Genomic DNA, 112578 nt, shown 5'->3' with positions numbered 1-112578 from the left:
ACGCAATCAGAGGAATGGTCTCTGAGTCAAGCCCAGAACTACAGGCATGATGGTGACAAGAGCAGCTATGCTCTGACCTGGGCCTTTTGTGGACAGTAACTTGAAGCTGATCCTCTTTCAATCCCACTTGTAGATGTTATTCTCTCCCATCTGACTGGAGTCCAGGATAAAGGCAGAGTTCTTTTGTTTGTGTGTTTATTTTTTGGTACTGGGGATTGCATTCATGGGTGCTTTACCATGAGCCACATCCCCAATCCTTTTTTAAGTTGCTTAGGGCCTCACTAAATTGCTGAGGTTGGCCTCAAACTTGCAATCCTCCTACCTCTGCCTCCTGAGTCTCTAGGATTACAAGCCTGTCACTGCACCCAGCTTTTTGGTTCATCTTACTGTAAAATAAGAAGATGCATTGGTGGGCATAGTGACACACGCCTGTAATCCCAGCAACATGAGAAGCTGAGGCAGGAACATGGCAAGTTTGAGGCCAGCCTCAGCAACTTAGCAAGACCCTGTCTCTAAAAATAATGAGCAGGTTGCGGGAGGCGGGGGGGGGGGGTGTGTTCTAGGGGTATAGCTCAGTGGCGGAACATCCCTGGGTTTATCCTCAGTACTGCAAAACAATATACCAACATAGTCCCACAGAATGCTAACATAAAGAGTAAAGAAAGAAGCAACTTTAAATTTCTGTAATCCATTTTATTCATGTAGAGAGATGTGTACAGAAATGGTGCCTGGAAAAACTTGAACAAAATAATGGGCATCTTACAAATATTATTTTCTTTGAATTTATAAAAATCTGAAATGTCCTCCATAAGTTTTGCTATGTGACAGTGGAACTAAAAGTAAGAAGAACAGCAACAGCTACCTTCAAATGCTTAACTTTGGTAAATAAAAATGTTCTTAAATATTGTTTTTTTAAATAAAAGGGCTTAGGAAGTGGTAACCTTTGCGTATCTGAGCCTGGCAACACGTCACAAGTGTCCCTCCTTCCTGCTTCTCAGCACAAGCTAGCCTTGGCTGGACCACTACCGTCCCAGTCCAATCAGTTGCAAAATAAAAAGGAAGAGGTTGATGATGTCCAAGTAGATGTTCAGGGCAGCAAAAACGTATTCTTCCGGGTCCAGGTCAGAGTGGTGATGACGCCCTCCCACCATGAGCTGCACGTCCATCACCAGGTACTTAAAGGAAAGGAAGAAGAATTAGCTACTTCAATCGTACCTGTCTATCAAACCAAGTGTCCTAAATGCTCTGGGAAAAAAAAAAAAAGCTGTTTTAGCTATAGCACAAAAATACTCTAGAAAGTCAGTTTGGGGCTGAATATATTACTCTTTCGGCGTCATTCATGAAGTCCCCAAGTTTATACTCCTATAAAACCAAGTGCCTTATCTTCCTGAAGCCTGTGGGACCAGATCTGAGCCAAATCCAAAATCTTTGTACCTTTGGTTAATTATGTGGACCCAGTGGACAAAGTACACACAGAGGTTAAACTACCAAATGCCCTCTATTTATGATTTCCTTCCATGTCCTTGCTAAACAAATAATCTAAGAGCTTTCCAAACACTTGATTCACACAGTAAAAATAAATCTGAATTCATGGAGCTTTGGGTAACAGCAAACCTTGCCACTGGGGATGGTTTAGTAATTAATGGTGCTTTATATCCAAAATAGAAAGAGGAAGAGAGGGGACTCCCATGTGATTAAGTCAGTCCCTAAAGAAAGGTTTTCGTTCAGCTGCAGTAGGTAAAATCATCAGGTCTTAAAAATGTCAAGATTTTTTTTTTTTAAAGTCAGCGTGCCTCTCTCATTTTTGTGTTTGCTGCAAAGTGAGCAGTTACTTATATCCAGAATCTAGGCCAAATCTCCAACACTGAAAGTAGAGAGAATCCTTGGAGTTTTTTGATTTTTTTTTTAAGGGCTGGGGATGTGGCTCAGAGGTAGAGCGCTTGCCTAGCATGCGTGGGGCACTGAGTTCCATCCTCAGCACCACATAAAAATAAAATAAAGATATTGTGTCTACCTTTAACTATAAAATAAATTTTTTAAAAAAAAAAGATTTTTAAAAAGATAGATTTGAGAGCAATATTCACTTCAATGAAACCTTTCCCAAGGAGTCCAGGAGGAAGAGGCGGGAGAGGGGAAATGGAGGGGAGGAACAGGCTTCTTCCTGGGCAGCCTCACACCAGGTTTATGGCAGGTGCTATCTCACGTAGTGTGGGAACAACCCAATGGTGGTGGGCCAGATTTCACTGAGTATTGGTTATATTAGTGCGTCTCTGAGGGAGGTGCCAGAGCAGGTGTCTCACCTGAACTGCTCAGTCCCTTAGCCCTTTATCCCTAGGTCTCATCTGAGCACCTTTGGAAGGAAAAACAGCTAGAGTGGCCCATCCTTCCAATTCTCCCAGGATTTTTAGGTGGCCTTGGAAACACTTCAGTCCTAGACAAACTGGGACGTTTTGTCACTCAAAAGGAGCTGAGCATCCATCTCTCGTCCTGGAGCCCTAACTCCTTTGCAGGAGTGCTTTTCTCTCTTTCTTGCATCCAAAAAACCCTGAATTTATCTTGATCTTCTTACAAGAGGGGATTATGGAGTCTTAATGATTCTGCAGGCATGAACTGGTTGGTTAGGAGTGTGGATTCTCAGGAGAGGTCATGTGTTTGAGGGCAGACAGGAAAGTGGGGGAGGAAGATGAGCAGAGATCCAGCTGCTCGTCCCCCTCCAAGGAGACCAGGGCTCAAGATCCCATTGAAGACACAGCCAACACACAGGGAAGCCCCAGCTAGGATTCAGACCCCCACCCCCAGGAGCATTTGGAAGTGTGGTACCCTGCCTCACTCCCTATCACAACTCTGATGGTTAAAACACACAAACTCAGTCTTCTCCTCCAGCTGTATGTCTGGTGTTCAGTGACCACCCTAAGCTAACAAGAGGTTTTGCTCTGCCTGCATGTAGGAAACAGAACATCGGTATATTTTACACGGAAACAAACTGCCTAAATGGGCCATAAGAGACACCACAGCCAGCACCAACACACAAAGGCTGAGCACATGGGAGCACAGGAAGATGGGCACAGATCAATTCCTATTACAAGAAAAGAAATGAGAAAACTGCAGTGTTTGTACTGAACTTTAACCGCTGGGTGTAAACTTTTCCAACATTTAAAAGATACGACCCAATTCCAACAACAGCAGCAAAAAGACAAATGATAAAGCAAAACATGGATGGTTTTAAAACTTGTTAATATACTGGATTCATTTTACCATTCCCTCTACTTCTGATTATATCTGGAAATTTCCAAAATAGAAAAAAACCTAATGAATGAGATGTAGCTCAATTGTTGAGTGCTTGCTCCATATGCGTGAGGCCCTGGATATCAGCCCCAGCACTGCAAAAAAAATAAAATAAAATAATAAGACAAAATCCCCCAAAGAAGTGACATGATAAAAGTAAGTGATGGAAAAACCTGGCAGCCCTGAAAAAGAGTGAGCTTGACCTAGGTCTGCCAGTATGTGGAGACCATCACGTCTAAGTGAAAAGGACAAAGCAGGACATTATATATAGTGTGCCCATAGTACTGCAAGAGGAAATGGTGCTCATGTGGCAAAAAAAAAAAAAATTCTAAAAGGATTCCCAGAAATTACTTACAGTGGTTATCTCTGAGGACCAGGGAATCAGAGAGAGATTTTATCATAGTTTTGTAGTCTTCTATGTTGTTTGCATTTTAAAACAAATGCATGTAATACCTTTTAAATCAAATATTCCTTGAAATAATTGTGAAGATATGAAGCAAGAGACAGGTCAAAATGGAAGGAAAATTTTCTAGAAGCATTGACAGTGACCCTGGCCAGTCCCCATGAGAAGTCCATGTTATGCAAGAATAGAAAAGAGGCCGATCGCAGAGAGAAAATGAAATCACACCCTGCTACCATAAGTACTGAGGCTTATAAATAACCCTTTGTTCTCTTCTTAAATATTGACTCTTTGAGGAAAAGCAATGTTCTTGTGGACTTGGAAGGACCATCTAACTCTCCTGGGGGTGATGGTTTTAAATCTGACCTTATAAGAGGCAGCCAGTTGCCCAAGGGTTTCTAGTGAATTACTGACTCCACATAACTAGCACAGACAGCACGTTCTTCATCAAGGAGAGGAAGAGACGGACTTACCATGGAGAAGAGCACGGTTCCGAGTCCAGCATACAGCACGTGCAGCCACTGCGGAGAGAAAGAAAACAGTTGTAGCTTAAGAACAAGACTTTAGAATAACCAAAGGATTTGCTTAGGTCACCGCTGATGGGTAAGGACCCAATATCAACAAGAAAGTCGAACAGAGTCAACAGCATCCACTCAATTCCAACAAATAAGCAAAAGAAAACCAACCTCACACATGCCAAATAATTTTCCATGAGGAAATGCTGAATATCCCATGCATGGCAGGGCAAGGAGAATGTGTTGGACATGTTCTGCTTTTGCCTCATCCACACATCTACATGTGTGAGGTTCTAGAGAATCCGCCCTCCCTAGCTAAAGGCTGTGATGAGAGGTGGAAGACACCCACTGTGGAGACAGTGACTCTGCCAAGTGGTCAAGAAATTCTGCTCTGTAACTGGGCTTAGCAGATGTGCCAGGCCAGTCAGAAATCAATTCCCCGTCTAGAGGGATCCAAGCAGCACAGCCCATTGTCATCAGCCAGGGCTGGAGATCCACTGCACAAATAGAGATGGCCGGTCCATGCCAGCCCCAGAGAGGAAGGCAGGGTTTGTGTTCCTGTGAACCCAGCTCTTCTTTCCACCTAGGAGTTCCATGAGATTCTCTAGGTCATTGCCTTAAGCTAGTCTGAATGGGATATGTTCCTCGCAGCCAAGACACTCCTGACCAGAATATGGAACTAGTCTAAACACCCAAGGTTTGACTCCTGGGAAGAGGACAAGGCAGAGGTGTACAGCCCCTGAGAACAATATGCCAAACCTTGCAGCCGGAGAGAGCTGGGCCTGGGAGGGGTGGGCAAGTGCACTCTGCTGGCCCGCAAGGTTCATGGTGCAGAAGGGAGACTGGGAACAGGTGACACCATCTGGAGGCCACAAGAGTTCCAGTCTGTACTTTTCAGGAATGTTCTAAGAGTTCAATGTGCCTAGGTCTGACACATAGCAAGATCTCAATGAATATATTAAAGGAAAAAAATCTGAACTGGGACAAGGAGCCTCCTCTAGGCTGCTACTGGCACATGTCATAGGGAACTCTCTCTTCCATACTCCTTCCTTCAAACAGGCTGCACCTATACACAGGAGAAGACGGCTCCTGCCAGTAGCTTTACCTCAAGACCCTCTTGGGGAATGCCAACTAGAGTATAGGGTAGGCTCAGTATTTGCAGACTCCATCCCCGGCCCACGGTACCACCCAGTGATGTCAGTGTGGCTGTCAATAGGACAGACCCCAGGGACCTTCAGCTCCCAGGAGGGGAGCACAGTGACCTTGAGGCTGCTGGGCCCTGCAACTCACATCAATTTGTCTTAGGCACTGGCCCATCATTGGCTGGGAACAGCAGGGCCCTTCCTGGGAGGTAGGGGATGAAGGCCTTGTGTCCCTCAGACCACACCACATCTAGAATGTTCTGCCCAAACTCCCTTTGCCCTCCTGCCCAAGGGACCAGATATGCTGGCTGGTCCGACAGCTCTCCCAACCTGCATCAGTGCCCTCCTTCCCTTTTTCTCGCTTGGACATTTCTCATCTGAAAATCCTGGCATGCTCCCAACTCCACGTCTGCTCTCAGAGGACCCAGACTGACACAGTCAGCCCTACCTACATCCATCCTTTTTTTCTTTTTAATTTCTTTTTTTTTCTTTTAGTTGTTGATGGACCTTTATTTTATTCATTTATTTATATGCAGGGCTGAGAATTGAACCCAGCGCCTCACACGGGTGAGGCTACACCCCCAGCCCTCCACCCGTCACAACAGCTCTCTGAGGTTTCCAAACGGGAGCCCACTTACATATGATCGAATGAAGATTAAGAGAATTCCATAGATTACAAGTACGAAGAGGAAAACGAACAGCATTCCGTTTAGCAAGGTAAAATCCCACTGGGGAAACAAACAACAGCTCAGTTATCGTCTGCAAGGGATTTCTAGGGGTTCAGAGTTCATTTTTAACCCCATAGACAATTTGCCCTGACCAATTCAGGAAACCATGGAAACCCATTAGTGCCAACCACTGAAAAATGCTACATAAAAAGTGTCATGTTGACGGGGATTTGCTTCTGGAGGGAGAAAAAGGAAGGAGCATGAATGAAATGATAGAAGTCAGAGCTGGTGATCCCTAAAACTGTAGGTGATAAGTAACATGGGGTTCACTATGCCATTCTATTTTTATATTTATATGAAATTTCCCCTAGTAAAAAGGGTTCGCTGGAAAAATGATGTGAATTTATGTGGATAGTAGTATCATGACTATTCACATTTTTAAGAACATATGCATAGAAAACATTATGGAATGAAATATACCAAGATATCAACTGGGAATCTTTTTCATGTTTAAATGCATATAGTTTAATGAAGATATATACTAAGTTTTCAAAAATTGCTGTTTTTTTTTAATTTTGAAATTGATTACTGCGACTTTTCTTATTTTTGTCTTTTTAAACTAGCTTAGGCTGATCAGGGGCTTTTTAAAAATTTTTTTTGTAGTTGTAGATGGACAGAATGCCTTTATTTTATGTATCTATAGTGCTAAGGATCACACCCAGTGCCTCACACATGCTAGGCAAGCATATTGTCACTGAGCTATAGCCCAAGCCCCCTTTCTTTTCTTTCTTTTTTTTTTTTAAGAAAAGGGATAAGATAGTCATCTTCTGCCTGGGGGAGGAAATAAATTATGCAGCAAAAGAAGAGCCTCAATATCCAAAATATCCTAAATATTTTCTTGCATTGCCCCTCTTGCCCCCTACCCTGGAAATGCCCAGAGAATAATCTAAAGCACTGGTTCCCTAGGTGTGGGTCCCAGACCTGCAGCATCCATTAGCACCACCTGGGAAGTGCTGGACAGGCCCCACCTCAGACTTGCTGACTTAACAACCTTGGGGTAGGGGACTGGCAATGTCTCAACAGGCCCTCCAGGGGGTTGGGAGCAACTTTGTCTAGAACTGCACCTTCAAAAAGACAACCATTAGCCACCTGTGGCTACTACACACCTGGAATGTGGCCAGTCCAAAATGAAATATGCTCTAAGTATAAAATACACACTAAATTTTGAATTTTAACTCACAAAAAGAATGTTAAACATTCATATTTCTGTTATGTGGATTGCATGTTGAAATGGTAACGTTTCCTATATATTGGCTTAAATAAAATATATTGAAACTAGTTTCCTTTCTTTTTTTCCCATATTGCTTATTGGTGCCATGTAATTTTATACAATGGTGGGTCACCTGTTTCTTTTCACTTTTTAAATGTGTTACTAGGAAATTTAAGACTGTCTTATTATATGACTTGGACGGTGCCTAACGGCATACTCCTCTTGACCAGCTCGGATCTACAGAGTAGTCAACTTGGCTCATAACACTGACACCTTAGGCCTGGTCCTCCTTAGTGGAAAGGAAGACAACTGGGGTGAGGTTAATTCAGATGGAGAGCCCTGTTGGCTCTGAACAGACCTGAGATCAACAGGTGCTAAGTCACACCCGTGGGGAACTTTCAGCTCTAGAGACCCACAGAGCACACAGCAACCCTGGGATCCAGGTGCCCATCATTCAGGAACAACCATGGGTCATGGCATCTCTGCCCCCTACCCCTCTCCTGGGCCAGTGCCAAGAGCTCACAAGAGCCATACCCTCACCCTAAATTCCCAGACTCCATTTTAGAGAGAAAAGGAGGAAAAGCCAGAAGTGGTACAAATGGTACTGTGGCCAGGCATGGTGGCACATGCCTGTAATCCCAGCGGCTTGGCCAGCCTCAGCAACAGTGAGGTGCTAAGCAACTCTGGGAGACCCTATCTCTAAATAAAATACAAAATAGGGCTGGGGATGTGGCTCAGTGGTCGAGTGCCCATGAGTTCAAGACCCTCCCCCCACACACACATACAAAAAAGTATTCTTGCATTTTAGAAGATTTTTTTTTAAATATTTATTTTTTTAGTTTTAAGTGGACACAATATCTTTATTTTTACATTTTTATGTAGTGCTGAGGATCAAACTCAGTGCCTCAAGCATGCTAGGCGAGCACTCTATCACTAAGCCACAACCCCAGCTCCTAGAGGGTTTGAAATGGTTAAATGAAGCTATGCTTTCCTCGGTGGTCCACCTCACTCACCTCAGGAGGGCATATCTGTTTACAAAGAGGCTGGTTTCTGCAAATGGCCAGTTTTGACAAGACAAATATCACGCTGATATGAATTAACACTTCTGATACATTTTGACCAAATATTTTAGCAGGCCCTTCTGCCTCTCTGTTGCTTCTTCCTTTTTCTTCCAGAAAAAGCTAAAATTCTTCATGTATATAAGACACTCCCTACCATGCCAAACAATTGGAGAAAAACACTTCTAAGTTATTGAACTAAGACAAATCCATCATTTGCCAAGAGAAGGTCACCAGAGCTAAAGAAAGGGCTGCTGAAAATATCTCACCAACTCCAGGAGCGTTTCAGGGCTGCAGAGACTGATGTCATACTTTAAAAAAAGCAGTCCTGGATTACATAACCTTCTCCGGGTCATCTTGGCACTTTGGATCCTTGATGAACTGTAAACTTTTTGAATTTTAAACTCCTTTATTAGAGGCAGGGCCCCAGCAGGGAACAGTTAGTTGGCACACTCAAATAGGATGTTTTGAGGAGCATTTGTTTGTGAAAATACTATCCACGGGGAAGCGAGCACAAGTGGGTCTAGGCTAGGAGCCAGAGAGAGAGCTGGTGCCACCTCTAGGCTCAAAGGGAAGAGCACAGGGAGGTGCTGGGGATGTGGCTCAAGCGGTAGCATGCTCGCCTGGCATGCGTGCGGCCCGGGTTCGATCCTCAGCACCACATACAAAGATGTTGTGTCCACCAAAAACTAAAAAATAAATATTAAAAAAAAAAGAGCACAGGGAGCCTGGAAGTCTGTGTTGGGTTGGCCACCTCTGGACAGTGAATTTTTTGTAAGAAACTCGACTATGCTAAGAGGGACTGGTCCAGAGGTTGCCATGGGAATAAGTTCCCTCTCTCCTCCCTGCCTCCCATCTCCAGCTGGGGATCCACTGGTCCAGGTCCATGGAAAACCCAAAGACAAGAGGGCCTTGGTGGGGAGACCCACAGGACCTCAGAGCTCAGGGACTAGGTGCAGAAACGGGTCAGGAGGGACAAAGGAACACTCCCAGTACACCCCCTTAGGACAGAAATCTGTTCCAATTATACGTACTTTTGTTTGTAGAGCAAATATAGTGAGTGCTAATGTCACCAGAGTGGTTGCTGCTGTGGCCCACAACACTTCCTCCGCATTATAGAAACTAAAACCAGAGACTGCAGTTACTGTTCTCATACCTTCAAGGAAAGGCACACACAATAATAAGGAAATATGTAACGAAGACTTACACTGATATGGTTCCAAGCAGCAGACCTTGAAGAAGTGTCTACAAAAAAAAAAAATTCACAATAAATCAGAAGCCTGATTTTTCAAGGCATGAGGCTGAGAACCAGAATCCACAGGCGGTGGTTTGAAGTGTGGCTCTGGGCAGGGTCTAGGGAGCAAGCAAGAGAGTACACGACCCTGGTCCTCAGAGCTATGGGGCGAGTATGGGAAATCAACAGTACAACCAACAGTTTCTGTCACCGTCTTCCTAGGACTAACAAGAGGAAGCCGTTTACCAGTGCAAGTTTCTTAAAACACAATAGTATATTTAACATATCCAGTGAATTAAATACGTATTAATTACGAACGTGGAAACCAAGTATGTGCATGTATATACATGAATGTGCCTCAGTAAAGCTCATATTCTGTATAATTAATACTATGCACTGATAAAAGAACATTTTTAAAGTTCATTTGTGGATTCTGTTGTCATTAGTTGAATGGGGCCATCCACACAGTCTTAGAACACTATCAGATCAGGATATGCTCTCTCTATGAATGCTTCACCCAGAGTCTGGGTACTGACACTTTCCAAAGGACCTGGGGTGAGAACCCAGACTTTCCCAGTGCCAGGAGATGGAACTGGGGAGCAGTTCCTGGCATGTGGCACTGCGTCTGTAGGCACCAACCCTGGGAGGAAGGAGGAAGGCTGCACTGGAGAGTTCCCACCAACTAAAGGGAGCCGAGGCTGGCGGGGCCAAGAGCCAGCAGGCAGTCAAGTTGGAGGATGAGAGCAAGGACGGCACCACAGATGTGTCAGGCTCAGGAAAGCCACAGCCACGCTGTGAGGACGACAGCCCGCGGTGGTGGTGGGACTACGTTCCTCAGGCTGCTGAACGCTCAGTCAGAGCAAACCCGAGGGTGTGGAAGATCCACAGAAAGAGCCAGGAAAGGGTCCTTCTGTCTCAGGGAACAAAAAGGAGGGTGCAACCTGACAAGTTTGAGGACTCCACGGCTTTGGCTTTGAACTTGAACCAACAGGATCAGAGGCTGGAAAATAACTGGAGCCTCAAAGTCCTGGGTTACCTGTCTGGCTCTCCCAGGCCCAGGCTCTGCCTGACTCTCTACTTTGATAAACTTGCCCAAGTAGGCTATCTCTGTTTCCATTGCAGGAACCAGGCATTTACTTACTCCATGTACACACAATATTGTAATCATACGCTTGCCTCCACCTTCCTCACAAGATGCTTCCTCCCTCTTCTCCTAACTCAGTTTTTTCATTGCAGCATATTAAAGGTGTGTGTGTGTGCGTGTGCATGCGTGTGTGTGCGTGTGTGTGTGTGTGTAGAGCGGGGGGGGGGGGGGGCAGTGAGAAGGAAAGGAAGAGGAACAAATCGGCCGTAGACTCAAACCTGTCTGATGACTTCAAGAGCTCAGAATATGGGCTCCAGGGATCAAGGTTTCATGGGACAAAAAGTATCTTCCATGAGTATGTTTTCCTGCTTTCTTTCAACTCCTTTTTCAAAATGGTTTTACCCCAATACTTCCTAACACTTGGGCAAGATATTAACCCTAGAAAATACAGCTAATTCTTTCCCCCTCTACAATATATCTTCTCTTCAGCTGTTACTTGCTTTGAGAACAAAACCTCAGCAAGGACAGCTTCTCTGGAGACCAACAGCTTTTATCTGTCTCCTCTTGTAATATGCATTGAAACCATTTGAAATGTTAAAAGGAAAAATTCAAACATTTCTAGGAAACTTGCCCTCTCCTCTCAGCTTCAGAATCCCATAGCTTCCTAAACCTGCCCGTTGCCCTGCCCACTCTCAGGTGCTTTCTGTGCTGTCAGGGCAGGCACCGGGACACCCTGCTTGCCGACCTGTGCAATGAGCAGGGTATCCATGCCAACCCAGAGAGGCTCCTCGATGCTCTCACAGCAGAGGAAATGCCTGACTGTGGGCAGCAGACAGCCAGTCTTCTCCAACCTCAAGAGGAAGCTATTCCTCCTGGGTGCTGCTTGATATGGAATGCTGAGACTGACATCTTGGTCATGGGTCTTTGTTTGCTTTGACCACCAGGAGGTGCAGAACCAAAGCTAGGATCCCTACACCCAGGTGTACAGGAGTTAGTGCATCTTGCACATCAATCGAACCACTGGGTTTATTTTCCTATTTTTTCTCAACACCTTATCTTGCACTTATTTGCATAAGCTACCTCAAATATGATTTGGAACCAGATAAGGAATAAACTTACTTACCAATTGGTAAGTAAATTTTCTTATGCAAGGATGGTCAACACTGCATGGAAGAAACTCAAAGACTCAAAAAGAGAATCATGTGCTGACTCTATTCCTGAATCACACTGGGATGGTTCTGGATTTTCCCAAGAGGAGCAAAGCACCATAGCAATTGCTACATGTGAGTTCCTGAGACCAAGGCTTCCAGAAGGTTCTTGCCTTCTGGGCCCGATGGTTCTGTTAAGTGAGAGGGTTGGGGAAATAACTCTTAGATACTGCTAAGTCCCTGGGAGCTTAGTGTTGGGATGGATGTGGGGATAATGACAGGAATCCAGATTCTATTCAGGGTCAGGAAATCTAGGCACTCAGGTAGCTGTTGAGAGCTGGAAACATCCTGGCGGGGGGCGGGGGGTCTTTCTGTTCTGAGAAGAAGAGAAAGTAATTGGCTACAAGAAAGGGAGCCACATAGTTTCGTGTGACCTAGAGGGGTACAGAATGACAGAAAAGCAGGTGTAATGAGGTTCTGTCACAAGTGGGGTCAAGTCACCCCAGAGAGGCTCTGGGGAACCAGGAACCAAAGTGAGGATAATGAGCACGAGAAGCCCTCAGACTCCCAACTCTTGGGCGCTGGAAAAGTTCTCCTGAACTGAGAAGAAAGTCGTGGAACTGGGAACAACCTGAGCTCAGAGATGGCTTCTGCTTCCAGAGGGACTGGAACTAGAAAAAAACACACACTTTACAAAAATAAAGAAAATGGCACTCATGAGTTTGTGAACTAGATACGAAACCACCTTCCAGAACAAAATGTGCTATTGTGCCTGACAGAGATCCCGGGACAATCAAGTTACCTGTTCTTGAAATGCAGCCCTGACTCATGAGAGGGTTCCCCAGATAGCCTTATCAGAGCTCAGCTTGCCAGTGGGAAGGAGCAGCTTAGGAGTCCAAACTCTCTAACTTGCTAAAGGGGTGTGGATGCTACCTCAGAGGTAAGTTTACTACCTCATTACAACCAGAATTTCTCTCAAGAGTATTCCACAGATAATCCCTACGTGCATTACTCCACAAGAAGAGTCGCCAGAAGAAAAGGGAATGAATTTAATATGGCAACTAAAATATATGTCAGAGGTGAACTAGAGCACGTGCAAAGTTTACTTACAAAGAATCCCAGGAGAATGTAATTTGCAGGCACCTGACGGCGGAGATTCCCACAGCAAGCAAGTATAATTAGTACAACAAAAAATGCTGGGCTGCAGGATAATGTAAAACCAAGTGTTATTTACATCCAATGATTATATTATATGATATATACAGACAGATATGCAGACTATATCATTATAACATTATCTGATAAGAATTACAAAATTATAAAAATGATATCTCCTTTCTCTCTTCCTCTCTGCCTTTAAAACTTTTTTTTTTTCATTGCCATCTGAAGATAGCTTGTGGGGTATTTGTATCTTTTTATTTTAAAAATAATTATAGATTCACAGCAAATTGCAAAGAGACCAAAAGGTCCCATGAAACCTACACTCAATTTCCTCTAATGATTGCAATTTATATATTTATAATGTAATATTAAAACCAGTAATTTGACATTGATATGGTGTGTCTATTTAGTTTTTTGACATAGAACTATGACACAAATCTATGTGTAAATACAAGTAACCACCACCAGGATCAAAATTCAGAGCTATTCCATCAATGACACATCAACAAAGACTTCTCTGGTGTTACCCACCCCCTTTATTGTGACACACACACACACACACACACACACACACACACACACACCTCAATCCTGACTGGTGGCAAGCACTCATTTGTTTGGTTTCCATCTATATAATTTCGAGAAGGTTATGCCTTTATTACCTCATTTTGAATAGTAGTAGAACCTCAGTCAATAGCTAGTTGAAAAACAAGATTTTATTAAAGTTGAGGATACTTACAAGAGTGCATAGGTGAACCAGGGGTTTGAACGTACCCACGTTTTTAAACCTTTCCTAGTTAAAAAAAAATGATATAGTTTTACATGACAAATAGTACATTCTGTTAACTGATGTCATATTTAAGCAGAAGTAAAACACTATCATGAAAAGAATGGCGGGAACCCACAATGATTAGTAATGACAGATAGGGATAAAACTGTGGAGTTTTGCCTAGCACAGGTGAGGCACTGGGTTCAATTCTCATGCACGACATATAAAAATAAATTTAAAAATAAAGGTCCATTTACAACTAAAAAAAAGTTTAAAAACTGGTTTTTGTTTGTTTTTCTGGTTTTTGCTTTGTTTTTTGGTACTAGGGATTTAACCCAGTGATGTTTTACCACTGAGCCACATGCCCAGCCCCCCGCCCCCCCCCCCTTTTTTTTATTTTGAGACAGGGTCTCACTAAGTTGCTTAGGTCCTCCCTAAGTTGCTGAGGCTGGCCATGAACTTGCAATCATCCTCCTGCCTCAGCCTCCTGAGTCACTGGGATTATAGACATGTACCACTGCACCCAGCTGGAAACATTTTTCTTAAAAGAGAAATAGGCTGGAGATATAGCTCAGAGCAATGCTCAGCATGAGTGAGGTCCTGAGTTTCATCCCCAGCACCAAGGAGAACAAAGATGCATTTATAAAAAAGGCATTTTTTTTTTGTAAGTGGTAAGTCAAACTTAAATAAATGCAAACACCTAGTGAAGTTCTTTAATTTAAAAAGTACTGAGGTTGATATGCATACAAGGTAAAATAAATCAATTCATCTATTTCATAAGTTCAGATTTGCATAGGATGCACACTTAATCAGTAATAGATCATAGTCTCTCAAATATTTAATTCCAGCCTCCAAGTTCTCACCTTTTTCCTGTATCCAGTTTAATCTGTGAAAATAGGGCAAGTAAAATAGTACCCAAAATAACAGGAAGAAAAACGTTCTTGGCTTAAGAAGGAAGTTAAAGTAGAATTCTAGAAATCTACCACCACCTTGGTCTAGGAATTGCTTCAGAAAAACAAACCTGTAGAAATATCATCTCTGGTGAATAATTAAGAAAAAATATAATTTTTAAATGATCAAAATTAAAAAGAGTTGATTCAATGAGAATTAATGTGAACAACTTAACATTTTATGCTACACCAGTGATAAAGACTTACCAGAAAATAAACATGCTGATAATTGTCGCAGTGACCAACAACTGGGCTGACAGGAGAAGGAACACTTTCACAATGAAAGCTGAGAAGACAGAAACATTATTTTAGTGACACAAATATTCCAAAGTAAAAATACAAATGTAATTACCTAATTTTGATACTTAATGAAGTTTTCCTTTGATTTTTTATAATGTTATTGTATTTTTTATACCTTTATTTTTAAATATTTTTTTATTTGTTGATAGATCTTTATTTTTTTTTTATTTATATGTGGTGCTGAGGCTGGAACCCAATGCCTCATTCATGCTAGGCAAGCACTCTACCACTGAGCCCCAGCCCCAGCCTCTTCCTTTGATTTTTTCCAGTCAGCAAATGCAATAACAAAAACAAATACAACTCTGCAGAGCCTTTAAAGAGTATTTAATCAAAGGTGGACACAGTGACACATGTCTGTAGTCCCAGAGCTTGGAAGGCTGAGGCAGGACGATCCCTAGAGCCCAGGAGTTCCAGGTCAGGCTGGACAACAAAGCCAGAGTCGGTCTCGAGTACAAACAACAACAACGGAAAATAATTTCAACCAATTGTTAATTATGTTTTATTGGAAACCTTAGAGTTTATCTATAGAAACCCAAATTTTCACAAACTCAGGGATTTAATTCTTTATTAGGCACTCTCCATCTTCCTTAGGACCAAAAAATGATCTGAAAGTCAAGGGATGTGGCAGTTCCCTCCTAGGGATCCAGCTACTCCCCTGGACAGAATGGACAACAGCAACAGCTCAGGGGCTACAAGTGAACAGGATTTTTACTCCTCTGGAGGTGGCCCTGGAATGCAGAGTTTTCAGAGTTCCCAACTCTCCAACCTGACTGCCATTAGCAACCCCCTTCCTTCCTATTTATAAATGCAGAAACTAAATAACCTGGTGAATTATGTCAGATCAGAGAGTTCCAAGTGAGTAACAGTAAAGTATAGTATGCCAGCATCTCTTTTTGCTCACTTTTAAAAATATTTTTTAGTTGTTGATAGACCTTTATTTTATTTATTTATTTTTATGTGGTGCTAAGACTCAAACCCAGTGCCTCACCCATACTAGGCAAGCGCTCTACCACTGAGCTACACTCTAGCCCCTCTTTTTGTTTACTTTCTACTGCACAGGTCTTCCTGGGGTCCTCTAAACTGGCAATGCCACTGGCAATGACAATTTTCTTTTTTTCATGGCTTTATCTCAATTTAAAAGGAAAAAAAATGAAATAATGCTACTTAGAGTGAACTCATAGGACGGTCAACTCTCCTTTTGCTGGGCAGTTTCTATTCACGAAAGCATGACAACAGAGGAGAGGGACAAAGTTTTCTTAATCAAAATACCAGAACATACATATCCAACTGTGTGCTGCCTTCACTAAAATATTCATTTATCTAAAGTTAATTTGGCATCTATTGTACAGCGGGGGCTGTGAAAAAATAAATAATAAATGTGGCCCAGAATCATAATAATAGATCAATGAAATAGAGTTGAGAGTCCAGAAATAAACCCTTGCTTTTATAGTCAATTGATTTTTTTTAATAAATGTGCCAGAACAATTCAATGAGGGGCAAGAATAATCTTTTCAACAAATGGATCTGGGACCCCTGGATATATATGTACAAAAGGAGGAATTGGGAACTTTTCCTCATGCCACAACACAAAGATTAACTAAAGATCAGGTTCTAGGCATAAACATAAGAGAAAAACTCTTAGAAAAACAAAGGCAGAAGCCTTCAAGAGCATGGATTAGGTAATGAATTCTTAAATATGACTCCTAACGCACAAGCAGAAAAAAAACTGATCAATTGGATTTTCATCCAAGTAAAGGCTTTGTGCTTCCAATGACATCATCAAGAAGGTGAAATAACTCACAAGAGTTTTCTGACAAAGGACTTTCTTTTTTCTTTTTTTAAAATAGTTTTAGTTTGGGGCTGGGGATGTGGCTCAAGCAGTAGCGCACTTGCCTGGCATGCGCAGGGCGCTGGGTTCGATCCTCAACACCACATAAAAATAAAATAAAGCTATAAAAAAATTTAGTTTTTGATGGCACAATACCTTTATTCTATTTATTTATTTTTATGTGGTGCTGAGGATTGAATCCAGTGCCTCACACATGCTAGGCAGGCGCTCTACCACTGAGCTACAACCCCAGCCCCAGGACTTTCTGATTAGGGACTTGTTCTACAGTCCATGAGGAACTCTTGTAATTCAATAACAAGGAGACAAATGACATAACTAAATACAGGCAAAGCTTGGGCAGCAGCCTCCCACACTGACTGTCTGGCCACAAGACTCACTTTGACCAATGGGACATTTGCATGTGATGCAAACAGAGGCTTGGACAGCTTGCCTATCGGAGGGTGTCCTCAGTACACCTCTTCTTGGGACCCACATGGCAAGAAGCTCGAGCCACAAGAAGTCAGCCAACAGCCTACAGCAACTGCCAGGCATGTCAGGGAGACACGACAGACATAGCAGTCTCAGCCATTGTCTGATTATGAGAGCACAAGGTTGCCGACTGAGCCCTGGCAAACCCTAGAATCATGACAGAGAAAGAAAATGGTGGGTTTACAAAAACGGAGAGTGTGGCAATGGCTTTGAATCTTATTCTCCAAAGAAGACATTTGGATGACCAATTGAGCATGTGAAAAAGCACAAATCAAAACTCTAATGAGATACCACTTCACACACACCAGAATGACTATGATCAGAAAAAAGTTGGCAAGGATGCGGAGAAATGGAAACCTTCATATATTGATGGTTGGAATGTAAAATGTCAGTTTATATTTTATAAACTGTTTATAACAGTTTGGAAGTTTCTAGGTAGCTACACAAGAGAAATTGAAAGGATGTTCACACAACAGCCAAGGTTGACTGCAGCATTGGTGGTAATAACCAAATAGTGAAATAGCTCAAATCTCTGTCAACTGATGCATGCATGGTTAAACAAAATATGTTATACCCAGGTAATGGATTACTACACAGCCATAAAAAGAAATGAAGTAGAGACACATACTACAACATGGTTGAGCCTTGAAACCATTATGCTAAGTGAAAGAAGGAAATCACTAACCACCACATGCTGTGCAACCCCCATTTGTATGAATTGCCCAGAAGAGGCAAATCCATGGGGACAGAAAGCAGACTTGTAGGAAATAACCACTAATGAGTAAAAGATTTCTTTTTGAAGTGTTAAATATGTTCTTAAGTTGATTGTGGTGATGCCTGTATAACTATATAACAACCATTGAGGTATACCCTTAAAAGTAGTAAATTCAAACATCTGTAGATTATATATATCACCATTCAGCCGCTTTAAAAATTTGTAGTCTAAGGCTGGGGTTGTAGCTCAGTGGTAGAGAGCTTGCCTAGCACATGTGAGGCCCTGGGTTCAATCCCCAGCACCACCTAAAACTGAAATAAAGATATTGTGTACACCTACAACTAGAAAATAAATACTTAAAAACAATTTTTAGTCCATGGGGCTGGGGTTGTAGCTCAGTGGCAGAGCACTCCTAGTTTCAAACACCATGGAAAAAAATTGTAGTCCTCATCCCCATAACTCTTAATCCATCACCCGACTCACCCTACCCCTTTCCTTTTTCCGTAGCACTTTCATCTTCTTATATACTACATAATTTTTTAAAAAGAGGGAAGTGCCCAGACTTCTTCCAGAAGCAGCGGATACCAGTGACTAACTCTAACGCTGGTGAGGAGGCTTCTGCCTACTTTTCGATGACACCTCCTTAAGCCTCATTTCCACATCTGTAGGGCAATCAACTTGGTTTGCAGGTTGCTGTAAGAACTAAATGCAGTCACATTTCCCTTGCATGACACCCTGAGGGCCTGGCATCTGTGGCAGAGGCACCCGTTGCTAGAGGCGCCCACTCCCGCTGGCTTCCTCGCTATCTGACCCAGATCTTGGTAAGGGTAGCAACGGACCCAACTGAACCAGGACAGGGAGAGGTGGCCATGCAATACAGACAGGCCAGTGACAGGCCACTGTAAACTCCTGCGGCTTCCGAGGCAGCCCTGGGAAGAGTTCAGGTGAGCTGATTCAGGACACCTCTCTGTGAATGGTGTCCCCTTGGAGCCATCTGGGCAGCTGCCCTCCCTTGTCCCCTTGTTTGTCTTTGTCCCTTTGCCTTTTCTCTTTTCTTCCTGATGGGCAAGAGCTCCAGAAGGTACCTTTCTAGTCTCAGGCTGCAGGGTGTGGGCCACAGGGTGACAGTGGTGGGATTCAAAGCTCACAGTCCACCTGCCAGTTGTCCAGGCCTGGGAAGGCTTAAGGGTAACACAGTGGCCAGTGGGGACCTGAGACATTAGCTTCAAACCACCTTCCTTTGAATAGCATATTTCAGGAAAGAAGAAAAAAAATCTCATTTAAGTCTCAGGTTTTAAGTCTCTCTTACTAGTTGCTGAATGTATTCCTGACTTACAGAGAATATTTAGGACATCCAATGAATATCTTTTGAAACTTAAGTCAATATTATGTTATCACTTGGAACGTGGGGAGAACATTTTGTAGTTAATGACTAATTCTCATTTCTTTAAAAGGCCAAAAGTTGTTTGCCACATGTATATTATGAATTTCTGAATCTCCTGGACAACTTGGGTGTAGTCTACCATTGTGGTACTCTATCCTATCTCATGACACAGTGTGAGTAGTAAAAGCTAACAGAATAATAATAAAAAGTCTCTCTGACAAGCAACACTGTGGAAATACTTTAAAAGAATGTTTGCCAAGGTAAGTGCTAGTAAGTGGTTGTACTGCAATTGTTCAGGAAATAATGACAAGAAAAAACAATGTCTCTCCATGTTCAGTACTGATGCCACCTCTGCTGTGCTTTGTTTTGTGTCTGAGGTGCTAGGTAGCGAACCCAGGGCCTCGCAGGTGCTAGGCAACTGCTGTACTCACTGAGCTACACCCTCAGCCCTTGCTGCAACATTTTTCCCTTTACTTTTAGAATATTTTCAACTACAGTTGGTTGACTCCATCTATGTGGAATCCCCAGATATGGAGAGTCAGTACTTATAAGAAATGAGGTAAGAATAGGAAAGCAGTTGTTGAACTAAGTGGGTAGCTGAATCCTCATTGCCGAAATCATTGATTTATTCTTTGATATGAAAAATAAATGTCAGTTAAAGAGCTAGCTTTATTTTGTGATACAATCAATTGTGGAAACAAACTGACTTCAAGTTCTTCACGTTGAAAAGGGAGGGAAGGAGAGCAAGAGAGAGGGTAGGAGGAGGAAAGAAAGGAAGCAAAAAGGAAGGTAGGCTAAAAGTTCATCCGCATTTGCCTAATTAGCATAATCCCCAGAATGCATTATTTGGGGGGCTTTGAAGAGTTAATAGGATATACAGTGATTTTGCTTCTGGATAGATACCCAAAAGAACTGAAAGCAAGTGCCTGAAAAGATTTCAGTACTACTATATTCACGGCAGCATTATTCACAATAGGCGAAAGGTGGGAACACTATGTATCCATCAGAGCATGGGTGGATGAGCAAAATATGACAGACACACACAATAAAATAGCATCTAGAATTGAAAAGGGAGGAAATTCTGACATATGCTACAACATAGGTAAACATCAGGTGAAATAAGTGAAGCAGGTCAGTCCTCAGAGAAACATGCTGCATGATTCTCCTCGTGTCAGTTACTTAGAGTGGTCACATTCCTAAAGACAGAAAGTAAAATGATGGTTTCCACAAGCTGCAGGGAAGCAGAACAAGGAATTATAACAATGGATACTGAATTTGAGTTTTGTGAGGGGCAAAAGTCATATGAATAGATGGTGGTGATACTTGCACAGTGTCTGGAATGTATTTAAAGTTTTAAAATGTTTTAGTAGCAACTTTTTAAGCTATATATATTTACCAAAATTTTAAAAATACATTTTCAAGAGAGAGAGAGAGAGAGAGAGAGAGAGAGAGAGAGAGAGAGAGCGCATTTGCTCTTCTTTTCCAAAAAGGTAATTTCTGTCTTCTCACCTCTGCGGACAGCAGCGTCTGAGAATGCGGTGGTTGTGACTGTACTGCTGTCAGCTGGGGTTGGCTCATCTGAAATTTGTACCACATAGGTATGTGCGCGATCAGTAGCCTTGGGGTGTGGACTCCCTTGGGTTTCCTGGACCCCAGGTGAAGGTGTAGATTTGGGGGGCTGGCCAGATTGAGATTGGGCCCTTTTATCTGCTGCTTTCCGAATCAGATGTTGATCTCCCGAACTAAAGTCTATTGGCTCACTGATCTCCAAGTCTATTTTCCTGGAAGAGAAAAAGTGTTATTCATGTCCATACCTCTATAACCTTAGATCCCTGTGACATTCAGGTAATTTTCCCCCCAATTTTAATTATCTTGGCCCTGTCCTTGAGCACCAAGCCATGACAGTGCTTAATAAACATTCATTAAACAAATCATGAACAAATCTTTGTAAGATGAGGCTCATAGAGTAGAATAACTTGCATTCTATTATGAAATTAATATTTTTATAAAGCAGGGATCTAAGGCCACCAAAGAGCTCACATTTTGAATAGAAGGTAAGCAAACAAGCAGTAAGGTGAGAGACAATATAAGCAGGCCAGAAGTGTGGAAGGATGGTACGAGAGCCCTTCACAAAGGGCTGGAGGAACAGGCAGGGAGTAGAAGGGGTTTTTCAAAGCTCCCAGAGAAGTGGGGGTTAAGCCAAGCCTGCAGGTTGTGTAGGAGTTGGTCAAGGGAAGAGGTGGAATATGGTTTTCCCAGGCAGAGGGAACAGCCTGGAGCAGGGGAGGAGCAAGCAGACAGTCTAGAAACTGAAAGAAGTTCAGGTATCTGGGGTACGAATTGTGAGGGGAGGAGTAGTTATTTACTTTATCAGGAATCAAAACATCATCAAACAATATGGTTAAAATTATAGTACTAATGTGGCAATAGATAAATGGGATGGGAGAGATTCAAAAAACAAACTGATATATTTGGGGATGTAATATTGGATAAAGATGGAATTTCAAATTATTGTCTCATGTTATTGGAACAATTATGTATTTGGAAAACAAATTGAACTTTAATACCTATTTTGCATTATATACAAAAATGTATTCCCTGTGAATTAAACATATTATCATATATAATAATAGTCATAGATATTCTACAATAAAATACAAGGGCCGAGCACAGTGGCACACGCCTGTAATCTCAGTGGCTCGGGAGGCTGAGGCAGGAGGATGGCGAGTTCAAAGCCAGCCTCAGCAATGGGGAGGCGCTAAGCAACTCAGTGAGACCCTATGTCTAAATAAAATACAAAATAGGGCTGAAGATGTGGCTCAGTGGCTGAGTACCCCTGAGTTCAATCCCTGGTACCAAAACAATAAAATAAAATACAAGGAAAATTTTTAGAAGCCTTTGTAAGAATGATACCATAAAAGAAGTGCTGGGCAGATTCGGGTACAGGAATACTTCGATGCCATTACAAAAAGATACCAATAAATCTAAAATGCAAAATAATAAAAATAATATTTGCAACACTTTCTGTACTGTAAAAAGGACTTTATCAATGAAAATACAGACAACCCAAGACAAGGATGAGAAAAAAAAACATGAACAGGCAATTCACAAAGGAAATTTTAATGGTCAGTAAATTTCTCTTCTGAGAAAGCAGCAAGACCTCACAAACAACCAAGAACTGTAAGTAAAAACAATAGTGAAATGTAATTTTTTTTCATAAAAGACTGGCAAAGATTAAATATAATCCTCAGGCTTGTAAGAATATAAAGAAACAGATAACTGAGAGCCTTGCTTGCATGGGAACTATGCATGCCTGTTTCCCATGGGATCCCTCCTCCAAGAAAACACTTGAATATATATATATATTTTTTTTTAATTATAAAAATTAAGTATACTTCAATCCTAAATCATCTTTTATAATGGCATTGCTAAAAAGATGAATATGAGCCAGCCTAAATTCATTATATGTTAGCTATTCATTATTATATTTATTTTTCTCTAGATTTTAAACAAAATTAAAATAGTATCATGCCACCCCCAAAACAGTCATGGGCCCCAGGCATGCAGCCTACTGTGCCTAGTGGGTAAGTCAGCCCTGGTACAACCTGGCAGCATGAAAACTTTTTTGGGAAGTGGAATGGGATGCAATTTGGCAGCATCTATCAGATATCAAAATGTGTATTGTTAGACCCAACTGTTAGGTTTTTAGAACTTTACCCCATAAATATATTCACTAGTAATTAAAGATACACATAAAAGGAAATTAATTACACCATTCCTTGCTTATAACTGCAAAACAAAACAAAAACAAGGAAAATGGCCTAATATCCATCAGCATATAAAGGGTTAAATTAATTTTGGATAGGAAAAGGCAGATATATATGGATTAATGTGAAGTTCTCTGTGACACAGGTTTGAATTTTTAAAGTAAGATTAGAAAATAATATTTAGTAGAAAATAATATTCAGTGAGGTTACTTAAATGTTACACACACACACACACACACACACACACACACACACACATCTTCCAAGGAGTGCAAAGATATACTACAAACTATTTAGTTATCTCTGACATAGCAGAGTTGGGGAATACACTCTGAATGGTATGGATTTTAACAATGAACATTTATTACTTATAATAATAATAAAATATATATTTACATTTTGAAGAGAAAAAGATCTATTTCTCTTGTTGATAAAGTCTGGAGCTCTTCTGAGAAAGCAGCCTTCACACAAAAATGAGAAGCATTGAAAGATGCTCAAATAACCAACCTGGTTTCTTCCCGAGTCCTGTGAATCAGAAATGGGAGAGAAAGCAAGATTTTCAAGGCACTCAAAAAACAAAACAAACAAAAACCAAAGTCAACTGAGTTTTCCTCATGAAACTACATTAGGCTGGTGCCTGAATCACGAAGTGAGACCTTCACCTGGTCCTTAAAAATCTCTCCTGGCTCCTGAAGCAGCCGTTATCCAAAGGACAGGCAGGTGCTGTGACTGAGAAGCAAAGTTCTGAGCGACAGTTAGGGGAGTGGCAGTTGGAGCATTTGGTGTGGGCTGGGGACCCGCTGCCTGGCCGAGGGGCGAGATCAAACCCAATCCGCCAGGCCTCTTCCAAACTAGCTATTGCCCCCTGTGTTGGATCTCAGGGAGACCTACATTTTGAGTCATCAAACCAATTCCTTGTCCCAGAACAGGAGACTCCATCCAGGAGGAAGCAGTGTCTCTTCAACCATGCCATCACTTTCTCTAGAGCAGGAGGAAGATGATCATGAAACTCCAGTGGGGGCGCCCTTCAGAGGTCCTGCACAATTATTCCAAATAAGTAAGAGTCATTTATGATAAAGTCGGGGCTAATCTTTACGGTGAATGATGATCATGGTGCCCTCCCCTGGTACAGGGAGACTACTACCTGCGGGTGGCAGGCCCATGAGCAGCTGGGGAGGGGCCCCTTTCAAGCTGCTTGGGGAGAGAAGTCAGAGGATTAGGTAAGGAACAGCTAGTCCCTTTCCCTGGGATGGCTCGTCAAGAAGGAGAATGGGAGCAGGAACTTGTCCTGTTGCTGCTAAGAAAAAGTGATTCATTAAACGGCTAATTAGTGCTTGTCTACTCTGCCCAAGCAGTGGGGGAGTGGAAGAAATACAAAAAGCAAAGAGACACGCTTCCTTCCCTCATAGTCAGCCAGAGGGGATGTGTGCAAAAGGGTGCACCCAAGGTAGAGAAAGGGAAGAGTCATTGAAGGGAACAGTATTCAGGGATAGAGTTGGAGATGTATTTTCATCATGGGTCTGAGATGATTGTTGGAAGGTTAGGGTCAGATGTGAAGCACCTTCCAGGCAAAGAGAACCCCTAAGCCCTAGCATGAGGGTGGCGACCATGGGGACACCCTCTACAGAAAGTCGGTCCCTTAAGTCATAACATAGGAGGTGTAGGAGGTGTGCCTTCAGTGGAAGACAGAAATGTTATACCGACCCTCCTGAGGATAAAAAGGGAAAAGGTCAGTGACAAAATCTTCCCTGACTCTCCTCTCGAACTTTCTTGCAGTTTCATGGGTCTTACTCCTCGGTCCAGTCTCCAGGCTCTCTATCTGGTTTGTTGATGTTAACAGGCAATGTGAGTGAATAATATCTTCTTCCAAAATGTATTTAACATGACTACATGTCAGGGGTATATCTGATGACTTGGCCACAGTTTGGACTAAAGACATAGTTCCTCCCCCTCCTCCTTTCTTAGCTTACCAGCATCATAGTGGACACTAATCAGATACTTACTAAATGTAGCAGTTGTTTTCAGCTTCACATGGATGAACACATTTAATGCTCACAACAGCCCTATGAGTATGTTCTCGTTACCCTCATTTAACAGGTGAGTAAATCAAAGGGAGATGGAGTGGCAGTGGCCCCTGCAATGCATGGGGAGAGGCCATATGGTCAAGGAGACCTCTATCTGCCCATCAAGAAACAAAATGTGGTGAAGGCTTATCTCTTTGAAACCAGTCCTGTGATATATTTTGTATATCTGCTCTTTTCTTTTTTAATATTGAGAGTTTTAATTAATGAACTTACAACATTCAAATCGTGCAAATCAGACTCCATGCTAACACTGACAAGCCCCTGGGGAACTCTACTTCATTCTTTCCCCTTAGTGTGAATTTTTAAGACCTTGGGATTCATTTCTGTGTTCATTCCTTACACACACTAGTAACTCCACCACCACTACCACCTCAATTTCCCCAGACATTCCATAGACACCAAATTGTCTACGCGCTCCAGCTGAACCCTTCCTCTGGATTCAGGTTGAGAATCTCTTACTATGTGCCTGAATGTCTGAATGTATTCCCCCAAATTCCTGTGTTCAAGTTTAATCAACAATGTGATAGTACTAAAAAGCGGAGCCTTTAGATTAAGTCATAAGGACAAAACCCTTCCACTCCAGGAGGGTACCTACATGGCCTTTCATGAGGATTTTTCAAGTTAAAAATTTGATATTTTTTCTTTATTTTTTAAAATAAAAGTAATGAATGCATGTGGTAAGAAAAAGTCAAACAATACAAAAGGGCAAAAAATGAAAAAAAAAATCCCCTCCCTGGCCACCCTTGTTGACAAAAATGTATGTAACAGAGAACTTATTAATTTGTACAACGTGATTGTATTATATACATTGTTTTATAAAATGCCTTTTTCTCCACTAAATATCTGAGATTTTTTTTCTTATTAGTACATTTATGAACCTTGAATAGTTGCCTGTCTCACTCAAAATAAAGTCCGAAGTCCTTATTTGGACAACAAAAACTGATGCCCAAACCTGACAAAGATATTACAACAAAGGAAATTATAAGCCCACATCACTCATGAACCTAGATGTAAAAAATCTCAAAATAATAAACTAAACCCAACAATATATGAAAAGGATAATATATCACAAGTCATGTTTCATTCCCAAACTTGCAATGTTCATTTAACATTCAGAAATCTGTATAATCCATAGATTAATAAAGAATAAAAAACATTATGATCATCTCAAAACCATTTAATGAAATTGTGTTACAGCACAGGTGCCCACTGCTGTGGGGTCAAGACATCGATGGTGGTCTTCTGATACCAGCTCTTTCAATCACACCAGCAAGATTTTAGACATGTTGCTCAGAGTAGCTGCATGAGTTTATTAGAAAGGATAGAAAAAGGGAAAGGGGAGGATGGGTCCTCTCAGAGGAGGATGGTACTCCTCTACTGCCCTCCAGTTTTATTGGGGAATCTCAGGAAAGTTTCCAGAGAGTCCTGCCCATATCCACCTCTTGACTTTTGACTGACAGCAGGATTGCATTAGATTTTTTCAAGTCCCATCTGTGCATGATAAATATCCAAGGCAGCTCTGGGTCACTTTATCCCATGCTGAACTGGTTTTTCTGGGGTTTTGTTTGTTTGGTACCAGGAATTGAACCCAGGAACAAAAGCACTGAGCTACATCCCAAACCTTTTTTTATATTTTAATATTTAGAGACAGAGTCTCACTGAGTTGCTTAGGGCCTTGTTAAGTTGCTGAGGCTGGCTTTGAACTTGAGATCCTCCACTCCTGCCTCAGCCTCCCAAGCTGCTGGAATTACAGGCATGTGCTACCACACCCAACTTGCAGACTTGTTTTAACTGGAACTTATTCTCACAGATTTTATGGTTAGGAGAATTACCCTAACCTCCCTGAGTTCTGGAACCTGGTCTGTGTAAGGGTTACAAAAGATCCCCCCCCCATCAGGGTAACTTGCAATCTTCTTATCAGCATTTAGGGTCTACATTTCTCCAGCAGATAATAGGTTGTTTCCTGGGGAGCATCACCAGGAAGGGCTGCAGTTTAATTGCTTTTTTTTTAAGAGAGAGAGAGAGAGAATTTTAATATTACATTTCTCCAGCAGATAATAGGTTGTTTCCTGAGGAACATCACCAGGAAGGGCTGCAATTTAATTGCTTTTTTTTAAGAGAGAGAGAGAGAATTTTAATATTTATGTTTTAGTTCTCGGCGGACACAACATCTTTGTTTGTATGTGGTGCTGAGGATCGAACCTGGGCCGCAAGCATGCCAGGCAAGCATGCTATCGCGTGATCCACATCCCCAGCCCCAATTTAATTGCTTTTTAAAAGAAAGCATGTGGGGGTCAGCACAGTGAGCCCAGTTTAGATAATTATCTCCTTAACTTCATGTTCCTACTGCTCACATGCATGATAAATACAGGACCAGAAGGAAATTCCTTTGCCTAATAAAGAAAATTTATAAAATCAACAGCATCAGAGTGATTATCTCGATAAAGAAAAGAACCTCATTTGCAATAGTTATGTCTCTTTCTCCATTTGGTCCCTGGAATGTGATTACTCTGTAATAATTAACCTGTACAAGTATGAGTTGGGTACTTTACAGTATGTGTTTGAATAAGTTGTTAAAAAAATTAAAGGAAAAAAAGTATACATCTCCCTAATGATCTCAGAGGGGTAGAAGGTACAGCCAGGAATTGGAAAGCAGACAGGATGGGGCATGACCTGAGTGGGATGAGAAAGAATTGAGATGCAGGCCCAGGATGGCGTCCTATGGCAGAAAGGAAGTTGGTGAACCAGGGGTCAAGATCTTCAATGAATGAGAAAGTAACTTATAGCTGACATACAAACAGTGGTATACACTGTCAGATGGAGGAGATAGACTAGCATAGGATTTAATGTCATAGAGTCCCTCACAGAGTACATTGCAGGGAAGGAAAATCTTCCCTCTACTTCCTTAGGTTCTGTGACTGGGCCTGAGAATTAAATTAACAAAAGAGAGATTAACAGGGGAAAAGCACACACATTTTAGTTAATATTTTTACATGCACAGGAGCCTTCTTTAAGAAAATGATGGAAGGGCCAAGGATGTATCTCAGTGGCTAAGTGCTTGCCTAGCATGCACGAGATCCTGGGTTGATCCTCAACACCCCAACCCCCCAACCCCCCCATCCCTCCCGCCAAAAAAAGTGATGGAAACTTATGTGGTCTTTTAAACAAAGAATAATTGTGGTAATGTGAAAAGACTACAGGGCTTGGGCTCAGCTGGTAGACTGTGGGAAAGATACTAGAAAATATATAGGGGACACTAGTAGAAAATTAAGTGTTACAAATTTTAGTAATTTGTTTGCAGATTCATGTGGGAATCAGTTCTTTCTGGTAACAGGAACACAGGCATTCTTCTCTGCCTAACACAGGGAGGACACTTTGCAAAAGGCAGGTTTCATATCCTGCTTCAAGTAGAAAGCTCCATTGCTGATGCTTCATTGCCCTCAACTCAAAAGAATTACAATTCGAAAGGGCCATATTTTAGGATATGCTCTGAACCCCTCCCTTCACCATTGCTCTGAAATGAGACGGCACTCTACCTATTCTCCTCAACCCCTTTTACAGTTGGTTTACTCCCTGTAACAGTTCTGGAAGATTATTTTGTTGGGGAAACCCTGGTGCTCTGAAGCTCTCTACCCTGCCCAGAAAAGGGACCCAGGGTCCAGGCTGTGATGACAGCCACGTCCAAATAGCAATCACCATTCATGGTAAAGTAGGGATATCTTGTTCCTAGGTTGTCATGAACCTACATGAGATTTTCTGATGTCATGGGCACTTAATACATGCTTCCCTCTCCCTCCAACATATTCCTCAAGATCTCTCCGAGGATGTCAAGGGTAGGAAACCTGGGATTGTGAAGAGGGCTATGCAATCACCAATTCACCAAGAGAGACTGAAGACACCCTTTTCGTGCAGGCCAGCACTGATGAGCAACATATAATCAAGGTGGTTTGATTTCTCCTAGCCACTCCGCCTTGCCAGCTGTTTGTTCTCCAGTGCCTGTGGCTGGGTCTCAGGACCCTTTCAGGATACTCTCACAGTCAAAACTCTTTCCCCACAATGCTAAGCCAGCTATTTGTCTTTTCAAGTCCCATTTTCTCATGGGTGTTCTGTTTAGAGGCTGACGATGGCATCATTGCTCAAAGGCTAATGAACGTGTGCTCTCTATCTTAGACTTTAAAATGTCTAAATTCTTTTTTTAATTTTTTAGATATATTTTTTAGTTGTCAATGGACCTTTATTTATTTATATATGGTGCCTCACACGTGCTAGACAAGTGCTCTACCACTGAGCTACAACCCCAGCCCAAAATGTCTCAATTTTAACTCCCACCACATAAAAATATATGAACATAATCCACATAAACCAACATATTGGGGGGGGTGACAAACTGTAATTTTTTTTCTTTTTTTAATATATTTTTTAGTTATCAGTGGACCTTTTTTTTTTTTAAATTTATTTATAATGTGGTGCGGAGAATCCACTGCCTCACACATGCTAGGCAAGCGCTCCACCACTGAGCTACAGCCCCAGCCCCAAACTGTAATTTTTAAGAGTCTAAAAGGGGACCTGAATAGGATTGCCAGATTTAGCAAATAAAAATACAGGATTCTCGGTTAAATTTTAATCTCAGACGATTTTTGCAAGGAATACACTCAGCCTAAAAAAATTACTCGATCATCTGTCATTTAGATTTAACTGGGAATCCTATTTCACCCGGCAAGTAGACCAAAAAGTTTGAGAACTGCTCCACCAGGCGACAGCAGGTTGAACTGCAGAGAGGGCCAAGTAATTCCGGCGGGGCACTTCCGGTGAGGTAGTTGGTGCGCGAGCCCCCGCCCCCCATCTCCGGAAGCCTCCGCGGGCAGCTCACAGGCCAGGCCCCGCCCCGCGGTGCTGTGCACTGCCCAGGGCCGGTGGTGGGCGCGGGCGGGCGGAGCCTGTCCCGCGCCTGCAGGGGGCAGTGGCCGTGGCCAGGCCCTGGTGTCGACAGCTCGGCATCCCTGCCCTCGCCGTTCTTCGTGTCGCCGGGGTGGCGGGCCGACCAGTGGGCGGCCAAGAAAGGCGGCCGCCATTCCCGTGTCGCTGCGCCCGCGGGGGCCGCCCGAGCCGGCCACCATGCCGCTGGGCCTGAAGCCCACCTGCAGCGGCTGCAAGACCACGTCGTCCTCCATGTGGAAGAAGGGCCCGCAGGGGGAGATCCTCTGCCACCACTGCACGGGCCGGGGCGGCGCGGGCGGCGGGGGCGCCGGCTCGGGGGCGGCCGGCGGAACTGGGTGCAGCGGTGGCGGGAGCTTCGGGACGGCGACCTTCGCCAGCACCTCGGCCGCGCCCCCGCAGAGCAACGGGGGCGGGGGCGGCAAGCAGGTGAGCTCACCTGCCCCTCCTGGCAGCCCCGGGCGCCCGGTACCTCTTCCCGGCAAATATTACATCCTGTGGTTAAGTAAGACTCTGTCATTGTAAGTGGCAGCACAGCCATTCCACTGTAGGAGGTGCCTCAACCTAAAAACCTGCCTTGACGTAGACGACCTACTCCTGTCACCTGCCCTGTTGGAAGCAGCCCACTTTTTTGGAGGTTCTGGCGATGCTTTCCTGCCCTCGCCCTTAATCTTTTTATCCTTACAAAGTGTACTTTGGGATCTTCGTAGGATGATTGTATCAGGGCGTCGACCTTTCTACATTTTTTATTCTCTTTTTCTCTATTTGTTTATGTAACAGAGTAAGCAGGAAATTCACAGGAGGTCTGCGCGGCTCAGAAACACTAAATACAAATCTGCTCCAGCTGCTGAAAAGAAAGTTTCTACTAAAGGAAAAGGGAGAAGACATATTTTTAAATTAAAAAATGTAAGATGATGTGGACAGTGTTTTTACTGTTATGATGATGATGTGTGTTCTGTGTTCTGCTACTGCTTTGGTTTTTAGTATTGAATGTGGCTGCTGCTTGTGGGAACCCATTTGTAGTATTCTGGGGAGTGGACCAGACTCACCCCCAAATAAGCTATGTTTCAGGAAGCTTGCTATTTATAATATTAATAACACTCTAGCTTTTATAACTTTCATTTCTTTCCTCTGGAAAATATTAAATATTTTTGTCAGGGTCTCTGTGGAGAGGAATTGAAGAGATTATGATTCTTGATATGGCCCGGTACACTTGGAAAATGTTTTAAAAAATCCTTTAAAGATTTAAGTAAATAATAATACTGGAATTTAATCATTTCCATATACAGTTGTTGTTAAAGCCCCAGAAAATGTTTCCTGTGATGATGAATTTAATGGATTTGAATAACATTTTTCTCTAATCCTTTGTCTCCTCTTCTGCTATATGAAATTGAAGAGATTGTTGAAAACCTATACTGGATATAGTTGAAAGCACATTTTTGTTGCAGTAAGTTTTATTTTTGTGAACCTGGGACAATGGGCAATATATTATAGACAATTTAAAATTATTTATTTTGTGATGCAGGGGATTAAACCCAGGAACCCTCTACCAGTGAGCTGTACCCCAGCCCTTTTTATTCTATTCAAGGCAGGGTCTCACTAAGTTCTGAGGTTGGTCTCTAATTTACCATCCTTTTGCCTCAGCCTCCAACATAGATGGGATTATAGGCATGTGTCATCCCATCCAGGTAGATGATTTTTTTTAAGCCTCAGTGTGGTATTCTTTTTAGGACAGAAATGCTTCTTTTACTGGTAAAAGCATTTCTGATGTTGGGCATGTTGATTTATAAAACAGAGGGGCTTGGGGATAGGTTCTTATGTAGATTGCAGATTCTTTTTTTTTTTTTTTTAATTTTAATATTTATTTATTTATTTTAGTTTTCAGCGGACACAACATCTTTGTTTGTATGTGGTGCTGAGGATCGAACCTGGGCCGCACGCATGCCAGGCGAGCGCGCTACCGCTTGAGCCACATCCCCAGCCCGATTACAGATTCCTAATGAGAATAAATGCTGCTAATTTAGGGTTTTTATAATTTAGTTTTCTTAAAAAGGGATTTGTTGATTAGATAAAACATGTTAAGTCAGTATTCATTTACAGTGTTTGTATTGTAGGCATTTTTTTTTCCTTTTAAGTTCTGCAAACCATTCTCTCTGATGATTATATTATCAATTTCTCTGCAACTCCTTTCTTCAATGTTCGTAGAAATACATGGGTTAGGCCAAATTTCTATGCTGTGGCATTGAAGAGTGTATTACAACTTAAGAGGTTTCAGTGATGGTTGGAAGGTGGCAAGTTATTAAGAACTCCCAAGAAATTTTCTAAAGCCTTAGTTCAGACTTGCTATAAAATTGATGATGTTGATTATCCTGGCAAGTTCCATCACTGAGATGAAAAATGACTTCAAAGAGACACTTTTTCACTTATGTCCACTTGCTTATTTTTCATGGCTTCCATTCTGTCATGTGCAGGCTTTTAGACCCAGTATATTTTTATAATTGAGATGTTAATGTCTAATGTGTCTCTGAGAGTACTTTGTGTTAGATCCCAGCAGCATAATCAGAAGCTTGCCTTTGTTTCTGAGTAACTTTTAAGCTAATGGTAACAGAAATAGTGGAAATACTCAGACTGGACTTTGCCACAACATTCAGAACATTCACTTATCTTTTATATTACTGTTTTTGTTACTGGACAGTAAATTTTAGAATTTCTGAAATGAATCTTTTATATATGACTGTAAAAAATGCCTGTATACACGTACATGCAGACATACATGGATATGCTAATGTTTTTACTTTTTCTCATAGCCTATCAAAGCACCTGAGTCTGTTTCTACCATAATCACTGCAGAATCAATCTTCCACAAGGTAAGCTTCTGTGGTGTTCCTGAAAGAATTGGACCAGATGTACAATATGCTACTAAAATGGTGTTTTGCTGGACACAGTGTTGCATGCTTGTAATCCCAGTGGCTTGGGAGGCTAAGGCAGGAGGATCACAAATTCGAGGTTAGCCTCAGCAACTTAGCAAGGCTCTAAGCAACTTAATGAGACCTTCTCTCAAAATAAAAAATAAATAAGGCTGGGGATGTGGCTCAGTAGTTAAAGTGCCCCTGGGTTCAATCCCTGGTACAAAAAAAAAAAAAAAAAAAAAAAAGGTGGTTTAACCTCAGTGTCTCTGCTATTCTGTATTTGCATAAAATGCAGTTATGCTTTTGTTCCATTCTAAACTGTTTTCCCCCATTGGTGGTTTATCCAGAGTTGAGGTGGGAAAGGTTACCTGTGGAAATATAAGGGTCTTAAGTATATTTTTAAAATATATATCATTGAATTGTCCTTAAAATGCTAATTATAGTGTGGAGCCAGGAAAAGGTAAGGCTAGGTAAGTCATCCTAGCCAGTGTGATGGTATGGAAGGGTAAGAAGGAGAGAGTCTGGGTGTGGGTTGATGGAGGATGTGGACCATAATATCTAATGGGTAGAGCAGGCCAAGAGATTCTGAAATGCCTTAAGCAGTGGTGGAGATTAACAGACACTACAAGTTCTTGGGAGAGGGTCCAAGGCATTTGATAAAATGAGAAGGTTAGGGTCACAGGCCTAAGGTTTCAGGCATGTACTAGGGTTCTTAGAATGTATGTCCCACAGATAAGGAGAGTCTGCTATACACAAAACATATTAATAAACACCTACTATGTGCCTGGCAATGCTTGCTATCAAAATCTCTCACTAAGGTATTATCTTTACATTGCAGTTTTACATTCCAATTGTTACATATTTTGGATTAATTTTCATTTATCATATATTTGTTTGCGTGCCTATAATAAACAAATGTAATCATGATAATTTGGGAATAATGATTATATAATATGTAGACAGGTTTAGAATTGGTATCATCATAAACATGGATTTGTTAGACCTTTTATTGACTACTTTCAAAACCTGCTTTCTTATTAAAGAAGTTTCATTCATAGCTGTGATGTTCCAGTTTTATTTTAAATATGGGATTTTTTTTTTATTTCCCTCAGGGAGTGTATTACCAAATTGGTGATGTTGTTTCTGTGATTGATGAACAAGATGGAAAGCCCTACTATGCTCAGATCAGGGGTTTTATCCAGGACCAATATTGTGAAAAGAGTGCAGCCCTGACATGGCTCATTCCCACTCTCTCCAGCCCTAGAGACCGGTTTGATCCTGCATCCTATATCATAGGTGAGTTTGACAAATGGCACAGGTTTTGGAACTCGGTTAACTCTGCCATGTTATATAAAAGAATGTGTAAGTCTGCTTGGTCTGCCATGACAAAATACCAAGGCTCCATTGGTTGAATGACAGACTGTATTGTCTCACAGTTCTGGAGACTGGAAGTCTGAGATTAGGGTGCTGTCAGGATTGTTGTGTAATGAGGCTTTCTCGTCTTGCAGATGACCACTTTCTTGTTGTCTTTACACAACCTTTCTTCTCTCTGTGTATGTAGAAAGAAAGCTCTCTGGTGTCCCTTAATAAGGACATCAATCCTATCATCTTATCCATAAAGGTCCTTGTGGCTTTGTTTAACCTCAGTTACCTGCCTAAAGGTCCCATCTCCAATACCACTACTTGGAGGATTAGGCCCTCATCATATGAATTAAGAGGCTGGGAAAACAAATCCCATTAAAAAAAAGGCATAGCCATTAAGCACAAAAAAGTGGAGATCTTTGTAGGAAATATGAAAGTTTATATAGCTGGGGTTTGAGTGCCTTTAGTTACTTTGGGTTACAGCAGTGTGCACCTACTAAAAAAATGATGTGGATAAGATTTTTTTCTGAGTGTTCCAGAATTAAACCATATAAAAAAATGTTGCTGTCGGGTGCAGTGGCTCACACCTATAATCCCAGTGGCTTGGGAGGCTGAGACAGGAGGATCATGAGTTCAAAGCCAGCCTCAACAAATGCGAGGCACTAAGCAACTCAGTGAGACCCTGTCTCTAAATAAAATAAAAATAGGGCTGGGGATGTAGCTCAGTAGTCGAATGCCCCTGAGTTTTGTACCCCTTCCCTCAAAAATTATTGCTCAGGAACTATATTATTTAGATTACTTATAAAAATCAATTTGAAAACAATTTCTAAGAGAACTATCCTAGTTATTTCTAAAGTCTTAATAAATTCTCAATATACAGCCCTGTACATACCACATGGCATTCCTAAGCCTTTTATCATTAATGGTTAAAAGATGTGATGCAAACAGTTTTTGGCATATATTTACAAGTTTATGATTAATATGATATTGAAAGTTTTCAAATTTCTTTTTAAAAAATATTTTTTAGTTGTAGCTGGACACAGTACCCTTATTTTGTTTACTTATTTTTATGTGGTGCTGAGAATCGAACCCAGGGCCTTGCACATGTTAGGCGAGCACGCTACCACTGAGCTACAATCCCAGCGCAAAAGTATCCAAATTTCTTAAGTTATCCTGAAATTTTCATTCTTATAATGAGCATACATTACTTTTGCTTCCTGAAAAATCTCTGCATTTTTTTTCATTGAGACCTCCCAGGACAATAGCCCAGTTATTTTCACCTATATGTCAATTTTATTACATGACCAAAGAGTTCTAGTCTTCTGCTTATGAGTACCTTAGAACACCAGACTTTCACTTACCTTATTTATGGGACAGCTTCCCAGAAGAGGCCATGATTGTCAGAAGCACATCTAGGGCACCTCGCCCATCTTTTCTTCCTAATCCCCAAAGTCTGAGGTACTTCCTAGTGCTGGAGGAGGCACATCTTGGAGGTTAAAACACAAAATCTGGAGCTACAGGAGTTCCACATCCCTGCCATTTACCACCTGTCTGAGTTTAGCAAATTCTTTAATCTCTTTGCTTCACTCTCCTCATGTGCAAAACGAGGATAATAGTGCCCACAACAGAAGTTTGTTGTGAGGATTCAAAGTGCTGATATATGTAAAGTACTTAGAACAGTGCAGTCATGTAACAAACTTTATGTAAGTGTTTGGTATTATTTTTAGAATCCTTTCTCAGTTGAGTTGCTCTTTTTTGGGTAACTTCAGAGCAACATCTTGACTGGATGTTAGTCCTTGAAACAAGAGTGCTTTCTCCTAGTAACTAAAAATATTAACATTTTATGAAAATGATTGTTATGTTCAAAAATGTATTTAACCTTTCTATTGGCTGCCTTTTAGGGCCAGAGGAAGATCTTCCAAGGAAGATGGAATACTTGGAATTTGTTTGCCATGCACCTTCTGAGTATTTCAAGTCACGGTCATCACCATTTCCTACAGTCCCCACCAGACCAGAGAAGGGCTACATATGGACTCATGTTGGACCTACTCCAGCAATAACTATTAAGGAAACAGTTGCCAACCATTTGTAGTTACAAAATTAAAACCAGGGCTGAGGATATAGCTCAGTGGTAGAGTACTTGCTTAGCATGTTTGAAGCCCCTGGGTTTGATCCCCAGCATTCAAAAAAAAAAAAAAAATTAAAACTGGATTTCCAGTTTTCATCTATCATACTACTATGAGATATACATGTGTTCCTTTCATGAAATTTTTACATGGAAAAATGACAAAGTTTTTTCCCCTAAATACCCAGTAATCATTAGCTTGTTTATTACCTATTACTTAGAAAATTACAAGGAATAGAAAATAATGAAATATATTTGAAGGTAAATATTACATTTTGTATGTATATCCTCCCAGGCAAAGGCTACACAGTTTCCTGGGAGACCATTAGTAACAGGTATGACTATTTTTCTTCATAATTTATTGTTAGTAGCTCATAAAATGAATTCTATTTTTATATAAGTATTAGTTAAGTTTTAGGTTTCTGATCAAGAGCTTAAATCAAATGTATCTGTTATCAATTGTATGTGTCATAAAGCCACACAAAACGTATTTCCTCATCAAGAAAATGCTGTGACAGACTTTGGACAGCATTAACTGTAAGGAGTGATTCCTAAATGATTTTATTAGCCCAGACTTTTTAAAACTTTTATGTGATTTTTTTGTAGCAAATGGTTTTTTGAAACCATTCAGTTGTTCTCAATAGAGCTGCTCTTCACTGTCTCATCTACCTTCTCTGTCAAACAGAGACTTAAGGTCAAACCATAGACTGCAGTGCAGATGTCACCTTCACTAGAGCACCCAGAAAACCTGTGCTGCTTGGGCAGTCATAAAAGTGATTGGTAGGCCTACCCCAACTTAAGCCATCTGCCATGGACTCCTAATAGCATGCTTTGGAAGGTCTGCTGTGTATGCTTCAAGTGCAAATCAGTTAAGTAAGGGAGCGACAAATGTTAGGGGTGGGGGGGAAATGCTTATCTCCTCTACCCTGATCTGATCATAATGATTGTAACTGTGGCACACCCTTACCCTTTTTCTATATAATTACTGTTATATGTTGAGAACAGGCACTGTAGATGGCTCTATGTATATGGTCATCTCTTTGTTCACAAAAGTTACAGTAAAATTGATTGTAAATACCATTGAAAATAGTTTTCTAAATGCTGATAGTCAAAACTTTTGGATTAAAATGTATTTTTCACCATGTATTTACTTATTTTATTTAAACGATGTAAGACTTTCTATCCAAAGATGGTATTAAATAGAAACTTCTGAGTTGTACTGAATTTGGAGTAGATTCATCATCAGTAAGTAACAGATTTTAGGAAAATCCTAGAATAGCCAATTGATAAAATGAGTATTTAATTAAGATATTTATTAAAAGGAGGACTTTATTTATTTTTTTTTAAGAGAGAGTGAGAGAGGAGAGAGAGTGAGAGAGAGAGAGAATTTTTAATATTTATTTTTTAGTTCTCGGCGGACACAACGTCTTTGTTGATATGTGGTGCTGAGGATCGAACCCGGGCCGCATGCATGCCAGGCGAGCGCGCTACCGCTTGAGCCACATCCCCAGCCCCAGCCACATCCCCAGCCCCATTTATTTTTAAACTAGTATAGTCGAGCAGGGTGGCATATACCCGTAGTACCAGCTACTTGAAGGCTGAGGTAGGAGGATCACAAGTTTGAGGCAAGCCTGGGCAACTTAGTGAGACCCTATCTCAAAATAATACAGTTTAAAAAGGAGTGGGGATGTAGCTTAGTGGTAGAATTCTAACATGTGCACTCTCTAATACCTAAAAACAAAACAAACAAAAAGTATATATTTGGGCTATTTGTTTCTAAATTTGATAGATAGCTTGTATCTTTTACATAAAGCTTCAGTTTTCACTTTCTCCTTTAACTAATACCAGGGCTCCCATGGTTTCTCCTATGATTTAAGGCCCTGGTCGGTATTCTTAACCTGCTGTCTTCTTCTTACCACTGAACTGTTTCCCCTGTACCCTCCTTGTTTTCCTGTCACTGAGCCCTTTTTCATAACCATTTCTTCCTACCAAAGACCTTTTTTTTTATGTATTTTTTTAGTTGTAGATGGCATAATACCTTTATTTTTATGTAGTGCTAAGGATCGAACCCAGTGTCTCAGGTGTGCCAGGTGAGCGCTCTATCACTCAGCCCCAGCCCCAGCCCCAGCCCCCAAAGACCTTTTAAGGCCCTTATGTTTTGCTTGCTTATATATTTTTGTTTTGTGAAGCAAGGAATGGAACCCAGGGCCTTATATATGTTAGGCAAGTGCCCCAGCCCAGTGCCCTTAAATTCTGTCTCCTTGATATCAATCTGTGCTGTTCTGTAGTTGCATTTAAGCTTCTCCTCTCGCCCACTCCTACCCAGTGTTCCCCGGAGGGTAGGGGGATGTGTGTTTTATTTATTTATCTTTGTATATTTCATTTGGCTGCCCTGGACATGTTTCACGAACTGCTTCTTACTCCACACCAGATATGTAAACCATACCCTTTGTAGGAGATTGTACCTCCTACACCCAAGAAATATAAGGCAATAGGTTATTGCAAGAGGGAACCTGAATGACCAACAAGAGGGTAATGCTTATAGAAATTGTAATATTTGTGTAACGGAACATTATGCAACCATCCAAAATGAAAATTGTCAGTGGTAGGGTTAAAATATAGAGTAGAGAAAAAAATAGAATTTAGAACTGTGTGATAGCAATTCTACATCAAGAAACTACTTTTATAAAAGATGGAAGAGCCAGATATGGCGGTGCATGCCTATAATCCCAGAGGCTTGGAGCCTGAGACCGGAGGATTGCAAATTAAAAGTCAATCTCAGCAATTTAGCCAGGCCCTAAGCAATTTAGCAAGATACTGCCTCTAAATAAAAAATAGGTCAGGAACTGCTGGTGTTCCTTATAACTGCTTAGAAATATTTGGCCTTTTTAAAAAGCTCTGTGTATGTGTATTTCTTGGATAAGTTTTTAAAAATTAAGACAAGGAGGTCTCAAGTGAAATATTGATTGGATCATACAAAAATTGTATAAAAAATTAAAACCAGGGCTGGGATTGTGGCTCAGTGGTAGAGCGCTCGCCTAGCACGGGTGGGACCCAGGTTCAATCCTCAGCACCACATAAAAATAAAGGCATTGTGTTGTGTCCATCTACACCCCAAAAATTAATTAATTAATTAATTTTAAAAAACCAAACAGAGCTGGGGTTGTAGCTCAGTGGTACAGCACTTGCCTAGCTTGGGTTCGATCCTCAGCACCCATAAAAATAAATAAATAAAAAGGTATATTTTCCAAAAAAATTTAAAAAAATAAACCCATACATCAAAACAAGAGGACAGGTTCACTCATGGCTGTTGGCAGGAGGTTTTGGTTCCTCATCTGGGGTCCTCTCCACAGCTTTGTTCACAGCACAGCCCCAGAGCATATTTCTACCAGAGAGTGTGCGAGTGAATCCAAGACAGAAGCCACTGTCTTTTTATAATCTTATTTGGAAGTGACATTGTGTTGCTTCTGACATATGCTGTTGTTCACATAGACCAACCCTAGATAGTGTGAGAGGGGTTGACACAAGGTGTACATTCCAGAGATAGAGACCACTAAGGTTCACATTAGAAGCACAGACGGACTCCATATCTAGCCAGTATTGTTGTAAATTAACATGGCTTTCTGAAAGGCAGTATGTATCAATCTTTAAAATATTCCTTTTTTGATTTTGAGAAGGGGTCTCGCTATCTTATTTTGGTTGGTGTTAAACTTCTGGGTTCAAGCAATCCTCCCTCTGAAGTCTCTTGAGCTGCTAGGACTACAGGGCATGTCATCACACCTGGCTTTCAACATTCATATATTTTGGTCCAGTAAATTAATTTCTAGAAATCCATGCTAAGAAGATATGGAATGTAGACCCAAAAAATGTAAATAGAAGTTACTTCCAGTATTGTTTTGAATTAGCAAAAAACTAGAGACAATCTAAATCCAACAATAAGAAAATGAATTTTCTTATGTTTGTAATGGAATTTTTTAAAACAACCACAACTATTACTTACAAGGAATTTTTGAGGAGAAGATGCTTATAAAAATGTTCAGTGTAGGGCTGGAAACAAGTGACACATGCCTGTAGCACCAGCTACTTGGGAAGCTGAGGCAGGAGGATCCCTTGAGCCCAGGAGTTTGGGGCCATCCTGGGCAGCATAGTGAGACTCCATCTTTTAAAAACAGATAGACAGACACAGCAAGGTGCAATGGCACACACCTGCATCCCAGCAAATCAAGAGGCTTGGCACAGAAGGATTGCAAGTTCAAGACCAGCTTTGGCAACTTGATAAGATCCTGTCTTAAAATGGCTGGGTATGTAGCTCAGTGGTAAAGTACCTCTTCATCCCAAGTACCAAATACAATAAGTACAAGATTACATAATGATTCTGACAAACAACCCCTGTTCCCCACATGCATCCATCTCTATATAAATAAAACTGTAAATAAATATCAACAATTAACATATTTGCAATATCGCAGTGAATTTTATATTCCCTTTGTTGTTGTTATGCTGAGGCAGTCTCACTATGCTGCCCAGGCTGGTTTCCAACTCTTGGTCTTAAGCAATCCTCCTGCCTCAGCCCCCCAAGTATCTGGAGGCAACAAGCATGAGCCACTGCACCTAGCTTATATTTATTTACTTATTCATTGTATAAGTAAATTACTTATAAATTACTTTGTGGTTTGAATTACTAATACCCACTACTTACATACTCAGGGAAAATATACTATTTTAACACAGATATCTAGGCCAAAAATTGGTATTATGGGCTGAATGTTTGTGGCCCTCTCCCAAATGCACATATTGAAGCTCTAAGTCCTAATGTAATGGGATTAGGAGGTTTACATGGGCCTTAAAGTTGTAGCCTTACAACTTAGGGGAAGGGAAAGAGACTTCCTTTGTCTCCCCTCCATGTGAGAATACAGTCAGAAGGCAGCCAACCTTCCACAAGCCTAGAAGAAATTCCTCACCTAAATTCCTCATCTAAGTCTGCCAGCAACTTGGTCTATGACTTTCCATTTCCAGAGCTGAGAGAAATAAATGGGAGATGTTTTAAGTACTCTAGACTATGGTATTTTGCATAGTAGTCCAAGCTAAGACAGATGGAAACAACTCAAGGGTCCATCAACAGATGACTGGACAATTAAAAAGTGGTACAAACAATGGAATATTTTTCAAAAATGAAATTCTGACATTTGCTACAAGAAGGAACTCCAAAAACATGCTTAAGTGAAATAAGCCAATACAGAAGGACAATATTACATAATTCCACTTCTCTGAAGTACCTAGAATTGGTAAATTCATAGAGACAGAAAGCAGAAGAGAAGTCACCCATGGTGGGAGGAAAAGGAGGATATTATGGGTATAAAATTCCTGTTTGGAATGATGAAAAATTTCTGGAAATGGATAGTGGTGGTTGCACTGATGCTACTGAATTGTGCACTTAAACATGTTGACCATGGTAAATTTTATGTTATTTTAACATAATTTTTAAATGTGTATATCTAGTAGGTAGAGACTACAGGATTTAAAACCCAGTTGGAAACAGAGAATGAGGAAGAAGGATGAATAAAGGAAGACATGAATGTTACTTTGTGGGAGATGAAGAAACAGTGGTGGCCTTCCAGGTAGAGCTTCCCATGTGAGGCATTGTGTCTGTTTTGCAATGTGAGGTCTGAGGCAGCTCTTGGGCATCAGTATCTATAAGGTGTTTAGAAATCTGGTGAGTAGGCAGGAGATTCAATACAGATTTCTGTCTCCTGATTTCATGCTTTTATGGGACCAACTGAGTCAGACAGCTGGACAACCATGTAGTCTGGGGTCCCTGGCCTCAAGACCAGCCTCAGCTCTCACTCTGACACCATATTCAAACTTTAAATACAGGCTAGATCACCACAGTCAAAACTTGCTTTTGGGGGCTGGAGTTGTAGCTCGGTAGTAGGGCGCTTGCCTAGCATGTGTGAGGCACTGGGTTCGATTCTCAGCACAGCCTATAAATAAATGAATTAAATAAAGATCTATCAACAACTAAAGGATTTTTTTTTTAATTGCTTTTGCAACTCTGGTCCTTTCGGTACAGATAACCCAAGGCTGGAAATAGTGCTCACCTGTCCTTGTGTCCTGGATTATCAGTCTAGGACAAGGTTTTAGGAATACAGAAATGTGTCCAAACTGCTCTAACTGCTGTAAACTTCAGCTTGCAGGGGGCTCAGTGAAGTGGGGGCAGGCTGTGCAAAGTCAACCTAGAGAAAGGCCACCGCAAAGGCATCCTTCTTTATAGCAGCTGGAGACTCCTACCAGCATCTTCAGGCAGGGCCATTGGGTACACTGGCTTAGGTAAGGCAGCAAGCCAGGCATGTTAATAACCTGAGCATCGGAATGATGCAATAGATGTTTCCAAAGCATTCATGCTGGGCTTTATAGGCTGAACATTTCTAGGTAAATATGATTTGATTCTGTGAATAAAGCCAAGGTTGTTCACGTGCAAATTTTATCGTACATGTTACTGTGGCTCGTGATCTGCACAAAATCATTTTTCAAAGATGCACACTGTTTGTAGACAGATTTAGTTGAGAAATAAGTATGAGTGTGAGAGGTCACGTCCTAAGTTATTGTGGTGAGAAAAGCAGACAAGAATTGCAAAGTAGCATACAGACAATTGGATATGGTAATTTTTTTTTAATTTTTAAAAATCAGCAAATCAGAATTGAAAAAGAACAAAATGGTCAGGCAATGGGTAATGGGTCCCAATTAAGGTCTATTCAAAGGCAGAGTATAGGAGGCTAACCCTTAGAAATATTAATGGGTACCAACAAGGCCTATTTCAAATGTAAAAGACCATGAGGCTTACCTGTGGGAACACTCCAGCCAACTCCTTTGTCCCAGAGAGGCGGGAAGATGGAAGGTGGGAATAAACCCAAATGGGAGTTACAGGAAGGATTAAAACTCAGGCTATGGAGGAGGGAGGGGAAGGGACAGGATATGGGTTTAGGAAAGATGGTGGAATGAGACATAATTACCCTAAGTACATGTATGAAGATGTGACTTTGTTTACAGAGACATGAAAAATTGTGCTCTATATAGTACTATGAATTGAAATGCATTCTGCTATCATATATAACAAATTAGAATAAATAAATAAAAAGAAAAAACCCTCAGGCTAAAGGACACAACCAATAGCCTTGATACTTTTTCAATGCCTGATTAACATAGATTTTGATCAATTCTCACATCCCCAAACCACATAAGCCCCTAAACTAGCACATCAAAATTGGTTTTCCTGCTGTCAGGCCATGCCCCCCCCCCCAAACATTTTAGTTCAATCTCTTCTCACTTAAATAAATCCTACTCCATTTATTCCTCCTTTCCAGTATTATCTGGGGATTTTATTCTTCCGATTTGTGAGACAAGACCCAGAAGGAAATTGGTAAAGGGGAATCTAGCCTCATCTCAAAACTCCAGTCTCAAAATAAAAGGATGCTGCTGTGCACACCATAACTTCTTGTGCCGATAGGAGCAGAATTTTTGAACAACCTATATTAGAATTATATTAGGAGAGAGAAATGTCAGCTATAAAAACAGTTGCTGGGGGCTAGGGCTGTATCTCAGTAGCAGAGCACTTGCCTGGCAAGTGTGAGGCACTGGGTTCAATCCTCAACACCACATAAAAATAAATGAAATAAAGGCATGCTGTCCACCTACAACTACAAAATAAATTTTTAAAAATATATGGTGGTTCATAGATCGTAGCTTATAACCAGACTGTCATTAACTTGGAAAGAGAATGACTGGCTGGAGGAAAGATATGGTCAAGAGTTCTTGAAATGAGGCCAGAGAATATTTTTGTCCTAGGGGAATGCTCAGCTAAAAGCCTTTCGTGACTTTAATCATGGGGTCAAGAATGACCTCTTTATGAATGTCAATCAGCCTTCTTTTCCTGCCACCCCAGTGCTTGTTGAATAGATCCATGTACAAAGTGGCTAAGATGGCAGGGATGAGGCCCTGCATGGCCTCAAGTGGACCACCTCTCAGTCCTGACAGCAGCAGTGACCACCCTGTATGTCCACAACCTAGGGGGACCAGCCCACACCTCTTGCTGGTTGATTGTAACTGACTCTATCCTATCACAATGGCAGGGAAACATCCTGGAATTGGATTAAATTTGTCTAAAATTTGTCCTCTGAACTTTTGCCAACACCACCTTTCATTGACTTACTAATGCTTTTACATTTTTGATATTACGCCGTACGACAATGGCTTCTTCACTCTGTAGTGAAGAGTAAGTCAGAAGGCGACCTATGGAATTCACTGGATTGAACATAAACATTTACTGTCCTGAGACAGCTGACCTTTTGTGAGGACAACTCGTTTATGAGGCTGGAGTACTGCCCTACAAGATGCAGTGTATTTAGCATATGCTGTGAACCAGTGACCACGGTCCTAATACGAGGATCTGAGAACCAAAGGGCAGGGGAGAATGGCCTTAGTTTCATACCCAGTGACCCACAAAAATCATTGCTTCCGTTCTCTGTGACTGTAGGCTTTGCTGGTTTAGAGGTAACCAAGAAGAACACTTTTACAGGGAAGGGTTATGATACTGGTTCAGTGAACTGATTCTAATATAGGAATATACAAAGTTGCTTATACGCAATTGGTGATGGGAAAAGTAAGGATAGAACCTTGTGAACTGTGACAAAATTTAATGGAAAATTCTGTAGCCTTAAGACAGGAAGGCCTACCAATGGCTCAGATGGGAAAGGTTTTGGGTCATCCACCTGGGAAAGGTCTCTAATCCATTGATGCACTAGCTAAACTCCAAGGAATACAGGATGAGCAATGAAGCAGAGAACTAAAAAAATATCAGCCATGGCCTCATGACTAGCTACAGAAAGAGCAACGGTTACTGCCTGTACATCCTTCATTGATGCCTCCCATATTTTTTGTATGTTTTAATTAATTTTCTTCTTTTTTCCTTTTCCCTTACCCAATTACCACAGTTTAATGTCAGATACATAGTTTGTACTGATGGTGATTGACTTAACAATATCAAGATAAAATTATACTGCAACTGAGAGAGGAAGAGATATCATTCAAAGACCCAAGACTTGGAGCTGGATGTGGTTTGTCAGGGAGATATGAAATTATTTCTGGTTGAAGGGCTAATTAAATTTATTTGAACTGTGTATACATTCCATACTTCCTGAAATAAGAAAGGCAGATAATAGAATATTTTTTCTCCAGAATATTAAAAAAGTTCCTCAGCATAAAACATGTCAAATGCTAGAAAGATGCTGAATATGTAACTGTGGGTTCCAAGAAATTTATTTAATTACATCTCTATTATCTTCAAACCTATCCACTATTATTTTATTAAATATTTTTAATAATAGGAAATACAATACAGATCTTGTAAATGTCTCAATTTATTCGCAGTGTTAATCTCAAGTAATCCTGATTATTACATAATCACAGCATTTACTGATCTGTGGTTTTATAGATAAACCAAATTTGTGAAATCAAAAAGAAATTTACAGACACCATTTTTTACTGTCACAATATAGGGACAAGTCATACACACACACACACACACACACTCACAGGCACTCAGGCACACACATCAGGAGAATAATTTATGCTAAAGTTACTTTCTGTCCTGGTCGAAACATTGTTCCACTTTGACTTTTTCTCTTCTTTGGATTTTGAAAGTTTTCATACCTTAAAAAAGTAAGAGATAATATTTAGTAAATGTAAACAATGTAACTACAAAAAAGATAATGAATTGTTTGTAAACAGAATTGCCTATATGCAAGTGAATTCTTTTTGAGATGAGGTATGCTCCATTGCCAAGGCTGACCTCATACATGTAAGCTCAGGTGATCTCCCTGCCTCAGCCTCCCAAGTAGCGGGGACTACAGGAACATGCCACTGCAGCCAGCCTAGAACTGTATTTTGTGAAAGAGAAATAATGAACTAGAAAAAATTAAAATGCTTACAAATAAATTTCCAAAGCTGCACTCTTAACAGAAAAAAAGAACAAAGGGAACGAAGATCCAAGTTAGAAAAGGTAAAATACAAATGGTGCAAGGTACAGTGGCGCACACCTGTAATTCCAGCTATTCAGAGAGCTGAGGGAGAAAGATTCCAAGTTTGAGGTGAGTGTAGGCAACTGAGTGAAATTCTGTCTCAAAAAAGCAAATAGCTATGAATAATATAAAAAATTATAACTGTTATAGGTTTAGTCAAAGAAATATAAATTATTAAGCAAAATATATTTTTTTCTCCAATGAAATTGGATAAGGTTAGAAAAAACACTGCAACAACCTGGGTTAGTGAGCTGGCACTTACATTCTGCTGCTGAAATACACATTGTAACAGTAATTCTTGGAAGGCGATTAGGCAATATATTTTGAAAATGTTAAAAAATGTGAGTACCTTGTAATGCAACAATTCTACTTCTATCCCAGTGAAATGCTTAAAGGTATGTGCAAACATTTAGTCATCTTAAAGAATGTTCATTAATTACCACACTGCTAATAACAGTATAATCTAGAAGTAATTTAAACGTCCATAAATAGGATATCATGGCATTGCTATACTACAGAATGACATTTAAAAACAACATAGTAGGGGCTGGGGTTGTGGCTCAGCGGTAGAGCACTCGCCTTGCACATGCGAGACCCTGGGTTTGATCCTCAGCACCACATAAAAATAAATAATATTAAATAAATAAATATATAAAAATAAATAAAAACAACAAAGTAGTAACCTCCTTAAAATGTAAAAGAATGTTCAAGATGTATGGATGGCTTAAAAGGGGGGCAGCTATAGAATAATATGTGTGAAGTGTTCTCATTGTGTTAAGAAAAAATATATAAGCATACAAGATAAGTAATTAAGGAAAACTACTGTTTCCTTATTTTTCCCATCTTTAATTTTATATTTTTCTACAATAAGTATATAACTGATGTATGTGTACACATATACTTCGCCAAAGCACTGCAAAATTAAGAGTTGAAACATTCTTTTTTAATATTTTTTAGTTAATGGACCTTTATTTTTTAATATTTATTTTATAGTTATAGGTAGACACAATATCTTTATTTTATTTTTATGTGGTGCTAAGGACAGAACCCAGTGCTTAAAAGATGCTAGGTGAGTGCTCTACCTCTGAGCCACAAACCCAGCCCCTTTATTTTATTTATTTATATGTGGTGTTGAGAATTGAACCCAGTGCCTCACATATGCTACACAAGTGTTCTGCCACTGAGCCACAACCCCAGCCCCCAAATATTTATTCTTTTTTGGGGTTGGTGGTGCTGGTGATGGAACCTAGGGCCTTGTGCATGCAAGGCAAGCACTCTACCAATTGAGTATATCTCCAGCCCCCGAAATATTTCTTCTTGAGAAACCAGAAATAAATATGTGAATCATTGATGTAGAATGGTTCCCAGTTGCCGGTTGCAGTGGTGCCATGGCTGTAATCCCAGTGGCTCAGGAGACTGAAGCAGGAGGATCTTGAGTTCAAAGCTAGCATCAGCAAAAGCGAGATGCCAAGCCTCTAAATAAAACTCAGTGAGACCCTGCCTTTAAATAAAAATATAAAAAGGACTGAGTATGTGACTCAGTAATCGAGTGTCCCCGAGTTCAATCCCCACTATCAAAAAAAAAGAATGGTTACCAGTCTCAGCCTCAAAGGTGGACAAAGAATCAATTACAAGAAGGCTATAAATCCCATGTACTAAATATGATCAACAAATGAAAAAATGTGAATGTGCTGTTCTTTGTTTTTTTGTACTAGAGATTGAACCCGGGGCCATTTAACCACTGAGCCACATCTCTACCCCTTTTTATTTTGAGACAGGGTCTTGCTAAGTTGCTCAGGGACTCAGTAAGTTTCAAACTTGCAATCCTCTTGCCTTATCCTCCTGAGTTGGTGGGATTACAATTGAGTGCCACTGTACCCAGCAAATGTTTTTGATATTAAAAAATAAAATTATCTTGAAAGTGAGGTGTATTTTTTCACAAATCTTACCATATAATTAGAATCATTTACAGCTTTTAATTTTTCTCCTTGTTTCTTCAAACTTTCTAAAACTGAATCAGTTCATTGTAAGTACCCACCCACTTCTTCTTCTTCAGTGCTGGGCATCAAACTCAGGGATTCAGGAATGCTAGGTGAGCACTTTACCACATCCCCAGCCCTATTTTGTATTTTTTTTAAAATTTAGAGACAGGGTCTCATTGAGTTCCTAAGCACCTTTTGAACTTTCGATCCTCCTGACTCATCCTCCCAAGTCACTGGGATTACAGGTATGCACCACTGCGCCTGGCTCCAGCCTTTTTTATTTTTAAGATAGGGTTTTGCTAAGTTGCCCAGGCTGGCTTCAAACCTGCAATCTCCTCCTTTTTCAGTCTTCTGAATAGCTGGGATTAAAAGTTGAATTAGCCTTTAAATATTCAAAAATATTATTTTTGGTTTTAAACAAGAACTTTAAGTGAATAATGATGTCACCTATGATAATATCTATACTTAAATCAGAATCTGTTACTTACAGCTCAGCAAAATTCTTCCAATCATCTTCACTAATGGATGGTCTTGTGTGACCAAGAGCAGTCATTAAATGTGACTGACTGATAGCTAATAAACAGGTTTTGATTGGTCCTGGCTGGTTAAGAGATTCATCCTCCTTCAATAAAGAACAAATTAACAAAAAATTAACTTAGGGACATGATGAAAAAAGTTAACAATCCCATCATTCTTCTTGTCAGATTTTTCAGGCGATCACACATTCTCTTTCCTATAACTAAAAATTATTTGAAAGCAAGGAAGAACATAGCCATTTGACTGAGTCAATGCATTTCAGTACCTTGTTTATAAATATAGCTCATTTATAAGTCAAAGAAATGTGTATCAAAAAAGGAAAACAAATTCTTAAAAAATTTCAACAATTTTAATGAGGGGAGGAAAAAAAGCCATACTCCACTTTGGCTCCGGTATCTGCCTTTGATGATACTGATATCTGCCCTCAACTGATCTCTTTGTTCTTGTGTGAGTTCTGGGTAACCTTCCTGTGAAGCTGTTCTAATCACTGGTGGTTGTGAAAACAATTGATCTTTCCCAAGAAGTCCAGGCAAATCCTGAGTCATGGAGCTTGGTGCAGAGAGACACTGTGAGCTCTGTATGTTAGGAAGAGTAATGAAAGAAGAGAGGGAGAAAAACAAAATAAAACTATGTGTTTATCAAACAAAAAATTAAACATTTTAAGCAATAAACCATAACAGCGATGACATTTACCTTGTTTTTACTTTGGTTACTAGGGATTAAGGCCAAGGGCACTCTACCACTGATTTATGTCCCCAGTCCTTTTCATTTTTCAATTTGAGACAAAGTGTTACTTTGTTGTTAAGAGTCTCCTCAAGTTGCTAAGGCTAGCTTCAAACTTGTAGTCCTCCTGCCTTAGTCTCCTGAGTCGCTGGGATTACAATGCATGTGTCTCTGTGCCCTGGCTAAGTATACCTTTTAATTCACTGAAATTAAGCAAATATAAAAGATATTGGTATTCTAAATATCTATATTATAGAACTACCACAGACTGGAAACTACCATACATAGGGGTTTGGTTTTTTAAGTGCTTTGCTATTTAAAGGCACCATTAATGACCAAGGACAGATTTCAATATGCCTTTCTCTTCCTTTTTGGCAAAGAGAGTTATACAAAGGTTCTGGGGCATTTCGAGGTAGAAGTTAAGAACCAGAGAACAGAATTAAGGACTATAATTAAAATAATACCTTACTAATCGTGGGAATAAAAACTTTCATATTTTTAGAAATCTGAATTAATAAAATGTACAAAAAATGTAACTAAATATATGTAAAAATGTTGTAAAGCAAAAAGCTTACCACTATTAATTTTGGGGGGGATATCCATTCAGTGCTATTTTGATTAAGTAGAAAAACAATGATATTGCTTACATTTAATTTAAATACTTTGTTGATAGATTATATTATTTCATTGTTTATATTTTATTTTCCATGAAAAAAATTACAAATAAATAACATTTTGTTGTCAAGAATTTTTGACATTATTATATCGAATTTTTCATTATCCTCAACTATTCTATAATAATAAAATTTAGGTTTACTATAAAATGATTTAGCTAAGTAGAAAGGTTTTAAAACCAGCAGGGAAGAGAGGTATGTAACCTACTATTTTGATGGAGTAAAAGGAAAAGAACACCTGGACTTATTAAAAGGCCAGGGCCCACTGATTTATCAACATAGACTGGCTATCCCATTTTAGTTCCCCTCCTGGCTGGTTTAGGAAGTCCTTCAGCCATCAAATAGATATAGATTTAGGAAAACTAGAAAGGCCAATCTCCAAACTAAAGGTTTCACTAGAGTCTCTGACAGAAATAGTCTTACAAAACAGATGAGGTCTAGATGGTCTCTTTCTGAAATAAGGAGGGCTTTGTATGGCTCCAGGAGAAACTTGTTTCTATGCAAACCATTCTGGGATAATAAAGAACAATTTTGCGCTTGTGAGAAACAGGTTAAAGGAAAGAGATGAAGCATTAGAAACTTCAAGCAATTGGTTCCAAAACCTGTTCTCATGGTCCCCTTGTCCACCATCATTTCAGCCATAGTTGGGCCCCTAGTCCTTCTCCTGATTGGTATTACTGTAGGACCCTGCCTCTTAAAAACCTTCCTAAACCATATACAAAAAAAATGTAGGTGAGGTCAGACTTACGGTCTTGCGAGCCCAGTATAGTCCCTTAGACACAGAAGGAAGGAAAACAAACAAACAAAAAAACTGAGGCCTAATGATGTGCAAGACTGACATCAAACCTACTAAAACCAGTGGGGAATGTGATAGTAGGAGCAAATGTGACTCCATTTTGGTTTATGACTTCATCCTGTAAAACAACCATGCCAAGAGTCATGAATGGGGCAAGATGTTCTTTTCCTTTTGCTATAGAAACCTTTAAGAACACAGAACTACCTAATGGGGCACTGTTTCTATAACTAGGGTAACAGGACTCTGTTTCTGTAACTGGGGTGACTGGGATAACTGTGATTGGTTAGGCTTCCCTCCGCTTGACTGCACTGTCCTGTTTCTGTAACCTGGCTTGCTTGCATTGGCTAGACCCCTTGAACATCCCTTTTGCGGTTTTCAGGCTTATAAAGAGTGCCCTTGCAATTGTTTGGGGCTGATCAGGGGAACAGCCTTATGTTCTGGTCAGCCACCACCGGTGTGCTTTAATAAAGGCTTGATTCAATTATACGTGAGTGGTCTGAAAGTCAGTTTATGAAACCCTGGGACAAAGCTTTAACTATAACAATTGAAAGAAATGAAAAGATAACCACAACTACCCACTTCTTTTGTTCCCCTTGCTTGCAGGCCTGTTTTAAAGTTCTTAAAAAGAAATTAAAATTACCAACTAGCTTAATTAAAAAGATAAGACTTTTTACTGAAGAACCATCAACCAGAAAGAATATGTGGGGCTGGTTAGGAGATAAATCACCATTCAACTTTACACCAATATACAATTTCACATTTCATAACTACGTAAGAATGATCACGCAGTATACCAGATCAGAGGAGGTTCCATTGCCAAGTTCTGATTCATAAGAGCTTCCAAAATAGAGCCGGTACATATTGAATTTTGATTCATCTGGAAGGATCTCAGACATTTCTAGAGAAACAAGGGACTGATCTAAGCCACATTCTCCATCTCCAGCTGAGTCATCAGAGCCACTACTGTGGTTAAGAAAGACCATTGACGACAGACTTAAGTCACTATCTGAACTAGAACGACCATCCTAAAATACACAAAAGGAGAACCAGTTGTAAGATCTAAATAATTCACAACTCAGAAATAAATAACAACAGACACCATTCCAACACAGCAATCCAAGAGACTTTAGGCATTTTCTAACCAGCTCAATTCTCTAAGGGTTGTGAAGCACACAGTAAAATTTTAAATATTAAAATAAGGAAAGACAAGATACAATGCATGAATAACTTGCCAACTTCCCCACAAAAAAGTCTGTAACAAAGCTAGGACTCAGACCTCTGGCCTTTATTTTTATGTCTCTGCCTTTCCACACATTTTTCTACTCCATGATGATGAAATAACCCTGCTACAGAGTGCTTTCCAAATACACACTTTTTTGTTGTTGTTAGGGAGGATAAAAAACAAAACAAAACTTCAAAAGTTTGTCAAAATAAACAGCAAAACTTGATTTGGGAACTTTGGGGCCTGAAAAAAAAATCTCCAACAAAATGTGGAGGAAAGGAATATACAGAAAAACTTTCCTAGAAAATATACGGTGAAGTCTTTGATGTAGCAAATTATCAACTGCGATAATTGAAATCAAAATCAGCCTTAGAGTAAAGGCTGTTTCTAGAATTGGGATATAGAAAGTACAAGAAAATAAAGAACATCTTGTGTCTGAAAGTAAGGACATGATCAAAGAATGATGAGTACATATCATAAGGGCACAAATGTTATTTAAAAGAGGCTCCTATTGGCTGGACTGGAACAATTATCTTTGAACTAAAAATAACTTAATTATTTTTTTTTAATTTATTTTTTAGTTGTAGTTGGACACACTAACTTTATTTTATTTTTATGTGGTGCTGAGGATCGAACCCAGGGCCTCACACGTGCTAGGTGAGCATTCTACCACTGAGCCACAAAGTCCAACTTTAATTATTTCTTAAAAAATTAAAGTAAAAAACAACTAAAAACCTGAATTATTTTTGTTTATATTAATTCATGACATCCCAATTTAAACAACATATTTATAAACATCTGCATATTTCTACCAATATTAAAATAATGTTAAAGAAACAGATATCAAATTCTTCATAATTATAAATATCTGCAAAACCTTTATTCCAAATATGGAACATCCAACTTAAAGGTAAAAAATTTCTACATAGTTGTACTGAAGTTACTAAAAATGGTATTTTTCAAGATTGAAAATTTAACATTGAATTGCTGTTTCTCCCATAAAATGTCAGAATGATCTACTCAAATAACTTACCTGGAGTCCACTAGAGAGCAGCCTTCCATGTAAGGCCTCCAACTGGGCATTATAAAGTAAAGCTTTGAGATCAGCTCCAGTAAAGGAGTCGGTCAGTGATGCCACATGCTGAAGGTCCACATCATCTGCCAGAGGCAGAGAGTCACTGAGAACATTTAAAATTTCGAGACGTGACACCTGAAGGGAGAAAAACTAATTAACAAATAAAAAAGAAAATTAAATATTATCTTAAGTTGTATTTTATAACTTTTTAGTGAATTAACTTTGCATATCTAACAAGCTTTACAATTAAGTTGAGCAAGGTACTACAAGTCTACTACTTATATTCCTTGGAGCTTCCCCCTAACAGAAGGGACACAGATAGGAAAATGAATAAAATCAACATTCTCAGATATTCAGTATAAATAATTTCTTACTGAGACTGTGGTTATTTTCTAAATTTGGGCAAATGTGCCAATAAAAGAAACTTATAATAATTTAAGTAACATGTGACATATATTCAGATATTTTATACCTCTGACTATACATTTGTCTACTTGTTCTTTCATTCAGTCACTAATTTCTAAATCTGAGAACTATAGCTGGCACAACACTGACTAGGAACACCTGAAAAATCACCTCTCTGTCATGAATTACATCCTTGCTTTCATATGTTTGATTCTGTTATCAGTTTTTTTAATAGGAAAATGGGATATGTGATTGTTGAACACAGAGAATGTGGACAGTTAAGACTTCAGATTTCTTGCCTTTTTCCAGCTGGTTACCACTAAGAATTACAAAAAGTTTTCAGACTTAGATGGAAATGGCTGGGCCAGAGAGTCTTTGCATCTCACTCAGAATCTTTTTATGCTTTGGGCAAATAGTGACTAAAACCTTTGCCTAAGAGAGCTGGTCTTCTAAGGACAATTGCTATTACCTGGCAGAAGTAAAGTTCACAAGGAAAGAGTGAAGCATTTGTTGGGTTTTGGACTCTAAATATGAAATTGTCACCTGATCAGGAGGAGGACAGTATACACATTTATCTAGTCGACCAGGCCTAAGCAGGGCAGGGTCAATCAAGTCAGGGCGACTAGTAGCGGCCAACACATAAACACCTGAGGGAGAAAAAACAAGGTTTTTTTTGTTTTTATTTTTTTTACTAACACCTGATAAAATTTTGTTATAACAGTGTACTTTTGTATTTATAATGGTTACCCTGTAAGCCTTCTACTCCATCCAACTGAGTCAGCAACTGGTTAACGACTCGGTCTGTAACTCCTGTATTGTCATGACCTCTTCGAGGAGCAATGGATTCAAATTCATCAAAGAAAAGAATGCAGGGCTTTGCAGCCTGTGCTCTACAAAAAAACAAAAACAAAACAAAACAAAACAAAAAACACTGAATATGTGAACAGGGCTTCAGAGTTCCCAAACTAATTAGGTAAATAGATGAATATATAAGTTTATACATGCATGCATATATTTATTTTAATTTCACAATAAACCCTTAAAGAAGGCAGTCATATGTAATTATCCTCATTTTCAGTAAACTGGGTAATAAGAGAGGTCAAAGTCTTTGTCTAAGACCATGCCTTCTAGACAAGAGACTAAAACTCCAAGTCTTAGTCTATAAATAAAATACTTCTTTGATTTTTCAATCTGCTTATTTTACTTCTTTTGTGAAGTTCAACTCATTTCTTTTGTCCATTCAGAAGTTGGCAAATTCATTATTTTCATATTATTTTGTAAGGGATCTCTGAAAAGTGTTTTTTACTTTTCTTTTTCTAATCTGAACTTTAATTTTTTCTTTGGTCCTGGAGATTGAACCCAGGGCCTCTTACACTCTAAGCATGGCTCTACTACTGAGCTGCATCCCTAATCCCTGATTCTTAATTTTATTAACTAATTCAAAAGAAGAGAACGTTAATTCCATTCTCTAGCAACAGGTGGACTAGAATGTTTAGAGATTAGTCCCCAATATAAAAATGCATGTCTTGATGACTGAAAAAAACAAAAGATACTTCATTAAATAAATGACAACATTTTCTGGGGTTAAAAACACCCTGGAGGGCTGGGGCTGTAGTTCAGTAGCAAAGCGCTTGTCTAGCATGTGTGAGGCACTGGGTTCGATCCTCGGTACCACACAAAAACAAATAAAATAAAGGCCTGTTGTCCATACACCACTACCAAAAATAAAAACAAACAAACAAAACACCCTGGAATATCTGTTCCTAAAATGTTTGGCAAAATTCTCCTGGAACACTAACACTTAAAGATTTTAAAACTAGAGACTCATTTTTTTCTAGTTAAAGGACTATTGAGATTTTGTTTCTTCTTTGCTCAATTTTAGTCAAATGAATTTTCATCTATGTTACCTAAATTTTCAACTATATTAGCATAGAGTTTTTCATGACATTCCTTTATTCTCTTTTCCATTTCGGGTATATTCTAGTCACATCTCTCCTTTTAGCCTTAATACTGTTTACTCACAGTTCCTTTCCTTCCTCTCAATTAAACTTGCTTGAGATCCATTAATTTTTTAAAATAACCTGGCTTGGTGAACCTGTCAACTGAATTGTTTTCTAGTTCATGAAATTTTGTTCTGTCTTTATTATTCCCTTTTATCTGCCTTTTTTTAAACTTAAATTTGTTTATCTTTTTTCTCTATTTATACCTATAATTTTCCCAATTTCTTGAGACAGATACATAAGTGATTAACTTGCAACCTTTTTTTCTTTTCTAAATTCTTAATGCTACAAATTTACCTTGAAATTAGTTTTATAACATTTCACATTTTAAACTGGCATTATTTTCACCATCATTTGGATATTAAGTATCCACATTGTAATTTTTTCCTTAACCTATGATTTAGAATAGATAATTTTTAAAAAAATAAATGTATGAGAGATTGATCTTTTATTACTTATTTTAACTCAACTATATTTTCAGAATAGTCTACATGATACTGTTCTTCTGAAACCTACTGCAATTGCTACATGTATGGTTTCATATATGATCAATTTTTAAAAATGTTCAATTGGGCTTGAAAAGAAGGCATATTTTCTACTTGTTGAGTGCATGTTCTAAATATACTGATCAATTTTTGACTAGGTTGTTCAAATCTCTTCACTTTTACTGCTCTATTTGCTTCAATCCAATAATTATTGAGAACTGTGTTAAAATCTATTACTATGAAGGTGAATTTGTCAATTTCTCCTCAATCAATTTTTACTTCAAATATTTTGAAGCTCTATTTATTATTGGGTACAATTTTAGAATTAAAATGTCTTCTTGGTAAAGTGAATTTTTATCAAGAAGTAGTGACTATCTTTATCTCTAATAATGCTTTTTCCTGATAATGTTTTATTTCTTAAACTGGGTAGTGGATATGTAAATATCCATTTTATTATTATTTTATAAACTACATATGTATTCTATATATATCCTCTTTGATTTTTAAAAAAATTGTTCTAATTAGTTATACATGACACTAGAATGCATTTTGACACATCATACATAAATGGAGTATAAGTTCTCATTCTTCTGGTTGTATATGATATAAAACTATACAGGTTGTGTTATATATATCCTTTTTTAAAAAAATCTTTTTTTTAGTTATAGATGAACACAATATCTTTATTTATTTACTTTTCTATGTGGTGCTGAGGATCAAACCCAGTGCCTCATGTGTGTGAGGCTAGTGCTCAATCGATGAGGTACAACCCCAGTCCATATATATCCTCTTAATTGCATACTTTAAAATAAAATTTAAATACTTAATAAATTTTAAATACTTTAAAATGAAATTTTTAGAAGAATGGAACAGACTTATTAATTTGAAATCTTCATAACTGTATCTTATATGTATAATTATTTTTATCCTTAAATATTATGTTCTGTATTTATATGCATTTTATGCAAATTCAGTAATAGTTATTTTATTTTAATTAAATTGGTCATATGGAATCTTGATTTATAAGAGACAAATTAGAATTGGAAAAATAATTTGGCTGGACACAATGACACATGCCTGTAATCTCCTGTAATCTCAGTGGCTTGGGAGGCTAAGCCAGTAAGATCTCGAGTTCAAAGCCAGCCTCAGCAACTTAGTGAAACCCCGTCTCTAAATAAAATTCAAAAAAAGAGAAGGGTATATGGCTCAGTGGTTAAACACCCCTGAGTTCAATCCCTGGTACCAAAAAATAATAATAATAATAATTTGGACCTTAAAAAATAAAGAGATAAATCAGGAATAATTGTTTCATGTAAGAATTTTCTCTGAAACTTCTTTTATTTATATATATATATATATATATATATATATATATATATATATATCTACTTATGATTCCATGTTTAGGAATATTTCTTTTTTAAAAATATTTGTAGTTGTAGATGGACATAATAACTTTATTTTATTTATTATGTGGTGCTGAGATTTGAACCTAGTGCCTCATACTTGCCAGGCAAGTGCTCTATCATTGGGATACAACCCTGGCTTGAAATATTTCTATTATAAAACCAAATAATCTATAACATTTAATATTGAAAATGTTTCATATTTTAATAGCATTTTTGGTGAAACAGAATATTAGTCCTTTAGTTTATTAATGATTTCCATAAATCATATGTTTCAAACAGTATTTCTCAAAAAACAATGGATATAGCTCAGTGGTACAGTGCTTATCTATTGTATGTGAGCACTGGGTTTGATTATCAGTACTGCAAAAAACAAACAACACCACAAAACCAAAGCAAAAAGTGAGACCAACAAGCATTGACTAATAAATAATAATGCAGTCAGTTATTTTAAAACATTCATAGGGAACTGACCTAATAAAAATATCCCGAACAGCTTGTTCACTTGCTCCAATATATTTGCTGAGTAACTCTGGTCCCTATTAGGTAAAATAAAATTAGAGGTGAGATAAAATTAAAAAACAAAACATAGTGTTGGTTTTAGACTAAATCTAAGTGAATCACAGAAAAATTTTAATATGATTAAATAGATATCTCAAACACATTTTAAAAATTGATGTTTGCTGGAATAATAATCACACCACAAGTTCTACACATGGGGTTTTCCTCTGCTTCGAACATTCTCACAGTCTCATGACCTATAGCTTTTTTTTTTTTATACTGGGGATTGAACCCAGGGGTACTTAACCACTAAGCCACATCCCCAGTCCTTTTAATTTATTGAGACAAGGTCTCATTAAGTTGTTTAGGGCCTTGGTAATTTGCTGAGGCTGGCTTTCAAATGTGATCCTTTTGCCTCAACCTCTTGAGTCCCTGGGATTACAGGTGTGTACCACTATGCCTAGCAACCTACAGCTTTATATCATTTAAAGCTTGTCAAAGTGCCACCTCTCCTGAAAAATCCTGCCTGAAAATATCATCTGTGACCCAATCCAGTTACTTTATGTCTCCTTACCCTGTTTTTCTTCCTAAATAGTACTTACCTTCACCTGGCAGTAAGTTTTACATTTGATGGGTATATCTGCTTATTGTCTCTTTCCACTAGTAGAATGTAAGATCCAAAAAGAAAGTTCTGTTCATGGCTGAATTTCAGGTCCCAAAATAGTGGCTGCCATAGAAGTACTACATAATGATTTGTTTAGTGAAGTAACGAATGGTTTTTAAAAGTTCCATCTATCTCAAATCTTTGGAGATTCCAAAAAATATGTAGACATAATTTACTTTAGTTAGCAATCAATTACTGAAACAAAATTATCTGTATAGTAGTTCAAGAATATACCACCTTTCCTAAAAGTCAACTGAAAAACTTTAAAACAAATTTCACTATGTAAAGTAAAAATCAATAATGAGTATAATAATCTTTCCTTAAATTAGGATCTCTCAAAACAGAAAGATACTGATACAATCAGAAAACTACAGGATTAAAGGATGGAACAAGAAATAACTTAAGGCAAAATATTTGAAACAAGGCAACAATTTCTCCAGTGAAAAATCACTATCTCCAAAAGACCAAATACTGATCAGGGAAGTGGCCAAAATAAAGAATTTATAATACTCAGCAATCTACACATCTGATACTATATAAACATTTAACTATACTTCTTTATACAATCAGAAAACTACAGGATTAAAGGATGGAACAAGAAATAACTTAAGGCAAAATATTTGAAACAAGGCAACATGCTTGTGTCAGTTAAAGACCTCTGTCTTTACTGCCACATCGATGTTCATAGCAGCACAATTCACAATTGCCAGACTGTGGAATCAACCCAGATGCCCTTCAATAGATGAATGGATAAAAAAAATGTGGCATTTATACACCATGGAGTCTTACGCAGCACTAAAAAATGACAAAATCACGGAATTTGCAGGGAAATGGATGGCACTAGAGCAGATTATTCTTAGTGAAGCTAGCCAATCCCTAAAAAACAAATACCAAATGTCTTCTTTGATATAATGAGAGCAACTAAGAACAGAACAGGGAGGAAGAGCAGGAAGAAAAGTTTAACATTAAACAGAGACATGAGATGGGAGGGAAAGGGAAAAAAAAAGGGAAATCACATGGAAATGGAGGGAGACCCTCATTGTTTTACAAAATTATATATAAGAGGTTATGAGGGGAATGGGATAACAAACATGGAGGGAAATGAATTACAGTAGATGGGGTAGAGAGAGAAGATGGGAGGGGAGGGGAGGGGGGATAGTAGAGGATAGGAAAGGTAGCAGAATACAACAGTCACTAATATGGCAGTATGTAAAAATGTGATGTGTAACCGACGTGATTCTGCAACCTGTATTTGGGGTAAAAATGGGAGTTCATAACACACTTGATTCTAATGTATGAAATATGATTTGTCAAGAGCTTTGTAATGTTGTGAACATCCAATAAAAAAAAAATTAAAAAAAATTAAAAATAAATAAATAAAAATAAATTAAAAAAAAAAAAAAAGACCTCTGTCTTTGATGTGTGCCTCCTAGGATCCACACTGACCTACACAGAGAGGAAAAACTTCCTCCTGAAAACTCTCCACTGGGAATTCAGTCCAAAGTATGATTTTATGATTTTATTAAGGGGATAAGGTGTCCTTCCTAATGGAAAAACTCAATATTCACCAATCTAGAAAATTATATACCTAAAACAACAACAACAACAACAAAAGCACATTCTAGTGACAATTATAAAAAGAAGAGTATGGTCATGGTTATGTCAGAATCCAGAGAAAGATAAGAAAATTAAAGTTTTAGTGTTTCTCCATCAGGCCAGGGTGCCATGTACCCAGTTCACAAAAAATCATAATACAAGAGGGTAGGCAAAACCCAATCACATATGGCTTTCAGATTATAAATCAACCTCAAATAAAGCTCAGCCTTTTTCTTTTTAAAAATTTTTTATTTAGAGATATGGTCTCACTAAGTTGCTTAAGCCCTGCAAAGTTGCTGAGGCTGGTTTTGAACTTGGGATCCTCCTGCCTCAGCCTCCTGAGTTGCTGGGAGGCACCACTGTGCCCAGCTCAGAATCTAGTCTTAAAGATTTTCTTCCTTTCAGTATAGTCTGCTTTTACCTGAATATTTATGTAGAATTCTATTGAAAATGCACAAAAATTTGCCATAAACAAGGAAGTGAGAAATCATACAAGAGATATGGCTTATTACTTAATTCTTACAGCTTTAACTAATAAAAGGATCACTGCTCCCAAATAGCTTTCCAAATATGAGACTAACCCAGTCAAGAAACATAAATGGTGTTGGCGAGAATAGAGAATTAGGAAACCCCACACATTGTTGGTGGGGATAGAAAATGGTGCTATTACTGTGAAAAATAGTTTGGAGGTTCCTCAAGAAGTTAAACATGGAATTACCCAACAATTCCACTATCATTATATACTCGAGTGAAATAAAAACATGTTAACATAAATTTGTAACATGGACAGAAATTTGTACATGGATATGTACAGCACCATTATTTGTAGCAGCCAAATATTTAACAATGATGATGATAGATAAACCAAGTGGGGTACAGGTATGCATGGCATTATTATTCAGTTATAAAAAGGAATAAAGTAGTAATACATGCTGCAACTTGGATGAAACATGAAACCATTGCACAAAGCAAAAGAAGTTAGAAAAGGTCACATATTGCTAGAATCCCTTCATATGAAATATACAGAGTAGGGGCTGGGGATGTGGCTCAAGCAGTAGCGCGCTCGCCTGGCATGCGTGTGGCCCGGGTTCGATCCTCAGCACCACATACCAACAAAGATGTTGTGTCCACCGAGACCTAAAAAATAAATATTAAAAATTCTCTCTCTCTCTCTCTCTCCTCTCTCACTCTCTCTTTAAAAAAAAAAAAAAAAAGAAATATACAGAGTAGGCAAATCCACATCCACAGAAAGCAGACTGATGGTTGCTAGGGAATGGGTAGAACAGAGAATGGGATGAAAAAATTTCAAACTATAGAGGTGGTGATTGCACAGCTTTGTGAATGCACTAAACGCCAATAAACTGTACACTTTAAAATAGTCAATTGTACTTAAGTTTTATCTCAATAAAGAAAAAGAAAAAATGCATACATACCTTGACACTAATAAAATTCATTCCACTCTCTCGTGCAACTACCCCAGCTAGTAAGGTTTTTCCTGTGCCAGGAGGACCATACAACAATATTCCTGTTCTCTGCCTTATGGGCAAGTTTGCAAATAATTCTGGGTACTGAAAAATACAAAAATATGACAAAGAGTCCAAATCTAAACGGAAACACAAAGCAGCAGCTAACAATCAACATACAGAAAAAAGTATTCAGATGGTGATAATTGCTGCCTTTCTTTATTAATAGCACAACATCAGAAAATAAAATTCCTACTAAAAATAATGAACTCAAAGAAGCTACTGCAGATTTTCCTGGCTGGACCAGAGGATATATCCTATATAAAATGCATACAACTGTGTCTGAACTTACTTCTGCTATTCCTATTTTTTTTTTTCCCAAACACTATAAAAGTACTACATTAAGAAAATGAAGACAAATCTTTTAACAAGTATACTATCTTCTACTTGTGTGTTCACAGTGCAAGTTATGACACCTGTGTGCTTGATTGAGAAAGAAAAGAAGTGACATAGAAGCACACGTAATGACCTTATATAGGAAAATCTCCTGAATGTGTCCAGGCTGAACAAATGATTGATGCTTCTCAAAAAGCAAACATCTTTTTCAAGTCGGTAAAACATCAGGATACTGTCTGCAATATCCTGGTCTCCTCGATTACATATGCCTCATTATTTCCACCTGTGGACAAAATTCCAACCTTATCTCCATTTGTATTCTAATCTACAAAAGGCCTCAGTCAGCAGTTACACATGTAGTCTCCATTTTCTGGGTATTAAGACCTGGTACCCAGGCTCAGCATATGGAGTCATGAAGCTCTGGCTAGTCCTTCCATGCCCATCTTCTCTCACACAGGCTTTATCCCAGAGTCATGTGCTGTACTCAATATGACCCAGGCCTCAAAAGTGACCAATTCCCAGGAGCTGCCATTCAGCTACATGTAACCCAAGGTCCTTACCCATTTCTTCATTCTTTGCATGGGTCCCTGACTCTTCCCTAGACTCTACTGTCTGATCTCCCCTTTTTTTTTGTGGGTACCAGAGATTGAACTCAGGGGCGCTCAACCACTGATCCACATCCCCAGCCCTATTTCATATTTTATTTAGAGACAGGGTCTCACTGAGTTGCTTAGTGCCTCACAGAGGCTGATGCTGGCTTTGAACTTGTGATCCTCCCATCTCGGCTTCCCATGCCGCTGGGATTACAGGCATGCACTCCCACATCCAGCTCAAAATCTTAAAATTTTTTTGTGTGGTACTGGGGATTGAACCCATAGCTTTGTACATGTGAGGCAGGCACTCTACCAACTGAGCTATATCCTCAGCCCGTCTGATCTCTTGAATAATAATCTACCTCTGTCCCCTTTATTCTGTCATCTACAAGCTTATGCTGCCTGCCAACTTTCCAGGACTGATCCCCAGAGTCTAGAAATCTGACTTACTCCACCAGCCCTGTAGATCTAAATGATTCTTTCACCCAGATCATATCTTTCTGTTTCTGTTCAAATCCCAGCAGACAGTTAACATTTTGCTTTAGTACAATCTGAATGATTCAAACAGAACTATGAAATTCACATCAAAATGCATTTATTGTAAATATCACCTAAGCTTTCCTTCTAAGTTTCTGATATGCAAAAAGTATATCAAATACTTAAAAAATTTGTTAAAGTACTAAAATGGTGCTGGGCATTTACTGCTAACTCGGTAAACACTTGTTCAATCAAATTAAGATTGGACAATCCAACATAAAAAGCTAAAGCCAATAATGATTCAGGGTTTCTTCTGGGAAAAGTATCTATTTTTCTTTTTTTAAAGTACCTTGGCTGGTAACTGGATAGTATCCATAAGTATCTGCCGAACTTCATGTAATCCACCAATCTTATCCCAGCCCAGGTCTTTTGGCTTATGCAAGTTGACATTTCGTAGAGATGCAGGAGTAAATCCTTTGAGAGCCTTTTCGAAGTCCGATGTTGTTAAAACTAATTCTGTTTAAAAATAAACAAAGCTTCTTTTAGTGTAATATTTCAATCTATGAATTTTTAAATTATGCCATTTTATTTTAGATGGAAATGCTAATTGTCTACTCAAATAATAGCTTATCCAAAGGCTAAAATTGAATATTTCTTTTTTTTAATTTTTAAAAAATATTTATTTTTTTATTTGTAGTTGACACAATACCTTTATTTATTTATTTATTTATTTTTATGTGGTAGTGAGGCTCAAACCCAGAACCTCACACATGCTAGGTGAGCCATCTACTGCTGAGCCACAACCCCAGCCCTAAAAAAGGAATATTTCTATTTCTTGCCTTACTTCAATTATGTTTCTCTACAACAGAAAGAAAACTCCAAATTCAGTTTTTAATAATAAAATGTACCTTCCCTGGTGGATATATGCTGATGACAGAGACAAGAATGTATGGCTCGGTCCACAAGCATTGTAAAATCTCTAGCCACAAACCCTTCAGTTTCTTTAGCTATGTGTTGCAAGTCAAGATCAGTGAACTTGTTTATATCATAGTCCAGTTTATTTTTTATTACATTATGTAAAATTTCAAGTCTTTGCTCCTAAAGAAAAAAACACAAAATTCAAATTACTAATTTTGTTCACCTGCACATTTTAGTAGTTATGCATTACTTTATAATGGGTATATGTTCCAAAAATGAAGTTTTATTATTATGTGAACATCACAGACTGTCCTTACACAAATGCATGTGGTACAGGCTACTACATACCTAGGCTATATGGTATATCCTATTGTTCTGCCAGATTTGTTCTGTCAAACTTTTCTTGACAAATTTGCTCTGGCAAATAATTTTTCATCAAAATCAGTTTAGGTAGTTTCCACAAATTCTTCAGTTGCTTCTCATCAGCACTCACAGACTCACCCCTTTAGTTTCATATACATAATGACCCTCAAATTGTTTTAAAAGAAAGAATATATTGTCATCTATCCTAACTGGCGACCTACGCTGGGTTCACAAATCTGGCTATTTCAATAACTTAAGAAAATGGCAAAGAAAGCATGCAAACACACAGAAGTACCTTTTCAAAATCCAGGGATGGCTCTGTGACCTTAGGGGTCTGTGGAAAGTGAGGGAGCCACTGGAATTCTTTATTCTTATATACGGGACACACAAGGGGAGGTTCCATGGAACATTCTATCCCAAAATGGGCAAAGGGGTCGGATTAAAAAGGAATGGGTGAGTGTAACTCAACCCAATAGGGTGACCCTACTACTGGTGCCATGCCTCATTATTTGAGCAGAAGTAAAGCCCAAGTTATTGCAGGGCACAAGAATTGTTCAGTATCTCTTGCTCAGGACTTAAAGGAGTGTTATTTCCAGAGCAGCTCCCGACACTGACCGTAAATGAAACAATGGTGAGGTCTAACCTTTTCTTTTAACATCACAAATAAACTCTTTGATTTGGCCATGATCATGGTGCTGAGAGGCATAAACTCTGGTGTCTGGTCTTTCATTCAGGTATTAGAAATCTCTCCTTATCTAATAGAGGCCCTTCTCAAGTTTTTGCTTAGCCTTTTTTTTTTTTTTTTAAAGAGAGAGCGAGAGAGGAGAGTGAGAGAGAGAGAGTGAGAGAGAATTTTTAATATTTATTTTTTAGTTCTTGGCAGACACAACATCTTTGTTGGTATGTGGTGCTGAGGATCGAACCCGGGCCGCACGCATGCCAGGCGAGCGTGCTACCGCTTGAGCCACATCCCCAGCCCTTTGCTTAGCCTTTTAATGAAGCAGATCCTTTAACAACTTCTGTTACTTTGTTCTTATTCATTATGATTGTAGAATAGGACATACAATAGGCATGACTAGTGAGCAATAATCATCACTGATTTTCCACCTTTACAGTCCTTAATCATTTTTGATTCTAAATCAGACTCTTGAACCTGGCCTCCTTCTGTCAATATTAGCAGTGAATTTTGTATGCTTAAGGGCCATGATGAACAAAACAAGAATGATAAAAAAAAGAAAATGGTACAATCAAGAGCTGTGGTAAACATGAGATGTATGAGGCATTACTACCTTACATTAAAGTTTTTTTCCAATAAGTAGAAGAAGTAGGTACACTTGAAAATGATTTAAAAAAAAAAAAACCAGCACAGTAAATACATAAACCAGTATCATAGTTGTTTATTATCACTGTACATAACTGTATGTATTATACTTTTATATGAGTGGCAGTAGACTTATATGCACCAGCATCACCACAAACACATGAATAATATGTTGTACTAGGATGTTACAATGGCTATAGCTATGAAATCATTAGGTAATAGGGATTTTTCGGCTCCATTATAATCCTATTGGACCACCATCATATATGTGGTCCATAACTGACTGAAATGCCTTTTATGTGAGGCATGATTACACATATTTGGAGAAAAATCAGGTTGACATAATTTAAAGTGACAGAAAACAGATTAATGGTTGCCTAGAAATGAAGTAGAGGATGAACAGATTACAAAAGGTTATGATTAAACTTGTAGGAGTGACAGACATATTTCTAACCTTAATTGTGGTGATGGCTGCATGATGTTTATATGTGTGTACATAAAACATATGCTCTCACACACAAACATACATACCTGTATATACATGTATATACATATGTTAAAACTGATTAAATTATTTGCTTCAAATATTCGAACTGGCTATACTTCAATTATACCACAGTAAAATTGTAAAAAAAAAAAAAAAAATTGTAGTTCCTTAAAAGTACTTTTTTTTGATTATTCCTATTAAATGTATTTCTAAAAACATGCCAACATTGCTATCATTCTGTTGCATTCAAAAACAGGTAAATACTTTGTTTGTCAACAAAGGGTCTAAATACTTAGGGTAGATACCTGGTAAGCATTGTAAACAAAAATTTAAAACATGCTTTTCAGTCCCAGAACATATTTCTTTCAGCTCAGTGGCACTAAAACCCTTGTGAGCATGAATTCCCAAAGAGAACCACAGACTATATGTGCTGGTGAAAAAAGTGCTTAATCATGGGGCTGGGGATGTGGCTCAAGCGGTAGCGCGCTCGCCTGGCATGCGTGCGGCCCGGGTTCGATCCTCAGCACTACATACAAACAAAGATGTTGTGTCCGCCGAGAACTAAAAAATAAATATTAAAAATTCTCTCTCTCTCTCTCTCTCTCTCTCTCCTCTCTCACTCTCTTAAAAAAAAAAGTGCTTAATCAAATTTTTAAAATACATCTATCTATCCACATTTCTCCTGTTCCATCTCATTCAGAAGAAATACTGTTTTCAGAAAAAGCCTCCTTCTTGGAAAGAACATGGTAACATTGCAGACAGTAATAAATTATAATTTGTGCACCCAGCACAACATATACCAATAATTGCTTTTAAATATCCTTATGATCACTTAGAAATATTAAGTTTAAAGCTATAAGCTAAAAAATATATAAAATAAAAAATGCCAGGAGCACTGGCACACTCCTGTAACTCCATCGGCTTGGAAGATCCAGTGTTTAGAATTCAGAAGAATCTCAAGTTCAAAGTCACCCTCACCAACTGTGAGGCGCTAAGCAACTCAGTGGGATCCTGTCTCTAAGTAAAATACAAAATAGGGATGAGGATGTGGCTTAGTGATTGAGTACCCCTGAGTTCAATCCCCAGTATAAAAAAAAATTATCTATAAAGAGGGGAATATTTCAATAATTTTATTGGTTTATTACCTGATTAGGAGGTTGAATGTGCAGGACACACTGAAATATGTGAATTCCTTGAGCAGAAACAAGTAAAGGATGCAGAGAATGTTGAAACTGGCTTGTGGCAATCAGTGCAACCAAACTTCCCATGGAAATAAATTCTTTGATCATGTCATTCAAAGCTAGAATTAAGCAATATATTGTGAAAGCTCAGGGGAAAAAAAAACTATTTAATAAACAACAACAACAAAACCCAACCAATCAACCAACAAAAAACTGTTCTGTTTGTTAACCAAAATACAGCTCATATTTCTATGATTTCCTGAATAATCTTTTTCCACTCACTGTCTTGCAAGGTTTGGTATGAGAAGGTCAGAATGAAAACCGACATTAATGATGTATATCTGAGTCCTGATTCAGAAATCTGAAGTACTCCATTAAACACTAGATTAACAGATCCAGTGTTTAGAATTCAGTGTAGGACTAGTTAACACTAGTTTAACAGTGCTACAGAATTCAAAATTTGAGATTAACATTTGTTATTATTAATCCAAGCCACTCTGGTTAAACTTTGTATCCATTTCAGCTCTCAAGAACCTTGAGGCAGCAAACCTAGCCTCACCTCCCCACCAGTTCTTTTCTTGCATTTTAACCTCTGACTGTTGCCATATTCCCCAACATTCCATGATTTCCTATACCTCTGTGCCTTTCCCTGTAACTATACATCCTTTGCTTCTTCATTAGCATGAAATTGGTTCATGTTAATTTCTACTCCTACAACAAAACTCAGCTCAGTTATTAACTCCTCCTAAGAGCCTTCCATGATAATAAGGAGTTACCTCACCTTACCCTCAATTTAGGTTATATGATCCTAAAGTACCCTGGCTATTTCTATATTTCTAGCTCAGTATATCCTACCACCTTCTCATTGGTCACCTTGGTTAATTACTTAATCTCTCTTAATTTCCACTTACTGATTTGTAAAACCAGAATATCTATATATATATAGTATACAAAGCAAGCCCTCTCCCAGAAAGGGCACTCAATACATGGTAGTCATCCTTATTAATATTCTATACTGAAACTGTCTGTTCACTGTTCTTTTTTTCTTGACTTTGAGAATACATACTTCACAAATGCATTCAAAAAATTTTGCCAGTTGGGCACAGCGGCGTGCTCCTGTAATCCCAGAAACTCAAAAGAGACTGAGACAGGAGGATCACGAGTTCAAAGACAGCCTCAGCAAAAAGCTAAACAACTAAATAACTCAGTGAGACCCTGTCTCTATAAATAAAATACAAAAAATAGGACTGAGGATGTGGCTCAATCGTCGAGTGCCCCTGAGTTCAATCCCTGGTACTCAAAAGAAAAAAAAAATTGCCAAATGAACAAAAACAAGAGTAAACCTATATAAATTAAACAGTTTCCAATAAGTAAAGGAGAATGAAAAGGCTCCAAAACACTAACCATGAAATGGTAGTATTTTCACATTGTTTTCTTCTACCATTTTTAAAAAATATAGAACAACTGCAGAATGCTCCCAGAGGCCTCAAAACCAACATATAACACACCATATATACTATTCTCTAAAGAGAATAGATTTACCATGAAGACTAAAACTGAAGACTGACAAAAGGATGTATTACCACGTGCAAGCCGATGGCTCTGCACCACATCAGGACTATGCTCGTGTTCAGGGGCAGCAGACAGTCCAGCAATGAGATCCAAGTCATCCAGCAAAACGACAGATGGCTGCCTCCACAGGGCCTCTGAGAAAGCTGCCTCTAGGGTTTTTTGTATGGTTTCAAGCCTTTTTCCTTAGTACAGAAGATAAGATTTCAATGTTATTTCAGGGCTAGAAAATTTCAGGTTATCTTTTCAAAAGCATTAGAAGAGTTCAATATTATTTAACTTTTCAATCCATGTTTTGTTAATACAACAATCATAAAACGTGTTAATTAACTACCTCTTAATTATTGGCATGGTACAATTAACAAATTCTCAAGAGATTCAGTAAACTGCCAAACTTTATAACAAAGAAAAACAATTAGCTATTTTTGTATGTATTTATTTACATCCAGTCTTACTTCACAGAGAATTTCAGATGGTTATGATAAAATAGTGAAATAAAAATAGGATGTGGGAAAATATAAAGGTTCAAGATTCAGGTAGCCAGGCATGGTGCTACATGCATGAAATCCTAGTTACTCAGGAGGCTAAGACAAGAAGACTGAAAATTTGAGGTGAGCCTAGGAACTTGTTGAGACCCTGTCTAAAATATAAAAAGAGGAGGGATGTAGCTCAGTGGTAAAGCACCTCTGAGTTAATCCCCAGTATCATTAAAAAAAAAAAAAAAAAAAAAAAAAGATGCAGGTAAAAGTGAACATTGAACTGGAGAGATACTAAAATTATTATATCTAAATTGCAAAACTGGCTTCAAATTTACTGGTGAAGTACAAAGTTTCAATTTTCAAAGAACAGAAAGTATACTATACAAATTCATAAGCTGATATAAAGATTTCCTGTTAGACCTAAATTAAAATTTTCCCATGTGGCTTCAAGGTGGACTCTGAGGGACAGTGCTTCTAAAATCTCCTTTATAACAAATGAAATAAAGGGATTTTAAAGGCTATTTTTTAGTTTCTTATTACATCATAGTTAAAAAAAATGACTAGTTGTGACTATTTGGTAGTAGGGCTAAAGAGGAAAAATTAACCTTTCAAAGTAAAACCTTCCCAACAAATTGTTTTAATTGAATAGATAATAATGAAAATGACTTTAAAAGAACAAAAGTGTCACTGGGCAAGGTGGTGCACATGCCTATAATCCCAACAGCTCAAGAAGCTGAGGCAGGAGGATTGCAAATTCAAAGCCAGCCTCAGCAAAAGTGAGGCAAAGAGCAACTCAGTGAGACCCTGTCTCTAAATAAAATACAAAATAGGGCTGGGGATGTGGCTCAGTGGTTGAGTATCCCTTAGTTTAATCCCTGGTACCAAAATAAAAGAAAAAAAGAACAAAGGTGTCATATGTTAAATTGTAATTCTCTTCATTGCTGTCCACAGGGACCCACTTACCCATCCCCATAATAATTCAAAGATTGTGTATACCCAGAGTGTATTAAGTGGTGTAAGTTGGAATTTCCAGAAATACAGTCTAAAAGGGTTTTAGCTAAAAAAAAAAAAAAAAAAAAAAAGGCCTCCATCAAATATTAAATATTAAAAGGCCAGACTTGAGCCAGGCACTGGCCTGTAATCCCAGTGGCTTTGGAGGCTGAGCCAGCCTCAGCCAAAGCAAGGCACTAAGCAACTCAGTGAGACCCTGTCTCTAAATAAAATATGAAACAGGGCTAGGGATGTGACTCAGTGGCCACGTGCTCCTGAGATCAATCCTTGGTACCAAAAAATAAACAAACTAATTAATTAATTAATTAAAAGGCCAGACTTAAAATCTGTAAGGACTTTCAGTGACTAAATGATAAGCATAAAGTTAAAGATTAGGCAATATCTCTATTTATTAGATTAACAGTAATATTCCTATTAAACATGGAACTTACATAGAATATTACTACATTCATACCTCGTAAAGTTTTACAGTCAACTATCTCCACATAGGCATCCAATATGTCAAATGCTTCTTTACAGATTGCTTTGGCTAAAGTTGATTTTCCACTTCCCTAGAAAATAATTGCTTCATCAGAACTCACAATACATTTAATCACAGAAACAGATTCTGTCATTGTAGCAACCACCAAAATTCAGCCTTATCAATCAATAAGTGGTAGCTGCAGTGTGGGACTCTGGTGCTACTAGCTTGATCTTTAAGCCGCTAAGGTGCTAGGAGTTCAATATAAATTAGGTTCATTATAGTGCACAGAGAATGAACACCTGATTTTTTTACAACTTGTTAGTTAAAATAACCACTAATATTTAAATCAAAATCTTTAAAAACAGCTAATGCTTTATTACTAATAGAAGGGAATAATATATACATTAATTAAATTATTATTCATTTTTCTATTATCTTAACATTAACTAATTTAATTTTTTTTTAGTTGTAGATTACCTTATTTATTTTTATGTGGTGCTAAGGATTGAACCCAGGGCCTCACACATGCTAGGCAAGCACTCTACCCTAACTAATTTTAATTAACACATTCTTAATGATTCATGATTACTTGTGACTACCATTAGCACACAGTGCAACCTTCAGTCTATTACTGTTTACTTTTACATGCATTGGCTCTGTACTATGTGTTTTTTTATTTCAGGTAAAATATTTAGTTTTTCCTCTTCATAAAATAATATAAAAAGCAAAATAATTATTCTTGGATTATTGAAGAAAGGTTAAAAAATCTGTAATCATCTCACTCTATAGAAGTAACCATCATCAATTCTTTTGATATTTATCCTACTTCCAGACATTCTGTATTTTATGAAAATTTATAAAAATGGCACTAAATATTCATGAAATATTTTTTAATAATATGATTTTTTTTTGGTAGTTCAGGGGTTGAACCCAGGGCCTTGTGCCTGTGAGGCAAGCACTCTACCAACTGAGCTACATTCCCAGCCCCTAACAATCTGATTTTTGAAAGTTAGGTTTTCTTCACTTTTTTCCCTATTTTTTATTGGTGCATTATAGTTGTACATAATGGTGGAATCTGTTGATTTTTTTCTTAACAATATATAATTGTCCTCTTTCCACATCAACAAATATAGAGCTGTACTGGCTCCTTGGTACACAACCCTGTGCACATACAAAACCATACTATGTTTAACAAGGGATATACTGAACTATGTTTAACAAGTTCCTTCTAGTACACATTTACGCTGATTCCAATTTTAACTATTATAAAGTTAAAATAAGTATCCCATGTAAATTGATTTGACAGATTATACCTATATCCTTCGAATAAGTTACCAGAAGAGGAATTATGCTATCAAAAGGTAAACAAATCTTAAATTTTGCTGAACAATGCAATAGTGTTCCCTAACAAGGCTGAGTCTAATAGGTATCTATAGTTCCTTTATTATCAGTTTCTTCCCTCAATTTACTATTATTTCTCATCATTGTCATTTGCCTAATTCCAACAGCCCTGCAATAGGACTGAAAGTTTGAGATCAGCCTCAGCAACTTAGTAAAGCCCTAAGCAACTTAGTGAGATCCTGTCTCAAACTAAAAAAATAGAAAGGGCTGGGAATGTGGCTCAGTGGTTCAGCAATCCTGGCTCAATCCTCAATATCTACCCCCCACAATTTTTTTAAATTAAAAATGCACAGAGTGTACCCTTGCCATCAATACGGCATTGGTTAAGAATAAGACAGTAAAGAGGTACAACTCAGTGGGAGAATAAGACAGTAAACTCCTTAGAAAGGCCAGGAACCTCAAGAAAGTCTGTCAAAGATTAAATAAAATATGGACTTGGATAACTCAGTGGTAAAGAACTTGCCTAGCATGTGCCCTTGAGGCCCTAGGTTCAATCTCAAGCAGCATAAGAAACTACAACAACAACAAAAAAAAGACACAAATAACCACTATTAGGCAACAGCATATCAAAACAGATGCTGCAGGGATTAAAACATAATAAGAGAAGACAACTTTATGCTTACAGATTTGACACTATACAAGAAATGGACCAAATTCTTGAAAATCACCAAGTATTTGTTAGCCAAGATAAAAGAGATTACCTGAATAGTCCTAAAACCATTAAGAAAAATGAATTTGTAATAAAAAAGCTAATGATAAAGGATGTCTAGGCCCCGATGGTTTCACTGGAGATTTTACGAAACATTTAAAGAAGAATGAACCAAAAAACATGTCAAAGGAGCTGGGCGCTGTGGCTCAGGAGGTTAAGGCAGGAGGATTCAGAGTTCAAAGCCAGCCTCAGCAACTTGGTAAAACCCTAAGCAATTCAGTGAGAGCCTGTCTCTAAATAAAATACAAAATAGGGCTGGGGCTAGGGCTCAGTGATGGAGTGTCCCTTATTTCTATCTCCTGTATATCCACCAAAAAAAAAAAAAAAAAAAAAAAAAGACAATAAGGGATCACTTCCTAACTCATTTTATATGAGGTCAGTATTACCCTGATAGCAAAACCAAACAAAGACAGTTCAAAAACAGAAAACTATACACTAATTTTTCTTATAAACTTAGATGCAAAAAAAAAAAAACAAAAAAAAAACCTCAATAGAGCCAAGCACTGTGGCACCTGAGTATAATCCCAGGGACCTGGGAGGTTGAGGCAATAGGATCACAAGTTAGAGGCCAGCCTCAAAAATGTAGCAAGATGCTGTCTTCAAATAAAAAATTAAAAGGGGTTAGGAAGTAGCTCAGTGATAAAGTGCCCTTGGGTTCAATCCCCAGTACCAAATCAAACCAAATAAAAACCAAAAACCCGCCCCCAAAACTCAACAAGAACCTCAGCAAGTAGAACTCAGCAATGCATAATGATATACCACAATCAGGTGAGACTTATAGGCATGCAAGGCTGGTACAACATTAAAAAATCAATCAGGTTGGGGCTGAGGATAGCTCAACTGGTAGAGTGCTTGCCTTGCATGCACAAGGCCCTGCATTGAATCCCAGCACCACCATCAAAAAAAAAAAAGAAAGAAAGAAAGAAATCAAATCAACTCCATCAATAGTCTAAAAAGGAAAATACATATAATCATATCAATTGACTAAAAAAGGGTAAGGAGAACATCACTCTTATTCATCATCATTACCTAATAACAGGTATACAAAAATGTTAATGAATTTTTTTACCCTGTATAACAGATGGTCAATGAATAAAGAGAGAGTAATCAGAAGTTATAGTGAAAAAGAGCACACACATTTTACTGATATACCTTTCCTCCAGTGAGTAAAAGGGCTCCATTCCTAAGTCCTGCAACAAGGGACATCAACTGCCGAGAAAATGGGCGTCCCAGCAGGCTATGAGTGATGTGCTCCATGGAGGATATGCCTAAGGAATTCACTCCTCTGCAAAATATTGTTACGTCATAAGACTGAAGCAAGATAAAATCTATCAATAAAAAAATGTTAAAACTTCCCTTCCTGGTGTCATTAATGAATTTTAAAAGACTAAATAAAATCTTAGAAATTCTCATTTACTTAAGAGAAAGTATACTGATTATAATGCTACATCTGATTCACAGCTTTTAAAATTAGTTTTATTACTTTAAAACGTGCAGTAACAAACAGTATTGCCCTAATAGGATTAAAGGATCTGTCTTGGCATACATAAACATTCTCTAACCCTTAAAAAAAAATTTTTTTTACATTTGCAAAATATTTTTTTAATTGGTTGTTCAAAACATTACAAAGCTCATGATATATCATCTTTCATACATTTGACTGAATTGGGTTATGAACTCCCATTTTTACCCCAGATACAAATTGCAGAATCCCATCGATTACACACTCACATTTTTACCTAATGGCATATAAGTGACTGTTGTATTCTGCTACCTTTCCTATCCCCTACTATCCCCCCTCCTTAAAAAATTTTTAATTTGGTAATCAATATAGTAAGTGGGTGCTTCTGAAGTGCTTAAGATAACTGAAGACTTATTTCCTCTTATACAACAACTCTGAAATCCTGTTTCAACTTGTAGATTATATAAACATGAACTCACTTCTTGACTTCTATGACAATTTCACTTATAATGATCGAAATGTAAACACTTAGAATCTGAAGATATTTTTCTTTATAATAATGCATACTATATTGTACTTAAACATTTTTACTTTATGGTTTAATTCTTTTACTAAAACATTTACAAACTATATAGAAAACTACATCACTACTACATCTACTAAAAGCTTCTAAAGAATTCTAAGGGGTAATATTTATATGAGATTTTCACATATTATGTAAGAAATAAATTAAGAGGAGGGTTTTTTTTTGTCTGAAAAATTGAGAAAACACAAATAATCCCAATTATTACAATAAGACAGTGAAGGAATAACTTAATTTGAAATATTTTAAAACATTCAACTAATGTTTTTAGATTTAACTTTCAAAATGCATTTATTTGCTGTAAGAATTATTGTTTTATTTAAGCACATATGATCCATATGATATCTGGTTGCTTCTCACAAATCAATTTTTTTTTCATAAACCAATTCTTGAAGTCAAATTTTTAAAAAGCTTCAAACTTCTATCTAAGAAGACATGGGAAATCTCTACTCTATCTGTGAAGACAGAGACAATCCTGGAAAAAATATCTACTAACATATAAGTAAGGTCATTTGCTGGCATTAGTGTTTACACAAAGAAACCCTGCCAGAAATAATATCAAAACATGTCTTCAAACATACTAGTTTGGCCATAACTTCTTACCCCAAAGAGTTCAGCTTTAAAAAAGGAAGAATAAAGTCAATTTCCTCACTGTTTTCTTCTTTTACCATAGGATCTAGAAGGACCTATAGTAGCAAGGAAAAATTAGTTTTACATTTCAAAGTTATGTCTTTTGCCTGTTTTCTTGGGTCCCAGAAAACTGAACTGCTGATTCTGTTACACCAGAGAGAATAGATAAATTGTGCATGCAATATCATTAACTAAAACATGCTTATAATAACACTTTTCTCACCCAGGGAAGATAAATATTTATGGTTAATGAGCAGAAAGAATATTATTGCCTTAACATTTTACAAATGTCTTTACCTGCAATTTTGATTTGTGCAGCACTTATTCTTTTCACAATTGTTACATTTGTATCTTCTCTGAATTATATTTCAAAATCAAAAAAAGTCTAGTTATAAACCACTGAAATTCTAAACAACTAGCACAACTTCAATTCTATCAGAAGAGCAAATATTCTATCTAAAACACATTCTAAAGTGCCTGCTCTTAAAATACTTCTGGAAGAAAACTGATCTCATATTAATTGTGAAGAGTTGTAAATTAGAACTGTCAAAATAATACAACAAAATTGCATGTAAAAATATGAACAGGAGAATTTTAAATCATGATTCACTTGCCAGGTAACACACTCAACTCTATTCCTGAAACTTAACTGTGCTGACACATTGATTTTGAAATTTAGTAAAAGTCAATAATTTATATCAATAACTTATAGCAATTATACAAAATATTTTAAATCAAGTTATTCCTTAATCTTATCATTTGGGTTTCAAATACAATTTAGATTGCAAGGAAATTCATACTTTATTATCAATAAATTACATATTACAAATATTGCTTTATGAAATATTCAACAGTATATAATTACTTGTATTGTGGTCTTCTGTAGCAGATTAGTACTCAACAGAAAAATATTTTTTTCTTTTTCTTTTTCTCTTTCTTTTCCCCAACAATGAATTATACTCAGAGAGAACTCTTTCAACCCTATTGATAAAAGAAGTAATAAATTGGGAGTTGGTACTGAAATTGAGATGAATTAATTTAAGATTTTAAATATCAACAATATTTAAATCAAATCTTTAATACATAAAAATCTGTTTAATATCATAATTGTTTCACTGGTCACATGTGACTCAAGTTGGAAAAATAATTAAAAATTCTATATGACTACCTCAGTAGAAAAAGAATGTCCAAAAAGCAAATTTACCTACCATCTTTCATTTCCAGCTTAATAAATTCTTCCTCTGATATTATCAGAGGAAGCAAGGTGGTAGCAGACTGCTGTAGCCATGAATAGAACACAGCTTTTACATCTTCTTCACTTATATCTTCAGGCTACCAAAGAAAAGGGAAGAATAGCAATTAATCATCCTAATATTAACACCCTTATTTTAACATCTTCCTCATAAAATGCAAACCTTAAATAAACAAAACCAATACAGGATGTTCATATTTTACAAACATAGACTTGAGATTTGTCATTATAGTTAGTATGCTGAGTATAGGGCAGCATGAAGGAACATTGTGTTAAGTGGCAAAATTGAAAACACTCCTTTTTCCACATCCAGAGAAACAAAAAACATAATTTGACTTGCTTAATAACCCCACAGCATTCCAATCCTATTTTCCCTCGCCTCCCTCTCCTATTAAGACAGGAAAGCAAAATCCTCCATTTTCAGCTTGCAGCTGGATTTGTGACTTCACTCTGGTCAATGGTGTGCAATTAGCTATCAGAAAGGGCTTTTTTTCCTAATCAAAGAAACTGTGCAAAGAGGTTTTTGCTTTTTTTTTTTTTTTTTTTTTGCTTAGTGGAATGTGGACCTTATGTCTTATGCCAATGCTGTGCAGACAATAGCATGGCAAACTTTTTTTTTTAATATTTATTTTTTAGGTGTAGATGGACACAACACAATGCCTTTATTGTTATGTGGTGCTGAGGATGGAACCCAGGTCCCGCCCATGCTAGGCGAACACTCTACCACTGAGCCACAATCCCAGCCCCTGAATGACAAACTTTTTACATCTAAGAGGAGAAGAGTCAAAGCTGAGGATGGAGAAGAGAAAGACCAATGGAGTCTAGATTGTCAATGGCATGGTTTAATCACCAAGGAAGTCCTTCAAACTCCCGTGTACAAGAGAAAGAGAAAGCCCTTCTATGCTTAAGTCATTATTTATTTTCTTTTTTAAGCTGCCCACAGCCCAGATATACTAAAAAACTGGAGTATTAATAAATCATTCAAAGGTAGAAAGAAATTCTAAGAAAAACATGACTTATTTTTAAGTTTTTAAATTAAGCTTTTAAATCTATTCCAAATTAAAAATCAGAATTAATTAAAATTCATCTAGAAAAGATAGTAATATTTGCCTAGGAAAACAGACCTCTATTCTACCATTTCTCAAACTATTTCTGATCCATTTCATACATAGTCAAGCTTAGATCTGCTGATGAAGTTTAGTTAAGAACATGATCACAGGCCTGGAACCCCAGTAACCCCAGTGCTTGCCTAGCATGTGTAAGGCACTGGATTTGATCCTCAGCACCACATAAAAATAAAATAAAGGTATTGTGTCCATATAAACCAAAAAAAAAAAAAAAAAAAAAATATATATATATATATATATATATATATATATATATATATATATTCTTAAAATGATAATAATAGCTGGACACAGTGGCACACATCTATAATCCCAGCAATTCAGGAGGTTGAGGCAGGAGAATCAAAAGTTTGAGGCCAACCCTGGCAATTTAGTGAGACTCTGTCTCAAAATAAAAAATTTAAAAAAGGGCTGGGGATGCAACTCAATGGTAGAGCACCTCTGTGTTCAATCCCCAGTACTGCACAAAGCAATCAATCACAAAAATAGTTACTTCTTTGGATATTATTGGACAATGTTATTAAATACCTAAATAATAAATTGAGAACTATCTGAAATTAAAAATTTGGGGACTAGAAAGCAACCCATAGTTCCTTCAGAATAACTTCATATTCCAAATGACATAATCATAATCCAGAGAGACCTGCCAAAGATCAAAGCTTCCACTAAAATATGCAATTAAGAATAGGGAAGGAATTTTGTAATAATACCTGATTACTAAGACCAAAAAAAATCTAATGATCAATAAGTATTTAAAAAAAATTTTTTAGTTGTCGATGGACCTTTATTTTATTTATTTATATTTAGTGCTGAGAATTGAACCCAGTTCCTCACACATGCTAGGCAAGCACTCTACCATTGATCTACAACCCCAGCCCCTATTTCTTTTTTCTTTCTTTCTTTTTTTAACATATGGGATCTAGTATTTGAAAAATACCAAGATCATTAACCAAAAAGTTAAAATAAAACCCTGTGCGTGGTATAGTCAATGGGTTAAATGGTCAATTACATACTGCTAAGAAAATAATATTTATTTTATATGTCTTCCTCTTCTCTAGTCAGATAATACAAATTAGCTTATCTGGTGTTTCATCAACTAGAAAGTTGTTAAATTGGTTTTTCCACAGCATAACAACTATCACAATCCTGAGAAATCAAAGTGCCATCTCAATTATCAGAAAAAGTTTAAATCATGTTTGAAATTTCTTAAACATATAATGTAATAATTGTTTTCCTATATTAATAGTAATTTGAGGACTAGTAACCCAAACTGGTACATATGACATTATTTAAAAGGTTTCAAAATTAAGTTTAATATTTCATTTCCTAACCATATCAATTTCCAAAGAATTAACTGATTAGAAAAGTAAAACAGGATAACCCTCTTTTAGGCTATAACACAAATATTAAAATGACAGAAATTTTAAAACTTACATAGATGTGGCAAAAATCTTTTTTTTTCTTTTTTTGGTAATACTGGAGACTGACCCAGGGCCTCAAACTTGCTAAGCAAGTGGCTCTACCACTGAGCCACATTCCAGCCTTTTTTTTGGAGACAGATTCTAACAGATTCTAAGTTGCGCAAGTTGGCATCATCCTGTCCCAGTTTCCTGAGTAGCTGGTATTACAGCCATGTGCCACCATGCCTGGCAAAAATAACAATCTTTAAAAAAAATTATATATATATATATATATATATGTGTGTGTGTGTGTGTGTGTGTGTGTGTGTGTGCGCGCGCGCGCGTGTGTGTGTGTGTTTAGTTGTAGCTGGATACTACGAAATAACTTTATTTTATTTATTTATTTTTATGTGGTGCTGAGGATCCAACCCAGTGCCCCCATGTGCCAGTCTAGTGTTCTACCACTGAGCCATGACCCCAAGCCCAAAAATATTAATCTTTTAAAAGACAAAATAACCTGTAAAATGTAGAAATAACCCAAGTGTCTATCAACAGATGAATGGTTAAAAAAGGTTGCTTTTTTTTTTTTAAGAGAGAGAGAGAAAATTTTTAACATTTATTTTTTTAGTTTTCGGCGGACACAACATCTTTGTTTTATATGTGGTGCTGAGGATCGAACCCGGGCCGCACACATGCCAGGCGAGCGTGCTACCGCTTGAGCCACATCCCCAGCCCGGTTAAAAAAGTTTTACACACACACACACACACACACAAACATTTGTATGTGTATGTATGTATGTATATATATATAAATAATGAATGTATATAAACACACACGTGTGTTTATATATACATGTATAAACACCTGCCATGATATGGCGAGACTTTGAAAAAGACTATAAGTAAAATAAGTCGGATACTGAGGAGTCCTTACTTAAAGAATGCAAAGTTTCTATTTGTGGTAGCACAATATTATGAACATAGTTAATGCCACTGAATTGTGCATTTAAAAAATGGTTAAAAATGGCATGTTTAATATTACACATTTTTTAAGATAATAAAAAAGAATACTTGTCCTTCTAGCAAAAAGAAGCACACATTACTTAACAAGAAACTTCATAACTCATATAAATAAATATTTTGATATAACATATATATTTGAACTCACTAAGTTTTCTCTAGGTTGTAATTTTAGAGATCTTGGAATTTTAGGGGTAATTTCCACTGCAGTTATTTTGACTACTGCATGCATTTCTATATTTAGTCTCTTTCTCAAGTCATCAGGAATCTGAAATTTAAAAACAAACAAAAATACAATTATGTTCAAAGCTTAATAAAACAAATCTCATAGCATAAATACTGATATTAGCGTCTATGAATTCAGGTGACTTATAGAAACTATCATGACAAACAGCCATCTTAATTTGAGCTTCTATAACAAATACCGTAAACTGTATGGCTTATAAGTAACAGAAATTCATTTCTCACAATTCTGGAGGCTGGGAAGTCTAAGATCAAGGTACAGGCAGATCTGGTGTCTGGTGAGGGTTCTCTTCATAGTCCTTCATGTTGAGAATACCCTTCTTGCTATGCTCCACATGGTAGAAGGGGTGAATAAGCTCCCATGGTCTCTTCTATAAGGGCACCAATCCTATTCACAAGGGCCTCATCCTCATGGTCTAATCACTGCACAAAGGTTTCACCTCCTAATACTATCAGCTGGGGCGTAGATTTCAACATATGTATTTCAGGGAAACACAAACATTCCGACAATAGCAATAATACAATCAGATGGAAGTACAGGTATTGTTATAACATACACATTGTAACTTAACCCAATTTTCTTTGTTGTTGTTGATATAATCTTCAGAGTTAAGAGCTTTAAATGAACGTATCTGACTTTATCCACAATACAAATATTTTAGACCATGATACAACTATATTCAAATTAAATGTTACTGGCAATCTTTGAGCAGTCTTTATCTGTGAAAGTTAAGAAACAATAAAAAAGATGAAGTGGACAAAGGTAATTACAATCTGCCATATAATTAAATTCAGACAGAAACTTAATCTAAAAGGCAAAGAGTAAAATTTCTCATTCCCATTGATGAAATATTCTAAAATTAGATTGAGATGATGGTTGCACAGCTGTTATACTAAAACAAGTGAACTGTACACTTTAAATTTTATCTCAATAAAGATATTAAATTTTTTTCTCATCTCCCTTACCAGTAAGCACTGAAAGCATAAAGACTTTAATCTCACTTTACTAAATGTGTAAATTTGTAAAATAGCAAGTATGGACATATTAATGGTAGACAAAAGCATAAAAACTCAAGGTGCATATTATCACTTAACGACTAATACATTTTAAACATTACACAGTGTATACATATATGAAAACATTACATGGTACCTCACTAATATGTACAATTTTATGTATCAGTTAAAAATTAATTAATTTTATTTTTATTTATTTATTTTTTTTAGAGAGAGAGAGAGAATTTTAACATTTATTTTTTAGTTTTCGGCAGACACAACATCTTTGTTTGTATGTGGTGCTGAGGATCGAACCCGGGCCGCACGCATGCCAGGCAAGCACGCTACTGCTTAAGCCACATCCCCAGCCCAAAAAATTAATTAATTTTAGAAAGACAAATTTAACTAAGTTTCCTGTTTTTAAAAACAAAACACTGCACAGGGTATAAAGGCTCAAATCAACACTAATGTGTTAGTTGTATTTCCAAGTTATCAATTTTGACCTCTTAAGTAAAGCCTGTTTGAATACCTAATAGCAATTACTATCACTTCTCATTCTTTGCCCATCATTCTTCTTCATGATGAACAGGAAGTACAGACTCCTTATTGCTTTCTTATGTGGTCCCCAGATATTTGCCATTGGTACTTCTTCACCCTCTTTTCACCATGATTTCAAGGAACTAAAAGGAGATTCCTATCTAATGGCAAAAACAACTAAATCACAACTTCAGTGTCAGAGAATGTGAGTTTGAAGATGCAGTGGGATCTTGTAAACCAATGGTTTAAAGCTAACAGAAATAACAGTTTGGGGTCAAATAAATTAAAACCAACAGATTAAAAATTTTTAAGTTACTTGCATAAGGTAACTTAAAAAACAGGTAAAACCATGAGAGTAAAAGAAATCTACAAAGACGACAACTATCCCCCTTGATTTTTCTTCCCCTTGCTAACAGTTTCCTCCATCTAATCACTATGAAGCCTCCCTTCTCAGTGATTCAAACAAATGAGACTGGTGACTCATGTCACATAAATTTCCTCTCTCTGCTTTACATAAGTCAAAGAGGAAATACCCAGCAGGGTAAGCAGCTTTGGGATGTCCCAAGCTAGGTACCATTCTGGGCAGCAAGTCTGTCTCATGTCCTGGTTCTCTCCCTACACTAGGCATCTTCACAATATATAAAAAGTCCTTTTTGGGCTTTCAAGAACTTGGAACAAATCCTCTGCATGTATTAAAGATGTAAGGCTTTGTAGGGCACTCCATGTTGAGCATGAACCTAAGATTCAATCTGTCTGGACTTGAATCCTAGTTCTTTCCCTTACAAGCTATGCAACCCCAGGCAAATAATTTTGACCTTTCTGGGACTATACCTATCCAAGTCTACTTGTCTGGGAAATGTACAATCTTTACCCAAATAAGAACTTTTAGTGCAAGCAGAAATATGTTACCTCAGTAATTTTAGATACTGTATTCCTTATTGGTTTTTAATTTATGTATAAAATATTATTCTAATTCAAAATTAGGGGAAGTTTAAGCATCTTAAGTTATTCCCTAAACTATAAAATTCATACTAACCCAGACTTTCCCAAGATGGAGAAATTCTACATTTTTGGTGTATCTTATGGTATTCTTCAATTCCTCCAGTCCATTCCAGACTACCTTTAGCACACAAGTCTTATCAGCTTCTTGACCATGATCTGTGCTAATCTGTTTTTGATCCAGTAGCTCTGATATCTGTTTCTCTTTTTCAGGTGACAGGATATTCTGTTTTGTTTTACTTTGTTGTTGCTTTGGAGAAAGTAGTTTAACTAGTTTTCCATAGGTCACAGTAAAGCTGGGCTCCATATCAAAATATTCTTGGTCCCATGGAAATACATGAATGGCACAGTGTTTGTGAAACACAGAAGTTGCTGATGTCCTGTGTATACTGGGAGGCTGAGATTTGCATACTCTGAATATATTGTCTAGTGGAACAACCTTTGACTGCGTATTTTTGAATGCACTGATTTCAGTTGCACCCCAGGATATTTCTTGTTTCTTCTCAGATCCAAAAGAAAAAATGTTACCTATCATAGTCCATAAGCTTGGTATTGATGATGAATCAACTGAAACCTCTGAGTCTGTCTCATTAGTCCCAATGACTCCCAAAGTATTTGACTGAAGTTGCTCGGTTTGAAATTCTTCTGTTATTCCTTTTTGTCCATCTCCTCCATAAAAATAAAATTTTCCACTTATGTCATCTGCTTTTGAAAATGTATTCTCTTTGGCTTGGCGTGTTTTGGGCTGAATAAGGAGTTTGGTGTTAGTTTCCAGCCTTCCATAAGTGGCAGGTGGCATTAGTGCAACTATGTAGAAAACAGAGCTCATTAGTGGATATTCATTTCTGCTTTGGACTCAGTGCTACGTTTAGAGTACAATGGCAAATACTATAACAGCACCTACCAATCTGGATAAATATGTAAGTTTGTTGATCCACCCAAACAGGAAAAATAGCTTTTGGAAAAACTATCCGAATCTGATCTAGAAGATGCTGTTCCAGGGAAGCAGCATGCAGCTCCTGGAACCAAGACAAAAGATAATTAATTCACTTTACATTTTGTCCATTCCATGTCTAGTAAAGAAATCTCAATTCATTCTTTTTCACTTTAATAAACCTTGAGTATATCTATATAACTTGATTATCTATAAAACATGTTATCTATATATACATATAGATAACAAGAACATACTACAGTGAAGCTAATTAACATATCCATCATCTCACAGTTACCCATTTTTCTTTCTTTTTTTTAATGTGGGAAGAACAATTAAAAATCTACTCATTGAGTATAAATCATGAATACAGTATAATTTTTAATCTATAGTCCTTCTCTTAAATATCTGTTATCAATTCATTCTTATAACCACATCCACTCAGAATGAGGCTCAGAGAAATCCTAAAGACACTGATATTTTGAGTAGTTTAGCCTTAAAATGAGATATTTCCATTCCTTCCTTTCTTTCTTGTGGTACCGAAGATTGAACCAGGGATAATCTACTATTGAACCACATCCCCAGCCCTTTTATTTTTTAAGACAGGGTCTTACTAAGTTGCTGAGGCTGGCCTCCAACTTGTGATCCTCCTGCTGCAGCCTCCAAAGTCACTGGGGTTACAGGCATGTGCCACTCTGCCCAGCTGTAAATACCTTTTATCCCTGGTACTGATGATTGAACTCAGAGCCTCCCACATACTTGGCAAGCTCTCTACCACTGAGCTATATCTCCAGTCCCTTATTTTTTCTTTACCAGTATCTCCCAATCATCTGCTGAAAGGGGTTCCACCTCCACTTGTTGACAAGACACCACATGAGAACATGGCTTGAGAAACACCTGAAAAAAATAAATAAAAAATTTAAAGCTACTTTAAAAAAACTTTCCTGTATTCCTAGAAAATAAGTTCTTTCTTCAGGTAAGGGGCCTGTGTGTGTTTATCTATAATCATTCATGTGACAAATATTTACTAAGTACTTATTTTTAGTTAGGCCTTGATGTACTCAGTTGTTTCACAACTAATTATAGAAAAAAGGAAAATACATACAAACACAAAATACTTTTTAAAAATAAATCAGAATAATTAAAAGAAAAGCATACGTTAAAAAAGGAAAAAAAAAGAATGCTGTCAAATCATGTCTTAAGCTAATATAATACTCTTGTTTCTATAAGTTTTGCTATTGTTGGTTTTATAACTCACTTTAAGCCATGCTGTTTCTAGAAAAATGAAAAACACTAAAATAGAGATCAGAGACAATTATTAAGAAGCATAATCCTTCATAGCTGGAAGTAAAATAAGTCAAATACCTCATCATTCAAGTCTATGAATATATGAAATGCTAATATGTCTCAATAAGCTAGAATCTAGCATCTTACTTTTTTCCCCCTTCTATGGGCATTTCTGGGGATTAAGGGAATAAAATCCAAAGCCATTGAGTATTAAACATTCTAGATAAACAGCTCTTCCTCTCTGCTTTTGTGAACTGGAACAGAATTTCCCTAGGTACTTCATCCTATACTCCCTTAGTCAATTTAGCCTCATACTTCTTTTACATTCCATTGAAGGGGATGATTCTGGAAGAAACACAAAGCAGCTTCTGCCTATCAAAAAGCTAAAGACTCTGGTCTAGCAAGTTTACTTTCTTATTTCCACACTTTAGAAGACAGTGTCTCAGTGACAGTGCTACAAAGGAGGATCTGTAGAAAATCAGGCAAATGTCACTTAGAAGCAAATGAGAATTAAAAGCAAGTAGCACTGTTTGAAGTACTAATTAAGACATCTAAATTAGCACTAGGAAACTGATGTTTCCCATAGGAAAAGTGCAATGTATTTAAATCAAGCTAAACTGTATCTTGCTATGTAATCCTGAGCAAAATATTCCATTTTCCTAAGTTTGTACAACGAGGTACTACAGTTAATGATTTCTCAGGTCTTTTAGAGCCAAAACATTAAGATTCTCACAAAAATTTAGGCTCAGCTGAAGTCTAGTGACCTATTCTCATTATGAAATCATGCATAAATAAAATTAGTCTGTGTTCAGAAAACATTAAAAGGATATGGCACCATCATGTAATGTTGTGGGAAATTTGTAATAGAAAGCAATTTAGTCCCATCTATCACAATTTTAAATGTACATTCCACTGCACATTATAATTCACATTTTAAATCTTTCATTATTACATCTATAAACTGAGTACCCTAGTCCAAAAATCTTAAAACTTTCTGAAGAGAAGCTTCAAATTTTGGAGCATTTCAGATTTCAGACTTTTGGAATAGGGATGCTCCAAGGGGTAAAAAGTAAAAAGTCTATGAAAATATTCCAAAATCTGAAAATCTGCAAAATATGAAATATATCTGGCCCAAGCATAAGGGACACCCAACCTGTATGTACAGGATTCTGAAGAAGCACAAAGCAACTCCTGACCAACAAGAAGCCAAGGACCCCTGGCCTAGCCAGACCTCTTTCTGCTCTTATCAATGATTCCATTTTTTTGTTTTTGTTTTTAATACCGGCAACTGAACTCGGGGGCATCCCCAGCCTATATTGTATTTTTTATTAGAGACAGGGTCTCAATGACTTGCTTAACACCTCACTTTTTGCTGAGGTTGGCTTTGAACTGGAAATCCTCCTGCCTCAGCCTCCTGAGACACTGGGATTACAGGTATGCACCACCACATCCAGCTCCTATCAATGATTATTTGGGAAACATTGGCTTAGTAGTATTACCACCACAGAGAATCATATATACATAGGAAGATTTGATCCATATTACTTATAATACAATTGGCCTTCTGTATCTGTAGGTTCCACAACTGCAGATTTAACCAACTATGGATAACATTTAGGGAGAAAAAAAAAAAAAAAACTATGCCTGTACTGAACAATATATCCTTTTCTTGTTATTATTCTCTGAACAATACAACTCTTTACATAGCATTCATATTGTATTAGGTATAACCAGTAATCTAGACATGACTTTAAGCACACAGCAGGATATAAACAGGATACATGTAGATATGACATGATTCTATATAAGATACTCAAGTATCTGCAGACTGCAGTATCCATGGAGGTCCTGCAAAGAATCTACTTCAGATACTGAGGGATGACTGCTCATGGAAAGTTGTGTGAGATATATATATATATATATATATATTTATATAATAATATATATTTATATAATATATGTTTACACATTTTAAAATATTTTATTAGTTGTAGATGAACAAACTACATTTATTTATTTATTTATTTATTATGTGGTGCTGAGGATAGAACCCAGTGCCTCTCACATGCTAGGAAAGTGCTCTACCACTGAGCTACAACCCCAGGCCCTATGTGATATATTTTGTAAGGTAAAAACTGCAGAAAATAAGAATGACCTCATTCTTTAGATCCTAATAGTGTAGTGGGATTCCAAAAAATAATAAATGTTTGTTGTTAGGTGGGGGTTAGATAAAGGGAAAAATTATTTCTTACTTTCAACTGTAAAATATTTATAATATAAATGTATTACTCCTATAGTTAAAAAGAATAAATTGGGGACTGGGGTTAAGGTTCAGTGGTAGAAAGCTCACCTAGCATACACAAAGCACTGGGTTCAATCCTCAGCATCGCATGAAATAGACCTGAGAGCTTAAGCTTTGTGGCTTACAATTTAAGCACATTAAACTCATAGGCAAGACAAAATAGTAAGACCATAAAAGGTTAGAAAATATGTGTGAAAACAAAGAAAGTGAAATTTGATAATAGTAAAACCTAGTCATTCATAAAGGAAAAATTATTTCATAAAAACAAAATTTGGAAACCTGGAAAATGAATAAAATAATAAAATAAAAGTTGAGTAGGAAACACATTTAACCTGAAGATAATGACTTAAAGACAAAGTACAATGTATTTGAATATCCTAGATGGGTTACAAATTAGCATGTAAGTCAGGTGTCATCTCACTTCCTTTAAAAAAAAAAAATCTGAACTTTTAATTCTATTTCCACTGTTATATTATTAGAAGAAAGTCACTGTCATCATTATGTGCTTACCTGTTCCCCATTTGAGAGTCCAAGTTTCTGACCAACTTGTCTATTTATTTCAGCCACATTTTCACCTTGATCATTAAAATGCCTGCCTTCTACCCAGCTCAAGAATGCAGGCTGATGACCCCAGGCTACTTCTATTGCTTGATTCTATTTGTATAAGGAAAGGGAGAGAAAACAATTTTAAAAGTTTAATTTCTTCCAAATTAATATAAATTATTACTGCAAGTCACACACCAAACAAAATCTCTCTAGAAATTGATACCTTGGTTATCCACATTTATCATAGCATTTAAAAAGCTATAACCCTTTCTAACACCCAACACCAGTGACGCTATTGATGAAACCAATATCCCTATATTCCTATGACAGCATTATAAACTGATCCAACCATTTCAGAATTCAAAATGGCAATATGGGTGGGGTATATAGCTCAGTGGTATGGTATGTGGCCCTGGGTTCAATTCCCAGAAAACCCCCAAAATGGCATAGGTAGACAAATGAACTTACATAGCCTTTGAGCCATATATAACTACTTGAGTATTCAAGTTACTAAGAAGAAAAAACAAACCACATCAGAGGATATCTGCACTATTTTCTACAATAGTGAAAACTTGGCACTGTCTTAAATGAGTATCAATAGAAAAACTATTAAATAACCTAAAGTCTACTACTTCAGCAAAATATGAGTCAACAAGTACACTAGTCCCCATGTAACTGCAGTTCTGATTTCCAGTTTCTGTTACACATAGTCAACTGTGACCCAAAAATATTAAATGGAAAATTCCAGAAATACACAATTCAGAAGTTTTCAATTGTACACTGTTCTAATATAGTAGGATGAAGTCACTGTCTGGTTCTGTTTTGTGTGGGAAGTGAATCATTCCTTTGCCCAGTATATTCATGCTGTATATGCTACTTGCCTATTATTCACTTAATAGTTGTCACAATGAATGTCTTGGTATTACAGTGCTGAGTTTAAGTAACTTATATTTTATTAACAATGGTCCCAAAGCACAGGAGTAATAATGCTGGCAATTCAGATATGTATGCCAGAGAGAACTTAAGGGTTTCCTTTAAGTGAAAAGGTGAAAATTCATAACTCAATAAGGAAAGAAAAACTCCATGTGCAGAAATCGCTAAGATCTACAGTAAAAACAAACCTACCTATGAAACTGTGAAGAAGGAAATAGAAACTTATTAGTTTTGCTATCACACCCAAATCACACCTCAGTGCATGGTAAGTGCTTATTTATGATAGAAAACGCATTAAATTTGCGTATACATTTATAGGAAAAAATGGTAAATACATGGTTTAGTACTATCCTTGGCTTCATAGAATGAAGGTCCTGGAATGAATCAACTCCATATAAGGGTAATTATTCTAAACACATAATGATCTTTAAAAATGTTAACAATATAATTCAGAATTATGAAACACCAATTAGATGGAATATACAATCTCTTATAGGTTGACTGATCAGTAATAAATACATAACGTAAAACACAAAAGAATAAACATGAGGGAAGGTCCCTCTTCCCAGAGATAATCAGTTAATAACTTTTTATATGCCCTTCCAGAAATGTTATGTTATGCAGCTTCTTAAATAGCTTTTAAATTTCACAGAACTATGGAAATATATGTGAAAAGAGCAAAATACAAAACTTATTCTCATTAAAATAGAAATTAAGCTGAGCATGATGGTACATGCCTGTAATTCCAACTACTCAGAAGGCCAAGGCAAGAGAATGACAACAGGGCTCAAAATAAAATAAAAAAGGATGGGTCCTATGTTCATATATGAATACATGACCAGTGAAACTCCACACCATGAACAACAGTTTAGAATGGGATCCTAATTACAACAGGTTATACTCCATGTATGTATGTGTCAAATACACTCTACTGTCATGAGTATCTAAAGAGAACAAATAAATTAATTTTTTAAAAAGGGATGGTATAGCTCAGAGGTAGACCACCTGCCTAGAAAATATGAGGCCTTGGGTTCCACCTCAAAACCATTACAAAAACAAAAAGCAACTATATAAAATGTCAGTTTGTGGCCAAGAACTAAAAACGGTTTTTTTATGATTAAAGACTTATGCTCATTATAGGAAAATATATGAATATGGAAAGAAAATAGGAAATTATTGATATTTCCCTCAGAAAAAGACAACCATGTAAACAATGTCTATTTCTTACTAAATTTTTTCTATGTGCAAGTTAATTTTTTGCACAGTTCTGCATTATAAGCAAAATTTAATATTCTTTCCCCGCACCTAACATTGCATCATGAGCATTATCATACAGGTATCATTAAAAAAAAATTTTTTTTGGAGTTGAAGATGGACAGAATGCCTTTGTTTGTTTATTTTTATGTGGTGCTAAGGATCGAACCCAGTGCCTCACACATGCTAGGCAAGTGCTCTGCCACTGAACTATAGCCCAGATCCACATATATCATTTTTAATAAAAAGTAAATACTTGGTTAATAGCCATCAAGACTTATCATCTTAGGAATCTTCAGTATTATTAAATTCATTTTTATCAAAATAAATTCCTTAAAGTTAAAATACTAATTATCAAATTTATTCACATACACTAAATTTTACTACCTTATATTTCTTTAAATAGGACAAATTTCAAAGGACCTTTTGAGGCAATATAATGTACTTTAGCCATGTTATTAAAATTGTGTATACCTGGAGGTTGTTACACACTACTTAGCTGTGACATTATTCTAACAATTTTCACAGAATGGCACTTAACTCCAGCTAACAAAACCTTTCAACTGAGTAATGTTTGATAAAGTAGAAACAGCCCTGAATTTGGGATCAAAAGTCCTCAGTTACATTTCAGCTGTAACTGTGTGAGCTGAGGTTACAAGAGTAAAGGTGAAAAAGCCCCAGATGCCTCTTTGGGGTTTCAGGCCAGAGACAAACAATCCAGATCAATTCTATTTAATATGAAGAAACTTTTAAAACCAGAGACATTAAGTAAAAAAATATGAAATGTGCCCTGAAATGTCAAAAAACAAACAAAAAAACCCTCCCCAAAACCTGTCAGCTCACTAGAAAAAGGAAAAATCAATTTTATTACATAGAAAAAATTGCTGGGCACAGTGGTACACCCGTGTAATCCCAGTAATTTGGGAATCTGAGAAAGGAGGATCCCAAGTTCAAAGCCAGCCTCAGTGACTTAATGAGGCCCTAAGCAACTTATCGAGATCCTGTCTCAAAATGAAAAGGTTTGGGGATGTAGCTCAGTGGTTAAGCACCTCTGGGTTCAATCCCTGGTACCAAAAACAAACAAACAACAACAACAACAAAACCCTAACCAAACAAACAAAATCCCCCAACATCTTACAATGTACAGGTCATCCCCCTAGAACAAAAATTTAGCCAGCCTAAAATGTCAAAAAGGCCAAGGATGAGAAAGCCTAGTTAAATATCTACTTGAGTATGCAGTCATCATCAATTTGGCAATAATACTTGAAACAGAATAGAGTATAATTAATTAGATGTATCACATAAACAATCCTGAAGTTTCCAAAAGAAGACCAATGCAGGCAATAGAATCAGAAAGCTTCCTGAAGAGAGCAGGATTACATTGTTGTTGTTGTTTGAATTTTTAAAATATTTATTTTATTTTATTTTTTTTTAGTTTTTGGCGGACACAACATCTTTGTTTGTATGTGGTGCTGGAGGATCGAACCCGGGCCGCACGCATGCCAGGGGAGTGTGCTACCGCTTGAGCCACACCCCCAGCCGAAGGATTACATTGTTTTTAATAGCATGGCACTTGTATGGAAGAAAGAAAACTGTCTTGGGGAAGAATGGTACAAATAAATGAACAGAAGTGTGAATGAGATCCGTTAGAGAAAAACAGTAAGAAGGCTAGTCTGGATGACAGAATGAGCTGTAGACAAGAGGGAAAATTAAATGGATGAAAATGGTACTGGCCTAACAGTTCCAGTTGATGTGTACAAGTAGGAAAATGATCTACATACCTAAGGTCCTTTTTCTATCAACATTCTATGATTCTACATCAGTGGGTCTCAACTCCTCCATGCATCCAAGTGACCTGAGATTTTTTTTAATTACAAATACTTGCAGGGTGTGGTGGTGCATGCCTGTAATGTTAGCTGAGAAGGATCTCAAATTCAAGGCCAGCCTAAACAATTTAGGCCCTAGGCAGCTTGGTGAAACCCTGCCTCAAAATAAAAAATTTAAAAGTCTGGGGATGTAACTCAGTGGTTAAGGCCCACGATTCAATCACTGGTACAAAAAAAAACTTTTAACAAATAAAATACTGATAAGAATACCATGTGAGAATAGCAGGACACAAAATGTGTCTATGTATATAGGACCGTATGAATGTATGTATGAATGTATGTATGTATGTGTGTATGGATGGATGGATGGATTTTTATCTATCTATCTATCTATTGGTGCTGGGGGTTTATTTATTTATTTATTTATGCATGGGATTTTGAACCCAGGGCCTTGTGCAATGTGAGGCAGGCACCTTATCAACTGAGTCCCTAGCTCTAGGACCTCATTTTTTAAAAAATAAAGATTACAAAGAGACCTAGATTCAAAGTGTTAGTATTGGTTATCTCTAGGTTCTAGGATTATGAGTAACTTTATTTTGTTGTTAAAAATGTTCACAAAACATAAGCATTACTTCAATAATTGGGGGTTGGTTATTCTACTGATATAAGTCAAGAAGAAACAGCAATTTATTCTAGGGCTGGAGATATTTAAATTTAAAAAGATGCCCATTAATTAATATTTATGAATACTTCTTGACTCAGAATTTAAAACAAAGATCAAGATCACTAAAACCTTTTAAACAGTGATGAATGTAATGTAATGTAACAACTACATCTAAGGAACAAATCAGAGTTACTGTAAAAAGATTTCGTATAAACTCTTTAGGAGGACAGTTTATTTCTATGAACTAATTAGGTTTGGATCTGAAAACACACTGAAAATCTCGTACAAAGTTGACAGAGCACTAAGCCAAGTTCTACCCGGAAACTGGTGATTGCCTCCTTGGAGCCATGGAGAAGCCTGTCAGTGTAAAACAAACAAATAAACAAAAAAAACCTGCCTACTTAGTGGCAAAAATAAGTAATAGCAAGATGAAAGGATGGAAAGATGGACAAAAATATCTGGAAAAACAGTTACAGGAAAGTGGCTTAAGATGAAAAGTGGGTTCTTTATTGCAAACTTTTAAATATTGCAAACTCTTATAGGTCAAGAAGAAACAGCAACATGTCTTGCACAGATTCGCCAGTAGTGGGTACCGGACAAATATTTCAAATATTGCATCCTTTTGCTACTGAGCAAACTCAAATTCATTGAGACCGTGTGTACCAATTTTTAATTATGAAATCTGCATGCTGGGCTGGGAATGTAGCTGAGTGGCAGAGCCTTGCCTAGCATGTATGAGGTACTTCTGGATGCTGGGGGGGTGGGGGGGAGCGGGGGAAGGATGTGTATCTCCACCAGTGGTTAGAAATGTGAAATACCACAACCACCACATCCTGACCTCATAAGTCCAAGTAAACCTAACTACGTATATGATGCAGGTATGGGCATAATTCCACTGCACATTCCTGGCACCACTCGGCTCGGTTCGGGGTTGCCAATGCAGGGAAGAGTTATTATTCTATGACCCTCTCCTGCTCGTGGGAGACGCGGCACTCAGTCCTAGTTAACCTACACGCGCTCTACAAACCAAGTCTGCCCCTAGAGGCCCGAACTGTGGCAGTGCGGGGACTTGGCAATCGCCGGCGAGTGTGGGCACTTTAAAATAATAAAAACATACAAATTCTCAAGAGCTTTTCCCATCTGGAGTAAGGAATGTTCCTGGATGGAGAGGATTTTTAGAATACTAGGATGTTTCAAATCCTACTTTAACCAAAGTGTAAGATATGGACTGTTAACCTCGGGGCAGCAGAGACTGCCCGGAACTGCCCTGCGCCGTCACTCCGGCCTAGAGCGATTCGGCAACGTCCAGGAGACCACCGGGACCCGGCTGAGAGAAAAGAACTCAGCGGCCGCCGCGTTCCGGGAAGGCCTCGGCCACGTCCGATCCCAGGTTACCGTTCTGGTGTCCTGAGGTCGGCGCGTTACCTGCAGCAGATGCAGCTGAGCCACGAGACGCCGCGGTAAATGGAGAAAGCAGTCACGAGCGTTGGTGAAGGCCACCGTCACAGCCACCCCTGCTGCACCAGCGCCCGTTAGACGATCGCCGCCCCACATCTTCCCAAACCACTACTCCAGGACCGCCCACCCTGGCGCGGCGTCTGACCCCTACCCCGGGCAGGCCGAGGGCGTTGGAGCCCGAGAAGATCGATCGGCTCCGCCCCCTACGGCTTCACTCCCTCTCCCGCGGTGAGTCTCACCCGCGCGCCAGAAGCGGGCAGGACCATTAAGCTTCTGTCACTCTCTGAACTTCTCCGCCGAGCCGCTTGGGGGCGGCACCTCGTTCACCAAATTCTCGTTTTCAGGAAACGATGGCCGACGATGTCGATTCTCCAGCCAATCCTGGCCATGCTTCGACTCATCCCGCTCTCTTATTGGATAAACAGGAGCGCCCTAAGACGGATGTTGTCCTCACCGCAATAACCAAAGCAGGCAAGATGGCGTCGAGTGATGGGAAGCTTGGGAGTTTATTCGACCACCACGTCCAGAGGGTGGTTTGCGACACGCGGGCCAAATATCGGGAGGGTAGACGGCCTCGCGCTGTTAAGGTAAAATGATTTCGCTTTCATTCGCTATCTTGGGTAGCTTTATGTGAGCACGCGCTCCACGCAGCCAGCCTACTTAAATAAAGGTATAAAAGGCTGCTGTCAGATCCATCTCTCATTGGAAGGGGAATGAGGAACTCTGGCTTGGAGACCAAAGATGATTTCCACCCATTTGGTTAACTTTAGGACGTCAGTTCTCCAGAAGAGGGATTTGTTTTAGTTCTTGTATCTTCCGTGTTTACGTGAGTGCTTGTTAAACACTCAATGACTATTCGTTTTAGTGACTAGTCCCAGTAACTTCTACTGAGAGAACTTACAGAAATGATGACTTAAATCATATGCATGTACGAATATGTCACAGTGAAACCTACTATTAAGCATAATTATGCACAGATAAAAATATTATAAGAATGTCGACTCAGCAGTCTGTTATGTGCTTTAGTTAGATACCTTCACATGTGAAGTGTGTTATTTTTTTATGTAGAGAGAATGGCAAATTTTAAAATTAATTTTTTATGCTTTTTGAAGATAAGGACTGACCAAAGTGTTTCTTTGTCTTATTTGTGAAATACACTTCATAACTCTATTTATTTTAGGTGTATACAATCAATTTGGAATCTCGGTACTTATTAATACAAGGAGTTCCTGCAGTGGGAGCAATGAAGGAATTAGTTGAGCGATTTGCTCTATATGGAGCAATTGAAGAATATAATGCTCTAGATGAATATCCAGCAGAAGATTTTACAGAAGTTTACCTTATTAAATTTATGAATTTACAAAGTGCAAGGTAAAGTGTAAGTTAAGCAGCATCTTATATCCTTTGACCCTCTTACTATCATTTTTGTCCCAGGTTTTTATAGTTAATACTTGAGTTACCCCAAAATTTAACATGGCAACATTCTCATCTTTTCTGCAGTAATTCCTCTCCCTTACCCCCAGGGATGGAGTCTAACCTAGGGCTGTACTTATACTCAGCGGGTGTTCAACCACTGAGCCACATCCCCATTCCTTCCTGACATCTTTGTAAAGGTTAATCTTATCAAAATACTATTTACATCCCCTCATTCCCATGCTCAACAACTCTCAGTCCTGTGATATGATAGATTAAAAACTGAATTTGGTAAGTTTTCCAGTCATACTGCTCACTATCTTGTTACTTTGTATAAGTTATTTAATCCTAGTAAGCCCATTTTTTTCTCTTCTTAAAATCCATATAGTCAAAAGACCACTTATTGAGCTTGCATGAGGATAATTCAAGTCCTTTTACTTGGAGTAGTGCCTTTCTGCTCAGAATGCAGTAAACCTTACTTGTTACAGTTATTGTTATGGCCCTCTGTGAATTAATCCCATCTTTTGGAGATTTCTATGAAACAAAAACCTGTTCCATTGGGCTGAAGTAGGCAATATCTTATGTATTTTTTAGTTTAACCCCTTTTCTTGTCATTAATCTGATCAAAGATCCATCCTTCCTTGGCTGCTGCCATTTATATTTCTTTTTTTAAAAAATATCTTTTTTGTTTGTTTTTATGTGATGCTGAGGATTGAACCCAGCACTTCACACATGTGAGGCAAGTGCTCTACCACTGAGCTACAGCCCCAGCCCGCCATTTATATTCCTTTTCTGGGCTACCAGTAAACCTCACAGTTGACCCCAAAAGCAGTTAATTTTGTGCTTATATGTCATTCTTAAGCTGCTCTTACATGTAATCTCACTTTTCAAAAATTAACTTGTTGATTCTGTGGAGTTAGGGAAGCATGTTTTCTGAAGTTTTTGTATCTCTCACATCACCTAGTATAGTAGGTTCTAGAACGAGACATCTGGATTTGAATCCAGCTCCAGAAATTAGTATATGAATGTGGCCAAGTTATATAACATCCCAGTTCTTCACTTTGGTTGCTGTGAGATGTTAACTGAAGTGAGGTACCTATGACATTGCCTAATATGGGGTTAAATCTCAATATAACACTTATCATTATTTCTAGTTATAGAAGTACTTAAATAATTACTATAATGCTTGGCCAGCCATAGATGTTCAATAAGTATCTATTTAATGAATTCCATTCTCCTTTGTTTTCATTTGATTAGTTGTTATGTATTCACGGCTTTCTCATTTATCAAGTTTTACAATTATAGTATTTTAACTTAATGTTTTATGTAGATGGACATAATACCTTTATATTTATGTGGTGCTGAGGATCAAAACCTTTTAATACCATTGAAAGAGGGAAAGGAAGACTTTAGAGTGCATCCTAGATCAGTAGGGTTGGAACCATCTACAAATAGACCATTTTAATTCCCAATCAATAGGATATACACACATGTACACTTAGCAAAAGGTAGACTTTGCTCCTTAGATTGATGTATTTTATATTAGTTAAGCATTCATCCTATGTTAATCCAGATTAATTAGCCATGTTATGTATTTCTGTTTAGGATAGCCAAGAGAAAAATGGATGAACAGAGTTTCTTTGGTGGATTGCTTCACGTGTGCTATGCTCCAGAATTTGAGACAGTTGAAGAAACCAGAAAAAAATTAGAAGAGAGAAAAGCTTACATAGCAAGAACTACTAAAAATAAAGGTATGAAAAGCCTGTTATTAAACACCTCCTATGTGTTAGGCACTCTGCTAAGTATGCCAACATTGAGTTCCCAGTCTAGGGTAAGTAAAGGATCATATTTATTAACTATAAATCAGTGTTCTCTGCAGCACTGTGCATAATCTGGCCTAGAAAGGGAGAGATGTTTGTTCACAGCAGATTTCCTTCAAGTATATAAGAAGTGGTTGCATTTTGAAAGCTAACACTACCCATAAGGGAAGAGGAAGAGATGGAAAAGTAAGCCAGGCAACACGTTTAAAACCTTAGAGGACCTGGGTGTGGTGGCACGTGCCTGTAATCCTAGTGACTCAAAAGGCTGAGGCAGGAGGATCGAGAAGTTCAAAACCAGCCGTGGCAACTTAGCAAGGCCCTAAGCAATTTAGTGAGGCCCTATCTTAGGATCAAAAACATAAAAAGAGATGGGGCTAGGGAACTGTTGAGAATTCTTGGTCAATTTTAGGTATAAAAATGACCCTTAACTTGTGGATTATACACAGGAGAATTTATGTGTATAGAAAAGGAAATTACAGAATATTAGTGTAAAGAGAAAGACCTTTGTTCTCATTTTTATAGGTAAGGAAAGTAAAGCTCAGAAAGTTTATGACTCTCTAGAGATAAAATAGGGACAAAAGAGCAATTAAGACCCATCTTTGGATTCTCTAGAGCTCACTTCTAAATTGCTTTATACATTACAGTATTGGTGTTAGTAGCCTAACTTTGTCTTCATTCTTTCCTCCCAGCTTCCTTTAAGACTTTTTAGCCCTGCCCCTGACTTCAGAATTACGCTGAATTTGGCTCCATCTGAGTGGCAGAGTGATATAGTGGGTTTTTTTTTTTTTTTTTAAGAAAGATATATATAGAGAGAATTTTTTAATATTTATTTTTTAGTTTTTTGGCGGACACAACATCTTTGTATGTGGTGCTGAGGATCGAACCCGGACCGCACGCATGCCAGGCGAGCGCGCTACCGTTTGAGCCATATTCCCAGCCCTTTTTTTTTTAGTATTTTTTAGTTATAGGTGAACACAATATCTTTATTTTTATGTGGTGCTGAGGATTGAACCCAGTGCCTCACGCATGGTAGGCAAACGCTCTATATCTGAGCCACAACCCCAGCCCGATATAGCGTTTTTATGACTTATTTGGCCCTAAACACTTGAGTTAAGCCCTTTGGTTTGTAGGATTCTAGCATCTACATGGTACATTTGCATAATTGGTCTCTCTTTTTAAAAAGCTTTTTTTTATGGAAAATTTAAAATATTCAAAGGTGGAGAGATGTGAGATAATGTACCTCACGAGTATTAATGTCAATTGTCAATTTCATCTTTACCACACTTCTCACATTGCACTTTGGAGGTGTGGAGGGTAGAGTGGGCAGGAGACTTATATAGGCCCTAAAAGTGGGCCTGGCATATCATTTGCTTTAATACTGACAAACAAAAACTAAGCAGCACAATAATGTCTATGTAGTAGAATATTCTGAAGTTGTTAATAAAAAGAAACTTTTCTATGTGGTAACATGGAAGAACTCTGTAAGATCTACAGCTAAGAAGATAATGCAAAGGTACAAAGAAATGGGTATTAGAAGTTACCTTTTGAGTGGGGAGAGAAAGAAGGGTAGATGGGAGGAGGAAAAGTAAGACATTCTGATAAATAAGGGAGAATAGTGAATACATATGGTAACTAGAAAACTAAGCATATTCAGAAGCAAGGAAAATATGAAGCTTGACACTTTATACCTTTTTGCTTCTTAAAAAAGCCTTTTTAATGATACAAATATAAGACATTTTGGAGAAGAATCTATTAACATTTTTAACTTTGTTTTTAAAATTATGATTCTGACATTTGGCAAAATGCCAAATGTCTGCTTTGATATAAAGAGAGCAACTAAGAACAGAACAGGAAGGAAGAGCATGAGGAAAAGACTACAGTAAACAAAGACGAATGGGGGGAGAGAAACGGAGAGAGAAGGGAAAGCATACGGAAATGGTAGGAGACCTTCAATGATACATAAAATTATAAGAGGTCATGAGGGGCAAGGGGGAGGGAAAAAAAGGGAGAGAATTGAACAACAGCAGGGGAGGTAGAGAGGGAAGATGGGAGGGGAGGGGAGGGGAGGGGAGGGGCGGGGAGATAGTAGGGGATAGGAAAGGTAGCAGAATACAACAGTCACTAATATGGCATTATGTAAAAATGTGAATATGTAACAGATGTGATTCTGCAATCTGTATTTGGGGTGAAAATGGGAGTTCAAAACACAATTTGAGTCAAATGTATGAAAGATGATATATCATGAGCTATGTAATGCTTTAAATAATCAATAAAAAAAATTATGATTCTGAGTGATAAAAACAATAAATGAACCATTTTTATTTTCCTTTCCCTCAACTTTTACATTTATAGAGTATTACTTGACAAAGAAGAAACTGGTTCCAGAGCATAAAAACACACGAGATTTTAGACAAGACTTAAACTCGGACATGTCTGGATTTTGTGCAGCTGCTTCGAACGCTTCCAATGGGAACTCAAATCCTTGTCTTCCTTATTCTTGTGAATTACCTTTATGTTATTTTGCTTCAAACTGTACTTGTTCATCTGGGGAGCATGTGAACAAAGCATCAAACTTCTATAAGGACGGTAGAAACCATAATGAAACAGTGAAGCATTGTAACCACAGTGACTCTTTGCAAAATATGAACGCTTTCAAAAATTCAGTACCCTACTCTGGTACACAGAAGGCTCTAATTCCTCCTTCAGAGTCAATTGACAGGTTTATGCCTAGGACAACACAACTGCAGGAGCGGAAAAGAAGAAGGGAAGATGATCGTAAACTTGGAACTTTTCTTGAAACAAACAGTAATGAGGTTATGATTGGACCCAAGTTACCAGACATACCTAAAGTGGACCTTCAGGATGACTCTCTGAATACAACGGCGAACTTAATTCGGAATAAACTTAAAGAGGTAGGGACATTTTTAAAAACTGTTTTTTCTTGTTTTTAATATTTATTTTTTAGTTATAGTTGGATACAGTACATTTATTTATTTATTTGTAATTGGTGCCGAGGATCGGACCCAGGGCCTTGCACATGCTAGGCGAGCACTCTACTGCTGAGCCACAACCCTAGCCCTAAAAACTGTTTTAAGAATTTGGTTATAGGGGGCTGGGGTTGTGGCTCAGCGGCAGAACGCTTGCCTAGCATGTGCCAGGTGCTGGGTTCAATCCTCAGTGCACACAAACACACACACACACACACACACACACACAAATAAATAAATAAATCCAACTGCATTTAAAAAATATTTTTAAAAAAAGAATTTGGTTATAGGACTAAGAACTAAATGGAAAATAATTTGTGGGATCTATTGAATGGAATTGGCTTTTTTTTTCAGTTTTTAGTTTTCGATGTTTTTTTTTACAGTTCTGTTAAATTCACTGAATTTGACTAGCATATGTATTTGCTTTGATAGTAATTCTTCCTTTAAACAGTGAACAGACATATTTTACATCACACTGTAAATACAAAATACTATAATTAGTCTGTGATAGTGGATTGCAGCCCCTCCTCCACCTTTTAAAGCTCCCCAGATAGTCTTAATATGAACCAAAATTATTTCTTAAATTCAGAGTTACTACAGCTTACGTCAAATTCAAGTATTTTGCTTCTGTAATAAAGAGCACCTTTTTGTTGTGGTGGTGCTGGGAGTCAGACTCACAGGCCTTGCCCATGTGAGGCAAGAGCTCTACTGCTGAGCTATGCCCCCAGTCCAGAAGGTGAAAATTCTAAACGATTGTGTCTTTAGACTGCCTTAAGTTCTGCATTTCTTTTCCTCATATTTTTTAATTTTTTTTTTACGTGACAGAGTATGTTTCGAAATATGTATACATAGAATAAGTATAACTTGTTTCAATTTGGGTTTAAGATCTGCATTTTATTTATTTATTTTTTTATTTTTTTTTTTAAAGAGAGAGTGAAAGAGGAGAGAGAGAGAGAGAATTTTTTAATATTTATTATTTTTTAGTTCTCGGCAGACACAACATCTTTGTTGGTATGTGGTGCTGAGGATCGAACCCGGGCCGCACGCATGCCAGGCGAGCGCGCTACCGCTTGAGCCACATCCCCAGCCCCAAGATCTGCATTTTAAATGTGAACTTCTTAAAAGATTACAACTAAAATCAGATTGTGCTATTAGGTGGTCTTTTATTTAAATAATAATTTTCAATTTTTAAGGCACAAATAAAAGAAAATTAACATGTGAATTAGCTAAACACACACAATAATTTAGATGGACACAGTATATTTGTTTATTTATTTATTTATTTATATGTGGTGCTGAGGATCATACCCAGTGCCTCACGCATGCTGGACAAGCACTCTACCACTGAGCCACAACCCTAGCCCTGAATTAGCTTTTTATTTATTGATTGATTGATTGATGGGTATTTATTTTATTTTATATGCAGTGCCGAGGATGAAACCCAGGGCCTCATACATGCTAGTCAACTGCTCTACCACTGAGCTACAACCCCAGCCCCCTGAATTCGCTTTTGAAAGATATCTTTTTGTGGGGTGGGGCTAAGGGAAGCCTTTTAGAAATTATAAACTTAGGGTCATGACCATATTCTCGTATTTAAATCTAAGGGAAGTCCATAAAGTGCTTTTATTGGAGTTGTACATCTATTTTATTTTTATTAATTTTGTCCTGGTCCTTTGTTTGTTGTTTTTATTATTCATTTTTTTGTGACAAGGTCTCTAATATTAAATTGCCCAGGCTGGCCTCAAACTTGTGATCCTTCTGCCTCAGCCTTCCAAGTAGCTGGGATTACAGGTGTGAACCATGTACATGTATTTTACAGTGTGATCAAGGGAGGTTAAGGCAGCCTAATTTCTTTTTAAGGATGAAGGACTGTTTAATAATAATAAAAACTCAGGGGCTGGGGTTGTGGCTCAGTAGTAGAACACTCACCTGGCATGTATGAGGCACTGAGTTCTCATCACCACATAAAAATAAAAGTATTGTGTCCATCTACAACTACAAAAAAAAAATTTTTTTTAAATCCAGGCAGTTTTTATGCTTAAGCCTTCTCTCATTTTTCAATTTGTGCTACCACCACCTTACTTTAGGTACAACTGAACTGAGGCATAAAAATAGAAAGCTGACTTAAAGTCCAAATTCTAGATACAGAAATAGTAGAACAACAATAAAAGTGAGAAATATTCAGGACAGTTTACCAGAGTTTCTATTAGTTTTCTATTTCAAGTGAAAATTGCTTTACTCTGTTTTGACTTATTGCCCCCACTTTTTCTGATGTGTTTGGTGTTCATTTTTCCTCTAGGAAATTGAGAATGATACCATTTTCTTCTTATTTTTTCAAAATTTTCAGTCTCCCAGGCATCCATGTCTCTAAATCTATGAGACATTATCAGTGTTTCAAGAAGGCAAAATCAGGATTATCTATCTGTATCTGTAAAATAACAAATGACTTTAGATCAATAAAAGAACATTAAAGGAAAGTGTATGTTCACTTTTCTTTATCTTTTTTTTTTTTCTAGTCCTTGATATTGAACACAGGGCTTCACCCATGCTAGGCAAATGATCTATACCCCAGCCCTGCCTCCAAATCTTTTCTTGATAAATGGCTTAGAAAACTTTACTCCCATTAATGTGAAAACTTAAGTGTCTAGGTTGTAGGTTGTATCTCCTACCTTAAACTTGAGCTAACTCTACCCTCAAAAGTGATGGTAAGGTCAGGCACAGTGGCGCATGCCTGTAATTCCAGCGGCTCCAGACACTGAGGCAGGAGAATTTCGAGTTTAAAGCCAGCCTCAGCAATGGCAAGGTGCTAAGCAACTCAGTGAGATTCTGTCTCTAAATAAAATACCAAACAGGAGTGGGGATGTAGCTCAGTGGTCAAGTGCCCCTGAGTTAAATCTGCAGTACTAAAAAAAAAAAAGTGATGGTAAGGATTGTTGTATGTCCAGCCTCTCCTAGCAACTTATTTACACTTATTACTACATACTAAGTTTTAATGGTTCTTTTTTTCTTTTTAAACTAGGTAATTTCATCTGTGCCAAAGCCTCCAGAAGATAAGTTGGAAGATATGCCTACAAGTTGTCCATTAAAACAAAGAAGAAGAATATAAATTGCCAGCAGTCAATTTAGTATTTTCAAAAGAGAATATTTATTTTATTTTTAGTCTTTTAATTCTTTAAAAAGTTTTATTGCTGGTATTTTTTAATGTACACTTTTTTGTTATTTCATTCAAACTATTATCCAAATACAGTTTCATCTTTGACATATACTTAATATTGCAAAAACGTTTCTTTCCTATAACATTCTCATGTTACAATAACCATATGTAAATCAATTGAAGCAAATATGGAAATTTTATAATACAAATAAAGTTATGCAACCAGGATCTGTCTCTGATTTTAATTTAAGCATTGACTTATTCACTTATTGAAAAACTAGAAGTCAGCGTATCTCTGAATGTCAGTGCTTCAAAATGAAGGCAATTCTGTAAAGTAAAAAGGTTAACAAAAATTAGAACAAAATTGAAATTAGAAGTTTACACTGTAGTTAGCTTTTAAGAATTTACTTAATCTGTGGCAATCAAAAAACAAATCAGCGAGGGGCTGGGATTGTGGCTCAGCAGTAGAGCGCTCACCTAGCATGGGCGGGACCCGGTTCAATCCTCAGCACCACATAAAAATAAAGGCATTGTGTTGTGTTCATCTACACCTAAAATAATAAATTTTTTAAATTATTTTTTTAATAATATGGTGCTTTGACTCTCCACCTCAGGATCTTGCCAAATTGCAAGTTCTAATGGTGGTGGGGAGGGAAGATGGGGACTTGTTTAATGAGTAAAGAATTTCAGTTTTGCAAGATGGAAAGAATTATGGAGATTGATGGTATGACTTTGTGTACATACTCGACACTACTGAACTGTACACTTAAAAATGGTTAAGGGCTAGGGATTTATCTCAGTTGGTAGAGTACTTCCCTCACATGCATAAGTCCCTGGGTTCATTACCCAGCACTACAAAAAAAAAAAAAAGGTAAAGAGAGGGCTGGGATTGTAGCTCAGTGGTAGAGTGTTTGCCTAGCATGTGTGAGACACTGGGTTCAATCCTCGGCACTGCATAAAAATAAATAAGGGTAGTGTGTCCATTTATAACTAAAAAAAATTTTTTTAAATGGTTAAGAGGGTAAATTTTCTGTTGAGTGTATTTTGCTACAATCTAAAGAATTTCCTAAAGGGAGGAGCCATTAAGATAGATTTTTCTGTTCTTGAGTAGGTCCTTGTGACTGTAAAGAGTCCAGCTGTGTCCCCATTTCACCAACATACACAATATTTGACCATGATGATAAAGAAAGCTTTTCTTGTGTCAAGTGAGGGTTGAGGAGAATAGATTCTGATTCAGTTAGTTTTGGGTGGGGGCTGAAATTCTTCATTTTTCACAAGTTCTTAGGAAATACTATTGCTAGAACAGAGAAGACTCTAGATAACTGTGAAAGATAAACTCTTGGGGAGAGGCTGAAGAATGTTGGGTGTTCGATATCCTAAGTTGTTACTCCAATCCAGTCCATTTATGCTATTGCTCTTTTCACCTATCAGTCTCTTAAAATTGGAAACTTACCTTTTACACATGGCTTTTTTCTACACATTTCCAGACAGAACTAAAATTTGGGGTCTAGGAAATAAACTACAGTAGGACAAATAAGAGAAAGGAGCTGAGATGGATAAGGATAATTTAGCAACATGCAAGTTAATTTGCAAAATCACCCTATAAGTTATTACAGAAAATAAGAGTTACTTCCTACATTATGTTTGAAAAGTATAATTGATCAAAGGAAGAATAAGGAAATTTTATGAGCCAAATCAATTACTGGGTTGATCTTTCAGCTCAGAAAATTTGTCAGATTCATACATGAAAATTCTTCTTGAGCACAAATAAAATGGGATGGGGCCACTTTATTTATGATTGCCTGAACTTTAGCAACGGGCTACAGCTACAGAGATCAGAGTCTAGCAAGTACTAATTTCTGACCCTGTTAAAATGTTCCCTCAAGCTAGGCATGGTAGCACACACATAAAATCCCAGCTGTTTGTTTGGCTGAGGCAGGGGGATTATAAATTCCTGAACAATTTAGTGAGACCCTGTCTCAAAATAAAAAGGACTGGGGATGTAGGCTCAGAGCTAGAGAATTTGCCTGAAGGTGCTGGGTTCAATCCCTAGTACTATAAATAAACAAACAGATCAATCAGAGTGGGCATATAGCTCAGTGTTTGCCTAGAATGTATGAGCCTTGGGTTTGATCCCCAGGTATCTTACACACACATATACACAAAAAGTTCCCTCATCAAATTGAGCTTTTGGCATTTGTAATATACCTGTGCTGTTGGCAAACATGGTCCAAACACCTCCAACAGAAGTCTGTCTTCTCTCACTGCTTTTTCAAAGTCTGCAAAAGATACCTTGCCATCGTTGTCATAATCCTAGACAGGAAGATGATTTCTTGATAAGTGATATAGAGCCATTTTACATTTTGCCATGGAAAATAGCTGTTTAGACTAAAAGGTTCACCAAGTAAAGCTGTAAATTCACACTTTTGAAGACATTATTTACCTAAATCAGAAGGTACTTATTATTTATGGATACCACTTAATTTTATTCCTATTATTCTAATAGGCATATCCAAGTCACCTTAGCAATATAAAATTTAGCCTTATCCTTAAAATTACACTTGAATTGGGGAAATAAGAAAAAATAGAGGAATTCTATTATTTTACTCCTTTCGTGATGAAATAGGTGAAGCAGAGCAGATTTTTCAAGCTTAATTTTTTTTGTAGCACTTGTTCCTCAAAAGATCTCTTAGTTGGGAGCCTATTGGGTAAAAAGGATAGAAGTGAAGTTGCTTTGTTATGGATCAGGTCACCAGGAGTTACAGCAGTAGCTGCTCAGGATAGACTGGAGTTATGAGATGAAGCCTGCAGATCACTGCTGGGTTTAAGGATGGTTGAGATCTGGATAGGTAGAGGAGCCACCTGAATTGACAGCAGGGGATATAAGTCAGTAAAGCTTTCATGACAAGGCTTAGGATATATTACTATATTGTGCAGGTAGGGAATAAGGAGAACTTGTGTGTAGATTATGGGTGCCTTTAACTGATTAATTAAGTTGGGTCAGATGAGATGAGTCCTTGTTTTTTCACTTCTGGGCATGACTTCGTCAGGGTTGCTGAGAGTTTTTAGTTGTATATGAACACAATATCTTTATTTCATTTATTTATTTTTATGTGGTGCTGAGGGTCAAACCCAGTGCCTCACACATGTTAGGCAAGTGCTCTACAATTGAGCTACAATTCCAGCCTGGAGTCTTAATCTAGAGAAAAATTTGAATACATTGTCAAAAAAAGGTTTATTGCAAAAACACTTCCTTGGAAAAAAGAAGGGGGTGAGTGGTGCTGGGGAAGCTACTGTCTCTGAAGAAGTGATCTACACTCAGCCCTTGCAGCAGATTCAGAGTATTTCTGAAAGAAATTTCTGAAGTTTGCCTTAATAGAATCCTTGGTTGCTTTCCTGAGTTTCAGAGTAATGTCAGTGACCTGGGCCAGTGCTGCCTTGGATTCACAAAACCTTACTGTATCCAGTTTAGGGTGACAGTAAGAAAAGTGTAGAAGTCAGTATGTCCATAGAAAAGAGCTACTATTGGTTTTATTGAAAGATTAATTTTGTACCAGGTTTTCTAATGTGACCTTAGGTAAACCTTTTTATACTTCAGTTTTTGTCATCTGCAAATGGAGATAGGATTGTTTTGAGTATAAAAAGAATGAATACATTAAAGTTCTCTGGAGAGTCTGGTATATATAGTAGGTATTCTGTAAAGGTCAAATATTTTTATTTTTGTTATTTTGTTGTAATGAATACTTAGATAGATTGTAGGGGAGAGGTCATGAAGACAAAATAAAGTGGCACCCAATTTTACATGAACTGAATCTGGCCTCCCCCTAAATTAATGAGGTTTTACTAATAGTAAAATATTTTAAAGAATAAAGTTAATATTTATGGGCTGGGATTGTAGCTCAGTGGTTGAGCGCTTGCTTCGCATGCGTGAAGCACTGGGTTTGATCCTCAGCACCACATAAAAAATAAATAAATAAAACAAAGTGTGGGAGGCCAAACTAGCACGTGACCACGTTTGTCTCCTCTTCTGATTGGTTTGGCATCTCGGTTACTCTGTGATCTGGTTGCCTAGGTAAGCCAGACAGTAGCCCCGATCTTAAGGGTCCAGTGACTGTGTCTTGTGCATGAGCGTGCCTTCCTACATCCCCATGGCATGGAGCTATGCTCACCTGTTTTTATAATATTACCCCTTGCCCTGTTTGGGTTGGAATGTTCCATGGAAACACCCTTTTTTGTGTCCCCTTCTCTTACTCTGCCCTTGGGTGTGGCCTTCCTAGATGTCAGTCAACCTGCTGACAGTGGACATCATGAAGATAGACTCAGCCCTCTGAAACCTGACCCCTTGCCTCATTTGAATGGCTTCTCCTCAATAAAAGTGGTCAGCACATACTCGCTCTCTCTCTCTGTGGACCCTTAAGGTCAGAGGAGCCATCACAGCACGCCCCCCCCCCAAAAAAAAGTATTTCTGTCTCTTGTGTGGTTATTTCACGCAGCCCAGTTCCCCTGGAGTGACCCCTGAGTGTTTTAGTGGCATGTAACTAGGCAAATGGCGTCCCGAGTGGGCGAAAGGTTTGAGTGTTTAAGTCACTGGGAAAGCGACAACAAAGATTTAGTGTCCATCTACAATTAAAAAAAATTTTTAAGTTAATATTAGGACTTGGGTTGTGGCTTAGTGGTAGAGTGCTTTCATTCCATCTCTGCTCATCTATCAGCCAGACACTTTTAGATGAGCAGAGATGGAATCATGAGATGAATAGAGCAGAGAATAAACAAAAAGACCTGATGTTCATCAATATAATTTAAGGAAATTAAATTTCTTAAGCTTTATGCAACATCTTCTTGATTGAGTATATGCATTACAGTTTTTCAATCTTACCATTTTCTTCAGTGCTATCTCTACCAATTCTTTTACTCCTTCATCATTCTCTTCTTCAGACGATTGTTGATACAGACTGTTCTTCAACATGTTGAATATTTCCTCTCGAGAAATGTAACCATCTCCATTCAAATAATAAACTTCAAAACAGACTTTTTAAAACATAAGAAGTTTAAAGACTTGGATGAGAACAGTTAAATGTCATTAGTCTTCTCCTTAATTATTTCAACATAAGATACCAAAAGAGAAAAACAATTTATCTGCCATATTATTACTGATAGTAATATGGTAGGAAGTTATGTGGTAGGAAGATTTTAGAATAAAGAATCTTTGTTACATGTCTTTAGATATTTTAAGCAATTCATTTCCTTGAAAATTCCATTTAAAATTATTCCTATTCTCTTTCCAGGGTTCCTCTTCCCAAATCCTGATGCCAGAGGAGTAAAACATAGGAAATAAACATCATACCAACAAGACAGACTGGAGCCGCTATTAGGAAGAGAATTGGGAGACTGTCCTCTTTGTGACTCTAATGTTATTTTTAATAAGTAGGTGGCTTCACATATAACACTCCTATCTTTGGGCTTGCACTGTCTTCAACCATTTTCCTCTGCTCAGTTGTCTAAAACAACTCTAACAACAGAGTATTAGTGTCCAGTGGTTAGTGTGTGTTTAACTTAATCCTGTGCCAACCCTCATGTTTTCTTTGATGAAAAGATGAGGAATGGCCTCAAAATAACACATGAACAGACCCACATCAGGGGCTGAGCCCAGAAGCATCCTCAGAAGCCTCAGCCCTGCCAGCTGATCAGAGTTGACACAAGCCTGACCCTTAGCTGCTGTTCTTAGCCTGGGCTGTAAGCCAAAGAATCATTCTAGGAACATTTGAGCATTATGGAATCAGGGAAGGAAGTGATTAGGGCTCTAGGACTGGGGACTCTTTCATGACCTTACAAATAGGCCACCCATTTCATCTGGTCTGTTTTATTTTTTCAAGCTGTCGTGAATAACTTTTGCAAAGTTGTTTTAGACAATACTGATTTCATATTTTTAAATGCATAAGCATTCACTACAAAATTGATGATATATATTATTAAGGCAGTAATTCCATCTTACATTTCAACTTTTCTTCAAATGTCCCTCGAAGAAACACTGACAATCCTTTTACCCATTCTTTCACATTTATGGAGTTATCATTGTCTTTGTCAAATGCAGAAAAGACTAAAACAAAGAAAAAAGAATGTTGGTATGTTGTAATTGAGATGTTTTATAACTTAACTGTGTGTGTGTGTGTGTGTGTGTGTGTGTGTGAGAGAGAGAGAGAGAGAGAGAGAGAGAGAGAGAGAGAGAGAGAGAGAGAGAATAGATAGAAAAACTCCCACATTGAGGAGGAAAAACGGTTTTGGTCCAATCACCCAGAAAGGGTCAAAATTATTGGAAATGTGTTTTCCCCTATATACTTAAAACAAAAAGTCATTCTGTTTCATGAGAAAGAATGTGCTTCATTTTTTATGTTTTATACAGTCACGGTGGGGCCAAGAAGACAAACAATGTAGCTAATAAGTGACATAATTCCTATTCCTAAAAAAGGGTGAAAATTTGTTCCTATGATGCTAGGTAATCTGGTGATAAAAAGTGGTGGAAATTTTGCTCTAAAAAGTTTCCAAAACTACTTGAAGGTAAATTATTTAAATAATATACTATTTTAAAAATTGCCAGTGAAATCTTGATATTATACTGTAGAAGATAAATTAAAATGTTATTTACTCTTTTGGAGATGATAAATATGTTAATGATTTTGATTATGGTAATTGTGTTACAGGTGTATACATATGTCAAAACTTACAAAATTGTTCACTTTAAAGATCTGTTACTGAAACTAATTGGATTACATTATTTCTTATTTCAAGTAATATAATTTTTGATTTCTAATGAAGATTCATCATTTTTATACTGATACATTCTCCATTTTTTTGAGGAAAAAGAGGTCAATGAATAATTTGTCTATAATATATAACCCCCAAAACATCATGATTAAAAGCCACAAGATGCTTCTCTTTTGAGAAATGGTATTGCTAGCTTATTAATTTATTGCTGATTATTTCTCAAAGCTATACAGCCATGGAGATATGAAATTCTGAGTGAATTTGTATTAAAAAAAGCATCTTTGGGGCTGGGGTTGTTGGCTCAGTGGTAGAGCACTTGCCTAGCATGTGTGAAGCTCTGTTTGATCTTTAGCACCACATAAAAAATAAATAAATAAGAATAAAGGTATTGTGTCCAACTAAGACTAAAAAAAAAGGCATCCTCACAAATGGATGAAATTGAAGGACATCATGTTAATTAAAATAAGCCTGACACATAAAGATAAGTAGTATCACACATTTTCTCTCATATGTGAAAACTAAAAAAACCCCCAAATCTCAAAGTAGAAGAGATGCTATATTTGGGAAGGGGATGGTATGAAAGAAGGAAGGGTGGAGGAGGGAGAGCAACAGGTTGTAGAAGGGGTGGTGGTAGACATGATCAAGGCACAATATGTTCATATATGAAAGTGTCACAGTGAAACCCATTCATTTGTACAATTAGTATGAGTTAATTATAAAAATTTTTTAAATAGTAGTTTTTAAAGAAACCATCCTCATGGGGCTGGGATTGGGTTCAGTGGTAGAGTGCTTGCCTAGTAAGTGTGAGGCACTGGGTTCGATCCTCAGCACCCCATAAAAATAAATAAAATAAAGATATTGTGTTCACCTACAAAAAAAATGTAAAAAAAACTATCCTCACAAACAATTACCTATTTGGCATTGTAAAAAGTTCAGTCTATGATGAAAATTGAATACATATTATATAGTTTCCATTCAGATTGACATGTTTTAGTCTGTTAATGACTTCTTACCCCTATCCATCAATGTATCATCAGTCATTCCAAATATGTTGTGCAGGATCCTTCGAAATTTGTTATGATCTAGCCCAGTATTTCCAGATTTCCCACCAGTTCTTCCCACCACGCTGTAAAAGAGTCTTATGAGACATTCTACTTCACTTCTTTTGACTGTAAAGTGAAAATACAAATACAACTCAGATTTAATCATTGAATTATTCAACCTAATTAAATATATTTTACTAAGCTACTATTTTGTTCCTTTAATGCTAAGTAGTCTGAAGATAGGGGGGAAAAGAATGATACAGACTTCTTAAGAGCTTACACAATTAAGGTGGGCCTAACTCAGAAATTCTTAAGACAGTATGTAACTGCTAAAATATGTAATATAATGATCACTAACATAGACATGTAAAGAAAGTGAAATTGGTTTGGTGGA

General features: G+C 37.7%; 4 protein-coding genes and 1 long non-coding RNA gene across 10 annotated transcripts; 2 read left to right on the top strand and 3 right to left on the bottom strand.

The window, feature by feature from the left end:
* Window positions 1-722: 722 nt before the first annotated feature.
* LOC308644382 (protein lifeguard 1-like) lies at window positions 723-26229 on the bottom strand. 2 transcript variants are annotated; one of them, XM_081285429.1, is made up of 10 exons: window positions 23564-26229; window positions 20910-21181; window positions 14892-14970; window positions 13705-13758; window positions 12915-13005; window positions 9546-9583; window positions 9373-9460; window positions 5981-6070; window positions 4159-4206; window positions 723-1175 (listed from the first exon to the last, which is right to left on the bottom strand). In XM_081285429.1, coding segments are annotated over exons 1-10 (915 nt in total). In that variant the 5' UTR covers window positions 23566-26229; the 3' UTR covers window positions 723-1022. The 2 variants fall into 2 exon arrangements, with proteins under 2 accessions (XP_081141555.1, XP_081141556.1); XM_081285430.1 differs by lacking the exon at window positions 5981-6070.
* A 3899-nt stretch (window positions 26230-30128) lies between these two features.
* GATAD1 (GATA zinc finger domain containing 1) lies at window positions 30129-37806 on the top strand. Its single transcript, XM_081285945.1, has 5 exons — window positions 30129-30615; window positions 30967-31092; window positions 32994-33053; window positions 34208-34391; window positions 36359-37806. Exons 1-5 carry the CDS (start codon window positions 30367-30369, stop codon window positions 36547-36549), a joined length of 810 nt encoding a protein of 269 aa, XP_081142071.1. The 5' UTR covers window positions 30129-30366; the 3' UTR covers window positions 36550-37806.
* An 8072-nt stretch (window positions 37807-45878) lies between these two features.
* PEX1 (peroxisomal biogenesis factor 1) lies at window positions 45879-112365 on the bottom strand. 4 transcript variants are annotated; one of them, XM_081288427.1, is made up of 27 exons: window positions 112155-112365; window positions 110372-110476; window positions 109256-109407; window positions 106588-106692; window positions 88835-88978; window positions 85549-85632; window positions 84706-84820; window positions 83839-84608; window positions 81175-81294; window positions 77436-77559; window positions 77093-77208; window positions 76201-76283; window positions 74705-74837; window positions 71434-71530; window positions 69504-69674; window positions 67885-68039; window positions 64559-64748; window positions 64000-64166; window positions 62155-62289; window positions 58435-58499; window positions 54817-54959; window positions 54613-54716; window positions 53623-53799; window positions 52162-52392; window positions 49552-49749; window positions 49126-49259; window positions 45879-46287 (listed from the first exon to the last, which is right to left on the bottom strand). In XM_081288427.1, the coding sequence occupies exons 1-27, from the start codon at window positions 112348-112350 to the stop codon at window positions 46203-46205; spliced, it is 4299 nt and encodes a 1432-aa protein (XP_081144553.1). In that variant the 5' UTR covers window positions 112351-112365; the 3' UTR covers window positions 45879-46202. The 4 variants fall into 4 exon arrangements, with proteins under 4 accessions (XP_081144553.1, XP_081144551.1, XP_081144550.1 ...); XM_081288425.1 differs by lacking the exons at window positions 106588-106692; window positions 109256-109407; window positions 110372-110476; window positions 112155-112365 and adding an exon at window positions 94973-95191 and having other exon boundaries at window positions 45879-46514; XM_081288424.1 differs by lacking the exons at window positions 106588-106692; window positions 109256-109407; window positions 110372-110476; window positions 112155-112365 and adding an exon at window positions 94973-95189.
* Window positions 58508-61747, bottom strand: LOC308645987. The gene is made up of 3 exons (XR_014021290.1): window positions 60533-61747; window positions 58769-59781; window positions 58508-58724 (listed from the first exon to the last, which is right to left on the bottom strand). It is a non-coding gene; the product is annotated as an uncharacterized lncRNA (long non-coding RNA).
* RBM48 (RNA binding motif protein 48) lies at window positions 95440-104622 on the top strand. 2 transcript variants are annotated; one of them, XM_081288441.1, is made up of 5 exons: window positions 95440-95592; window positions 96186-96376; window positions 98024-98169; window positions 100591-101150; window positions 104245-104617. In XM_081288441.1, the coding sequence occupies exons 1-5, from the start codon at window positions 95482-95484 to the stop codon at window positions 104329-104331; spliced, it is 1095 nt and encodes a 364-aa protein (XP_081144567.1). In that variant the 5' UTR covers window positions 95440-95481; the 3' UTR covers window positions 104332-104617. The 2 variants fall into 2 exon arrangements, with proteins under 2 accessions (XP_081144567.1, XP_081144568.1); XM_081288442.1 differs by lacking the exon at window positions 95440-95592 and having other exon boundaries at window positions 96245-96383; window positions 104245-104622.
* Window positions 112366-112578: the final 213 nt, after the last annotated feature.

The sequence above is a fragment of the Spermophilus citellus genome (assembly GCF_964194105.1).
Source record: "Spermophilus citellus genome assembly, chromosome: 3".
NCBI classification, from domain to species: Eukaryota; Metazoa; Chordata; class Mammalia; order Rodentia; family Sciuridae; genus Spermophilus; species Spermophilus citellus.
The sequence above is the reverse complement of the archived record's forward strand: the minus strand, read 5'-3'. Positions and strand labels throughout refer to the sequence as shown.

Bases quoted from the DNA above. Each gene is read 5' to 3' on its own strand.
- PEX1 (XM_081288427.1), bottom strand. From the start codon at position 112,350: ATGATTAAATCTGAGTTGTATTTGTATTTTCACTTTACAGTCAAAAGA. The intron at 84,609-84,705 runs GTAGGTGCTGTT...TTTTCTACATAG, and splicing joins TTACATATTTATCCAGATTG to TTGCACTAATGCCACCTGCC. The intron at 77,560-81,174 runs GTGAGTTCAAAT...TTTCTTTGGTAG, and splicing joins TACAACCTAGAGAAAACTTA to CCTGAAGATATAAGTGAAGA.
- LOC308644382 (XM_081285429.1), bottom strand. The intron at 9,461-9,545 runs GTAAGTCTTCGT...CTCTGGTTTTAG, and splicing joins CTGCTTGGAACCATATCAGT to TTTCTATAATGCGGAGGAAG. The intron at 1,176-4,158 runs GTAAGTCCGTCT...CTTTCCTTTAAG, and splicing joins GAACCGTGCTCTTCTCCATG to TACCTGGTGATGGACGTGCA.
- GATAD1 (XM_081285945.1), top strand. From the start codon at position 30,367: ATGCCGCTGGGCCTGAAGCCCACCTGCAGCGGCTGCAAGACCACGTCG. The intron at 30,616-30,966 runs GTGAGCTCACCT...TTTATGTAACAG, and splicing joins GGGGCGGGGGCGGCAAGCAG to AGTAAGCAGGAAATTCACAG. The intron at 33,054-34,207 runs GTAAGCTTCTGT...TATTTCCCTCAG, and splicing joins CAGAATCAATCTTCCACAAG to GGAGTGTATTACCAAATTGG.
- RBM48 (XM_081288441.1), top strand. From the start codon at position 95,482: ATGGCGTCGAGTGATGGGAAGCTTGGGAGTTTATTCGACCACCACGTC. The intron at 96,377-98,023 runs GTAAAGTGTAAG...ATTTCTGTTTAG, and splicing joins ATGAATTTACAAAGTGCAAG to GATAGCCAAGAGAAAAATGG. The intron at 98,170-100,590 runs GTATGAAAAGCC...TTACATTTATAG, and splicing joins AAGAACTACTAAAAATAAAG to AGTATTACTTGACAAAGAAG.